Here is a 144,179-nt window from a genome sequence, read left to right on the forward strand (position 1 = left end):
AGCTTCACTCACTAGGACTTTTCATCTGCATGGCTTCACTCACCAAAACTTTCACCTAACTTCATTCGCTAGGATTTTCACCTAACTTCATTCACTAGGATTTTTCCACTCCCCGGCTTCACTCACCGGGACTTTCACATGTCTAGCTTCACTCACCAGAATTTCCCAACTGCTTAGCTTTACTCACTAGGTCTTTCACCTGACTTCACTCACCAAGATTTCCCAACTGTCTGGCTTCACACACCATGACTTTCACCTGCCTAACCTCCAGTTAGGATTTTCCCAGTCAAGTATCCGGTCAACCCTTTGACCTACTTGACTCTTCTTCACATCTAACTGGTCAATTCTTAACCAAAAGAGAATTGTATCAACAATCTCCCCAATCGGACGATTACATCTGCAATCTCCATGTATTATCAAATATCGAAACCCAAACATCATGACTCAAGCTTGAGCCAACTCAAGCTTAGTCAACCAGGTCAACCTTGACCTAGGGATATTGCACCAACAATCTCTCCCTTTTTTATGTTTGACGGTATAGTTTGTAAAATCACGATATGGATCGTAGGATCGTACGATCCTACAATCCGGAAACCCAAAATCGATCCAGGATCGTGCAGAATCGTTCTTTGCAGTAGGATCACAGCAGAATCGGTAGGATCGAAACAAAATCGGTAGGATCAGAACAGGATCGGAGCAGGATCGGTGGAAGCTTTGAGAGGTCATAACTTTTGACTTGGATTGAACCATGGAGCCTATAATATATCAAATCAAACCTCATTCAGAGATCTTTAATAAATTTCAAAGTTTATCCTTAACCACCCTATTTCAAACCTAAAAAATATCATTTAAATTCTTTTCGGATGTCTAGAAGATTTTATCTTTTTATTATCTTTTTTTTCATCTTATTAGGGTTTTAAATTATTTAAACATATGTATAATTATTTTTGAGTTAGTTTTTTATCAATAATATTCTATCATTTCTTTTCCCTACAATAATGAGTTTTTGGATGTCTATTGTCTAGTATTGTGTGGCATCAACCAGTCTTTAGAAGATTATTTCCGACGTTCATATTTGAATCAAATGATTCAATAGCTTCTGTTATATATGTTAGGTGCTTTGTTGGCTTTTAAATTCAATTATCTTATAAACCAAGGAAATATTTTTGACATTGAATGTGTTATTATTATTATGTTAATAGAAATTTTATATTCTTTCATTTTATGATATGAAAATATAAATATTATTACTATGCGAGAATAATAGTTGAATTATAAGTTAATTTAAATTTGTACATGTAGTAATGTAATTTGAGGTGTTGAGTGTAAATGATTGCATATATATATAAAATTAGTTATTTATTTATATGTAAATGAGTTTTTTAGGTATTTTTCTAATTATTAATCATATATGATAAGATTTTAAGGGTTTTTGGTAGGATCGTATGATTCTACGATCCGATCCTGACCGATCCAATCCTGACCCTAAATCGATTCTGCGTAGGATCGTGATTCTACAAACTCTGTTTGGTAGTACCTTTAAGTTAGGCTAATCCCATAGCCTCAACTTCCTCTTCATGCCAATGCTTGAATGAAGGTTTCTTTCATTCTCTCATTTTTCTAGAGGGCAACTCCCCCTTTGGATAATGAAGACCTAACTTAAACCTTACATTCTCCCCCTATTGGCACACATCAAAAACTTTCCCCTTGAAGAGTTACTTAACGTTGTTCACAACCTCCCATGTTGTTCGCAACACTACAATGAAGGTTCCATACCCTTCATTATCTTCAATGCTCACCCTTGAGCATTAACAATTTCAACAATGAAGATTTCATACCCTTCATTATATCCAATGCTCACCCTTGATCATTCTACTTTCCAATAATGAAGGTCTCATACCCTTCATTGTAGCTAATGCTCCTCCTAGAGCATTCTTCTTTCGAATAATGAAGATATCTGATCTACCATTGTTTCCCCATGCTCAACCTTGAGCATTTTACAAAATGAAGGTTTTACCACCTTCTATGGTTTCGGAAAAATATTTCCATGTTTTTAAACAGTAGCTTCCCCTAAAAACATGCTTTAAACTTTTGTCATTGCACCAACAATGACTTGGAATCCCTAAATCTTTAAAAAACCCAAAAATTTAAAGTTATGAGGTTTAAAAGATTCAATATTAAAACTAACTTCATCCTAAACTTCAACCTAGTGTTCCTTAACCATTTCTCCTTATTTTCATCATGAAAACTACCCTTAAATGTATGTAAATATATTCCAAGGGTTTAGGAGTGGTTAAAGAGGCTAAACATGGCTCAAAGTACTGAAATCAGACTTTTCCAACCAAAATTAGCATTTTCAATCAATTGGGTTGGGACTCAATCAATTGACAAACTTTCAATTGATCGCCTGATTGATTCCACGAGCTTCTGTTCGCGAAAATTACTTCTGAATCGATCCACTGATCGATCCAGGAAAGGTTGAATCAATCAGATGATCAATTTAGTGAACTTTTGCTCACGACAATACCCGTCTCAATCGATCGGGTGATCGATTGAGACACTCCAATCGATCGCCGGATCGATTGGAGGTCTGATTTCCTGAAATATAATTTCAGTGAAATTCATAAATGCCTTAAAAATTCTACAAAATTTTAAAAATCATACAAATTATTGTAAACATTATTTAGGATATATACTATCAAGGAAATTTTTTTTTTAAGAAAATACATCTTATTTTCAAAAATTAACACAAAATTAGAAACTTGTAAAATTTTCAATATTTTTTCTAAGTTTGTATCTAACTTTTTAATGATGATTACTATCAAAAGATACCCTTCATCAAGGTTTTCCAAAGTATATTTAAAATGATTTTCAAAATCAAAATCCAACCATGTTCTTTGGGCTCAATGCGCATGATTTGTACATTAACTTTCCCAATGATTGGAGTACACATTAACTATGTGTTTTGATGAAATCAAAACTCAAAAAGATGCACTAAATCAACATTTTGAGTCTTGTTCATCACCCTAACATCTTACTTATATCTAATGTCTACTAAAACACATACAAGTCACCTTATAGTCTTTGTGAGATGTAGATTTTGGTTTTACCCTAAACTAGGGATTCGTGCATATCTATCTAGCCATTTTAGGAATATGAACATCCATCTAGAATGTCACTTGTTAGTAAATGTCATTGTCCTTAATTGCAAGGAAATTAAAATAATGCATGATGAGTTATGATATAAATCAAAAAGAAATAATTTTTAAAAGAAAATATATTATAGCTACATGATGTATGTATGACATGACATGGTATTTTTGTTTATTTTTTATAATAAACATGAATGCAAAATATGATGTCATGGCATATGATGGGCAAACAAAGCATGTCAAATTAGCATAAATAAAATATACCTAGATAACCTATCTAATTATCCTTAATCCTTAGCTAAATTAAAATCTAATCCTAGATTGCCCATATTTTTTCAAGAAAATGTCAAACCCCAACTTGACATTTCTTTTTCCTTTCCTTAGATGGCCAACCCTTCTCAATTGAAGTTGACACTCTCTAAGTTCATCTAGGGTGTAGAGAATATGTTCCTCGGAACCCAAAACCTATTTGTGCTCCTTGGATGCTCTAGGTACTCACTAGGGATAACTTCCCTAAATATCTTCCTAATGACCTTTCTATGCTTCTTAGAGGCCTTGGTCACTTTCTCTAGGTTAACTCTAGGGATAGCTTCCCTTGTGATCTTCTTGGTGACTTTCTTTGAATTCTTAGAAGTCTTAGTCACATTTGTTGTTACAAAGATACTCCCAGGGATAACTTTCCTTGTATCCTTGGCTTGACTTCTAAACCTATGGTTGGTTCCATAGATATATGGAATTCGATGGTATGAAGTCACATCCTTCTTGGCCTTAATTTTGTATCCCAAACCTCTATGACCATTAAATGACTCTTGTCTAACTATCCTTAGGTTATGCACATTTTGTCCCTTAAGGATACTTTCCATTCTTTTTAGGGTCTTTTCAATTTTGTCAAGCCTTGACCTCAAGACTTGAATTCTAAGACTACTGGGATAGGAGATGATCGACTATAATTCCATAAATCGTCCTCAACCGATCCAAGGATGTATCAGTGAAACTTAAGTCGATAGATTTATACCAAGAGTAGAAGAGGATTCTCTAGCCATGGAATGTGCTACTACACACTAGTGAAAAGAAGAATCATAAAAACGTATTGAAACAACTTACTAGGTGAGAAGGAATGCTTGAAAACGAAGAACGATGAATGCAAAATCAATAGTTGTGTGTAGATATGTTCTTATCTGACCTAATATTACCCAACTTGCTCAATGAGAACTATTGGATCTCTACTATTGTGAGAGCGGGACATATTTCTCATCGTAGGATCAAGTGCATGGAACAAATAAAATTCATGCAATCATTGTCTAGTAAGAGACACTTCATTTTCTCTATCGAGGGTCACATCATATTAATGTAATATAACCTCGGAGATGCACTGGTACATTCTTGGCTTAGAAATTGAGGTAGATGATGCAAGCGACATGCTTAAAAGGAGTGACTGCATTTAAAGATATAATAACTGAGACGTACTGACATTTAATGCGTAATCTCTTCAGAAATACGCGAATGGATCTGCCACATGGCTTAAACAATTGAGATAGTTGGAATTATTCTGATCACACAATAGTCTAGTCAGTCGGACTCTCATCTCCTTCAACTATACTTGAAGGGGAGACTCGTAATCTAGGGGGTGATTAGTAGACACCACGTGGATAAGGGAAGATTGGCAAACTGTTGAAGTGGTTCCAACAAAGGGGAAGTCAAGTCGCCTCCTGCTTCTTTGGCTTCCCAACTCCATGGCCTTTCGGCTCTCGGGCTTCCTGACTCCTTAGTTTCCCGACTCCCAGGCCTAATGACTCCTTGGCCTCCTGCCTCTAGGGCCTCCTGGCTCCTTGGAGAAACATATCGAAACATAAGACCATTTCTGAAAAAGGATAAATATCGCATAAGTCTCAGATAATTTTAAGAAAAGGATAGTCGATATGTAAATGTTGGATTATTTCAGAAAAAAAATAACAACGTGAATATGTCTTACATTATTTAATGGATTAAATAATAATAACATGAAGATTATAACATAAGAAAAAAGTTCTATAAAAAAGATAGTCCTTTCCGGCATACAAGGTATATGTACACATGTATATCAAAACCCTAATATTGTTTTTTTTCTTCCTTCATATTCTAACTTGAACGTCAGAGTGGTTATGCCGGGGAACTCTCTTATCGTCATTCTAAGCTCTTTTCTTCTTGTTTTGTTGTCATCTAGGCTCGTAGAACAATGTCATCGTTGTTGTCATCCAACGATTGGCGATGAAGTTGGCAACAAAGTCAACTCATCAATAATTCACTCGTCGATGTTTGCAAATAAGATCATTTGGTACGAGACATTTTGGGTAAAGTTGAAAAATAATTCTATAAAGGTTTAGGCTTAAATTGGATAATATGGTACCATTAGAAAGATATATAAATTTTTTTTATTATATCTTTTAAAACGAATGAAATCTTAATGTGTCTGTCAACCATTCAAATATATTAGATGCGCCCTTTGAAAAATACCCGGATGTTTTCATAAAGTATATGATGTTCAAAAGCTACTATTGTACGTAATTTGAATATTGAAATTCAAATCATAAACTATTATACCAATTAAAAATATCCATTCAAATGACTATATAACTATTGTCGACAAAAATTATTGAGTGATATGGGTTATGATAAGCTGGTCTGTCGGATGACGTAGAGGTCATGGTTGAGAAAGAATGGAGAGGCCTGGGTGAATGTATAATTAATAGGATAATGACCGATCAAATAGAAGGCTTTCCATTGGCGCTCGGTCAGGCTACACCAGATCGAGCTTAAAGGCACTTAACCTTATACAACTTTTAGTATATTATCGGTTGAGTGAAGACTAAGCGAGCACCAATGTGCTTATATGCGCTCGACCGGATAAAGCTTGGCCGAGCATAAAGGCAATTAGTCTTATACATCTTTTAGTATATTACCGGTCGAGTGAAGGCCAAGCAAGCACCAATGTGCTTATATGCGCTCAGCCGGACAAAGCCCAACCGAGCGTAAAGGCAATTAGCCTTATATAGCTTTTAATATATTACCGGTCGAGTGAAAGCCATGTGAGAACCAATGTACTTATATGTACTTGGCCGGACAAAGCCCGATCAAGCGTAAAGGCAATTAGCCTTATATAGCTTTTAGTATATTACCGGTCGAGTGAAAGTCATGTGAGAACCAATGTACTTATATGTACTTGGCCGGACAAAGCCCGACCGAGCGTAAAGGCACTTAGCCTTATACAGTTTTTAGTATATTACCAGCCAAATGAAGGCCAAGTGAGCACCAATGTGCTTATATGTGTTCGGCTGGACAAAACCCGATCGAGCGTAAAGGTACTTAGCCTTATACAGCTTTTAATATATTACCGGCCGAGTGAAGGCCGAGCGAGTACAAATGTGCTTATATGTGTTTAGCCGGACAAAGCTCGACCGAGTGTAAAGGCGCTTAACCTTATAAAGCTTATAGTACATTCTCGACCGAAACATTCTTAACAGAAGATATTCTCAATATATATACAACCGGCTTGAATGACCGGTCGAAACATTTTTAACAGAAAGTATTCTCAATATATATACGACCGGCTTGAATAATCAGCCGAAACATGTTTAACAGAAGATAGCATATAAGTATAACAGCTTGGCAAATTTGGCGGAAAATATTCTCTATAAGTTTCTTCAGTTATAGGGGCATGTTCCTATGCATACTTTATCAGAAATATGAGTCATAAACGACAAAAGAAGTACATCTAGGGTAAAGAAGGGATTATTGTACGAAGCCTAAAGTGGTACTTCATCTTCTAACAAACTCTAACAAACCGGGACCACCTCATGACTATGGAAGTTATATGAAATAGTATAAAAAGGGGATCCTCTTCATTAACAAGACATGCAAACTCTGGCATCCAAAATTCTGCTTCTAAGTACTTTCATTGTTGTACTTCTTCTTCTGCTTCCACCTTCGAGAGGAGAACTAACTTGAGCGTCGGAGGGTTTAGCTAGGGATTCTCACACTAATCTTAGATCACTAATGCTTGATTGGCTCGTCTCACCGTACACAAGATCATTGAGGAGCTCTTCCAAATCTCCAAGAGTTCATTTTCCTCAAAATGCTTATTTATTGGAGCCAGCACGTCTTCTTATAGATTTAGACAGGGCCATTGAACATTTTCAAAATTTTGACAGAGTGGACAAAAAGATATCGATATTTTGTTTTATGAAACATAGTTCTCGACATACTACTAGTCTAGTGTAGTGTTTTTAGACTCCTGATATTGTTTTAGGTAACAACTCTATAGTATTTTTAGCAACAAATATAGTATTTCAAAATCACTACAATGTAAAACTTGAGTTAGACCGTTAGTACTAACCGTACCAACACTAACAAACTCTAACAAATCGGGATCACCTCATGACTACGAAGGTTATATGAGGTAGTATAAAAAGGGGATTCTCTCCGTTGACAAGATATGCAAACTCTAGCATCCAAAACTCTGCTTCTAAGTACTTTCATTGTTGTACTTCTTCTTCTGCTTCCACCTTCGAGAGGAGAACTGACTTGAGCGTCGGAGGACCTAGTCAGAAATTCAATCACGATCTTAGGTCTTTAACGCTTAGTTATCTCGTCTCACTGTGCACAACATCGTTGAGCAGCTCTTCTAAATCTTTAGGAGTTCATTTTCCTCAAAATCCTCATTCATCAGAGCCACCACGCCTTCTTATAAATTTCAGATAGGATCATTGAGCATTTTAAAGATTTTGGCAAGTGGATCAAAACATATCGATATTTTGTTTTATGAAAGATAGCTCTCGGCATACTACTAGTCTACTGTAGTGCTTTTAGACTCTGATATTGTTTTAGGTAACGACTCTATAGTATTTTTAGCAACAATTATAGTATTTCAAAATCGCTACAATGTAACCAAATTGTTTTGGTATTCTTATCCTAGGCAGCCCTTCGCTTAATTACAGCATCAGTAAGCCATCAGAAGGTCCGATACTCTACTCAAGAACACCCATAAATTATAAGGATTCATCGCACAAATCCTACGCGGTCAAACCTTTACAGAAGCAATCAAGACACGAACATCAATCGATCGCAATACAGAATTAAAAAAACCAAAGTAGAATTAAAGTTAATAAGGCACCTCTTGAATGTACAATATTTCTGCATTGTTTATTTATTTATTTTCTTTCGTCCGAGCCAATTCCTGGGTACTGAGATTAAAAAAAAAACACACATTTACAAAAAAAAAAAATCCATTAACAGCAGCTGGTCCAGCTGGACCAAGCCCGCAAGGATCGATCCAAGTGGGAGACCGGGGGTTGATATATCATTCAGTTGACGAGACGTGACATGACGTTGACAAGTACTGTAATGGGATTATTGCAACTCAAAATGGACTGGATCATTGCAGCCAGCTACCGCCCATCCCGAGCGATCAGCAACAGTTCGTTGTTAATTAGACCTCTGGCGCATACAGAACAGTGACCAACTGGATCCGTATGGCCTCCGAATCCTCGACTCGACGGAAATCTCGGGCGCCCCCTCTCGTTTCCTCCCCCACCCATGCAAATGCAAGCAAAAGATCTATTCCGGCCAGCTTTAAAACCCCCCTGCGCCCGCCTGAAAAGAAAGACCAGAAAGCAACCCCAACCCACCACAAAAGCAACAAAAAGCCAGAGATTGATATCCATTACGCGATGTCCGATTCCAGTACTCCCTCCCACTGCATACTGCATTAATTATATATATATACATATATTAATCGGCACAGCGCTCGGTTTATATGAACTCCGTGAACCAAGTCTGCAGCAGAGGACGACGTCACCATATATAACCTCCGTAACACCGGCGTCATAAACATTAGTATCGGAGCTTAATACCCACGCGACACGTAGCCGACGATGATGCTCGTTGGACGTCGTAAGAACTCCATCGTAATCTTAAGCTGCAGAGACGGCGTTACGGAGGCTGACATGGCGTCTGCCCGGCCCTGAACCGGCCCCCGCGACAGCTAAGTGGCGGATGGAACCAGTCGTCGGCCGCGGGGTCCTCTCTGCGCTTCGCGCTTCGGTGACGTCCACCCCTCACCCGCAGTCACTTGCGACGCACGCACCTGCGAGGCGAGGGGACCTGCGGGTTCGCTCGCTCGAAGAGCGTACGCGCGCGATCGGTGAAAGAGTTGTACACGAGTTCATCTTGGCGATAAGATTCGACCCGTAATTTGACGGTTTCGGATCAAATTTTTACGGGCGTGATTATAGTGTGTTGTTCTGGTTCGCTTTCGCTTTCACTTTCACTATTCACTGTTCCCTCTTTCCCCCTTCTCTAGTTCTCTGTTCTCTCTCTCTCTCTACTTTGCACTTCCGCTGCGGAAAGAGCGAGAGAGAACAAACAAAAAGCGGGGGGCTAATTCTCCACCGTTACTCTCTCCAGTTCGACAGATCGAGCGATGACTTCTTTGGGCGGGGGCGGCGGAGTAGGAGGAGGGCAGGGGGAGGAGCAACTGCAGCTACTCCGCCACCAACCGCAGATGTACAGCTTCTACCACGTGCCGCAGCACAGCCGGCGCGAGAAGCTCCGTTTCCCGCAGGATGACGAGCCGCCGCCGGTGGCCTCGATTCTCCACGAGCAGTCGCCGCTTTACCCGGCTAATTCCCTCGCGGCCTTTCTGCCCTCCGTTTCCTACCCTTACGGAGGCGATGGGCACGTGGCCGGCGGCGCGTCGGTCCCGATCTCCGGCAACCAGATCCAAAATCAAGGCTTCTCCCTCACGCTCTCCTCGCAGTCCCGGCCCACGCAGCTCGGGCCCTTCACTGGTTACGCCGCCGTGCTGAGCCGGTCGCGGTTCCTGGAACCGGCGCGGAAGCTTCTGGAGGAGGTGTGTCACGTGGAGGGTCAGGGAGTCAAAGGATTAAACCCAGAGGTGGATCCGCCGACTGAGTGGGCGCTGCCGGAGCACGGTGGGAAGGAGGGACAGCAGTGGAGAAACTCGAGGCTGCTGCTCTCCTTGCTCGATGAGGTGAGAGCATCAGAAAATAATTCATTCTTAGCGTTAATATGAATATCCATTAAAATTTTCGTTAAGATAAATAACTAATTAAAGAGTTCTTTGTGCGAGCCGAATTTTTCTTGAGATACGTAAAATTTGCGCGGCCATAGGTCTTCGGCGTTGTGTCTATCAATCTAGGGTTTCCAAGGAACTAGTGAGATCATGTGATCCTGTGCTCATGATGACAAGATTTAAATGATACGTAAATTTCTCTAATGAAATGACAGGTTGCGCTGTAGGCGACAAGATATATGAAGTCTGATGCCAATGTATCTTAAGAATCCTGTCGTGTTGCGTTATATAGAATTTCTGGAATAAATCTAAATCTGATGTTGATTACATTTAATTACTCATCAGTTAGGTTCATCAGTTAATGCATGTGCGTTAATATGTAAGAGTTGATTTAAAAAATGTTTTATATTCGCCTCTAGTAATCTAAATGCTGTTGTTCTACAGATCATCATTGACTTGTTGTTTTCTTCTTTTGCAGTTAAATATCCGCTCTTTTTAATTTATATACCGTATATGTTCCTAACCTGTGGCCAAATCCAAATTACCAATAACATTTATCAAATAAAATTTATTCTTTGAATACCCCTCCTAGACCTCGATAAAAATGGAACATGCAGCAGAATTATCCAAAGTTTAAGTGTTTTTCTCTGATAATATCTGTTATTTTTAAATTTGAACAGAATTATTTGTTCAGTTATGGTTTTTAAAATAATCGTATTATATATGATTATATTTGGTTTACATTCAAGGGATGCTTTTTATTAGGTTTACAGAAGATACAAGCACTACTACCAGCAAGTGCAAACTGTCATCACTTCATTTGAATCTGTTGCGGGATTGAGTACCGCTGCGCCATATGCACTGATGGCCCTTAGTGCCATGTCTAGGAACTTCAGATATCTTAAGAACAGCATATCCCATCAGTTTCATCAAACAAGCAAGCGCCTCAGAGATCAAGGCATCAATGGGGATAATATTTCAAACATTGGATTGCTTGAAACTAGTCATCATCATCATCATCATCATAATCAGAGATCGACATGTAGCCCAGCCGCTGCATTTTCTCAACCACATCCACATGTTTGGCGGCCACAAAGAGGACTTCCTGAGCGTGCGGTGTCTGTGCTTCGATCATGGCTTTTCGAGCATTTCTTGCATCCGTAAGTAGGCTTTAGTTTGAACAATAGATATTTGCGATCAATATTTAATGGATCAATGGCATATATTAGTTTTACAAACGTTGGTTGGAAATTAGGTCTTCAATTGGGCACTAGGAGCTGAAGACTTTTAATCTCACCTGAAAATTTACATATCGCGTGTCTGGATCATTAACAAGATGCAGCTGCAATTGATTTTTATAAACTTTCCAAAATGGAAAAAAAAACATTTCATGTGATCAGAAAACCTGATTATCCATACCTTAATGAATAGATCATGTATTGGCTATTTTTTTGCTTGTGTTATAATCATTGACTGTAGAAATGTCAGATGTTGCTCTTTATTTAGATTTAACGTGATTGTCTGTGGTTACATGCTTGCATGGGGTTATGATATAATATGCCAAAGTCAATTAATGAATGCATCCCTATGATACATCTTATACGAATTATGTAAGATGCTGGTTTAGATAAGGACATTTCTCACCTTGTCTTAGCTGGCTTCTGCCATCGCTATGTCCAATCATTCTTCTCTACTAATATATATCAAAATGAGCCACTAGGCAATGATTCAGCAGTTAAATTGTTAATTGGATGGACTAATCTATATCGGTTGATACAACTCTGGAGTGAAGCATGCTTACCCCCAATATTTTGGAGATATAAGTAATTTAAATATATGATCTTTTAATCTTGTTGTTTTCCAGGTATCCTACTGATGTGGACAAGCAGAACTTGGCCAAACAAACTGGTCTTACAAGAAACCAGGTATAAACTCAGGACATGTATTTTGTAATGGATATGTTTTATATATATAGAGAGAGAGAGAGAGAGCTCAACATAGAGTATTAATAAATCCATTCTTTCTTATTATTATTTAGTTAAAGTACATCACCATTAGTAGAATATATAGTAGTTAATATTAACAATATTGTGATTTGAGAATGCAGGTCTCAAACTGGTTTATCAACGCAAGGGTAAGACTTTGGAAGCCGATGGTTGAGGACATCTACTCGCTGGAGATGCGGCAGAAGAACAAAATGTCTGCTGTCACCGAGGAACAACCTCAGCCGCCGTCGTCTTGCATGACAAATCCAGCTGATGCTCAATCGCTCCGTGGTGGTCAAGACAATCGGTGCTCCTCGAGCAGAGGCATCCAGGGTAATAATCTTGCTCCGATGCCCAACCACATCCACGAATCAGTGCTCAATTTTGTTGGCCACGACATGTCGAACCATGATAATGTTGGAGTTGGAATTGGAGCCGGCAATGGTTTAGCCAACGGAGTGTCTCTTACCCTCGGCCTGCATCAAAACAACGGGGTTTGCTTCACCGAACCAATTCCTCTCACTGTGCCGCGCCGGTTTGGCCTGGATGAGTGTACTGAGACGTACATGGCGAGTGCATTCGGCGCAGAGCAAGAGAGGCAATTGGTGAAGGACGTGGGCGGTCGTTTACTGCATGATTTCGTCGGGTAAGTGACATAGATATATATATATTAAGCCGAATCCTTTATGAATCTTGTAAGATGAACTTTTATTTTGATGTTTTACTAATTAATGTCAATTATCATATACAAAAACGTCAGGCCTCATAGCAGAGCTCTTAAGGTTAATTTTGCATCCAACATTTAAATTAATGGGCAGAGTATAGCTTGTTAATATATTGTCTTTTGTAAATGTAGCGTTGTTTTTGGTGCTCCCATTGGCTATTCTCAACTTAATAGAAAACGGTTAGGTCAGGCAAGAAGTACTTGATGCTGCTCCATTGGCGGATGGGCCTCCATCCATGTTCGGATGTTCCATGCATGTGATCTAATCAGAGAACTGGAGCAATAAATTAATTAGTGGCAGGTAGTGTTTTGTGCCGGACGGAAACTACATTAAAATTAAGTTGAGACTGCAGAATCTGGCTGTGCCTTGGAAATGACATTGTACTGAGGCGATGCGAGGCGAGGTTAGAATAAGTACGTGTCTTGGAAATGACATGAGCATTCCAGGGTGTTCCCTGCAGTGGTGGATAGTGATAAAACCACCCTCGTCCTCGACTTTTTGTACGCGACCTAAATAAACCACGGGCCCGCGAGAGCCGATCGCTATACTTTCTGGCGGGGTTAGGAGCGCTGTTAACGAGACGTGCACGGCGCCCGGCCTCGCGCGCTCTTTCTCGTTGATGCATCTTTCTTTTTCCGCCCGTGTAATTTTCTACGTGTCGTGTCCCAAGCTGTCATATTCCCTTCCGCGATTTACCCAGCGGCCAGCGCAGGTGAGGAGCGAGTGGGTGGCAGGCGGAATCGAGTCGAGCGCCGCAGAATCGACCGTGAGCCGGTCCCTCGACCGTCGTAGCTCCTCGCGCCATCATGTTCCGTTAGGCATTGTGTTGCTCCCAGTGCCGCCACATCCTGTCGCTCTCGACTCCGTCGCGTTCGGCCGTTCCCGATGCCCACCCGTCTCGCCGCTCCTAGCGTTGTCGCGTTCCACCGCGCGTTCTTCATTTTGTTGCTCATCCCATCGCTGCCGCATTCCGTTGTTCCCAGCGCTGCCGTGTTCCACCCTGAATTCCGCCGCTTCGCCACATTCCATCCTAAGAATTGCTCCTCCATTCTTAGGATGAACAACGGACTCGTATAGGACATAGACCCGTCTTGTCGTGAGAGTGAAAAAAGATGACATCAATCAATGTAGAGTGAGTTTGAGAATAGACAAATCAAAATATGAGACTGAAATTAAGGGGGCATTTGGTTTAGGGGAATAGGAGTGATAAATAAGAATGGGAATCATTGATTATCATTGTTAATGTTTGAATTATAGAAATAGGAATAAGAATAAGGAAATGAATCCTTGAAATTGGATAATAACTCATTCTCATGTCCCTCCCCTTCAATGAGTCATTACCCTATTTTTATCAATCAAAATATTCTCTTATTTCAAAAATACCCTTGACCTAAAACTAAAATTTCTCCCTTAATATCAAATATCAAAATTTATTTATTTATTTTTTCTTCATATCACTTTTTTCTCCTTATTCTCTCTCATCATATTTTCTCTCTTATCATATTTTCTCTCTCATCATTTTAGCACACACTTTCTCTCTCCTATCACACTCTCTTTCCTCTTTTTTCTCATTACACTTTCTCTCTCATCATACTTTCTCTCTCCTCAATCTCTTCCATCACACTCTCTTCTTTTTTTCATCATACTTTCTCTCCCATCATACTTTCTCTCTCCTCACTCTCTTCCATCACACTCTCTTCCTTCTTTTTTTCATCATACTTTCTCTCCCATCATACTTTCTCTCTCCTCACTCTCTTCCATCACACTCTCTTCCTTCTTTTTTTCATCATACTTTCTCTCCCATCATACTTTCTCTCTCCTCAATCTCACTCTCTTCCTTCTTTTTTTCATCATGCTTTCTCTCCTCAATCTCTCTCATCACACTCTCTTTTCTCTTTTTTTCTCTCATCACACTTTCTCTCTCCTCAATCTCTTTTGTCACACTCCCTCCTTTTTTTTCCTCAACACACTTTCTCTCTCCTCAATCTCTTCCATCACACTCTCTTCCTTCTTTTTCTCATCATACTTTCTCTCTCATCATACTTTCTCTCTCCTCAATATCTCCCATCACACTCTCTTTTTTTTTTTCTCATCACACTTTCGCTCTCATGACACTTTCTCTCTCCTCAATCTCTCTTGTCATACTCCCTCATTTTTTTTCCTCAACACACTTTCTCTCTTATCATACTTTCTCTCTCATCATCTCTCCCATCACACTCACTGTTCTCTTTTTTCTCATCACACTTTCTCTACTTTCTCTCTCCTCAATTTCTCTCATCACACACTCTCTCTCCCCTCATTTTTTTTCATTATATTTTCTATCTCTTCATCCTCTCCCATCATAATTTCTCTCACATCATATTTTATCTCTCATCATGCTCTCTTCTATCACACTCTCTTTTCTCATTTTCTCTCATCACACTTTTTCTCTCTTCATTTTCCTCATCACATTTTCTCTCTCATCATTCTCTTTCATCATATTTTTCTCTCACATTCATCTTTCTCTCACATCTAATTTTTTTCTCTTATTTTCCTTTAAGGGTAAAAAAGAAAATATTAATTTATTCCGATAGAAAGTATGTAACTAATCAAACATTGCTTTTAAGAGTAATAACCATGATCATGCCCATTCTCATTCCACAATACAATTATTCCCATTCCGATTCTCATTCTCATGCTCATACCAAACGTCCCCTAAGAATATGATAGGTTCAATACTGAGAGGTACAAGACATCGGTCTTAAGAGTGAAAAATGTAAAATTAATGTAAAGTGATCCTGAGAATAGATAAAATCAAAATGTAAGACTGAGAAAATGATAGGTTCAATATTGAGAGAGGATTTTAGCAATTGAGATCAAGATAAAGATTATGTAAGTATTGAAGCCGAGATTGAAAGATGGTGTCGACAACTGGGATTGAGAGATAGATGATGACGATTGATCGAGAGATGATGCTGATATATGAGAATAAGTGAAAAATAATATCGGCTACTGAGAAAGAAGTCGTGTTTTATACTTATAGGAGTGTATTAGGTAAGTTCTTCTGAGATCAATTTGGCCCTCCCTATATAGCATTTACCGGCTCTTGACTGATAAAACAATATAATTTTCTATCCTACACGACACGTAGGATCGTAAAATTCCGCCGCAACACACACCATAAAGATTTTGTAAGTCGAATTTGTTCTCCCGTTTATTATTTGCTATAACCGGATCTTCAATTAGTCATACGGTGTTATATACATCCACCTTTAGTATTATTTTTATATGCCCATAATATTGATTTTCATACATCTAACTTTCCAATAGGCCTATTTTTCAATTCCATTTTATAAATGTTTTCGATTTTTACATTAAGATCTGATCATCGAACAAAACCCACCTCATCGTTCCCTTATTATCTTTCCTATTATATAAAACAATTTTTTAAAATTTAAAGTTTTACATTTAATTCAAGCCATTCTATTAAATCAATCGCATTATTACGCCAAGGACAAGAATTTCCAGCCTTAGCGTTATAAAATGAGATGCAATAGCGCTAAGAAGATTGCATATCCTGGTTACAACTTTAAAATGCCCCAGAATTCTACTGTTGACGAACAACTAGAAACTAAGTCAAACAACTTGCTCATTTGAGCAGGCCTAATTCCCAGAAACATCGTGCTGTATCAGACCTAGAATGAAAGATCCATCTGATAAAAGCTTGCTCGTAGACGATGCATCCCTGCATGTACCAAGAAACGCATTCAATACGATTCAATTAATAATATTGATGATGGTGAAACTACAAAAACTTCGTTAAGTCAACAGTTAAGCAGGGCGTGCTAAAACAATACCGTGTCATCATTGATACTACGAAAGTAAATTTAAAATATTTCACAGTTGGGGATAAAACATTAAAGTTCAATGCACTGTGATAAACAAATCAAGGAAGAAGAGAACATTTCTTGGACAAATATTAGAAAGGAGGTCACTGAGAATGAATGATATTAAACTAGAAGCAATAGGTTGGACAATTTAGCACAAACTTGAGACAATACACAATCCACATAATTATGCAATGAAGTCTTGCAATTACATACCCTCATTGGACGCCGCTCCACCTGGCCCAATCAACAAACTGCATTCCACCATATATGTTGTTGGCAAAGCGAACACCAACAGTAAAAGCCATTGCAATGGATGGGCTTTGTTTTGCTACAACCGAAGTCTCAACTAGACGTTCCAGGCCATTTATAATCTGGTAACGAGTATTAGAAGAAACAGCAAGGAAAACACCTGTGAATCCAAAGGAGGTTACTGTTAGTAATTAGCCTTATTGAGGGACATGTCTGAGATTTACCTGCATGTACTGAAGAAAACCAAATACTGCTTTTATGCTATATATTAATTGACAGCATAGAGTGACATGCAGTATTGGCTAAAAATGCATCACTGTCAAATAGTAGGCCGGTTAAATCATGCATTTACTGGTTTGTGAATGTCAGATTGTTTGCGAGTCTTTTGAGGAAGCTAGTCTTGGCTTATAACCAGTTGTTTCACATAGGGAATGACTGCTAAAGAAAATTACGAAAAGCTTGAATGCAGTTCCATGCATAGAACTATATATGCTTTTAAACGTGTTAATAATGAGAAAAATGATTACTAATGTTGGATACATATAGTAACCTTGATAACTTGTAGCATCAGAACATTGAAAATTCAGAGTTAATGGAAGTTTGTTAAAAAGCATACCCCAGAGAGCAGCACTTTTAATCAGGGGTGGAACTGGAATATCGTCTTCTTTTTTGTTTACACTCCTGCACATGGGAGATATAGCATAAATGATGCATCATAAGGCAGAAGCACTAGTGGTGTAGGAGAATTGAATGTTGCATTTGATTCTTTGATTTTAATGGGATAGTTGTATCAAGTGCAAGGACACAAAAAGATATTTACTAGGCAGTCATAATGTCAGTTACCAATTGTACCAAACAATCAGCTTCAAATCATGCATTATTAGATTATAAAATCTTAAAGAGAAGCAAACAATTATTATCTTAGAGGAAAAGCTAACAAACATTTTTTTGAACATAGTAACTCTAGTCATTCAGTGAATCTAAAGAAGATCTTGTAATGCTATGGGTTCCATTTTCACCAGTGTAGTAGGGAGTAAAGTTAAAGACATGCTATAGATATATCTTGAACACCAAGTGCTGCCAGCCATACACAAAACAAGAATCCCATGAGTAAGAGATACAGATCTAGGATCAACTATTTGTAGGTGGTGCAAAATTCAACTATTTGTAGGTGGTGCAAAATTATCATATAGAAGTTGAATTTTTAACTAACTGTGTAAGGAATTCAGGATGAAACACAGTAAAAATATCTACTTATTAGATCAGATTCTATCAATGAATTTTAAAAAAATACAAAAAGAAAAAGACTAATTTGAACAAAAACATGTTATGGAGCTCAAATGGATAAGATCATGTTTGAAAAATATAAAACAAGTTATGTCCAAATTTATGGAATCTCTGATGATAAAAATATAATACATGCACTCCTTATAAACTTAATGACCCATAAATAAGAAAAATAATAGCTCAATTACCATGACATAGTATTTTAATGGATGCAATTGAATAGTTTCTTTAGGGTGCATAGTGTAAAAATGTATTACCTCTATAATATTTTGTTGTCATTTACTCATTGGGGACAATTGCAACCACTTAGATAATCTAAGTTCACAGGAAGACATCATAGACATTTCTCATATGCATATTGTTTCAGAGGAAGGCCAAGGCCACTTCAATTTTTGTTATTCTTGCTTTCTTTGTTTTCTGAGCAAGCTATTCATCTTACCATTTTCTATGAAACAATCTTGTATATATAATTTTGTATTTGTTAAACAAATAGATACACAAGAATCTCTCCAATTCCATTTTTAACATGTTAATCGGGTATTAGAGCTTCTCTCAGTACTTCCTAATGACATCGTTCCTCTGCGTCCACAGACCTGCTACTAATCACTGTTCTGTCCTAATCTCCTATTGAGATCTCCTCATCTGCTATGCTCTCCCATTCTCACACACCTCACTTCCAGCCCACATCCAACTCTGAGTCCTTCAGGTACTTGCAGCCACTAGATCTTCTGGCAGTTATCATCTTCCTTAAAGTCACCATCCTAACCAGACTCTCCTCAACCTCAATCAGCGAGTGGTAGTCCACCACTGATCTGACTTTGCTGTTCTCCTGCCTCGCCCAGACTCAATAGCTGGGCATCTTCTCACTCACCATCCGCTGTTACAGATCAGACTCTCTCCACTGCAGCCTAGGCAACTAAGTGTTGAGAATCTCACACTGATCAATTGCGCGCTTGGAGGGACACCAGATGCATCCTCCAATTTTGTCTGATCTGGGTCTTTTTGGTGGTTCCTAGTTTCTCATTCTACTTTGGGCTCTTGACAATGGTTTCTGGATCCTCTCTACGCTGCCCAATGAAACACCCATGACTTTATGTGTCACTTGATCACGCATTCTCCATATCCACTGTGCTCTTTGGTGTCTGCAGGTCTGACGTCGGTTGCATCAGATCCTGATTTCCAAGTTCCAACAATCAACCAAATCCAGTTGCAATCTGATATTGGTTTCTCTTTGGCAGTAAAATATGGAAGATTGCAGCTATTGCAAGAAGAATGGGCATATTGTTCATGATTCTCCTAGCCAATATCATGGCACATGCATTCAAAAAGAAATCACAAAAATGACTCTCTAACACTACTTCCCTGCTTTCAATTAATGTCAAGTGTGCTTGGAGATGATTAGCCAGGTCTGCCAGTACTCAATTTCAAGATAATCTTTCAAACACTTGGCTCTTTGATTCCAGATTATCAAAATACAAGATTTTCAATTCTCTTGTTCAAAGTATCTGACACCTCTCGACTCCTCTGAAAACGAAAATAACTTGGTGGAAATCTAAATTCTGCAATATCCTATGATAATATTTTTCATTTTTTCTCTAGTTGAAAATATCACACACCTATCAGCCCCTCTAAAAAAACAAATAAGTTGATGGAAATCTTGATTCTGCAACATCCTTTGATAGCATTCCTTCTAAGCAATTGATGATTAAAAAAATGTTTTTCCATTTTCGACATCTATCAATGAACCTAGTCTCTACTGGTCAATTGGTTGACTAGGGTTTACTGTCATCTCTTGTGGTTGTGTGGTGTTGTGCAGGATTGCCTGATGAGAAAACTAGTTAGAATAGGACATAAGCTTGGTTGGTTATTCCTTTTTAAAAAATTGAATATTCTCCAAAGCTCTAGTATATTGTTTGCAACTTCTCTTTCCTCAGAAAGTTTATATAGTTTATACAATTTGAGGCAGTGCACTAATAATTAGGACTTACCAGCCATTTTCTTTGTCAATTTGTTTTCTCACCTAGTCGTTCATCTTACTATTTCTGTGGATCAATTACATATATACAATGTTGCATTTGACCACTCTAATTTGGTCACTCATGAGAGCGTTCTTTATAGTGTACCAGATACCTCAACTTACTTAAGTTGTTCGGCATAGTAGGCTATGGACATACTTCATCGCTTTTCACCCACTTCTACACATTGTGAATAAAAATGTCATTCAAATTTTTTGCATCAATGTCTTTTCATAAGTGGACCGGGCACATTTAAATTGATTGTCATTTTCCTCAGTATTACTATCACAACTGCAGGGCTAATTGTTGATTTATTTACTGACTCTCACATAACGAAATAATTTGTGTCTAAATTGCATAAGCATATGCATCAAGCATCTCCAATTTAAGAGGGTGTCAGGAGACAGTACACTTTTATCCACTCCTTCCATTATACTTGCCAAATACCAGCATTAATGGGCTTAGCAGACATTTTCTTCATTTATTTATTTTCTCAACAAGTTGTTCATCTACCTATTTCTGTGGTTCAATTACTTATATATATAACGTTGCATTCAACCACTCCTCTAAGCTAGGCTACTAATGAGTTTTCTTTATAGTGTGTCTTCTGTAACAGGTTATAGAAGAGAGACAGATAATAAAATATCTCCATTTTGCTTGGAATGAAAGGGAATTACTAACAAGGAAAATTGTACATATAATGTTGGAATTTACCAAGTACCAGTTAGGTGCACATGCAACTTAAGGTCCAATTTAATACAGAAACAAGCAAATTAGGGAAGAACACTTGAAATGAATAAGAAAACTTTCCCTAGTTTGAGATTCCTTGGAAGGAAAGAAAGAGGATAAGTTTAAATCTTCTAAAGTTGATTGTTTAAACATAAAAAAGACTATTGACATAGGTTTATAAAAATAATCATTTAGTTATTTTGGTTGGATTCCTTAACCAAAATCTTGAACAGTAGGGCAAAAGTGGCATGTCAATAAGCACAGGAAATCATTCCAGTCTTTTCCTTTCCTTTGTCCATTTCTGCTAGGAAATGGACAGAAAATATGCTTGTGCCAACTTTTCCCCTTGCACATTTCCTTCCTTTGTTTACTCCATAGTCAACATAGTCAGAGTAATGCAAAATGATAAGAGTTTCATTATTGATGCTGATATTTGATATATGCCTAAGATAAGCTGACCTTTTGGCAGTCATAATCAAATTTGCAATGCCCTGCCCTATCAGTCCACATGCAAATCCAACTGTTCCATATAAGAAACCCTGGTTGCAAAGCAGGTTAACTATAATTTTATAACACATCCCTTTATCAATTAATTTATGAGAAGAAACTGAAAATAATACTGTCGCATTGCTTGAAACTCACAATTAACACCCTAAAAGCAAAAAAGGAGTAATAAACTAATAATACTTCTTTTGATCACAATAATACCTTATAGAAATAAGTCGCCATTCTCTGTTTAACTGAAAATTTGCATCCTGGTCTTTCAGCTTCAAATACACTGTATTATAAGCATTCATGTTATTTAACATACTGGATTCTGCTAATTGATTCAGAAGCAAGAAATTAAATTACAAACTAACAAGACAGATCAAATTTAATAATCACACTAATTGCTAAGAGTGTGATTTCAACTAGAACAACAATGCAAGCCTTGATGCAAAAAAATAGACATGAAATACAAGTAGATTGAAAAAGTTACACATGACAGAATCATTAAACAGTATTTTCAGCTTCTTGTTAGATTCATTATGGTAGCAGCAAAGGCAGTTCATTTTCTTCACTGAGTCAGTGAAACAAATCACCAACATAAAATAATAGCTTTTCCACAGAAGATTAGCAAGTAGATTAATCTTGGGAATGATAAAAAATCCTTCTACCCGGGTAAAGATCACAGAACCATTCCCACAACTGAGTTTGGTTGGAGTGAAGTGTCAACAGCACTGATAATTACATGGACCAATGGTATCCTTTCTCTTTTACTTGCTCTCAATCAAACCATCGCCAGTTTCCAATTCTCCTTTTTAATTTAAATTAATTGGTTCACTTTGTAACTTTCATTCTAAAATCTAAAACTTACAACATATCACGCCACTGATCATCTTCCTTCCCTTCCCTTCAAATAAAAACCACATTCTTTAATTTTATGAAAATGAATAAAGAATCACACATGACATTTGTCATTCTGTGAGCACAAAATTCCAAAACTATAGCCAGTTTGCAATATATTGTCTCTCTTTCAATGCAAAAAATAACTGACTACATCCACCTTCCTCATGTCTTACGCATGCCACTTTAAAGTCACGTGGAATATAACTTCATTGTCTGAGAGACAATATTTACTTTAGCCTTAAATTTAATCACTTTCCACTGTACATATGGGAAAAGTTGCATATATCACATTATCTATCTGACAAGTCTCGACAAGAAAAAAAATAGTTCAAAGATCTAATAGTAGTATAAATAGCTTAATTATAGCCTTTTGTTATTCTACACTCAAACTCCAAATAACTTAATTTGCAAATTAGATGAAGATATCTCTATCCTTTTTTGCATTTTACCTATTACAATTGTATAATTAGGAATCCACATCAAACATTGTTCACCAGAGTAATTGGAGTCATATTTTTCTATTTTTGTCATAATTGAAATTCTATGTTCTCAATCATGAGCATCTTAAAAACCGATAAGTGGAAACAGATGATTTGAAGGATCATCACAAGATATTTCTTCCAATAATTACCAATTTATGACTACAAGAGTCAATTTGTGTTTCAGATAGCATCACAATCTTTGGCCGGAATGAGAAATCAGAACTGGCAAGCTCATACCTGCTAGGGAGAGCTCCATAAGCACGTGTTATGCGTCCCAATATGCTGTTTGAAGTAGACACTTGGCCAAAGCGTGCATATGGTGCTAGCATACCAACTAATGCTACATTAACAACTACACCTACCAAGAGGTCTGCAGCATACAACTCAAATTCTGCCCAGAAATCTTTGCCCCTCTTTTGGATTTCCGCAAATGTTGCACAGCATGAATCAATGATTATCTGCAGCATTCCAAAGAGCATTCCAAATAAATCATGTCATGATTATATGCGATTCACATACTAAGAGAAATAAATTTAAGTAAACCTCAGTGCCAATTTTGAAAAGGAAAGATGGGTCAGCAAGCATCCGGTTACGAAACATAGCACAATATTTCATTGCCGCACCAATTGGCCAAGCTGATGCCTTCCACACATCACAAAAGGTTAAAATAATTCTGGTATGAGATTATGTGGCTGGACATGAACTCAGAATTGAGAAATACCTGCAGATCCAAGTACCTATGCAGGAGGAGCTCTTGGATCCCACTGGTTTTAGCAGCCTCAAGCATGTCAAGAGGAAGACTCGCACTGTGAGCCTCTACTTTTTTGACCACTTCCTCGTACTTCAAGAGTGGCCCAAATTCTTCTTCTTCATAACCACCACTATTATCACCACCACTGTCTCCCCCTCCTCTCCCTCCTCCCCCTCCTCCTCCAGGTGGAATTTTCCTGTTACCCCCTGTTCCATCAAGAATGTCTCTGCTTTCGTTTCCATTATAGTTGTCTACGTGGTAGTCCTCCGTAATGCTAATAGCATTCTTTAGAGGAGCATCACTGGAGCCCTTTAAACTACTGACTGTTTCTCCCGAGCTGACCTCTGCTGAAGGCCGCAGATCGCATCTGATGGCGGTGTTAAGTTTCCTCCTATTCAAGCAAATCTCAGTGTTTTCAGCACTAAAACAGGGCAAGAAAGTATCTTTCGAGCGTAAGCTGATCCCCGTTGCAAGTCTTGCCTGTTGTGCGTAACAAATAACATCTACAGTATGATCTCTACTCCGGCACCTGATGAGACTGATTCTATGGTAGCCATCAGCCGTCACAGACGTTGAGAGTGATCCAAACTTCGAAAAAGACAGCGCCATTTCCATTTTTTTACTAGTCCACTCTCCCGTAGAAACACCCTAACCTGCACGAACAAATTATGAAAAAATAGTAATATTGTTGGTAAGAAGCATAAGAATCAGTGGGTAGGAAATCAAACAAACAAAAAAAAAAAGCACCTGATCGGGTTATAGCATACAGCGACAGATGCTAAGCTATTAGTTCTTACCATTAAAAAAAAAACGAGGAACAGGACAAGAACCTACTGAAACTATGAAAAGTAACAACGAAAAGGTTGAGAAAAATCGCGCTATTGAATACCGAAAAGAGAGTTCGCCGAAAGACGAGGTGATCGACGCGGTAGCTAGACCCTGAGGCGGCACCGCGATGAAAGAAGAGGCGGCGCGTCGCTGCGCACCCGATTTCTCTTCCGGGACGCAACCAATTGCGGGAAGTGTGTGGAAGCATGGACGGCAAAGATGTGAATTAACGAAAAGCGGACGGTTGAAGATGGAGGATCTAGTGACCACATGTTTCAGTCCCACGAGACGAACCGATGCAGTGAAAAAGTTGTCCGAAGACCCTGTTTTTAAAACCGGACCAGTTTCTGAACCGATCAAGGACCAAATAGATTCAACGAATTTAATTCAAAAACGAATAAAAAATAAACTTAATCTGTTTTGGTCGGTAGTGTCTACCACTCCTACATGGTGTTAACATAAAATTGATAATTAATATTAACTTTGATTTATTTTAACTAAAATCGAAGGAACGGGGCACACTGGTGACTGTGTTGAAATTGAAAGATTAGAAGTGGGCAAAATTATTAAATAAGTATTTTGTTCGCCAAATGCTCAATTATAATTGTTTATTTTTACAAATCATTTTCACTTCGTTATTAGCCATTTATTTTATTGAGCTATATTGACGACTTTATTGTTTACGCGGCCCAAAATGGGTAAATTTCACCCTGCCTGTACAGACAGTGTCCCAACCTCTCACAATGAGGTGGTGGGACCCACTACTTAAGTGTGGGTCCCACCATCCCAATGTGAGAGGTTGGGGCACTGCCTGTACAGGCAGGATCGAATTAACCCCTAAAGTGATTCTTTCAGGTTCTCAATGAGACTAGACTATAAAAATATCATGAAACTTAATGCGTTTTATAATTTTAAGGTTTATGACAAGTGATGCTCGGGTTTCCTTCTGCCCTTACGGTGATGTTAACCTATCAATCAAAGTCACACCGAGTCATATTTAACTTACAGAAGGATCAACTCCGTTCCGGTGGGATGCAGATATAATCAAATCTGATAAGTATCCTCATCCACTCTATTTCAATCTCAGACTTCGTCTCAACAGTAGACTTTATCTCGGTCTTGGACTCTCTCAATCTCGAACTCTATCTCAATAGTAGACTCCATCATAGTCTCGGACTCGCTCATAGTCTTGGATTCTGTCTCAGTCTCGGACTCCGTTTCAACATTAGACTTCTTCTCATTCTTAGACTCCTTCTAATGCTCTGTTTACTCTGAAGCGCAGATGAAGAAGGGAAAATAATCTATAATGGAAAATTATCCTCGGAGAAAGAGAAGAGAAAGGGTGAAGAAATTCCTTCCTTTGCATGTTTGTTTATCTTGATGGAGGAAGGTGGATTCATGCATTGTAATTTTGTAAATAAAAAGGGTACATGCGTCATTTTTTTAGGTACATGATGTAATCTTATGAGTTTAAAATGGTGCATGCGTCATATTGTTTTGGTATATGGTATAATTTTGTGAATGAAAAGGGGTACATACGTTATTTTTTTCCCATCCGCTGTTTTCCAACCGATTTTAAGATGATGGATTTTGGCTCCAAAATCATCCGTTGATGGATTGTGTTTCTCTTCCATCTAAAAATTTTAATGAAATAAATGACGAAAACTTTTCCACCGGAAACTTTTCCTTAGTTTTAGTTTCCGCTCTCCCAAGTAAACTGACCCTAAGTCTTAGACTCCGTATTAGCAATAGACTCCTTCTCAGTCTTACCCGTCATCCCTGACGATATCTGTCTCTACTTCAGTTGTCAGTGCTCTCCTTTAAAGGTGAATCCTGGCATCATCTCCTCAACGGTCGCTCTGTACTGATGTCCTTTTCCATATCCTTAAAATAGGTTTATGCCCTACACGGGCTCACTGGCGGTAACGATGAATATTTCAAAATGTATGACATCTTGAGAATGGTGGAGCGGTTATGAGATTGTCAGATCCGATCCCCTGGATATCCCTTATATTGACACGCGGTGTTAGGTGAGTGGGAAGGTAACCAATGACCATCAAATAGGTCCCCTCTTCAACCCCTATTATGAAATATTCTAACTGATATGAATATGTTTTTCAGAGGACCATATAAGTACTCAAGAAGGAAAAAACAATAAATTCCAATTTCTAGGCGAATTCTCCACTAGGTTCTATCTTTCTCTTGCACCTTCGATTTCCATACATCATCTCAAGTAAATCCTAACTTAGAGTCGGATTAGCCCCAAGATCCGTCCCATCTCAAGTAATTTCTAACTCCTAATCTTATCCTTGGAATCTCATTTTTTTTTATAAAAATAAATAAATAAATTTAAATTGGTAATTTATCGAACAATATAGTAGATTTTGCATGTTATCTAAAAAACGTACCCATTTTATAATCGACAAACATGCATCTCATCTCATTTTCTTTCCCATAATATCCCTCTTCTTTTTAAATTTATTTTTTCTTAAAAAACTTAATTTCCTAGCCCTCCTCTTTAATCTTTGTTTCCTCCTTCGTTGAAGCACCTACAGTGGTTGTACATTGTCGTTCCTGTTAGGACCGAAAAGTAGCTAGAGGGGGGGTTGAATAGCTCGTCGCGTGCTCGTTGCTCGGCGTTGCTTGTTTCTTCAAAGATGCGCAGCGGAAAATACAGAAACAAACCACACAACGCTAACAAGGTTGGTTTACTTGGTATCCACCTCACAAGAGGTGACTAGTCCAAGGATCCACACCTACACACACACCCTTCACTAATAAAACTCTCCTTTATGGTAACTACCAAGGGCGGAGAAGCCCTACAAGACTCAATACAAGAAGAAAGGGAAAGGTAATGAAATACAAGCTTACAATGAGAGCAAAAACTCTAACCCTAGTTTCTTCTTCTTGCTTTGATCCGCCTCTTAACTTGGAAGAACCTCCAAGAGCCTTCAAGAACTGACGATCTCGAGCTTGAGAAGTGCTGTGGAGAAGCTGGTGAAGATGTGAGATGAGTCGGTGAAGAGATGCCGAAGACAACGCTCGCCTGCAGCTCAAATACGACGCAACGGTCGGATCCCGATCGATTCAATTATTCCCAATCGATCGGGGAGGCTTTGGATTGATCCACGGATTGATCCAGAGCGCCCCTGTGCTCTGGAAAAACGCCTGGATCGATCCATGAATCGATCCAGCGCTTATCGTACGAAGCAGCAGCGTCCCAATCGATCCACTGATCGATTGGGACCTCTGGATCGATCCACTGATCGATCCAGAGGCTTTCTGTTCGCTGGGAAAAGCCTGGATCGATCCACTGATCGATCCAGAGGCTTTCTGTTCGCTGGGAAAGGCCTGGATCGATCCAGCTCCTGGATCGATCCACTGATCGATCCAACTCTTAGTTTTTGCCCAAAACCAAGGCCCAAGCCTCTCAAACCAACATCCGGTCAACCTTGACCTGTTGGTACATCATGCCTAGCATCTGGTCACTCCTTTGACCTGCTAGGACTTCCCACCAAGTGTCCGGTCAATCCCTTTGACCCACTTGGACTTTTCTCTTCGTGCCAAGTATCCGGTCACTCCCTTGACCTACTTGGACTTCCCAACACCAGATGTCCGATTATCCTTGATCCATCTGGATTTTCCCTTGCCTGGCTTCACTCACCAGGACTTCCATTCTGCCTAGCTTCACTCACTAGGACTTTCATTCTGCCTAGCTTCACTCACTAGGACTTTCACCTGGCTTCACTCACCAGGACTTTCATTCTGCCTAGCTTCACTCACTACGACTTTCACCTGGCTTCACTCACCAGGACTTTCATTCTGCCTAGCTTCACTCACTAGGACTTTCATTCTGTCTAGCTTCACTCACTAGGACTTTCACCTGGCTTCACTCACCAGGATTTCCTTCTGCCTAGCTTCACTCACTAGGACTTTCCTTCTGCCTGGCTTCACTCACCAGGACTTCCTTCTGCCTAACTTCACTCACTAGGACTTTCACCTGCATTGTCCATTGTGTCTACATGTATTGTCAAACATCGAAACTATGACCAAGACTCAAGCTTGGTCAACTCAATCAACCTTGACCTAAGGGATATTGCACCAACAGTTCCTTCCCCTCCCCCCCAACAACACAAAGAGACACAGCAAATCGGTGACGATAGCGAACTCCATCGCCAAGGGTGATCTTTCCTTATCATTCCATCCTAACTTTTTTCACTCTCTTTTCATAATCTCCAACCCATTGCATTGTCTTTTTTTTCCCCAGTATTTGGTCTTTTTTTAAAGTTTCTTGTTATTGTTAGAGATAAAGTCCGACGAGTCGGAGAAGTCGATCACGAGAGGAGGAAAATGAGCGCTTTCGGAGGATGAAACTGACTTCCTCGATTCTTCGTTGGAAGGCGACTTCAGTCGTAAGAGTGTTGGTGTGTTCCCAGTGGCAAAGTTAAGTTTTTTATTTTGAATTAAAGATATGAATTTTGTGTGTTTTAGGATGGTACTATATTTTGGTCGGTAGTTGTTTGATAAAATATCATTGCAGACAACAATGGAGGAAACTCATCGAGACAGAGATGAAGAAGGATGGATAAGAGATTAGAATTTTTTTAGTGGAAATAATAAGGCTATGTATATATTTGATTAAACTTTCTCGTATTGTTTAATCTTATCATTAATTTTGGTCTATGTTTAAGATCAGTAATGGATGTTTTGTGCTTGTTAATATGTTTATCAAAAGAAGATTAGTTGTATTATCTTAGCTTTCAAGTAATTTTTTTGTTTATCTTAAGGAACTCACCAAGAATGTTGAAAATTATTGAATGAAAAGTTAAATCACAAATTATATTATCTTCCGATATTATATACAATTTCAACAAGCAATATTATGTTGCTAATTTTGAAAAATCCATCATTATGTAGTTGATTTTGAAAAATCAGCAACAATATTGTGTAACTGATTTTGAAAAAATAGCAACATAATGTTGTTGTTGATATAAAAAATTCAGCAACACGGTAAAAAAATTGTTTGAAATTTTTTTTAGAAGAACAGTAACAAGGAAGAGAGAGACTATATTATTTGAATATTTTCAAAACCATATACGTGGAAAAACTCATAAATCACTTATGTTGTTTGATAAATTGTCATATATTATGCGTCTTGTGATTTAATCTCAGTTAAAAGTTATAATCTTTTAAAATTTAAGTCAGTAACACTATGTTGTTGATTTTTAAAAATTAGCAATACTTGGTGATTTTCAAAAATCAGCAACATAGTTTTATTGATTTAAAAAAAAAATTCAATAACAACATGTTGCCAACTTAAAATTTGAGAATCCATAACTTTCAATTTTCGGAAATCAGCAATACAGGGTTGATTTTCGAAGACTAGAAACACAGGTGTTGATGATTTCTGAAAATCAACAACAATGTTTTTGCTGATTTTTGAAAATCAATAACACAGTATTTTTGAAAACCAACAACACATATGACCCTGTTTATTTTTATTATTTTTGATATGTTATAATAAAATGATATATAATATTTAAAATAATCTAGTCTGTGAAAAAAAATTAAATCAATAATCTTCAGTATTCTCTATGAACTCCTTAAGATAAATAAATAAATTGCTCAAAAGATAACATAATCAATCTTCTTTCGATAAGCAAATAAAAAATACACAAAACATCCATTAGTAATCTCAAACACAGACCAACATCAATGATAAGATTGAATAATACAAAGAAGTTTGATCAAATGTATATTAATATAGTTTTTTTTTTCCTCTAAAAAAAATCTAATCTCTCATTCATCCTTCTTGATCTCCATTTCGACGGGTTTCCTCTATCGTCATCCACCTTGGCATTTTATCAAATAACTACTGGTCAAAAAAGTAGAACCACCTAAAACACACAAAATTCAGATCTTTAATCCGAAATCAAAAACTTACTTTGCCACCGGGGACACACCGACACTCTTGCGATTTGAGTCGCCTTCCGGCGAAGAATCGACGAAGCAAGTTTTAGTCTCCAAAAGCACTCATTTTACTCCTCTCGTGACCAACTTCTTAGACTCGTCAGGAATTACTTCTGACAATAACAAGAAACCCGAAAAAGAAACAAAATGCTAAAAATAAAAAAATAATGCAATGGCGTGGAAATCATGAAAAGAGAGTGAATATATAGTTGGGATGGAATGATAAGGAAAGATCACCCCTAGTGCCTCTTTTAAAATCAATATAGTTGGCCATAAGAGTGTCAATTCAAGTGGGTAGGGTCGGGTTGTGTTTTTTTTTAACCCAACCCAAACTCAAGTTTAATTCAAAACCCCTAAACTCAACCCGAACTTGACCCGAATAACCCAACAATTTGATTCAAAGCGAATTTTTTTTACTATTTTTTCTATAATTCTTCACTTTTATCTCAATACTCTATCATTATCATATAAATATGATATTAATATTCATAAAAATATCTTAATTTTTAAAATAAAATTCGATTTAACCTAGAAAAAGTCTAACGCGGACCTGATTTTTTTTTTAGATTAACTCAAATTAAGTCATCGAATCGGATTTATTTTTAACACCTCTAGTTAGCTAGTATTATTGTTAGATGCTCTAATGATGGAGAAAATATAGATGAAAGAGGAGGGTTGAGAGATTATTTTTTAAAAATTAAAATAAAAAGGAAGTAGGGTATTATAGGAAAGAAAATGAGATAAGATACATTGATTTAGTTAATTTTAAAATGGATATAGTTACTGGATAATATACAAAACCGGTTAGCTTGTTTCAGAAATTGTCGAATTAAAATCGAAGGTGGAGTCTACAAATCAAACACTTGTGAATTAGGCATCTTTCTATGTGCGTTCCGAATCCGCAGCGGCGCCAAATAATAAGTGTTCCTCAAACCCACCCGCTTAAGGATTGGACAGGACATACGGGCTACTCTGTCTCGTCTTGAGACCTAAAACACTTAAAAGGGTAGGTGAATATCTTGCGTCAGCTACTTCAAAACGCCGCCCTTGCCCAAGTCAAAGCCCTGCGCTTTTTTCTCTGACCGAATTTGGAATTTATTGATCGAGATTGATTCGATCAATCTCTCTCTCTTTCCCGTCGGATTTTACGCAACCGCGTCCACGACTCCACGTCCGCCGTGGAGATGCGGAAACGATAAGAACACCTCTTCTTCCGCCTATTCCTTATTATCCATCTATCCCCAATCAAGGAGCGAATCCTTCTCCCAATTCCACAAGCACCGCCATGGGCGTCCCTAAAGTGTTCGAGAACCTCCGCGGCCGCATCGGCAGCATCGACTTCGCTGATAGTCCCGTCGTCGGCATCCTCACCTTCGAGGCGGCCGCTGCCATGGCCCGCCTCGTCTCCCTTCATCGCTCCCTCGCCGAGGGCCAGTTCCTCCACCTCCGCCAAAGCATGCGCTCCCAGGGAGTTGCCTACTTGACGTCCAAGGACCAGTCCTTCCTCCTCCGTCTCGCCTGCGCCGAGAGCCTCGCAGAGCTCGACAAGGCTGCCACCTCCGTCGCCCGCCTCTGCCCCAAGTGTCGCGATCCTATCCTTCGCAGATTCGATCGGTTCTACGACGACGTCAAGGCTGGCGCACTGCGCCTCGGGCGCGTCGCCGAGGTGGACCGCCTCGGGCTCGGTTCCACCGAGAAGGACGTCGAGAAGCGGCTTAAGAATATGGAGAAATGGGTGGCGGCGGCATCAAAGTTGTACGAGGAGATGGAGGAGCTCGGCGGGCTCGAGGCGGCGGAGCAGCGGGTTGAGCAGCAGAAGCGTCACAGTGGGCCGATTCCGAAGCAGCAGCAGCAACCCGGCGTTTCGACGGTTCCGTCGGAGGTGGTCTCGGCACAGCGCCATAGGGTCCGCCGGCTCAAGGAGGAATCTCTATGGAGCAAGCGCGTTGACAAGATCGTTGAGCTGATGGTCCGCGCTGTCATCACAGTTTTCGCCAGGCTCTGCTTCGTCTTCGGTCCCTACGTCCTCGGCTTTCCGCCTGCGCCGCCCGAGCGACACTATAGCCGTTTCCCGTTGCTCCCAGGCGGTCTCGATCTGTTCACCAAGCGATCTTCGGGTCCGATTCATCGGCCATCGGCGGCCAAGGAAGTCCCCATCGTGAGCAACTCTGCTCCCATTGTCATGCGGAAGGACACGTCTCAAAAGTGGTTCGACGAAATGCGCAACCTGTTGGAAGCAGGCCCGAGCACCGTCGGCGGTTCGGGCTTGGCGCTGAGATACGCCAACATAATCGAGCTCGCTGAGAAATTAGGCAAGTCGATGTCAGAGGACGGAGAGGAAGCGGCGGCGGCGGAGAGGGAGGAGCTCTATGAGATGTTGCCGTCGGGGATGCGAACCGCAGTGAGGGCGAAGCTGAGGGAATGCTGGCGGCGAGAGGGCGGGACGAGGGACGCAACGATGGCTGAAGGGTGGCGGGAAGCGGTGGGGCGGATTCTGGCCTGGCTAAGTCAGGTGGCGCGCGACACCCTCCGATGGCAGGAGGAGCACTATATGGAGCAGAGGTTCTACACAAGGCCGCGGGCATTGTTGCTGCAGACGCTGCATTTCGCCGATCAGGAGAAGACTGAGGCCGCCATCGTGGAGGTCCTCGTCGGGCTGAGCTGCGCGCATTGGTACCAGGAGCAAGCGCAGGTCGAGTGACCATCAATGGCGATGAGTTTATCCAGCCAGTCGCCGAGGCAGTTCTGAAATCAACCTTATTCTTTGCTCATCATCTCCATGACTGTAGATATTAAGCGTATAGACATTTTCTTGCGGCTTTGTTGAATTAACACGCGATTGCGTGCAAACTGCCGGAAAGAGTAGAGAAAAACATAGGGAAATTTTATTTTAGCCTGTTGCTTTTGAATTCTGCGAGCGTTTGATCTGTAAATTGCAGGTATGAACGTCCGCAATCTTAAGTTGCTGTCATGCTCGTGTTCCAAGTGTTCATTATTGACTCTGTAGTAACATGTTACTGCCTAAACCCCTGGAAGTAGTCATAAAAACATTAAAATTTTCATGAGAGAGCAACTCTGCTTTGTGTTTGTGGGGCTGTAACTTGTTTGAATATTTCCCCTGGTTGGAATAGATTATTATTATTATTATTATTTTTTGGCGCATGAAGTTTCAAAATAATATAAACTAGTTTCTAAAGTTTAGATTGTTGCAATCTGATTTGAGAAGATGTCAATGCCAATTTTATTTGTCTCTTAAGTATTTAATCACCCACTTTTGACTTGGAAATCACCAAATTTGTATTGATTTGGTCCATGTTCTCAAACTTTTTTTGTACACAGAGAAATGACTTTGTTAAACTCCTCAAACCATCATCACACGAAAGGCCAAGTCACTAGACAGTAATCGAGTTATTTACGTAAACTTAAAATTAGAATATCAATTATGATTCAAAAAAACAAAAAACTATCTAAAAACTATCTTTGGAGATAATGAATTATCGTGAGATTGTGAAAAGCAGTCAAAGGGATAATGAATTAGAAAAGATGTTAAACAAAAGTTTATTGTTAATGTATAGAAGGATAATGGTCAATAGACGAACCTAAATAGCAAAGATAAAGATGGACGTGTTGGAAAAAAATTGAATGAAAACGTGACGTGTGGGTTGTAGTCCCACAAAGAAAGTGAAGTCTTCCGGCCGGCTGATTCGAAACAAAGGGGATGAAAATTCAGGGCCCGGATGACATCAACCCAAGGGGTATTTTTGTGAACCCTATTAATTGTTACATCAGTCAGACAACTTGTTGGCCAACATACAAGATAAGGAAGGTCGCCAGCTTACTTACACGCCACGTGACACGCTTGCTTGTGCCACATGGCACGCAAAGCCACATGGCAAGCAAGCTTGCAAGCCAAGTGGCTTGCATGCAAGCCACACGTGGCTTGCTGGCACATTGCAGCCACCAGCAAGCCACGTTGTGGCTTGCTGGCTTGCAAGTCTTGCAAGACTTGCACAGGCAAGGTCTATAAAGAGACCTTAAGTGGAATGAAGAGAGTAGAGCACAAGTGAAGAGAGTAGAGCAGCTTAATAGCTCAGTGAGAGAAGTTAAAATGCATTTTGTGTGCTCTTTCATTCCTTCTGAAATCCCCATGTTTCTTTCCCTTCTGTTGTGCACTTCTTTTGCTCAACAGAAATAGTGATAGTTTTCGGATCTAGTTCAGATCGTCACGACAACCAGTGCTCAGTTGTACTCGTGATCCTACCGTTTTATCCTGGGAAACAAACGTCCACTTAATCCTCTGAGCACCGCGGAGGGGCCGAATCTGTTTTAAGGAGACAGCGCTCTGCTGGACTCGGCATCCACTCTGAGTTCGTGTTGCAGCTCTCGACATCCTGTCAGCAACTCTTAGTACAACGTGGCGCTGCTCGACAACTCACGGTGTCCACGACTCATCTACTCGGCGCGTGGCTCGGCTCGCTAGAGTCGACAGTTTGAGATTATCTGCTCAAACTTACTTGATTGTAAGTTCTTGTGACTTTGATACGCACAAAGAAGAGTGGAAAAATCACACTGATTGTAATGTGTTTGCCCAACAGGACGTTGGAGGCAAATTAAATTGGTTTATCTTCTAATGTCCTGAAAGAGAAAACTCAATATAAATCATAGAAGTACCTTTAACTTCATTAATTATTAATTAATAATATATATTACAGTAATATTTGATAACATATGCATATAAAATATATAACTATTAATTAAATAAAAAAACTAAAATCTGCAACAGCAATATGCCATCTTTTTTTTTCTTTGTTTTTAAATATTTATATATATGTTCCGGGTTATGATATTATAATAGAATATTCGGATTATCAAATCATTCATGGTTCATTTATAACTATAACATATTTATAAAATATTCGTAGGGTGTGCTTTTCAATTTACGTGGTGATTTATCATTATATATATGTTCGAATCCGCCGTATTAATGTTTCACTTCAAAACTGACAGAATTGTCCGCATAATCCGAACAAGATTTTGTCCCCGCTGGGAAAGAGGAGCGAGATAGTAGATAAATAATCTACCAGCGATTAAGCGAAATTAGTTAAATTTAAATATATAAATTAAATTTAACTTATATTTTGAAGGGGCATGAGCTTATAATCTCATACCGTCAATAGAGATGGATTTTTATCAAGTATTAAATATAGACTGGTTGAGCAGGTAGAAAAGTCGAGCAGACAATATAACCGATCGAGTTGTAGAGTAGATCAAACAGAGCCGATCGAGTGGTAGATCAGCCAAATGAGCAAAGCGATTGATCCGGTAAAGTAGAGCAATCGACCAGGTGGTACAACCTAGCAGGCTGAGAAGCTGGGCAGTTCAAGAGGCCGAGCGAATGTGCGGCCGAGTTGTCAAGCGAGTGAGCAACCCAGCAAGTGAGCAGTCAAGCGAGTATTCGACTGACCGAGTAGAAAATCGGGCAGCTCATACATGAGTTAACATGATTTAGTGCAATATGAGTCCCGAATTTATATCCCTATGCACCCATGCATGAGAAAAAATCTCTTCTCATATATTTATTCACATAATCAATGTAAACTAACTAATATGATTTGAAATTCTCAATCTGAGACTAAAGTCTCATATACAATAGAGAGTTACTTTTTCAGTGTTTTCGCCAATCTATCTCAAAATCAACGCGAAAAAAATAAATCACAAACAATTACTAATCTTTAAATAATAATTAACATATAAAAAAAATATTTATCTCGATTTTATATCATTTTGAACTCTAAATTTGGTCGCGACAATCCCTCGTGTATAAAAACGATAACACGCACGCACGGCGTATTGAATAGGACGCCACGTCGCCAATGGAAATTGGGCACGGTGCACGGTGCACGGTGCACGGTGCACGGTGAACGCGAGGAATTGAAACGAGGCTATTAACCGAATTACTGCTATTTGAATTGATACTTTGATATTTTGTTTGAAACTAATCCTAAAGTAATTATCTCGTAAATAGGAATCGATTGTTTGTAAGTTTACATTTCTAATTTTGTTTTGATGAACCAAGAAATTATCAAATCCTTAAAGTTTAAATCTCTAAATGAGATTTTTTTAACCCTTAATATGTCATATCAATACCACATAAAAATAAAAAAATTATTCTCTTTATAATAAAAAATCTCTTTACAACCTTTTATCTCTTTACGATTTTTTATGAGCCTACATTACAAGTCATATATTTCCTATATTATAAATCATACATCCTAATATAACAATACTTTATCATTAATCATAAGTTCATTCTTCAAAAGAGGAAAAAATTTAAGCTATTCTTGAATTACAAACTCTAAATCTCACCTCTGTTAATGATTCAAACTTTTTATTGAAATTTTTTAATTTTATAGACCTCTACCCTTTGTTACCTGCACTGACGTTTTGTGCTCGATTTTTATCAACCACTTGAGGAGAGGGAAATTTATGAGGTCAGACCCTCTGTATCAGAAAAGGTCTTGTTTATTTATTGGTTAGATAAATTGGGTCTCATCTATTTAATAGGTGGGATCCAATCTATCCAACCAATGAATACCTTTCAGTGAGCAAAGAGTTTACTGGGTCTAGGTCCCCTACAATACCTAATTGTCGATATGACAAGAAGTTTTTTGTAAGTTGTAAGAAAGAAAAATCTTATTACATACAATACAAAGAAATTTGTAAAAATGACTTTCTTTTCCAAAATTGAATTTTTTTGCAGGGGATCGTGTAAAATTAAACAAACAAATTAAACAAAATAGTAGATGTGTTGAAAAGAAAGAGCATCTCCAATGCAAGCTTTATTAGAGGTTTGTGAAATTGGAAAACCTCACCAAAAAGATCTTTTATGGTTGTGTATATAAGGTTTGGAGTTTTTAATTTAAGAGCAGGTTTGAGTTTTCAAACCTGTTTTTTTCTCTTAAACATAAAGCTAATAATTAATGTCAATGATTGCCATAATATTTTATAATATTTCATTTTATAAATAATTAATAATAAGTCCACTTATGGAGAGAATTAATGTGCATGAGCCATGCAATTACATGTGGAGAGAATTACAAAAAAGTTCACTTAGAGCTTTAACCATTAGGAATATTTCAATGAGTTTTTATAATGTTGATGTGGCATATTGAGATCTTCAAAAAAGCTTATTCAAAGCTTTAACTATTAGAGATGCCCTAAGTAGGGGACTAGGATTGATTCAAGAATCTTGGACCAGAGGATCTTGGTCCGAAATTTATGGTCGTGTAGAAATTAAATTGCATGTTTGGGGGCAAAATAATCTACTGACATTAGGCTTTTAAATAAATATAAAATTAAGAAAGTATGATGAAAAAAAATAAATAGTTTTGAATTAATCTGGATGATTTTACAATTAGATAATATAACATCATTATTTACAATTTTGAATTAATCTGGATGATTTTACAATTAGATAATATAACATCATTAACAATATAAATACTTATTTTCAGTTGGCTAAGGACAACTGACTTACTATAAAGAGATAAGGGATATTTACTTTCCTTTACATAATCTCGAGACAGACTATGAGGGATAGACCCGACCTTAGTTCAAAATCGACAATTTGACGGTTCAAAATCGCTAGTTTGACAGTTTTTGAGAGTCGACCTTTAATCTTAACGTTTAAGAGAGTTACGGTTCACACTTCAGAATCACGAGTTCATAGTTCTTGCACTATTCAACATGATTCAAGATTATTATATTAAAAATTTTTAAATTATAAAGTTACTTATGTCTAGAATAAGATGATGTAGAAATGATAAAATGAATTTCTCATTTATAGAATTTTAAGAATAATATATATTAAATAGTAGTTATTAATTAAAAAATGATCAAATAATTTCAAGGGTAACAAAAAACCGCCTTTCCCCCAACCAAAATTACTTTTAATTATTATCTTTATTTTTTAAATCATACTAATATAGATAAATTGTTACAAAGTAAATTATTTACTCACTCAATTCTTCCCAAGAATAAGAATAACAATATAGTAAAAAAAACTATTAATTAGCTAAATTAGTCTAGTTGGTTGGGATATGTGGTTTTCATATGAAAACATGAGTTTGAAGAATTTTTAATAAATTATCATATATATAAAGAACTCCAAAAGAAGGTTAGAATCTTGGCAAGTCACTTAGGCCCTCAAGTTAGGGTGCATTCTCCTTCATTATCCTCATATAAGCTTGTGAGCCATCGGATGGATGTCGCGATCTGAGGTCGAGACAGGGAGGATGTCTGGTCTATAGGAAGAATCCAGTCCTTAGGATGAGTGCACTAAGTTGGTTTGATCATACTCAAGTTTCATCTAGGCTGAGTCTAATTTCTTTTGGGTCATGTCTGATCCACCTTGATTTTAACTGACAACTCAACATGATTTTGATATCCTGCACACCTTTATATGGGTGACTGTGGGCGACAGCTTACGTGGCCACCTAACGCAGCTTTGATCCAAATTTTTTAATCTCTCTCATCTGCATGTAATAATTTTTTTCTCTCTCCTATATGTAAAGTGATACTGGTTTCTAATTCTCTTATCTCTCTTGCATGCAAAGTGAACATTGGAGTTGATCTTTAAAATTAGTCACAATGTGTTGGTCTTTAAAGAATAGCATTAACGTGATGGTGCTAGTCTGTTCAAACCAGTACCATGTTGGTACTGGTTCGTGCAAATCAACACTAACGTATGTAAATCAGCACCATGTTTGCGTATATCATTTGCACACATCAGCACCACGTTGGTGTTTCTCTACGCAAGCCAGCACCACATTGGTGTTTCTCTACGCAAACCAACACCACGTTGGTGATGCTTTGCACAAACAACAACACATTGGTGATGCTTTGCACAAATAACACCACATTGGTGCTGCTTTGAGCAAACTAGCACCATATTGGTGCTGCTTTGAGCAAACTAGCACCATATTGGTGCTGCTTTGCGCAAACTAGCACCATATTGGTGTTGCTTTGCGCAAATTAGCACCACGTTGGTGCTGCTTTGCGCAAATTAGCACCAACAGTTGGTGCTGATTTACTCATGTTGGTGTTGCTTTGTGTAAGCCAACACCAACTGTCGGTGATGGTCTTTAAAGACCAACACATTGCAACTAATCTTAAAGATCAACTCCAATGTTGATGCTGGTTTCTACAAACCAACACTACTTTGCATGTAGGAGAGAGAAGAAAATTAGAAATTAACATCATTTAGCATGCGGGAGAGAGAAGAAAATTATTGAATGTAGATGAGATAGATTAAAATCGCGTGACCACTTAAGTTATTGCTCACAGTCATCTATATAAGAATGCAAGATATCAAAATTATATATATATATATATATATATATATATGTATATATATATATATATTTGTGCTACCAGGGCTTCTGCCTAGGGCCCAAAAAATATCAAGGGCCCAATATTTTTAATATATATATATATATATATATATATATATATATATATATATATCCAAAAATAACTAAGTCTAGTATTTTGTTTGGTGAAGACTCAAGAGAAACCCTTCGACTTCTCATTCTCATCAGGCTTCAACGAATCGGCAATGTCCCGACGGGGCTTTTGTTGCCCTCACTGCTCATTTCTACTTCTCCGCTGCTTCCTTGTTGATTCTCTTCTTTCCTAACACCATCTACAACCCAATTAGGTCAAAGCTCTTGGATTTCCTTGTCGCCTTGCCGATTCTCTCCTTCCGCTGTTGATTCTTCTTGATCAGTGCAAGCAAGGGTGAGCTTTTCGCCTTTTCCTATTACTGATGTATTTGATTGAGATCAATGGTTCTTTAAATAGTTGTAGATAGTTGTTGCAAATAATAAAGGAACTAAAAGGTTAAGTGAATAAAAGACAAAATTAACCAAATCTGGGATCATTCCTCTTATTCATGGATGACAGGTTGTCCATGATGTTCAGATTTGTCAGTACTGTAAAGATGATCAGTGGTTGATTTTTTTACTGATTAAATTGAATAAGAAATGGGTAGTCTTAATCCTCAACCTGTGTTATCACTTATCAGTCTGCAATGTGATATACTATTAGAAAGCTTATCATTTGTCATAGTTAACTAATGTATGTCAACGTAATTATTATTATTTTTATCTTGAACATATTTTATTTCTTTTCACAAGACATCTTGCATAAACTATTTGCTGATTCATATATTTGAGGCTTTCCACCTCTTTTAATTCTACTTTGAGTATTGTGTCAAGTTTTTACAGTAATTTATCTTCATCATTAATTTGTACCTAGGAAGTTTGGAGGTTCCACTAAGCCTATTGTGATAGATGACTTTAAATATTTATTTACCTTAATATTCTTCTATGTAAACAATTGAATTGTTGTGTTTTTTTTTATAAACTTGCAGGATACCTTATATAAGTGGATTTTGAATTGAAGAAAAATTCTTCATATCAGGTTTTAATGTTCTTTGCTTATTGCTTATTGTTTATAATATCTATCATCATGAAACAACTTTCTGAATACCAGAAAAGACAAAAAAAAAAGGATAGCTTGAAGCTTAAGACGTTCATTGAACAAATATTTTATTAAAGAATCACATAACATAACAGAAAACTTAATTCAGATTTTAACTAATGAATCAAATGCAAATGAAGATTTTATTGAAAACAAGAATGATGAAAATGAAAAATTAGTGTGAAATGAAAGTGATGAGAATGAAAAATTTATAGAAAATGAGAATGAAAATAATACAGATTTTAATGATTTGGATGAAACTATAATTGACAAAACTAAAAAAAAAAGGTAGATCCGCTACTTTTGGGCCCCCCTAGTGTCGGCCCCACGGATATGGAGGGAGGTTCATGCAGGTACACAGGTTATAGGCGCATGGCAGGGTAAACCCCAGGTCGTCAGTTCCTGAGAATCGACCCCTGGCCATTACGTCAGAGATACCATGAGCCCACCGTCTGCGCTACGTCTTGGGGGCTATAATTGACAAAACTAAAGATATTAATAATTGTTGTAATGATAAATATACAAACGAATATCAATGTTTGACACCTCGATATGATTTGAACATATTTGATCCAGGAGTTTGGGATAATCTTGATACAAAAATGAGAGATTTACTTGCGGAAAGAGGTCCTAAAAGCTGAGATATTCTTAAGTTTTCTTTAGATAAAGAATCTAGACACTTTTCTCATACTTACTATGTTCAAATATTACCAAATAGTGAGACTCGTGATCGAAAATCGTTAGTATATTCGAAAGAGTTAGACAAAGTATTTTGTATTTGTTGCAAGTTGTTTAAAGTAATACACACAAAAAGTAATTTAGCAAGAGGAGTTAATGACTGGAAACATTTATGTGACAAACTTAAACAACATGAAAATAATGTTAAACACCTCACTAATCTGAGAACTTTTATTTAACTACAAATGAGATTAAGAAAAACAATGACAATTGATAAGGAAATGCAAGAACAAATTAAAAATGACACAAAATATTGGAAACACGTTATGTTAAGAATAGTTGTTGTCGTCAAATGTCTTGCTATACATAATTTTGCATTTCATGGTACGTACATGACAAAATTTATGAAGATGATAATGATAATTTTGGGGTCTACTTGAAATGATTGCATATTTTGATCCAATAATGCAAGAGCATTTTAGACTCATGCATTCAAGATAAAAAGATTCATTATCATTATCTTAGTCATAAAATTAAAAACGAGTTAATATCTATTCTAGCCTCCAAAGTCAAGAATGCAATAATTAAAAAAGTAAAAGAGGTAAAATATTTTTCAGTAATTATTGATTGTACACCAGATGCAAGTCACAAAGAACAAATGACTCTTATATTAAAATGTGTAGATGTTTCAGACATTCTAATTAAAATAAAAGAGTACTTCTTAGAATTTATAAATGTAGAAGATACAACTGCTTTAGGTCTTTTCAATGAATTTCAAGTTATTTTATAATTTTTAGAACTAGATATTGATAATGTAGGAGGACGAGGTTATGATAATGGATCTAATATGAAAGATAAAAATCAAGATGTGCAAAGGAGATTGCTTGACATTAATTCTATAGTATTTTACATGCAATGTGATTCACATTCTCTTAACTTAGTTGTTTGTGATATGACAAATTCTTCTGCTAAAGAAATTTTTTTTTTTTTTTTTTGAGCATGTCAAGGTATGTACATCGTGTTCTCTAATTTAACAAAAAGATGAAATATTTTACTTCAATATATTGATGGATTTACTTTAAAATCATTGTAACTACAAGATGAGAAAATTATATTGAAATAGTCAAAGTAATACTATCTCAAACTTTCTAAATCAGAAAATGTTTGTTCAAATTAGAAGAAATAAGTGAAGGTAGCAAATTAAGTAGAGATGCTGAAACTTTAGCATTGGGTGAACTTTAAAGTTTTGAATTTATATTAAGCTTTGTATTTTGCATGATATTTTGTATAAGATTAACTTAGTTAGCAAAAAATTACCGTCTGAGGATATGCATCTTGATGTTGCTATAAAAAAATTGTTTGGTTTAGTTTCGTTTTTTGAAAAATATAGAGAAAATGATTTTACTTCTGCTATGGTTGATGCAAAAAAAAAATAGCATATGATATGAAAATTGAGACTATATTTCCTACGAAACATAAAATTTGTAAAAAGAGACATTTTCATGAGATTGCTAACATTGAAAGGGAAAATCAATCGTCGGAAGAATCTTTTCGAATAGATTATTTTATCATAGTGGTTGATATTGCTCTTGGACAATTGAAAAGTAGATTTGAATAGTTACAATATTTTGAATATATATTTGGGTTCTTAGATGATGTTACAAATTAGTTTCATTGGATGATGAATTGATGAGTTCTCGTGTGAATCTTAAAAATACTTATGATATTTATGAAAAATATATATTTTTAGAACTACAAGTTTTAAAAATAATGTTACGGAAGCTTTTGAAACAAATAAAAAATAGTCTTCTATTCAAATATTAGAGTTTTTAAAAATAATGGATATGTTTTCAAATATAATGATTGCTTATAGGATATTATTGACAATACCCATAACAACATCTTCGAAAAAAGTTTTTCAAAATTAAATTAATAAAATCTTACTTATGAACCACAATAACTCAAGATAGGTTACATAGATTAGTAATTTTATGTATTAAAAAGAATATTTTGAAAAATATTGAATATCAAGTTATTATTAATGATTTTGTCTTTAAAAGTGTATCATGAAGACATTTTAAATGAGTTACCTTCGTATTTTTTTTATAGGTGTATATATTCTATGATGGATGATGCAAAAGTTTTTTTTTTTTTTGAAAGAAGTAGTGTTCAGAAGATAAAATTAGAACATCAAGTATAATTTTACCCCGAGCCTTTAATAAACCAGGACTGACTCTAGGGGTGTAAATGAACCAAGCCACTCATAAGCTATTCGAAACTCGATTCGATAAAAGCTCATTTGAGCTCGTTTAATAAGGCATGTTAAGATAAACAAGTCAAGCTCAAACTTCACAATACTTGGCTTGTTAGTTCGTGAACATATTCATTAAACTTATAAATCAATTTTTAAATAAAATAATAATAATTTTGATATTAAATTTTTAGATTTTACACTCTATTTATGAAAAATATAGATAAACATATTAAATTTATTTATTAGAATAAAATTATAAATTTTAATAAAAATATTATAATTTTTTTAAAAATATATAATTTAATATTCAAGAATCTTGACTCCATTACACGTTAATTGGCTTTGCCTGGAAGGATCGTCCAAGTGACGATTTCATCATTTTTGCAGTCAATAATTGATATAGAATTGAAGGAGAAATTTAAATGGTACAAAGTTATTCGGGCTGCATGCTTAAATTGGGTGTCGACCTACCATCCCAAACTGAATTTTAGTCGACTGCATTCCAGACCATCTATTGCGCTTTTGAGTGGGATTAACCATCTAAATTGAACTTTTTTTATTTGACTGCTTTCTAGACCATATATTGAGTTTTGATTGGCTGCTTATAAAGATTTGTCGACCTCTAACGAGCTTTATTTAGTTTGGTTTTCTAAAGTCCAAATATTGGATTTTTTTTTTATATATAGCCTTTTTCATCTCTATTTAATTTGCCGTTTTTTTATTGTTAAATTCTGAATTTAACAAATCTGTATCTTAGGATCGCTTGTTTAATCATTGGTTTCCCTGGTTATATTTAATAATATTATATTGAAGTGTTGTTTAAAAAAGTTGAAAAAGGAAAGCGTCAAGGATAAACGAAGAATATATGAATACTTCAACCATGAGACGGCAGCTGATACACGAAGAAAATTTATTGATACTAGAGGTTGTCCCTGTTCCAAGAAATGGTGGAAAAATCAATGAATCCAAATATCCATTTTATAGGCTTAATAAAAAATATTTTTAAAAAAAACAATCAAAAGTCTAACTTCATTTTATAGATGCCACTGAGCTAAGTCTTATGTGCAGTATGCTTAACAACTGATGCCAACTAGTTATCAAGAGTTTGTCCTGTCAACAGACAGCCTGGATCCTTATGGATCCAATTATGCGAAGGGTAAATTTGCATGCACTCCCCATTGGCAAACATGACTTTGCATGCAGTCTTCATTCATGAAAATTTTTTTTTTCACTCCCCAATCAAACATATTTACCTAATTGCCCATGATATTTTTAGGTACAAAAGTCTAAAAATCAGTATAAATCCTCTTAAATTCAGTATATTAAATTAGAATCTAGTATATTTTCTATCAAATTGAGTACGATTCTTTTTTCACCTCAAAATATACTCGATTTTAGTTTAATGTGCTGAATTTAATAGAAAATATACTCGATTTTTAATATAAAGTACTGACTTTAAGAAGAATTATACTCATTTTCGGACTTTTTGTACTCAATTTTTTACTTTTTGTACCTAAAAAATATGGGTTAATTTCGATAGAAAATATACTCGATCCTAGTATAGAGTACTGGATTATAGTGTAAAGTGCTAAATTTAACAGGAATTATACTTATTTTTAGACTTTTTATACCTAAAAAATAAGAAGGACAATTTTGATAGAAAATATACTCGATTTTTAATATAAAGTACTGACTTTAAGAAGAATTATACTATTTTTCAGACTTTTTGTACTCAATTTTGGACTTTTTGTACCTAAAAAATCTTAGGGGTAATTTAGGTATCAATATTTGCATGAGGGAGTTGAAACAAGTAATACTTTGCATGCAGGGAATGGAAACAAAGTTTTTTGGGCATGGGGATTGCATGCAAAGTTATGATTACCATTGGAGATTTTTCTCTAATTTACCGTTATGCCCAATAGATATCTGTTTTGCTGTTTTGTTAAGGGTTACGATAGGATGGATTGGAGTGTAAATGAATTAAATGATCCGTGTATTATTCAAAGTTCGATTCGATAAAAATTCCTTTGAGCTAATTTAATGAGACTCGTTAAAATAAACAAATTAAGTTCAAATTTCACAATACTCGATTCGTCAGCTCGTGAATATATTCATCAGTAAGTTCATAAATAAACTTTTAAATAAAAAAATAATAGTTTTGATATTGAATTTATAGATTTTACATTCTACTTATGAAAATCATAGACAAATATATTAAATTTATTTTTTAGAATAAAATTATAAATTTTAATACGAATATTATAATTTTCTCTAAATATATAATTTAATTTTTAATAAATATTTAAATTTATAATTTATATTTATTAAGTTTGTTTAAGTTCGATAAAAATTCAAATAAGCTCGTGAGCCATGAATATATTCGTTAAATAAAACTCGAGTCCGACTTGATTATAAACGAACCAAATTCAAACATTCAAAAATTCGATTCGATTCGACTTGATTACACCCATAAGGATGCAATGCTCATCTCAACAAACTTAAAACATTTGAGTAGCGTCCAGACTTATAATACAGCGTTCTCATCTCTGTTAGATCAGTCAAACTACATGACTCAAGTATGATGTGGTGAGTCTCCTCCAGAGGCAATATTGAGACGACATATAGAGACTTCTCCACTACAACACTTATTATAAAAAATACAATGATTAGCGATCAAAATTTTCATCACGAATCAATCTCTAAATACGTTTAGCGAATATTGATTAGTGACGGAAATACTTGGTCGTCAATTGTTTTGCCGTTAATCCATTTACACTCATCACTTTTTTTCTTCAATTCGTTCTCACTATCTCATCCTGCAGCAAGCACAATACAATAAGTTTAAAATTAAGCTACATATTAGTTCGATAACATGGATGTACACAAAATAAAATTACTTATTAGAAAAATATACAAACTAATAAATGCAAGTTTAATATGTTTTTTTTAAAAAAAAAACCATAATACGAATTTGAATATTTGTTTATGGTTGAAGAATATAGTCTCAAATTCAAGTTTTCAACTGTTGACTTGTATCTACATTATTTCTGAAAAAAATATAATACAATTAAAATTACATATAATATCAAAATAAACAACATTATTTTACATGTTATTTTTAGTGGTAAATAAAAAAAAAACTAAGTTGAAAGTTGACTTATCTCATGAGAACTGTTGTTATTATTATGGGTTACTTATTAGTAGTAGTAGTGTTTAAGTTTTGAGGCTCTTGTGAATCCAAATCATTCTTGGGAACCAAGGCCATAAAGATAGACCTAATTATAGTTCGGAATCGACGATTCAATGGTGTAAAATCACTAGTTCGACGATTCCTGGGGGGTCGACCTTTAACTATCTAAGATGGTCACGGTTCATGATTTGAAACCATCGATTCGTAGTTCGTGCATAGTTTATCATGATTCACCGTGGTTCAAAATTATTATATTATTTAAAAAATATAATAAATTCATTTAAAAAAAACTTATACTTATTTAAGTTATTTGCATATCCTCTTAACGTATAAGTGAATCAAAGTCATGTAATTCTATTACCTTTTTATCATTTTACCTTACGAAATTATCTTATGAAGTGACATTATTAATGAGTCATTAGTTATATTTCGTTTGATTGTTAACAAAGATGGTGTGGAAATAATGAAATTAACCCCTCATTTATAGAATTTTGAGAATAATAGATACTAAATCCTAGTCATAACAAAAATATTAACTAATCTCAACCATTAAAAAAAAATTATTTACTCTTTTACTCTTCTCTTTATACAGTAAAAGAAAAGTATAGTTAGTTATTAAATAATTAACTAATACATAAGAATATTAATTTGTTGTAGTCAAGTTAGCTAGGATACTTGGCTTTCACATATAGAAGATAGGCTTCAATGCCCCTCGCAACATAATTCTTTTTAATTTATTAAAAAATCATCTATAAATAAATAAATAAAAATAGTTGAACTACTAGTTAACCGACGGTTCATGATTAATTCATTGAACCGTAACAAGCCCAACAATTGCAAGATAGAAATTTTGTATCAAAATGTTTTCATACATGGGAGTTAGAAGAATGATACAGTATATTTGCTTTGTGTACATGCTTATTGTCAAAAGGATGACACATTATATCGATTTTGAGTACATGCTCATTGGCAACAAAAAAGTGAAACTGTTACCTCAGTCACTCCTCCATAGTGAACCCCCACTGTCTGGAAGGGAGATAAATCACGAGAGGTTTCATCCAACAATAATAGCGCATGAAAGGAGGGTTGAGGCAAGTAGCAGGGCATTTCACATCCGCTGGAAATTGACCCTAGGCCTACTGACAATAATACCCTTGCATAAACCAACTGCGTGGGCCTTCATGTATATGCTCATGATGTCACCTCATGTTACTTGTTGTTGCGTCAGATATATACAAGCATTAAAGTCTAACAGTTAATAGGAAGTAATACATAACTTTTCATACTAATTAAATTCTTCTTCTTCTTTTCTAATATGTGAATACGCTGCATATAACAAGAACGAATACACATTCTGTATCTAATAAGTTCACTATCTTCATTTCAGAAGATCATACAGTTATTTATATAACAATCAATTCTTTCTACAGGCAAATCTAAACCCTTAGCTAATTTCTTTGTACTGTATAAGCTAACAATAACTATGTTATCAACAAGGAGCAACTCTGACATTAATTGACATATGTTATCGTAACATCATTCTAAAAAATATTCTACTTTGATGTTCAATAGCTTTGTAATAAATGATAATTGGGAATAATCAAAAGAAATGTCTTTCTAAACTTCTCTTTCACTAGCATTTAACATGCCATATAGTTTTTGGAAATCAAATGTTGGTATTTCATCTATATTCGAATGATCAAGTGCATTCATTGCATTGTAAACTATTAATTGTATTTCATTGTCATTAGATGATGATTTCTCTCAAACAATAAAGTCAAATGACGAAGTAATAAAATGTTCAATTGGCTCAATCAAATAAGGCTCTCTATCACCGTACTAGTTGTAGTAAATTGGATTAAAACTATTTTTACTTAGATGATTCACATCATGGAAAGTTGTATTAATTTCTATATTTGCAATGATTACACAAACAACGTAACTTACCACCATTCATACAATTTAAATGATTGCTTAACCAAGTTAAAAAAATATTTAACTCTATCAAAATATTCATTAATGATAAATCCATTTACTAACCTATTGCACATCTAAGATTTATTTATATACATTATAATTTTTTAAAAAATAAATTTACAACATTAATAAACGTGTCAAATTAAATAAGTATATAGTTAAAACTTAAACTTAACTTAATTAAATTATTAAAATCCAATGTTATCAAAAAATAACTATTGATCGTATACCTAAAGTCGGTGCACAACTAAAGTTGTCTCAAAAAAATTTAAGAACACTCCAAATAGAGAATTTGCACATACAAGTAAACAACATTACGAAGTTAACAATCAAATACCAGGATTGCACATTATGAAGTTAACAATCAAATACCAGGGTTGCACGGCCGCTTGGCCAGGAATGATGTCACGGTCGGACTGGCGACTTCCCTTTGAGCCCGAGGTTGAACTTGCGGTCAACCTGCTCGTGGCTGGCCAAGCTTGCCCTAACCGAGGTCGCGCCCGACCTCACGACCTTGGCAGGAGGCCGCAGCCAAGGCACGATCAAATCGTGGGCGAGAGGATGAGAAGAGAGAGGAAGGGGAGTGTATCAACGGGATGCATGTCAGAGATTGGAGAGGAGAGGATGTGTGTGCCAAATATTGGAGGAGCACATTGGAGATCAGAGAGGAGGTCAATAAGAGAGGAAGAGTGGCCGGGAAGAAAAATTATATATCAAAGCCCTAATAAGATCACTAAAATAGTGACGGAATTAAGTTTCCATCGCTAACTCAATGATTCTATCACTATGTAAATATGCTAAATATGAATAGTGGCAAAATTAATGACCGATTAAATTTCATCGCTAATTCAGTCATTATTTGAAAGTATTTTTTGTAACGACTTAAATATCATTCGACAGTTTTTTAAGGATATTTTTGAATGGAATTTGGAATAACTTGTGAGCTGGAATTCCATCTCTGGGTCATGGGCATCAGGACCACAATTTCCATGGCCCCAATGGCATCCCCAGGCATACAACTAAAGCAAGCACTCGAGGAGATTTTAAAGCGTGCCTTATCATCCATTCAAACAATCAATTTAAGCACAAAATTATGTCCATGTTTCGTTGGTTGCACTTCGACCCTGCAATTATCGAGGACAAACAAATTCTTGTTTGATAATTATTTCCAAAAGGGCATTGGACAAACGAAGAGCAAAAGTGAGAACGCAGCTTTAAAATGATACTGATCGTGTCCAAAGTTGAGGGCTTTCCGCCTCAAGAAAGCCCCGTGCAGTTTCCCGGAAAGAAGTAAAATATTCCACTGGGGTAGTCAATCAATTAGTTATCTGACCGCTTCTTTGTTTCTTTCTTCTTGCTCGTGAGTCACAACAACGAGACCGCACACCAAAATCTGTGTTTTCTAGTACCCTGATTTATGGGATTTATTTGTGTTTTCAAAATGAATTTTATCTTGACGGAAGCCCTTGCCGGCTGCGGAGAAGCACAGCCGATATCCCAGAAGATTACCTTCTTTCTCATTGGGGCAACGCAGTGGGATAGGGATAAACGTGGGGTCTACAACTACTTGGGTGTACCTGCTCCGATTGGTCGATACCTTTAATTTGACCCAGTGGCGCGGTCAATGTAACCCAACCTGCCGTGCGTCAAAAGTTGGAACGAATATGCTGTCACACGTGTATTTATGGTAATGGCGATTACAGTGGGCGGAGGCATCCATATGATCCCACGTCATCGTCTAGCCCCATCGATGCTTCGCTGAGCCCATCATATAACCACGATTCTCATCTGCGATTGCTAGGTCACAAACGTTTTCCGCCTCCTCCGTTACCCATCCGACTGCGGGCGTTGGACTCCCCCGTCGAAGTGCCGGATCGAGAATTGGTGTCTTTTGTGTTTGAATTTGGAAAGTTGAGATTTGTGAGTTGGCAGATTGTTTGATTAGCGGTATTTCGCCGAAAGATTGGGTTTTCGGGGTTCTTTTTTGGGGAAAACTCGGATCTTTTGCTTGTTTTATGCCTTCTGCCATGGCGACGCCGTCTTCCTACTGGTGCTACTGCTGTAGGCGGTTCGTTTACGTGTGGCCGCAGGATGCCATCGTCTGCCCCGACTGCGACGGCGGCTTCCTCGAGGAGGTCGACTCGCCGTCTCGACGATTTCACTCTCCTGCAGAGAGCCGCCGCCGCCGCCGCCGCCGCCTTGTCCTCTCGTCGCCTGGCTCTCCCTCGGACGGGAGTGATGGATCCGCCGCTGGCGGGTTCCCTCGCCAGTCTTCGGGCCTCAGACACCGCCGCCACCGCCGCACGTCGGTCCGCGACCGTTCTCCCTTCAACCCCGTCATCGCCCTCCGCAGCCCATCTCGCAGCGGCGCCCGCAACTCCAGCACTAGTTTCGAGCTCTACTACGAAGACGGCACCGGATCTGGCCTCCGACCGTTGCCGGAAAGCATCTCGGATTTCCTGATGGGCTCCGGCTTCGACCGCCTTCTCGACCAGCTTGCACAGATCGATATCAATGGCGTCGGTAGCGGGAGGGAGTGTGACAACCCTCCGGCGTCGAAGGTCGCCATCGAGTCGATGCCCACGGTTGAGATCGTCGACGAGCACATCGGAAAAGAGTGTCATTGCGCCATCTGCATGGATTCCTTCGAGCTCGGGGAGGAGGCCCGGGAGATGCCTTGCAAACACATCTACCATAAAGATTGCATCTTTCCATGGCTATCGCTACGGAACTCATGCCCTGTATGCCGCCATGAGATGCCGCCAGATGTGCGGGGACACGATACGGCAATGGCGGAAGAGGATGAGACGACCGCTGCAGCCGGAAGCGAAGAGGAGACTTTGGGACTCACGATATGGAGGCTCCCAGGTGGGGGCTTCGCGGTGGGAAGGTTCTCAGGGGGAAGGAGAGCAGGGGAAGTGCAGCTTCCCTCAGTTTACACTGAGATGGATGGGGGATTCGACAACAGTGGAGCCCCGAGAAGAGTATCATGGCCTGGAACGCCGACCAGGTCGAGGGAGAACGGTGGAATTCATCGAGCAGTTCGCAGTTTCTTCTCGTTCTTTGGGTTTTCACGATCATCTTCCTCTTCACGGCCGAGCTTAGAACCTCAATCTTCATTCCCTCACAGCCAAGGAAGGAGCTCAATTTTCAGGAGGCGCTCGAGAAGTAGAAACTCCAATTCGGAAGCAAATGCCAACGTGATTGCATGATGCAGAAGTCGGGAGTTTAATTTTTCAGATTCGTTTTGATTGTATAAACATGTTCTTCAATTTGTTCGAAAGAATCGTGTATAACTTCTGCAATGGAAGATCGAACACTTTGCAAGGCTCAATTCTTTTGTTCCTGGTGCCCACTTTGATTCATTTTGCAGTGGCTTGATAATTCTACACCTTAATTGTGATAATCCAAGTAACTGAATCATAAATGGGTTGAAAATTCACAATCGATTGCATTTTATGAATATACTGCAACTGAAATTAAGATTTAACTATCTTTATTGATGAAATTAAACGTATGTCTGTTCTCCAATCCGTTGAGTTTGTCTAGAAGCTTGATCGTTCTCTTACCTTAAGGTCTATATTTCAGCAGCTTGTCTTTCTTTGGTCACTGTGTTCTTAATTCGTGAAGCTGGCCTACTATTTATTCTATATGGATAATTTTTATAAGGTTCTATCTAGCTCCTTGACCTCGCTCCAAAGGACTTACTTATTCATGGCGGTTGACTATTCTAAGATCCCTTTGTTTGCGGCTTTGTTTTCTACTAAATCGATAGGATTTGTTGGTTCATTTGAAGCTGTGTTGTCTTCCTAATTCCTACTACGCGCTGATCAATTTTGTATCACTTTGCTCGACAAACCACTTCAATCTTTATAAATCAGGTTTATTATGAGATTCCTAGTTGCGCCAAATCCACAAAATGATCTCCGATTACAAAAAAAAAAGTTGAGGATGTAGAACTAATGATTCTATTTTGTAAACAATACATCATGTGCAATAAAACGAATAAAAACTAGTCCAGCAGTGTTTTGATTTAACTAAATCAGTGCAAAAGTATAGCTGCTTGAGCACACGAAGTTTGAAGCATAACAAAAAATTTCGTTGTCAAGAATGGGATTCGAACCCATGCCCTTTCGGACTAGTACCTGAAACTAGCGCCTTAGACCAACTCGGCCATCTTGACATGTTGTTTATTTCTATTATTTTTAAATTAAGTGCAATTACAACCTAACTCCTCCTCTTATTGGTTTTTTTTTTCACCTCCCGTCGATAATGAATGTTATTGATAGAAACTGGTGGATAATTTTTGATGATCTTGCCTCTCTTCTATCGAGTACTGATGCTTTAGATACTACTTAAGCCTAGTTTTATGTTTTAAGGAAGTACATAGAGGCAAATCAATTTACATAGATATGCTGATAACTATCAGATGGGCATACTGATACCACTTAGGCTCTAGCCATAGACTGGTGGTTGCTCGGTGGAAGTGAATGATTAAACCCGTGCCCCACTACTGTTCTTTAAGGGCAATGGACATGGAATTCTAACTGCTAAGAGTATGAGCTATTGAGCTCACTCTTAAAGAAACGAGATGTCTATTGCAACCACAATAAAGATCAATCGTTCAGTCAAAAACTTTCCCAATCTACTTCCAGAGGCTTGACTTGGATGCAGAAGGATTCCAAAGCAATTCATCACTTGAGACAAGTAAAGATAGATGATTATTAATAGGTCAGCTCAAGTTTACACACTTTCAACAAAGAAAGGTTTGTAATACTCTGAAACCACTTTATTTACTATCATACTCTGAAACTGCTCCGGTCTTAAGTTTGATAATCTGCTTCTGAATATGGCATGCATATATGTGCAAGCAATTATAAATCCTAAAACAAATTCACATTTCATTCTGAAACAAGTTCTGAATTTGGCATATGTAAAGATTTAAAACTCACAAGATTACCAAAGAAAGAGTAAACAAGATTCCTGTGTGAAATTGAATCCGGAGGGATGAGAGGGCCTGGATCTCACGTTGGGCAAGAACACGTGATGTGTTCTCCAGTTGCATCATGCATGGCGCCATAGACAAAAGAAGGTAAATATAATAAATCCATCTCTTTTGTCCTTTGAATTAATAATGTTCTTGAATGTTAAATATATATGCCAAAAGTGATATATCAATTTTAATGAGTTTTAGATTTTAAGCAGCTACATATTAACTGTATTTTTGTTTAAGAGAAGAAGGATTCACCTGAAAAGGGGTAATTTCTGTGGAAAGGAATTTATGTATTATAAAAGGAGTCATTTTTGTTTTAAGCAGTTTTTAGGGTTTAGATATGTTCGACTGACATGTAATTAAATCTTCAAGGGTACTAGTAATCCCAATAAAAAGAAGAAGAAAAAAAATAATAAACTAGAAACAATTGTTGCGATCCTATTGCGTCTGGATTTCATGTCTAGATCTCTTTTGGTCTCTAGCCCTACAAGTTAATGGTAGGACCAATCAAAGTTGGTGAATGACAGAGACCACTCCTCAGCTCCTTTTCCCAGACATTGCTAATGACTTCACTCTTTTCAGATAACAAAGTCAAAAAGAAAACAATTCACGCCAGGATATTTTTGCAGGGGAAAAGCAAACCAAATGTACAATGGAATCAACCAACCACATGTAGATTAAATGATTGGAGTGAATCGCCTATCACATGTTTGGCTCGAGATTGAAACACTTCGAATCGTCTCCGAACCTCGAGGATCCAACTCATCTAGTAAACATAAATTTTATTTATTTAAAAAATAAATAAATAAAATTTTAACCATCGAATTTAATATTTAAAATTTACTTAGATCCCAGATCTTTACAAGGACACGAGGCCGCTTTGCCACGCGGATGTGATCCGTCCAGGTAACGGAGCGAAAATGGCAACTCCTCAGTCTTTAAATCATCCGACATTTTACGCGGCCCGAACCCACAGACCGCGGCGCAACCCCGCCCGTTCCGTTCGTTTTCTTCCTGCCCTCGCCTCTCGGCGCTCTCGCTACACGACGATATGCACAGCATAACTTTAACTTTGTGCGCATTAAATTTCTCCTCTGCCATTGTTGTTTCTCACTCTTCACTGCTACTTACCTCGCTCGCTTGCTTGCTTTAAGTACTCCACCTTCCTCCCCACTACCTCACCATTCCTCATTCAATTCTCCCTGCTTCTCATGGCAATGGCTGCAGTGCTACTCGCTCTGGTGATCGCGTGCTCCGTTCTCCTCGCCGACGCTCGCATCCCAGGCGTATACTCCGGCGGCCCCTGGCAGACCGCCCACGCGACCTTCTACGGAGGTAGCGATGCCTCCGGGACCATGGGTATGCACATTTCATCTCCTTCCCCTGCATTCTCTAATTGCTTGATTATTTAATGAGTTCGAGGTGGCTGGTGCAGGAGGGGCGTGTGGGTACGGGAACTTGTACAGCGAGGGGTACGGGGTGGAGACGACGGCGCTGAGCACGGCGCTGTTCAACTCCGGGCAGAGCTGCGGGGCGTGCTTTGAGATCCGGTGCGCGGACGACCCGCGGTCGTGCAAGGGCGGCAGCATCGTCATCACGGCCACCAACTTCTGCCCGCCCAATTACGCCCTGCCCTCCGACAATGGTGGCTGGTGCAACCCGCCTCGCCCTCACTTCGACCTCGCCATGCCCATGTTCCTCAAGATCGCCGAGTACCGCGCCGGTATTGTTCCCGTCTCCTACCGCCGGTAATACCACATCTTATCGTTGCTCTGTTGCGCAGTTTACTTAGTTTGAAGGTTAAAATTGTTTTTAAGAAAGACACAAACAATCTGACCCCTCCAAAAAAAAAAAATGCGGTAGTTCTTAATGGTCCCTGTTGTTGACCACATGACATGTTTCTCGACCACTGCCCAGTCCCCATCAAATCTCCTATTTTCTCCCACCCGTGACCTGTTGCTCCACTCGGCCATTAATTCACGCGTTCTAACGCCACGGTGAACATTGGATGCCGAGCTCGTGACAGCCGCATGTGCTCTGCGCAGCCGACTTGGCGCATTTCCTTCCTGCACTTGCACCAGTTTGACGAATTGTCAAAGTAAGAGAAATTGACCTGATGTCTGCAATGGCAGGGTACCGTGCCGGAAGACCAGTGGGATCCGCTTCACCGTCAACGGTCATATGTACTTCAACCTGGTGCTGATCACCAACGTGGCCGGCGCCGGCGACATCGTCCGCGCCAGCGTGAAAGGGTCCCGCACCGGATGGATGCCCATGTCACGCAACTGGGGCCAGAACTGGCAGTCCAACGCCGACTTGGTCGGCCAGGCTCTCTCATTCCGCGTCACCAGCAGCGACCGACGCACCTCCACCTCCTGGAACATCGCCTCAGCCAACTGGCAGTTCGGCCAGACTTTCACCGGCAAGAACTTTAGAGTCTAGTCTAGTCTAGTCTTTCTGCGCCAATTCGCCGAACACCTTGATTACATCCGTCTTGGTGCTGCTACAACTTTGCCTCTCCACATATGGTGTCTTAATTTTACTCGCCCGGCGCCAATTCCTCTGTCTAAGAAGAAGACAAGAGCTAAGAATATGCTATATTTTAGTTGGGCCCCAAAAATAAGGTCTGTAACTACTCCCGGTGGTGGTGGTAGTTACGGCAAAGCCGCAACATGCAGCTGAAGTGGCTGCAGATCAAAATGGTTCATGTAGCCCGCAGCTGCTAGCTTAATATATATATCATTGTCTTACTGTCATTGTAAGTTCTAATTCGATACCCTTCGTCTAAGGCCTAAGCTCAAGTTTCAGCTCTTAAAATGGGTAATTAATGTGAATAAGTGCCTTTTTCTGATTCCCAGTGGAAATGACGAGTTTTATAGCATTTTTTTGTCATTTGTGTACTTGTTCGAGAGGGCCATGCCGCAATGGTTATGGTTTTTTCTGCTGTAAATTACTTTTCTAATCCACCGACTCGAGGCCAGCCAGCTTGCGTAATGAAGAGATTCTAATGCGCCAGCCGCGGCACAGATCGTTGTCTCTCGATCAAGCTACATGCTCTCGTGATCATATACATTAGTATATACATTTCAATGTTTTTTTAAATATTTTTTTAAGGTTGAGCGTGCCAAAATTTAAATTAAAAAAAAAGTATTATTAATTTTTTTAAAATTTAAATGGAGAATTTAAAGATTTATGCGACCGATAGTTGTGTGACATTGCACTGAAATTTTAAAAGAGTTTTTTATTTTACCAGAGTTTAAATTTATTATATATATAGATAAAATTTTAATTTTATTATTTTTATTTGAATAAAAAAGTATTTTATATTGAACATAATGTCAAGATAATTTATGGCCAAATGTAAACAACTTGACGCGAGTTAATTTTGATAATTAGAAGAGGATAGAGCTAAGAATTTTAATATAATGAGGCTTAAGTAGCAAAACTGACGTGAGTAGAATATAGCTGTAAACTTTACATCTCAACAAGTCGCCTAATTTACAAAAAACAAAAAACCATGTATTATGCTTTATTTTTATTTTATATATCATTGTTTTGTGCGTATAAATTTTTCATGTAATATGATTTTTTTGATCCCGGGACGTTACGGATGGATTGTATATGAAGCATATAAAGTAGTAGTTAAAATTAAAGTGATGTGATAGTCAAAGTCAAAGAGAGATGACAATCAATATGTCACTTTTAATAAGATTTTGCTCTTTGTCCAACGTTAAGACTTTCAGTACGAGGAAGACCGGCTTAGGAGCCGGGCAGACTTAATTAAGGGGCCTATTGCTCTATTCTAATATTAAGACGTCTATCATATATCCAATATTTAATAGCCGACTGAATTTAGGGGATGTCTGACCTACCACAGAGTCGGCCGGTCATATGTTCGGTCGAAATAAAGGAATCAAGCTTCCCATTCTCAGTATAAGTCTTTCAGTATATAACCGATCAACCCCACTGTCGGTCAACCCTATGAGCTTTCTCATATGTTAGTCCTCTTTCATATAGCCAGTCGGTAATAACTCCGGTAAGATTTATACAACTCAACATGCACGTCTCTTATATGTACAGAAGATAAAAGTATAAAGCAACTCTCCTTATAAACTTAGCCATACTTCCATATCTCAGGTTCTCACTTCAAAGGCAAGTTTTCTCTCATATGGAAGATCAACTTAGAGTACCAATCGAATCTCTTGGGACTCAGTTCCCCATTTTTCAGACGCAAGTATCTTGGTATATGGTCGGTCGATCACAGAACCGATCGGACCTAGGGGACTTAGCTTCATATTACTTCCAAAGTAAATTTTCAACATCATCTAGTGCATAACCGAGCAGCTTAAGAGAAGAGCGGCTATGCAATCAGTCAATTAAAAGATCCGGTCGAAATATACTCAACAGACAATATAGTCAGAGAATTATAACAACATGTCAAAGTAACAATCATTTGTCAGAGAATATTTTTCTATGATATGTTGATAAAACGACTTAAAATTAATAATTGAATTAGTGGGTTGATGATGTGACAATGAGTGGCAGTAGTGGTTAAAGGAAAACTGTCTATGTTCAATGTATCTTCATTAATTGTGTTAGTAGAGTAGAATAGTTGAATTAGAGTTGGTGGGTTGTCATGAGTTATGTAAGTAGCTTATAAATAGGCTACATGTTCTATAAATTATGTAGCGAAAAAATTATTGTGTTCCACTTGTCCTTCTTGTCCTCTTATCCTCCTCCCATTTTTATCTAACAATGGTATTAGAGCGCCGGATTTGACATGCCCTAGTTTATTAGCAAAGACAATCAAGAGAGTTTCTCAACCCCTTATCCCTATTTTCAAAGGAGAATCAAAATGAAGACTTTATTTAAATCTTTGGGATTTAGTAGAAAAAGGCTTTGACGATGAGAATGTCGATGAAGGCCGATTGAAGAACATAAAGAAAGATTCGAAAGCACTACTAATTCTTCAATAAGCAGTACATGAGACAAGTTTCTCAAGAATTGTAATTGTCTTATTTTCAAAAGAAGCATGGGAAATATTGTAGAAAGAACTCCTAGACTCCTCCAAAGTGATAGCAATAAAACTCTAGACTCTCAGAAGTGAGTTTGAGATCTTGCTTATAAAGGGTAATGAAATTTACAAGACTTTTTATCTAAAGTAATTTCAATTATCAGCCAAATGAAATCTTATAGAGAAAAGATCACTGATACAATTATTGTTTCTAAAGTTTTGTGAAGTTTGACTCTTAAATAACTGCAATCGAGGAGGCAAAAGATCTTTTGATTTTATCTTTTGATGAACTAATGTGTTCTTTATAAGCTCATGAGGCAAGGCGAAATAGATCCACCAAGAAGAATGAAGAAAATGTATTTCAAGCTTCTCAAGTGAAGGGGAGATAGAAAAAAAAAGACTTCGCTGGTAGAGGTCATGGAAGAGGAGGTTTTCATGGTAGAGAACGTGGTAGAGGAAGGAACCATTTTCATGGACAAGAGAAGCAATTCAATAGGGATCAAAAATGGAATAAAAATTCAATTTAGTGTTATGGTTGCAAAAAATTTGGGCATATAAAGGCAAATTGCAGAAATAGCTCAGAAGCAAATTATGTGAAAGAAGAAAATGAGAAAAGTAAATTATTTATGGTTCATTCTCATTCTAATGGAGTTCAAAACGATATTTGTTTTTTGGATAGTGGATGTTCGAATCACATGATTGACAATAAGTCATTATTTAAAGAGTTTGATGAATTACAGAAGATGCTAGTAAGACTTGGAGATAATAAACAGATACAAATCAAAGGCAAAGATAGTATTACAGTAGAGACTAGCAATGGTAAAGTAAAATTACTTTACAATGTCTATTTTGTTCCTAGTTTGACATATAGTTTGTTAAGTGTTGGGCAATTGATGATGAGTGACTATGCTATTGTATTTGATAACGGATTTTGTGTTATTTCTGACAAAGATTTTGGACAGTTTATTGTTTGCATGCAAATGATAGAAAGTAAGATGTTTCCACTAAAGATCTCTAATATGGGAAACTATGCTTTTATTGCCAGCGAAGATAATGAATCCAAGATGTTATGGGCATCTCAACATCAAAGGCATATAACTTTTAAATCAGAAAGATATAGTTTTTGGATTACCACAAATTAGTTTTCATGGTTTATGTCAAGGATGTATTTATAGAAAACAAACAAGGAAGTCTTTTCCAAGTAGGCAATCATGGAGAGTATCAGAATGCCTTGAGTTAATTCATGTTGATTTATGTGATCCTATAAGAACTATATCCTCTGGTGGGAGTAAATATTTTTTAATGTTTATAGATGATTTTAGTCGAATGAGTTGAGTATATTTTCTAGTAGACAAGTTAGAAACTTTTGAAAATTTTATAAAATTTAAGGCGTCTGTGGAAAATTAGAAGTGTATCTTAATAAAGACTCTTTGTATAGATCAAGGAGGTGAGTTCTTATCTGAAGAATTTAATAAATTTTGTGAAGAACATGGTATTCATAGGGAGTTGACAACACCTTATACACCAGAGCAAAATGATGTTGCCGAATGAAAATATTGAACCGTTATAGAAATGGCTAGAAGTTTGCTGAATATCAGAGGACTTCCAAATCCTTTTTGGGCTGAAGCAATGGTCACATCAATCTACTTGCTGAATATTTCTCCAACAAAGGTTGTTTTCAATCAAACACCATATGAAGTATGGCAAGGTAGAAAACCATCGGTAAATCACTTAAAAAATTTTAGATGTATTGCATATGCTTTGATTAACTCTCAATTTTGTCATAAATTTGAGAAGAAATATGAAAAATGCATATTTGTTGGATATTGCAATCAATCAAAAGCATATCGGTTGTATAATTCTCTTACTGTAAAATTAATTATAAGGAGAGATGTAAACTTTGATGAAGATTCAAGGTGGAATTGGAATACACAAGGTGAAGAGACTCAAGTTCATATCCCAATGGAGAACAGACTCCAACAACAACAGGTGTTGAAATCATCTCCTTTGAGACCACCAACTTCCTCACCATCAAATTCAAGAAGTAGCAGTTCATCCTCTTTACAAGAATCTTCTAATGAAGCATCTCCAGCAAAGGTTAGATCTTTGAGAGAAATATAAGAGTCAAGTCAATTTACTCTTTTTGTTACGGATCCTAAAACCTTTGAAGAAGCAGTAACAAAAGAGAAATGGAGGAATGCATTGAAAGAAGAGTTAATTACAATCCATAAAAATGAAACATGAGAGATGGTGGATCTACCTGAAGGCAAGAATATGATTGGTCTCAAGTGGGTATTTAAAATAAAATATCATGCCGATGGAACTATTTAGAAACACAAAGCTTAGCTTATTACAAAAGTGTATTTGCAACAACAAGGTATTGATTTCGAAGAAACTTTTTCTTCAGTTGTTAGATTAAAAACTGTGATAATTATCCTAGCATTAATTACATAATTGCATTGGCATGTTTATCAATTTGATGTTAAATTTGTATTTCCGAATGACGATTTGCAAGAAGATGTTATGTAGATCAACCAGAAGATTTATAATTGAAGACAAAGAGATGATGGTGTATAAATTGAGAAACCCACTTTATGGGTTAAAACAAGCTCCATGGGTATGGTATAACAAGATTGATAGTTATTTTCGATAACATGGTTTCACAAGAAGTGAAAATGAAGTCACTTTTTATGTGAAGAAACAAGTTAGAGATAAATATATTATTGTATGTCTTTATGTCGATGATATAATTTATATAAGTCGTTCTTTTAATTCTCGACTGGATGATTTTAAATCTAATATGATGAAGAAATTTGAGATGTCAGATATGAGAATATTGCATTATTTTCTTAGTCTTGAAGTGAAGCAAGGAGTTGATGAAATTTTTATCTCACAAAGAAAATATGCGACAAATCTTTTGAAAATATTCAGCTTATTGAATTGCAATCTAGCTACTACACCCATGAATATAAATGTGAAATTGCAATTGGAAGATAGTTCAGAAAAAGCTAATGCAAAAAATTTCAAAAACCTGGTTGGAGGTTTTATTTATTTACCTCATGCTACACTAGATATTACTTTTTCTGTTGGTGTAATTTCCAGGTTTATGTAAAATCCTACGAAGCATCATCTTGGAGCAACTAAAAGGATTTTACACTATGTTGCTATAACCATGGATTATGAAATTTATTATACTAAAATTTCAAAATTTGATCTTTGCGGGTTCACTAATAGTGATTAGGCAAGTTTAGTGGATAATCGAAAGAGCACCTCAACTAGTGTTTTTAATATTAGATCAGGAGCAATTTAATGGAGTTCAAAGAAGCAAACTACTATAATCTTATCATCTTTAGAAGTAGAATATATAGCAGCAACTTCAGCAACATGTCAAGCAGTTTGAGTTTGAAAATTACATGTAGATCTTCACCAACAATAAAAACATACAACTATTATTTGTTGTGATAACAAGGTGACAATTGCAATGACAAAAAAATTCGGTTTTCCATGTGAGAACTGAACATATTGATCATATTCGTCTACATTTCATTTCAGACTTCATTGCCAATAATGAAATTATGTTGGAACATTGCAATACACATGAACAATTAGAGGATATCTTGACGAAATCACTTCCGAGAGATAAGTTTATTTATTTTAGATCATGTCTTGGTATTTATAATTTTGAATCAAGGGGGAGTGTTGATAAAATGACTCAAAATTAATAATTGAGTTAGTGGGTTGATGAGGTGACAATGAGTGGTAGTAGTGGCAGTAGTGGTTAAAGAAAAAATGCCTATGCTCAATGTATCTTCATTAATTGTGTTAGTGGAGTAGAATAGTTGAGTTAGTGAGGTGAATTATGGAATTAGTGAGTTATCATGAGTTATGTAAGTATCTTATAAATAGGCTACGTGTTTTATAAATTATGTAGTCGAAAAATTATTATGTTCCACTTGTCCATCTTATCCTCTTATCCTCCCATTTTTATCTAACATTATAACATGAGTATTCGTTAGAACCTTCTTTGAAGATGACTTTATACTTCCCATCAGTCGACATATTTTGGTAACATATTCCTTCAATCGTCTCATTTCAATTATAAAAGAGGTATACATATGAGTAACGAAAGATTTCCCGAATGGTGACAGTACATCTTCACGGTTGTACGTCTTCCCTTACCTGACAACTTCTCACACTCGACGTTCTCTGCCATCTCATAATTATGAAGAGAGATAGTATATAAAGGAATGTCTTCTCCGTTGACCAAATACATGCCTTATGGCAGTCTTACTTATACGCACACATTTACTGTTCATCTCTCCACTTTCCCGCTCAAATACTGTACTGACTTGAGCGTCAGATAGCCTACGTCAGGGACCCCTTCTTTGATTTTAGCGTTGACATTTTTGTCTGCTCTCGTTGGTGTGCACAGAGAGGAAGAAGAAGGAGCCCTTTTTCCCACCGGTTCAATACTTTCTTAGTCAATCGCATAGTCACTTGTCCAGCGCATTATCTCTTTAGTTTTCTGACGGAATCAACCGCCATTTGTATTTGCTTACGACAAATAGATCATATTTGAATTGATAGAAAAAACTACTTTTTATTTTTTTGATATTGATTTCCTCCTTCCCTCTTTCACATCCTGTACGTGTGATATTCTGATATCACTCGGATGTAATGCTATTTTCGCAATCATCATACTTAAAATACCTAAGATTAAATCATCATTTAACTTTCTAAAATTCTTCATTAGTTTATAATTAATCTCATAATTTTAGATCGATCATACGTTTTTTTTGGAGGCGCATAACACTAAATGATAGCTACACCCATCATGCAATATAGGTTCAGACATTTTATGACGAGGAATGCTCCCTTGGATTCCAACCTCGATTATTTGATCTCACTGTATGCGTGGATTAGAGCCTGTACGTCTAATATATAGATCGGAATGAGAAACTTGGAAACTATAATCGTTTTATTAGCTAGCTAGGAAGATTTAGTTAATCAGACAACAATATCCTCGTTCAGATATGGCACCATTGGTCAATAGCCCTACGTTCCCCAGTCACCACCTACCTGTCTCATTAGTCATTGCCCACATGAATAGCCAGTCCTCTACAATGGCAGATGGACCCATCCTGAAGTAGCCCATACAGAAACAGCCATCCCATGTGCCTTTATAGATAGCAACCTCAGGCCTCACACACTGCAGTCTCCAGACTCCAGCTGTTAATCAACTCAAGCCCAGAAACACAAACAGTTCCTTCTCAGAAATAACATTATAATTTTTGGACTTGGATACAAATTAATGAACTCGGAAATGAAGCAAGTCAGCCATGAGAGAAGAAACCGCATTGGAGCTGCTTGACTGAATAGAAAAGGCATCGCGAATAGTCTAACTTTGATATACTCAAGTCAATGATTGAGCGAGCTAAGTGACGATAGATCTGACAGGGAGGGTAAATATATAAACATAAACTTTTTAGATGAATCAAATTGTTGAGAAATAGGGGCTGGTGAGTGCAAGGTAGCTGTCACAGCCATGGTGCATGCATGTTGCGGTTGATCAGTGATCGACGATTGATCAAATTGCCTCGCCATGCATCATGCATGGGGCCGGGGGTGACTAGAGTCCTGTTTGATCAAATTCTCCAGTTGGATCCGTGCCCGCTCGATCGATCGTCAAATTCGGCCAAACTTAAGAGCAGCAGCAGTAGCAGTGAGTAATGAGGGCAGTGCATGTGCAATGAATTGGTGTTTATGGCAGCGATTTGAGCAAGTGCATGTGCAACATGGAGAAGTCTTCAGATATGGGACCAGCAGGATGACTGATGTAGACTGGATGAGCTAAGGTAGGGCGAACAATTATGAGCTAAGGGAAATTTAGAAACGGATATATTTAGTGAAACTTGAACAATTAGTGTCTTGAGGCATCGGTATTCAGAGGTAGCCAGCTCATGGAGTGTACTCCACATTTAAATATTGCTAGTAGAGGTGAGCAGTCAATCCGTCAAATCGACCAACCCGCTTATACCGACCTGAACCGAACCGAAAAAAAATGATCCGCCGGATATAGGGTCGGATATAGGGTCCTAATATTGCATTATCTGATCTAATAGGGCTGGATAGTTTTTTATCCCAATAACCGAACCAACCCGATCCGATCACCCTTACTTGTAGCAACTAATATTGATAAGTTGTTACACGTTGTAGCAACTATTGCCGATAAGTTGCTACACGTTATAATAGTTATTTTCGATTAGCTGCTATAACGTGTAATGAGTAATGTCTATTATCATTTTAAAAAAAATATTTGTTTTGTTATATTTATATTTATATTTTATATTTCATTAGATATAGGGTCGGATATCCAAATAACTGACAACCCGTCGGATATTTAAAACATAAGAACTGCCGGATATAGGGACGGATGTAGGTCCCGATTTTACATTATCTGATCTAGTAAGGCCGGATAGTTTTTTACCCCAATAACCAAACCAACCTGATCCGTGATCACCCCTAATCGCTAGTGCAATGAACTTGTAGCTTAAAAAATTAAACCTATTCAACAGCTAGCAAATTGTTGATTCAAAGATAATGATTCAACGGCAATTCGAAATTATTGAGCTAGTCTAACCATAACCTAAATCATCTAGCTGCAGTAGGTGCACCTTCAAGGAATCAAGGACCACGTCGAGAAGATTGACCGTGTGAAGGATGATCGATCAATCAATTCATTCACATAACATCATTTTCTTTCTAAGCATTTGGGATCTAAGGTTCTCGGCAATTGCAATGTTTTCCTTGTCTGTCCGGATATCACTGTTTCTTTCAATATCAATGATGCATCGAGCTTGTGCTCACGTTTCAGTGGCAAATTATTGAACAGCTCAAAACCATGCCTGATTTCTGTCTTAGGTGAGGGCAAGTGCTCTGAACCTTTGGTTCGCAGTTCTCACAGTCGAGATAAACTGCTGAGACACTGTTTTTAGCCTCAACTTGTTAAACAAGTTGGCTGCATTTCTACAATGAAAATCCAGCTTTAGACTAAGGTTTCCCAGAAGAGTCTGAAAAAGATGGATTTGGTAAATATGATGTTTTAATTTTAACTCTAATAGCTGCATTCTTTGTGGACTTAACAAGACGGTAGAACCACGATCAATTTTTCGTTTCCATTTCCTACAACAGAGACAAATGATAAGCTGGCCATGTTGGATGAGGAATGAAGGGAATATCTTGATGCAGCAACAATATTTGATACAGCAACAAAAAAGGGGTGAGAGAGAGGGGGAGAGAATCCTGTACACCGCCATCTAGAGTTAGTTTGCCCAAGGACATTATAAGCTTAACACCTATAATCTTCAAGTTGGCTCTGCTTCGAAAGATAATTTGTTCCATTATTTTCACCATCGAACTAGCCTCGTTGACCACTGTCCGTTATCCGGATTCTCGTTGCTCTCTTCAAAGAATAAACTTAACTCTACCATCTTACGTTAAGGTTGCCATTCTGTATGTCCTCAACAAGTAGGAATCCCTATAATCGTTCCACAGCCGATTCCATTCCATCAAATGGGCATCAGTTGAGGCTCCGCCACTGTCTGGTCAACTATTGGAGTCTTTTGATGTTGATTTCGTAGTTGTCCACAAGCAGCACTCGCATCGAGCCCGCGAGTCTGCCGAACGCTGACAGTTATTCTGTTTGATTCAAGTGCTGCCACAAAAGCCAACACCTGCCAATAACATTGCATAGCAACGTCGATTGTGTCAACTTCCTCAGCAATCAACATAAATCAGCATATTTGGGATGAGAAATCTGGTACTCACAGTTTTCTTGTAGGGTCTTCTATATTCAGAACCTTCGATCGGATTGAAAGGGATCAGATTCACATGACAACCACGACCACATGATGTATGAAGAAGTTCAGCTAGTTCTACTGCATGCTCTGTTCCATCATTTATCCCAGCTGCATCATAAAAGAATGAAGAAATACAGTAACACAGCATTAAAGTAGCTTAATAAAACAGAAGAGATCCAATTTTGATATAAACGTATGGGTGTTTATTATTTGATTCGACCGAAATACTTTTTGAATCTAATAATGAATTTATTATTATAGTTCAGTTTGATTTTTCTTTTTTCCAAAATCAGTTTGAATTAACAATCAAAATATTAATTTATAATATTCTTTAAGCTCCAACTAAGAAGTAAAATTTTTTACTCTAATACCTTATATGATAAAACGAATTACTTAGCCCTTTGTATTCTCATTTTAATTCTATCCATTATCATATAAGATGCTTCATTGAAAAAGAAAAAACTCTTTTGGCTTAGTTTGATTATGACAATAAAACAAGAAAAAACCTAGATTTATCATAATTTGATTTTGTGAGTTTTGGTTTGAAGTGAATGAACACCCCCTATATAAATGTAAATCATATACCTAAAAGTGTATATTCGAAGGTTACTCTCCGTCTAGTTTCAGAAAAATAATGCTTGCAGTCATCCAAAAGTGCATCCAATGGGTAAGACTTTGCACTGGGGACTATTGTTTCCCGAAGCTTCTGGTTGGGCGCATGCAAGCTGAAAGCACAAAATCAATCAGCAATCCAAAGAGACTGAAACGTAAATAAGTTCAGTTTCATACAACTTAGGCTACTTAGCGATATAAAGCCAGTGTGATATAACAATAAGAACAAAGTACTATGACACCGACAGCCAAGATGTATATCTCAACTACTTAGAGTCCGCTAAGTGAATATTTTAGTTGTTCTGTTTAAGCTGAGACCACTGTTACAAGCCACCAGTTTTGAAAATCTATACTACATCTAAGGGATTCTCAAATTGCAAACTTATGCAACTTAGCAGTCACAATGTATATTATTCAGCAATTGCAACTAAAAACTACCTTTTATTATCAATTATGTGATAGGTGTTCAAAGAACTGAGTAAAATATCCATCATATGAAAACATGTGAGCACGCATTTCTGCTCGTAGTGTTTAGATAATACTGCTTATTTTAAGGTAACATATTATGTATATTTAGCAAAGATATTTTAGATTTGCTTGGAAGTATTGTTAACTTTACCTTCTATTTCATGTACTTCCCTGAGCTTACTACAGGTTATGAATTCAGCAAACTTGGCAACATAATACATAAAAATCTTAACCCTAAATTAGCAAGATTCTCTTTAATATTGATACTCTTAACTTTCTCAATCAAGTAGTTGGCCACTTTGCATCGCATGGGATTTTTTTTCTTTTCACTTGAATCTTTGACTCTTCTGTAGCTCCAATTAGCACAACTTACCTGTCATCTTTAAATACTTCTAAACCATCTTTAAATTTTTTGTTTTTGTAAATTTTTTTTATCACCAATCAAAGCTTACACAAAACCAATGTAAATAATAAACTTAAAATTATTTTATATATAAACAAATGTTTTAATGTCTTTAACCAAATAATACTAATTAATGCTACAGCATGCAATATAGGCATATACCATGAATAATGTAGTTTTTTTTTTTTTTTTGCCAGGCCTGCAACGCTGAGATGTAGTTCAACTGTAAAGACAATTAATGGTAAAGACTTCTAGGTCTTTCAAAGGTAGACAACTTCTCCCTCTGAAGGAAAATTGCATACAAATTAGGGTTGATTGTTTCGATTGTACCTCACAGCCAAGGTAGACTGGAGCTTGTGCTGAGCGAGCATCTTGATAGTGTTTGGTACACCAACTGTTGATATTGTCATCATCCTTTGCCCAATTTGTATGTCCTAGAGAGATTCCAAAATTGTATTAATATAACAGAGAAGAAGAAAAAGGAGCATAAGCAACATACAGCCGATCTAGATATGTACTGAAACTGCACATTTTGGAACTAAAAAAATATTGTGATTGAACTAATAAAATGAAGAGAACTAAAATATGTCTAAGGAATAGTTTTACTTAATGATAGATAATTTATCTAATGTATTGGTTATTTCTCATTGCTGTTAACTGTAAAGTCAATAACAAAAGGACCAAACCTTATTGAGGCATGTGTGTGCTTCCAGAACCGACCTCAGGTTTAACATAGGTTCACCCATTCCCATGAACACAACATTTGAGACCCTATGTTTGAAGAGATCTTCAATGGCTAATACCTACATCCATAACGTAGTAAGCTAAAGTTCAATAAGCGAGCTCTAGAAATGTTTCTCAAGATAAATTACGTAGAGAAAAGCCAGATCAGGGAAACCTGCTCAACAATCTCATGCCTTTGGAGATTCCTTGAGTAGCCACCCTTTCCAGTAGCACAAAATGAGCAACGCAAGGGGCAGCCGACCTATGAAGAGAAGAAAACCTTGAACACAGAACAGATTCTCTTGATCCCGATGTTGAACACAGAACCAAGGAAACAACATGAAGATGAACCTTATACCTGTGATGAGACACAAGCAGTTAAGCGGAGGGAACCATTGTCATCTTTAACAGGTATTCCTACAGTTTCAATCAACCTATTATCTTCCAACTTTATAAGAATCTGCAAGTTCCGAATGAGAAACTCAGTCAACAGAAGATACTACGCGAAGAACACTATAACCTTGAGAATTCCGTAATACTTGAGGTTTAATTGATGAGTTCGAATGACTTGAACACGAGTTGGTTTAATTCAAAATTGAAGGGGTAAGGGAATAGATGAAGGCGTTGCCACCTTAAGAGTACCATCAGCTGCAGAAACTACATGGTGAGCGGGGGATCTCCCAACTCTCCATCCAGCTTCCTTTAGACTATCTCGAAATGATTGAGGCACTGGATACAATACAACCAAAACAAAAACTTTGGGAATCAGAAAAATGTAAAGTGAGATCATTTCAACCAAGACGCTCACAGTGGCTGAAGTCCTGGATTTCCTTCGCCTTGATTTTGTACAGTTGATCATGCATCTGCTTCCCTCGATAACTTTTCTGCGAAAAACGACCCACGATAAGGAAAAGAAAATACAACGAAGTTTCACAGCGAGGAATAAAAACAAACAGAAAGCGGGCTTCGACTCAGCTACCTGACCGAAATCGAGGGCTAGCTGGCGGAGTTCCGGCTCGGACAAGCCGAGGAGGATACGGGATTCAGATTGAACCAAGCGCACCGGAGTGGGAGAGGCGACGGTGGCGGCCGCGCGGAAGCCCAGGACGCGAGCAAGCGGGGCGGAGTGGTGGAGGACGGCCGCCATGGTTGTAGCCTAGTGAACGAAAAAAAGGCATGCGGATAACTAGTCATTCTATACAGCTTATGGGCATGTAAAAGATGGATCATTTTGGGCTTCGATTGGGCCACGTATGTCTAATTTAGGCCCAGATACTTGCCCTTATGTGGAATTCAATTTGGACAACAAGTCCCCAATTTTTAGCTGGTCAGATTCTGGCCAACAAAATTTACTATTTTTATAATATTGGTGTGTGTATATTTTGTGGTGCATGTCGTGTGATATCCTGTGAGGGCCGATTCTAAGCACGAATAAAGGAGAGTTATATTAGGTTGTTAGCTGATATTAAATTATAACAAATGTTTAATAAATGAATTCATTAAATTATTATACTAATGATATGTTATCCCAGAAAGAACGTTGATACGGGTTATGATAGGTCGGCCTGGTGAGTGAAAGAGGGGTTTAGGTCAAGAAGAATATGAAAGACATATAGTCAGTCGAATGGAGGTCGAGCGATCACTCACGTGCTCATATATGTTCGCGGTCGGACAAAGTCTGCCCGAGCATAAAGACATTCAGCCTTATATAAGGCTCCCAGTATATTACCAGTCGATCGTAGGCCGAGCGGGCACCCACGTGCTCATATATGCTCGGCCGGACAAAGCCCGCCCGACCCACTCGAATTGACACCCCTATTAGTAGTGTTGAATATATGCCTCAATTATAATATCAATAGAAAAATATATATATACGACTCCCAAAATTAAATGGTGGAAATTAAAAGATGGGATGCAAAATATATTTAAGAAGAAGATAGGAGTACAAGCATTAGGTAAAATATACGATGACTCTAATACGATATTGGATTAGATGACATTAAGGCTCCGTTTGATTTGTGGGATAGGATTAATGGTGTTAGGGATTATTGCCTTATTGGTGTGATAGAGAGTGTTTGGTAGGTGGGATATGATTAATAGTATAGGGATTAATGGTGTGATAAATAATCATTGACTCTCCTAAGGGATTATTTATCACACAATTAATTCTTATCCCATCTACACCATTAATCCTATCCCACAAACCAAACGGAGCCTAAAATTATAAATAGTAACAAGAGCAAGATCAACTCAAGGCATGAGGCCAAATCTTCTGAACCAGGGAAGACCCTACAAACTCATTGGTGGGGTGAAATGTACCTCACCTGTTAAACAAGTGGGGTACAGTTCACCCCACCAATAAATGAATAGGGATCTAGGATTGATCCAAGGATTCTGGTTCAGAAGATCCCTGCCACTGAAGGCATATGTCACTAAAAGCTTATTCCTAGGGGCCCTATTATATTGGGGCACATTAAATTTTTATTATATATATATATATATATATAATTATTATTTTAGGAATATATGATTTTAGACTGTAAAATTTAAAAATTAGGACTAAAATCAAGATTTATTTTAATTTTATTTTTTTACTAGTAAATTGGATTTGATAATTTTAATTTTTTTATTATTCAAGATAGATTTAGTTGATAATTTATTTTTAATTAAAATTTGAACCATAAATTTTAATTTTTTTATTGATAGCATATTATTTTACTAACCATTTGATTAATAAATTAAAAATATTTATTGATTATATTATTAATAATTGATATTTTTTATAAAATAACTTTTGAAAGTCAAAGTATATTCAATATTACACTATTATTTCTCTCATTTTTTCTCTTACATTATTATTATTATTATTATTATTATTATTATTATTATTATCTTCTCCTCCTCTATAATATATATATATATATATATGTATGATCCTGTCCGAAAGCTGAATTAATGGACGCTGGGCACGTGATGCTCCCCAAACGGCTGACGTAGATCTCCTGACTGTCCGCACGGACCTCCGGTGAACCTGCACAGAAGTCGGGCCGGGAAGGGGTTCCCGGAGACGACCCTCCGACGCTCAAGTCAGGCAAGCGAACAATGAAGAAGTGGCTCCAATAATCGTAGAACGCGTACCTCTGGTGAAGTGCAAAACTCCTTATATAGAGCTGGGGAGGAGCTCAGGCAAACATACCTAGGCGAACACGTGTCCTCAGCACATACCCCAGTAAGGGTCTGTCAGCAAGCTTACTTGACACCATACGGCTACAGTCCAAGCATGTCTTCGATGGGACAGCAGAACCCCTTGTCGCAAGATTTGGAGTATGGCCGGATTATAGAACATACCCGCTGTCAGAAGATGTCCTTTATCCTTTTCTCCTTACTCCCTGCCATGTGTCCGGCCGGCCAGCACTTGCCTTACGTCCGGCCGGCCATATATAGTGATCTACTTGGGAGATACTCGGTAATGTGCTTTGTGGAGACTGTTAACAGTATGCCACCTTATGTCTTCGGCCGAGCGTGCCATCCGCTCGGCTCTACGATCCTGTTCAATGAGCGCCGGAACCCCGACTCCCGTCGGGGCGCTTTTTGCCATCAGTTGGACCCGGTCGGCTGGCCAGACGGTTGGCCCACCACTCTCCGATCGGCATATCGATCCAACCTTTTCTAAGACGTCCGGTCTGTCCATCCTTCGCCGATCGGTCACCGGGCCCGTTGACTTCCACGTGGCGTTGACTCCCCAGGACGGGGGTCCCCTGTTCTTATCACCGGATCAATATATATATAATGTGCGACTTCTTTACGCGGCGCCGATGCACGACAGTGGTAGATATGCGTGGATTTTTTTTCTTTTATTTTTCAAAATCTAAAATTTTCTTAGCCGCATCATTTGGTTTTTTCGTTTTATATTCTAAAACCGATCTTCCCCTCTCCGAAACTAGCATTCCTCTCTCGTCATCCTTCGAAGCAAGCTAGGTTGTGAAGCCCCTTCCTCTTTCACCACGACACCATTCTCACTCTCTCATCCTCGCTTGCCTCATCATTCCTTAACGTTCCTCGGTTGTCAATCCTCCCTCTGAACGTCATTTTTCTCACTGTTCAGAACCGTCGAGAGCAATCAAAAAATTAGTTTTTCCTCTCGACGTCGTCCGTCTACTGCCGTCGTCTTTCGTCGTGACTGCCGCTGTCCGTGATATACAAACCGACGCCGACCCGTCACTGCGACACTACTTTCTCTCTTCGTGAGACCCTCGAATTTTACTATTTGCATTTAAGTCTCTCATCCTGAATCATCCCCTAGCCATTCTGCTGAAACAATCCAAATGAAGAACAAAGTGAAGACTAGAGATTTTCATCACCTCTGCTTCTTCTGTCATCCTGTATTCGTCCATCACTTATCATCTTTCCTCCAACATGAACATTGTATTTGTCTTTTTAAGTTGTTATATGAGTTGAACTTCAAACACTAATTTTATTTGAGCGGTTGTAAGTGTTACATCAAAATTAAAATGATAATTTTATTTAAGTTATTTTATCTAAATTGTAAGTTGTGTGTTGAACTTAAAGTAAACAATCATTTTATCTAAGTTATTTTATTTGGATTGTTGCAAGTGGTGTATTGAAGTCGTTGTGGATTTTAACTGTCATTTTTCGTAGGACTTAGTTCCTTGCATTCCTATCCTATTCAAGAATGGACTGATCATACTCTGGTGGGGATGTGAGTGGGGGCTCTAATTCATCGTGATGGCTGCTTTCTAGCCTCCTCTTGAATATGCACATAGATGGCCGCTGGGAGAAGTTCCGAAGCAAACAAAAGTGCAGATGAATTCTCAACTATGAAATTTTTGTAGTTGAATTCTAAGCTTCTCAAACAGTTGTGCAGATGCCAATAGATTAGAAAAAAAACTGCTTCAAGAACAAGATCAAAGTGGAACTTAGAGATGCGATCAAGAAGTTGGTGGCTGATCCTGTCCGAGAGTCGAGGCGATGAATGCTGGGGGACGTGGCACTCCTGTTGACTGTTGGTGGACTCCGAGTCAGAGAGACCTGTAATCACAGCAGCATCAGTGCCTAGCCAGGGAAGGATTCCTCGATGATGATATCCTCCGACGTTCAAGTCAGTCACCGGCGATGTAGAAGAAGCGAGGAAACAAAGTAGTAGAGTAACAGTAGCTACAGTAAAGATTGTGCATACATCCGTCAAAACTTGGAGCCCTTTATATAGGGCTTCTGGGAAACGCGTACATGCTCCTCGAGGCGTGTACGCTTATCAAAGTTTCCTTTGAAAAGACATGTCAGGAAATCGTCTCTGGTACCATACCTCAATGATCCAAGCATATCTTTGATATGATAGTGGAAGCTTAGCTTCCGTCGTACGATCCTCTGCCTATCCATGCCGCCAACCATACCGTCTGTCGGTGGCATGAGTTCCCATGAGGATATTGGCTGATCCTCCTTTTGTCTGTTAGTGGGCTGAACGGGATGACCGCTCGGCCATCCCTTAGCCGTTCGAGTGGTCTAGCCCTTTGGTCGAGCGGAGTGGCTGCTCGGCCAACATTCCACTGTCAGAACTCCGTTGTCATGCTGGGTTACTTTTTCACCGATTCTGAGGTTCAATGTAAGTTCGAGCGAGCTAGCCGCTCGACGTATGTCTTGTTTTGAGCGTCGGAAGCTCGGTGCCCGGCCGAGCTATGGTGATATCTGATCGGTATTTTGTCCCGGTCGGGCGAGTGAGTTGTCCAATCGGCCAACGACATAAGGACGTTGACCGCCTAGACTTTGACTTCCACCATGGTCATGACCCTTTGAGGGGTGGATCTTTATCACCGGATCAGTGACAATTTACAATCAAAATTCCAAGTCATTGGAAGTGATTGAAAGCGATAGAGATAACACCAAGGGATAAAAAAATCCTTCATCATTCCAACATTTAATTAAAGCTTCCAAAAATAAAATGAAATATATAAAAAAGTTTACACAGTCAAGATTAATACATCAACAACATGCTCCAATGTGAAATCTAGAGAGCTTGTATCTCTTTGGTAGCCTATTCAAATGTCACTCCAAATACTAGATCTGTGACGTCATCATCTTCTCCACCTTTAGGTGCTGTAGCTTCAGGTGCTTGTATATCACGGACGACATCAGTCGACTACAGACGATGGCAGCAGAAAGACAACATCGAGAGGAAAACCTAATTTGTCGATTACTCTCGATGGTTCTGAACGGTGAGAAAAATGAGGTACAGAGGGAGGATCAATGATCGAGGAACGCCAAGGAAGAGGATCGGAGAGCGAAAACGACGTCGCGACAAAAGAGGAAGGGGCTTCACAATCTAATTTCCTTCGGAGGATGACGAGAGAGGAATGCGGCTTCGGAGAGGGGAAGATAAGTTTTAGAATATAAAAGGAAAAAAACCAAATGACACAGTTGAAAAAATTTTAGATTTTGAAAAATAAAAGAAAAAAATCCACGTGTATCTACCACGTAACAGAGGCACGTAAAAGAAGTCATGAATTATAACAGTACTATATATATATATATATATATATATATATATATATATATATATATATATATATATATATATATATATATATATATATATATATATTCGTCAATGTTTACGAGATAAATATTTTTAACTAAATAAATTTGATTGATAATATATTAAAATTAAAATTGATAAAAAAAATAATTTGATGCACGAAGTTTTTGTTAATAAAAAACTCGAAGAAAGATCTATTATATATAGTTGTTATATTCGCTATTTGAACATGTTATTTCTAGGTCACACAATAATAATTTTACTATTACGTCAAGACTTCCCTTCATCAAAATTAAAATTGATAAATAAAAATTAAAATGTATATTAATATATTACAATAATTTATTACTTGTTGATAAATTTGTTAGTATTTTTAATATTTTATTGTAAAATTTAACTTTATTTATTTAATTACAAATATTCATTAGATAAATATATTAATTTTTAATAAATTATGCTTGAAAGTTTAACATAAAAAAATTATTTTTAAAATTTTACTAATAAAGAAGTGAGTTTTGACACCATATAAAATTATTGCTCGTGACCTAGTTGATCATATCTTCTAATTATGAAAATAATCTTTTGTAATGTATGAAGCTATCCTTTTAAATTTTACTAATAAAAATAAAAATATCTAATAATATTTATATAAAAATAATTTTTTTAAAACTAATATTTAGTTTTTTAAAAAATGATTAAGGCCTTAAATTATTTTTTGTGCCTAGGGCCTCAGGAATTGTTGACACGGCTTTAAGTATTTAGGATCATTTTTATAAAACGATGGAGGATTGACAGAGAAATCTTATATAGAATACAAGCAAGATAATTGAAATGAAGGAGGATTGCGGGTGTTTTATGTGATCATAAAGTACCTCTAAAATTTGAAGAGAAGTTCTACAAAATGCCGATTAAACCTGCTATGTTATATAAAGTTGGATGTTAGAATATGACTCAAACACATGAGCAAGAGATGAGAGTTGTAGAGATAAGGATATTTAGGTGGATGTGTGAACTTACGAGGATGGACAGAATAAGAAATAAAAACATTAGAGAAAAAGTTGAAGTTATATCTATTAAGGAAAAAAATCTGAGAGACACATTTAATATGATACAAATATATATTTAGAGGGCTAATAAATGTTCAAGTTAGGCAATGTGAAATCATGACATATAAGCACATCAAATATGCACATAAAATGGGAAGAGAAGCAATTGAAGACAAAATCATATTCCTAAGCCATAACAATCCAAGTTGCTGGAAAATATTATCGCCCATCCTGCTCCAGAGAAAGGGAGGGCGGGGAGCCAAGGGTCATGTCTAGCCCATTCTGTCAGTTTGATACACAATGGGGACCTGAATAAACTATAGAACTGGGTGATACAACCAAAGGGCAGTAGTATCCACATACCTTTAGACAGTGTCGGCTGTCTCAGGGCACATAAAGATTGGCTTTGGAAAATTCGAGGCCTCAACAGAGGCCTCAAACAAAAGGGGTTAGATTCCCTCTTTTACAATGGGAAGTTATATGTATCGGGTATTTTAGAGACAAAACTATTGGATGAGGTTTATCAAAAGCTAAAGACACGTCGGTTCAAACAACTACAAGTGAAACAAAGGGGTTGATTTGGAGGAGATGGAGTGGCATGAACAATTTGTTCATTGTCAGATTTGTTGCAAGATGTCTCATATGCTTGTTGTAGTTAAATTTGTCTATGGCCAGATTACTATGGTGGGGAGGATGACATTGTGGGAAAGGCTTTAGCAAATTTCCACAAATATGGAGGTATCATGGTTGGTGCTTGGGGATTTTAATTCTTACTTATTGAACGAGGACAAGTGTGGAGGGCTATTGATCACTCAGAATTACATAGAAGATTTTCAAAATTTTGTGAGTCTTGTTGGATGGAGGATCTATTGTATACAGGCTACAGATATATATGGATGAATGGTAATATATGTAGCAAACTGGATCGAGCATTATCAGCACATCTCTCTCAGAGTTGATGCTGCCCAAGCACACCTAGAAGAGGCGCAAGGTGATGGATTGTTGTATGTGTTGGTGCAATTGGCGTAATGATCAAACTCAGGTTTTGATAAATGATAAATGATTTAAAGTTAGAGTATTTTGTGGTCGAATTACTTTACCAAGTGTACAGGAGTTGACAGGTTTGAAGGTCCTGACACTAGGTTGAAATTCAGTTAAGTCTGTGAGACCCGATAGTTGGTGCGAAGTCCAGATAGGTCTGCGGGATTCGATGTTTGGTGGGAAGTTTGGTTGCATCAGTGGAACCTGACAATCGACCGAAGTCTAGTTGGGTTTGTAGACCTAACAACTGACGGAGAAACATGGTGGATCAAATGTAAGTCAAACGGCTGCAGTTGATAAGTAAGAGATTAGAAATTGGATGAGAGATCCAATGAGAATGCATTCCTAGTTGAGGAAAATGTAGGTGTCGGTTCAAATTAGGTCCATTTGGGAAACCTAAGTTGAGACTTTGACTAAATCCTGGTCTCGAGAAGACATAATCTAATTACTATTACTATCACATTTTTTAATGTGTTAACTCTCTATTTCCGTGGATGCCTAGCCAGGCACCCGGGCGGTTCTGGTGCCCAGAATTGGTCTAGGCACTCAGACCACAAAAGTTATCTAGAAGCTGAGTTAGAGCGCAACGACTGGTCAAACCTACTTCAATGGTCCAGGCGCCCGGAGGGGGTTGTTGGTGTAATATCATTTTGGTCAAGGTTGACCTGGTTGACTAAGCTTGAGTTGGCTCAAGCTTGAGTCTTGATGTTTAGGTTTCGATATTTGACAATACATGGAGATTGCAGATGCAATCGTTCGTTTGGGGAGATTGTTAATACAATTCCCCTCTGGTCAAGGTTGACCAGTTAGATATAAAGAAGAGTCAAATAAGTCAAAGGGTTGATTGGATATTTGGCTGGGAAAATCCTAACTGTAGGTTAGGCAGATGGGAAATCCTGGTGAGTGAAGTCAGGTGAAAGACCTAGTGAGTGAAGCTATGCAACTGGAAAATCCTAGTGGGTGAAGTTATGTGAAAGTCCTGGTGAGTGAAGCCAGGCAGGTGAAAGTCCTGGTGAGTAAAGTCGAGTAGTGGAAAAATCCTGGTGAGTGAAGCCAAGTGAAACCCCTAGTGAGTAAAGCTAGGTGAAAGTCCTAATGAGTGAAGCCAGACAAATGGGAAGTCCTAGTGAGTGAAGCTAGGTAGATGGAAAGACCTGGTGAGTGAAGCTAGGCACGTGGAAATCCAGGTGTGTCAAGGTTGACCGGACACCTGGTATTGAGAAGTCCAAGTAGGTCAAAGGATTGATCAGATACTTGGCATATGGAAATCCAGATGGGTCAAGGGTGACTGGACATTTGGTGGAAGGAAGTCCAAGTGGATCATGGACAATCGAACACTTGGCACGAGACGGTAAATCTAAGTGGGTCAAGGAGGACTGCACTTGGTGATCAGAAGTTCAATGAGAAGTTGGCAAAGAGAAAGTCCTGATGGGTCAATAGTTGACTGAACACTTAGCGGTCGTAAGTCCAATAGGGAGTTGACATGGAACTAGGAAGTTCGGACGTAGTAAACTTCCGAAGGCCATAACTTATGACTTGAATATCGGAATGAGGTGATCTCGGATGCAAAACGAAGCTCGTTTCAAGCTCTACACAGTTTTCTGCTTGCCAATTAATTGGCCAATTGATTAGGGGGTTCAATCGATCAGCCAATTTATTAGTTGACGTGATTTTATGCAGAAACTATCTTGATCGATTGGGTAATCGATCAAAACTTCCCCAATCGATTGGTCAATTGATTGGGAGAGTTTCAGAGTGAACAGTGAGCTTCTGAATCGATCAGTTGATCGATTGAAACCTCCAATCGATCAACCGATTGATTAGAAAGCTGGAAATCGCGCGATAGAGGCTGAATCAATCGGGCAATCGATTCAGGCATTTTTCAGAAAGCACAGAGGCACTCTGAATCGATCAGTCGATCGATTCAAAGACTCCCCAATCGATTGAGAGTCATTCAATCAATTGGAATCTGACCATTGCACAGGATATAGCCGTTGGCAAGCGTCTTTTCCATAGCGATTCTTCTCCAACGATTACAGTGTGATCTCAGCAAGCTTCTCCATACTTTTACAATCAGTTCTTGAAGGCTCTTGGAGACAAGTGTAATCACACTTCCAAGGTTTAAGAGGCAACAACAAGCAACAAGTAAGCAAGAAGAAAGAGTTTTCATTTGTATCTTTTGTATTTTCTTCTTGTGGGTGTTGTATATTGTTGTATGAGTTTGTACGAGGCTTCTCCACCTCCGGCTACGACCGAGAAGGAGTGTTTTGATTAGTGGAGTGTGTGTCGCATGTGGATCCTTAGATTAGTCACCTCTTCTTGAGGTGGATACCAAGTAAATCCCTTGTGTTAGCATTGTAAGTTTGTTTCTTGTTTATTCCGCTGCACATCATCACCAAGAAGCAAGCAACGAGACGCGCGACGAGCTATTAACTCCGCCCCCCCCCTCTAGCACCAAAATGACCCTAACAAGTGGTATCTGAGCGAGATCGCTCTTTATCGGAATCATCGCCGGAAGGGGCAAAAAGGCTAGAGGGTGAAGAAGTTGGAGCAAAATTTATCAAGTCAAAGAATTCATCAAGAGCTCAACTTCAAGATGGAATTCTGAGATGGACTCGGATTCGACACAAGGATGGCTCCACCATTCACAATGACGAGCTTTGATTCTTGGAAATCAAGAATCAAAAATTTATTTATGATGGAGATAGAGCAATGATTTGCTCTAATGGAAGGCTTTGAAGTTCCAACAAATTCAAAGGGCAAAATTCTCAAGAAGAACAAATGGAGCCAAAAGCAAATTCAAAAGAGCGAGACAAATAACAAAGTGACCAAGCAATTGGTCAATTTATTGCCAAGCAATATTTTGGCTCAAATTGGAGAAGTTAAAGATGCCAAAGAGCTATGGAGTAAATTGGCCAAGCTTTATGAAGAACTCTCCACTGTACCAAATCAAGAAAAATCCAAAGAGAGAAACTCATTGGAGCAAGACCAAGAGAAAGAGGTCTCCGAGGTTGAGAGGTGCTCAACATCAGAAGAAGGAGAGGAAAGTCCATCCTCAAGAGGGCACGAAGATAAAGGAAAAGGAGTGTACTCCTTATTTCATGTGCATGCGGATTCGGAAGTTGAGAGATTCTCAACATTCGAGGATGAAGAGGAAGAAGCCTCCACCTCTAAGATGAGGGGGAGCGTGGACCATCATTGTCGGATCAAGAGCATGGACCATCATTGTCGGATTAATTAAGTGAGTTGTTAGTAACTTACTTAATTAGTGGGCATTCGTAATCTTAAACACAGGGAGACTAACACACTCATGATAAGAAGGAGCCTATAATGTAATTTGAGATTGGTGCGGTAGTGCGATAATAACTCTCTAGTGGAATGAGTTATTATCGATGAACTTGAGTTGTGTGTTCGGGGCGAACACGGGATACTCAAGCTCATCGGAAGGTCAAAACCAATTTCTCCTCTAGGTCCCTGTCGTAGCCTCATTATAGCCTCAAGTCCATCCAAATATAAGCACATCTTGGTGTCCAAGAAGGGGGTCGGTCCAATGCTTGGTGACCAAACAAGGGCCGGCCACATCCTCTTCCATGGGGGGCAGACCCTATTGTTTGGTAAACAAAATAGTAGGGGCCGGTCACATTAATCAAACAAGGAGGGTTGTTTTAAATTTTTTAAAATCTTCTCTTTGTAGAAAACTACAAGTTTTAAAAGAGAGATTTTAAATTTAAAAACTTTACTTATTTGAATTAGGCCACATGTTTTAAAAGAAAGTTTAAAAGGTTTTAAAAAACTTTCCTTTTTTAACCATCCTCATGGTTTAAGAAAAAAGGAAGATAAGTTTTTAAAATTTAAATTTTCTATCACCATGTTAAAAAAGGAAAATTATAAGAGAAGTTTTAAATTTTAAAACATGGTTTTAATTTTTAGAATTTTCCTTTTTTAACTCCTACTTTAGGCAAGAGAGCTTATAAAATTTTATAAGAGTTTTTCTTCTTGTAAAATTTTATAAAAAATATATTTCCTTCCTCTTTAAGGGGGCCGGCCACCCTTGCTTGGTGCCCAAGCAAGGTGGCCGGCCAAATTGAAATTAAAATAAAATCATCAATTAATATTTGGTGATTGATTCAATCAAGAGGAAAGAAAAGGAAAAATTAAAAGGGAAAAGGAAAACTAGAGGAAGATTTTAATTTTTGTAAAAATTCTTCCCTTATTTGCCTTAGGCAACTAATATAAAAGAAGGGGTGAGGAGGCCTCATGAGATACAATTCTTATTCTCTTGGAGGAGTCCCTCTTGGTGTGGCCGACCCTCTCTCTTCTCCCTTTCCCTTTGCTCTCTTCTCCTTGGTGGTGGTGGTGGCTGGATTTTAGAGGAAGAGAAAGAAAGCTTTTGGGTGATGTTCATCTTAGAGGATCGTCGCCCACACGACGTCCAAGGCGAGGCGAGGAATACGGCAGAAGATCTTGAGATCATTAGTTTACAAAGAGAATGTATAATTAGCAATTATTTTCCACATCATGCTAGTTATTTCTTTTTGTAAGAATTCCAAACACAAGAGACATTAGATCTAGTTTTTCGAATTAGTTTTTCGAGTTTGTGTTTTTTTTCTTTTCGAATTTGTAATTCGATTGTTCTTTTTGGTTAACCTAGAGTTATTTAAGAAATTGAATATTAGCTTTCCTTAAAAGGCTTTGTCTAGGCGGTGGTGGTTGCTCCCATATCCAAGAAGGCCATGTGCCTCGCCATGCAGTCCTGGAAGCCAATTTTAGAAATTAATATTTAATGGAATTAATAACATAGGTGAATTTGAATCAATAGTGTTAAGTTCCGCTTGCGATTCAAATCTAAACTATTAAGAACAGATAAGTTAAATTTGGAATCAATGATGTTAAGTTCCGTCTGCGATTCCTAATTTAACGTCTAAAGAACACAATAGGTTATTTAAGGAAAGGTTTGACACTTGTACAAAATTTTTGTATAATGGAACCGGTACGTTTTCCTAGGACTAACCAACAAAGGAGACCACCCTCACAACAAAGAAGAGCAAGGAATACATTGTGTATTTCTTGTACAACCAAAAAGGACATTATTGAAGTCAATGTCCTAAGGGGAAGAAGTCGGTCAAGCCTAAGGGAGGAAGCACAAGTCAAGGGGGAGCTTTCAAGGTAAAACCCAAGGTATCATTTATTGAGCCTATCCCTTTAAATCATGGGAAAAAGTATGTTAGTTCTAACTTATATCATTTTAATGTCATTTATCATAAAAATAGAAAGCATGATAGCATTAAGAAAAAACATGTAGCTCTTCATGCTAAACTACCTCACCTAAGGTTAGGAAGGTAGATAACTACTTGGGCAAGAACACTAAGGATAATAGATACAAGCCCCAAAATAGAAATGCTCAAAGATTTAATGACAAACCAAAATCTAGGGATTTATGGAGAGAAAACCAGGTCTTGAGGTCAAGGCTTGATAAAATGGAAAAGACCCTAAAGAAAATGGAAAACATTCTTAAGGGTCAAAATGAGCATAATCTAGGGTTAGGGAGAGTTAGACAAGAACCATCCAATGGTAGGAAGGGTTTGGGATACAAACCTCAAGCCAAGAAGGATGCTCCTTCTTATCATAGGGTTCCACATAGCTATGGAACCAACCCTAGGTTTAGTGGTCAAGTCAAATACACAAGGGAAGTTATCCCTAGAAGTGTTTTTGCAAAGATAAAAGTGACTAAGACTTCTAAGAAGGTTAACAAAGTCACTAAGAAAGTCACAAAGGAAGATATCCCTAGAGTTGACTTAGAGAAAGTGATCAAGGCTTCTAAGAAGCCTAACAAGGTCACTAGGAAGGTATTTAGGAAAGTCATTGCTAGTGAATACCTAGAGGATCCAAGGAACACAAATAGGTTTTGGATTCCTAGGAGCATTTTCTCTACCCCCTAGATGGGTTAGAGAATGTCAACTCTATTTGAAAGGGTGGTTAACCCAACTTTAATAAAGTTGACACATAGAGGCATTTTCAAGATTTTTGTTAACCTTTGAAAATGTAAATGATTAATTGTTTACTCTTTGGAAGAGTAAAATGTGTCAAAATTTGAGGAATTAGACTTAATTTAAATTGACACATTTGAGAAAAGGATAAGAAATGTCAAGTTGAGATTTTTGGTATTTTCTTAGGAAGTTAAGGGCAAGTTAGGCCTTAATTTAAAATGATTACTCTTTGAAAGAGTAAAGTGTACCAAATCTTGAGGAATTATGCTTAATTTAAATTGGTACAAATTAAGAAAAATAAAATAAATGTCAAAATTGAGAGTTTGACATTTTCTTGAGAAAAAGTGGGCAATCTAGGATTTAAATTTAAGTTAGCTAAGATTAAGGATACTTAGATAGGTAATCTAGGTATATTTTATTTATGCTAATTTGCCATGATTGTTTGCCCATCATATGCCATAATATTATATTTTGCATTCATGCTTATTATGAAAAATACAAAAATATCATGTTATGTCATACATACATCATGTAGTTATAGTATTTTTTTTAAATTATTCATTTTGATGTATGCTATAACTTATCATGCATTATTTTTAATTCCTTACAATTAAGGATAATGACATTTACTAACAAGTAACATCTTAGGTGGATATTCATAATCTAAAATGCCTAGTTTAGGATAAAATCAAACTTTACATCTCACAAAGAACTATAAGGTGACTTGTATGTGTTTTAGTACACATTAGATACAAGTGAGATATTAGGATGATGAACAAAACTGAAGATGTTGATTTAGTACATTCTTTTTGAGTTTTAGGTTCATCAAAACACATAGTTATGTATTTTTCAATCATTGGAAAAACTAATGTATAAGTCATGTACATTGAACCCAAAAGAACATGGTTGGGTATTGGTTTTGAAAATAATTTTAAATATACTTTGGAAAATCTTGGTCAAGACTATCTTTTAATAGTAATCATCATTGAAAAGTTAGACACAAACTAGAAGAAAATATTGAAGTTTTTACAAGTTTTCAAGTTTATGTCAATCTTTGAAAATATGAAGTATTTTCATAGAAAACTATTTTTCCATGATAGTATATACCCTAAGTAATGTCTACATAATTTTTCATGATTTTTAGAATTTTATAGAATTTTTAGGGCATTTCTGAATTTCACTGAAATTGGATTTTAGGAAATTAGAAATCCAATCATTCAGCCGATCGATTGAGAATGTATTTTTCGCCACCAAAACATCGCAGAATTGATCAACCGATCGATTGACCCAGGCTGGATCGATCATCCGATCGATTCAAGGGCAATTTCCACTAACAGAAGCTCACGAAATCAATCAATGGATCGATTGAAATGATTTCAATCGATTGAGACCCAAATTCAATCGATTGAAAATGCTGATTTTGGGTGGGAAAACCTGATTTAAGCATTTTAAACCATTTTTAATCTAGATAACCATTCCTAACCCCTTGACACACATTTGTATACATTTAGGAGGAGTTGTCATAATGAAAACACGAATGGATTGGTTAAGAGAGACTAAGTAGAAGTTTTGGTTGAGATTTGATTTCAATATTGAAGTTTTGAACCTCAAAACTTCTAAATTTGGGGTTCCTAAAGATTTAGGGATTCTAAGTCATTGTTGGTGCAATGACAGAAGTTATGAGCATGTCTTTAGAGGAGTCACTCGCTAAGAACATGGAAATTATTTTCTGAAACCATGGAAGGTGGTATATCCTTCTCTTGAAAAATGCTCAAGGATAAACATTGGATACAATGAAGGGTATGAGACCTTCATTATTTTTGTGAAGAGATTTAATGCTCAAGGGTGGGCATTGTAGATAATGAAGGGTATGAAACCTTCATTGTTAGATTGGTTAATGCTCAAGGGTGAGCATTAGAGATAATGAAGGGTATGAGTACTTTATTGTGGTGTTGTGAACAACGAGTGAAGTTGTAAACAACGGTGAGTAACTCTTCAGGGGGAGAGTTCTTTTTTATGTGTGCCAATAGGGGGAGAATGTAGAGTTTAAGTTAGACTTTTATTACCTAAAGAGGGAGTTGACCCTCTAGGAAAGGGGGAGAATGAAAGAAACTCTCATTCATACTTTGGCATGAAAGGAAGTTAAGGCTTTGGAATTAGCCTAACTTAAAGGTAGGGGTGTCAATTCGGGTGGGTCGGGTCGGGTTGAGTTTTTTTTTTTTTAACCCAACCCGAACTCGACCCGAACCCGAGTTCAACCCAAAACACCTCAACCCGAACCCGAACCCGAACCCGACCAACCCGATCAACCTGAATCCCCATATAACCCGAAAATCCGATTCAAAATGATTTTTTTGGGCTATTTTCCCTATAATTCTTCACTTTTATCTCAATACTCCATCATTATCATACAAACATGATATTAATATACATTAAAACATCTAAATTTTTAAAATAAAATTTGATTTAACCCCAAAAAAATCCATAAAACCCTATATTTAAGCCAACCGGGTCACCCCGGGTCAACCCGAACCCGACCCGATCCAACTCGAAATTTTTTTGCTCTCTAACCCTCCAACCCGAACTCGACCCGAACCCGAAAATGCCCAACCCGAACCTGATTTTTTTCGGGTCGACTCGGGTTGGGTCGTCGGGTCGGGTTCATTTTTGACACCCCTACTTAAAGGTATTGTCAAACATCAAAAAGGGGAAGATTGTTGGTGCAATATTATTTTGGTCAAGGTTGACCTGGTTGACTAAGCTTGAGTTGGCTCAAACTTGAGTCTTAATGTTTGGGTTTCGATGTTTGATAATACATGGAGATTGCAGATGCAATCGTCCGTTTGGAGAGATTGTTGATACAATTTTCCTCTGGTCAAGGTTGACCAATTAGATATGAAGAAGAGTCAAGTAGGTCAAAGGATTGACTGGATACTTGACTGGGAAATTCCTAACTGAATGTTAGGCAGATGGGAAATCCTGGTGAGTGAAGTCAGGTGAAAGACCTAGTGAGTGAAGCTAGGCAGTTAGAAAATCCTAGTGGGTGAAGTTAGGTGAAAGTTCTGGTGAGTGAAGCTACGCAGGTGAAAGTCCCGGTGAGTGGAGTTGGGCAATGGAAAGACCTGATGAGTGAAGCTAGGCAGGTGTAAGTCCTAGTGAGTGAAACCGGACAGTGGAAAAATCCTGGTGAGTAAAGTCAGGTGAAAACCCTAGTGAGTGAAGTTAGGTGAAAGTCCTGGTGAGTAAAGTCAGGCAGATGGGAAGTCCTAGTGAGTGAAGTTAGGCAGATGGAAATACCTAATGAGTAAAGCCAGACACATGAAAATCCAGGTGGGTCAAGATTGACTAGACACCTGGTATTGAGAAGTCCAAGTAGGTCAAAGGATTGCCCGGATACTTGGCACAAGGAAATTCAGATGGGTCAAGGGTGACCAGACATCTGGTGGAAGAAAGTCCAAGTGGGTCATGGAGGACTAGACACTTGGCAGGAGACGGTAAATCTAAGTGGGTCAAGGAGGATCGCACTTGGTGATCAGAAGTCCAATGAGAAGTTGGCAAAAAGAAAGTCCTTATGGGTCAAAAGTTGACCGAACACTTAGCGGTCGTAAGTCCAATAGGGAGTTGACATGGAACTAGGAAGTTCAGACGTAGTAAACTTCTGAAAGTTATAACTTTTGACTCGGATATCGGAATGAGATGATCTCAGATGCGAAACGAACCTCGTTTCAAGTTCTACACAGTTTTCTACTTGCCAATCGATTGGCCAATAGATTAGAGGGTTCAATCGATCAATCAATCGATTAGTTGACGTGATTTTATGCAAAAACTATCTTGATCGATTGAGTAATCGATTAAAACATCTCCAATCGATTGGGAGAATTTTTGAGTGAACAGTGAACTTCTGAATTCATCAGTTAATCGATTGAAACCTCCAATCGATCAGCCGATCGATTGGAAAGCTGAAAATCGCACAATAGAGGCTGAATCGATCGGGCAATCGATTCAGATGTTTTTCAGAGAGCACAGAGGCACTCTGAATCGATCAATTGATCAATTCAAAGCCTCTCCATTCGATTGAGAGTCATTCAATCGATTGGAATCCGACCGTTGCACAGGATATAGCGGTTGGTGAGCATCTTCTCCGCAGCGATTCTTCTCTAGCGATTATAGTGCGATCTCAGTGAGCTTCTCCACACTTTCACAGTCAATTATTGAAGGTTCTTGGAGACAAGTGTAGTCACACTTCCAAGGTTTAAGAGGCAACAACAAACAACAAGTAAGCAAGAAGAAAGAGTTTTCATTTGTATCTTTTGTATTTTCTTCTTGTGGGTGTTGTATATTGTTGTGTGAGTTTGTACGAGGCTTCTCCGCCTCCGGCTGCAACCGAGAAGGAGTGTTTTGATTAGTGGAGTATGTGTCGTGTGTGGATCCTTGGATTAGTCACCTCTTCTTAGGGTGGATACCAAGTAAATCCTTTGTGTTAGCGTAGTAAGTTTGTTTCTTGTTTATTCCGTTGTACATCACCACCAAGAAGCAAGCAACAAGACGCGCGATGAGCTATTCCCCCCCCCCCCCCCTCCCCTAGCACCAAAACGACCCTAACAGGGGTCTGGGCTCTTGGAAGTGAATAAACTTGACGGATCAAGTTTTGACAAGAGCTTGCCATGTCAGCACGGTTTAGGCGCCTGGGAGGGACTCTAGGCACCTAAAATGGGCCTATATAAGAGTCTTCGACTAGCAGCTTTAAAAACAACTTCTGCTACAAGTTTTATTCTTGTGTGCTGCTCTGAAAAAGCTTCAACGACACCAAAAGGTTGCTCTTAAGTTTGAAGAATGAAAGATTTCAATTTCCTTTATGTTTGTTGATAACAATTAATTTCAATTATTGTACTCAATATTTATAACTTATTATTTGAACTGATAGTAATTGCTGAACAAAAATGATTGACGATCACGGGCCTTAGAGTAAGAGTCGTCACTGCCTCCGAATCAAGTAAAACTTGGCTTTGTTAGCATTATTTTTGTCTTCTTATTCCACTGTGTAACTCATTTTAACTCTCAATTTTCGAAGAAAGCTATTCACCCCCCTCCTCCCGCCGTCGCTGACATCTTTACGATCCAACAACATGGCCATATGATAGATGATTACAAGGAGTTGTAGCAAATTGCAACTCATCTAAATGCTACAAAACATTCTTTCGCCAAGCAACATGCAAAAATTAGCTATTTCAAGCATGTGGACTAGAACACTTTCTTTTTTCATGAACTAGTAACGTGTAATAATAAGCGTAATGAGATCATTGTAGTGGAGAAGCTAGATGGTAATCTTACAAAATCATTTGAAGAGGTGGTCAAGGTTTTCATGGAACACTTCCATCGCTAACTTGAGGAGACTGTAAGTCGTACGACGGATTTTCCTTGCTCTTGCATGACATTTAGTCAGCATGTCTATATGGACTAGCATGATGCTTTGGAGTGACTCCCTATAACAGAGGAGACAAAGCAAATACGATTTGATATTAGAGATCAAAAGGCTCCAGGCTCAGATGGGTATAGCTCGAAGTTCTTTGAGTATTCTTGGGACATTGTGGGGTCGGACTTCACTAGTCCAGTTATGGAATTTTTCACTAGTGGGAGATTATTGCGGAGATGGAATCACACTTTGATTGTGCTTGTCTCGAAATCTACGCATGCTAGCAAGGTGACAGATTGGTCGATCTCCTGTTGTACGATTTTCTACAAGGTTATCTGCAAGTTATTGGCTTTGAGATTATCAGAGGTAGTAGGAGGAATACTTTATCAATCTTAAGCAGCTTTTGTACAAGGACGTCTCATTATAGATAATATCCATCTGATACAAGAGCTCTTCCAGAGGTATCACAGGAAGCTCATCTCCCCTAGATGGATTATGAAGGTTGACCTTAAGAAGGCCTTCGACTCGATTCATTGGGAGTTTCTGCATGAAGCATTTATTGGTTTTCAATTTTCTATGAAGTTTATATCCTGGATAATGAAGTATGTGACCACTCCATTATTCTCTCTGGCCATTAATGAGGGGTCTTTTGGATTATTCAGAAAGGCTAGAGGGCTATGTCAGGGAGATCCTCTCTCTTCCTACTTATTCGGCATTTGTGTGGAGATCTTTAGGAGACAAATATAGCAACACACGGACAAATCAAATATCAAATTCCATTCACGGTGTGGTTATCTTAGATTGGTACACTTGGCATATGCAGATAACTTATTATTATTTAGTCAGGGGATGAGGTATCAGTAGGACATTTATCTTCTTGTTTACATATGTTTAGGGTGACCGCAGGGCTTCAGGTTAATCACCAAAAGTTGAGCATTTATCTAGCTAGAGTAGATGACTTAACGCAGTTGCAACTTCTTTCTCTTACGGAATTCAGGAAGAGACCATGCCCTTTCGATAATTGAGAATACCGCTTGCTACTGAGAGTCTATGGATTTTGGACTACAATCCTCTCCTTGAGTCCTTAGTATGACAAATTAACTGTTAGCCGAAAAAGACAATTTCTTATGCAGGAAAAGCGCAACTCGTCACTTTAGTGTTTCAAGGAGTGGAGTGCTTGTGACTCTCTATATTACCTATCCCCCTTGGAATTATTGACTACATTTACAACATCGAGAGGTTTTTTATGTGGACACCCAAACACCCTCAATGTCTTAGGCGAATATGTACAGGCCCAAAAAAGAAAGAGGACTAGGATTTTGCGACTTGAAAGCTTGGAACCTTGCCTTATTCGCCAAGGTGCTTTGGCAGATATAAGTGAAGGAGGTGCTCTTTGGATCAAGTGGGTGCATGATACTTACTTGAGGTTGATAGATGATCCTGTCCAAAAGTCGATGAGATGGAAAACTGGGGATGTGGCGCTCCCGTTAACCGTCTGTAGACTCCGCTCTGCCCTGCAACACAAATAACGTCAGTGTCGAGCCAGATAAGGGGTCCCCGATATTAGCCTTCCGACGCTCAAGTCAGTCACCAGCGATGATGTAGAAGGCGGAGCAACAACAAGAATGAACAATGGCACGAATAGTGTCTCTTGCGTACCTCCGTCGATGCTTAGACCTCTCCTTTATATGGAGCTCCTGTAGCGCATGTGCATACTCCCCAAGGTGAGCACACTTCCCAAAGTTCCCCTGAAAAGACTTGTCCAATAAAATGTTCTTGACATAATACCTTAACAGACTGAGCATATCTCTGAAGTGACAGTGGAAGCTTCCGCCGTACGATTTTCTGGTTGATCATGCCCGGTGTCAACGGCACTAACTCCCAAAAGGATATCGAGGGATAACACAACGAGGTAGTTGCTAGGTCGAGCGGGATAGCCGCTCGGCCGGGACTTCGCTGTTCTTGTGTAACACCTACTCGGCAGGGACTTCGTTGCATGTGTCGCGTCTGCTCGACCGAAACTCCCTTGTACTTGTGTCATGTCCGCTCGGCCGAAGTTCCGCTCTACCAATGTCGTGTCCTGCTGCCTGACCGAGCGAGGTAGCTGTTAGGTCCGCCTTCTGCATATCGTCTCCTCTTCCATCCGACGTCCACTACTACATTGAGTATCGGTCATTTGACACCTCCCCGTGTCAAAGGAGGGATCGGACCGGAACCTTCTCCCCCCGGTCAGGGCATGATCGCCCGACCAGCCGATGATATCTGAGCATTGACCTAATCGTCTGACCGGTCGATGATATCTGAGTGTTGACCTGATCGCCCGATCGGTCGATGATATCTGAGCGTTGACCTGATCGTCCGACCGACCGATGATATCTGAACGTTGACCTGATCGCCCGACCGACTGATGATATCCAAGCGTTGACCTGATCACCCGATCGACTGATGATATCTGAGCGTTGACCGCCTTGACTTTGACCTCCACCGTGGTAGCTATCCCCCGCAGGATGGGCCCCTCCTTATCACCACATCAATAGACATATAGATTTGGGAGGTGGTGCACTCAGATTCTCCGTTGATTAAGCGGTTGTTGTAGATTCGTGACCTTTTCCTTAGGGTTATTGGGTTGTCGGCAAGTGCTATGTAGAGGTTGGTGGATTGGTTTGAGCAAGATGGAGGTGTGGCCAAGGTGTGTCCCCATCCTAAGAAGTCCTAGGTGCGGACAGTGTAGACACCCTACATCCAGCCTAGCCATACAATTATACTTTAGATGCTAGCTCAGAGGTGACTTCCCACCAAAGATAGACTTGATTATTTCAAGGATCGGTGTTGTGCCTTTTGTAAGTGAGAGATGGAGACAAAGGAGTACTTATTCTTTGGGTGCCCTCCTGAAGCAATCTTATGGTGGAGGATCCGAGAGTGGCTACATATGGTGCAGGAGATGTCTATCTACCGACAGATTCTATAAGTTTTTGGATATTTCTTCAAAGGAGGTCATCTTTTGTCTAAAACAAGACATCTTGCGATGTCGACTTTGATACACTTTATATGAAGAGTTAGGAACAATTATATCTTTGATGAGGGACAGTTGGAGAGTGAGAATATTTTTAGAAATACAAATTCCTATGTATCAATCATTATGAGTGTCTTCTGATCTAATATTACATCAGACATGAGACATTACTGATTATCAGGTATTATAATTTGAACTTGCTTTGGTATAAAAATTGTACTCATAAAAAAAAAATACGTATATCAAATGAGAAAAAAGAACATAAAAAAAATTTAGTTAGTAATAATAAAATAAAATAAAATTTATTTAAATATGAATGATGATATATTAAAAGATAAAATTCAATAACATAAAAAATTTATATAATTAATCGCATCTAGTAAAATAAGATTTAATTGTTATTATCACATGATATCAGTAAACGATTCTACCTTAATTTGTAGTTTAATATACATTTCTAACATTCTTATTAAATACTGCTGATTATATTTACTCCAAAGTACAATTAATTTATATATGATTTTGAATCATTTGTTTCATCAAGAAACTTGGATCAAATTTAGTTCCCCAACTCACACCGCCCGGTACTGCACACCTGTGAAATCTCTGAATTTTTAAATGAATTTGGAAGATAGGAAAAGTAGAATTGATTGTTTAACTGTTGGTTATGTGTCGAACGGCAATAAGATGTTCTAACTCCTAGCTGAGATATTTTGCCATATATTTTGTCAATATATGGAGGTTCATCACCACTTCAACATCAAAGTAGTTCAATACTCAATTATGTGAGTCTGACTTCTGTATCTCAAGCTGGCATCTTTTCCAGCAACAAATTGGATTCATAAAATGAAAAACAAATTGCAAATGCAGTCACACAGGTGTCGGGACACATGGAACAAGTTGAATAAAAAAAGAGAGTGAAAGTAAATCTGATCAGATTAATAAAGAGTTGACACTGACAAAAGAAGACACCAAGTCTCATACAGCTTGAAGACATACGTGTTCCTTAAACAAGAGATGCATACTGAATCGACAGTCAGCAAGCAGCAATAGGTGCTTGACCATATGAGGCATGTCAGAGTGACGTTACCACTGACAATAAGCTTGTATAATTGAAAGAGAGTACCACGTTCAATAGAAGACTACTGAGCCAATGGAGCCCATCTGCCATGCGCAATTGCATCGAAGCAGTCACATGATAGCCAGCATCCGAAGGACTCTGTTCTTGATCAGTGTGCCCATGTACATTGAATATGCATTCCACATTTCAGAGGGATAAGGATGCACTAACAACAGCGTTCCTTCTGAGCAGTAGACATAACATGTAGCTCAAAAAACAAAGTGCTAACCAACACAAAGCTCGCGGAGGATAAATTATATTTTACTAGTAATTCAGAACACCAGTCCCATCTCCTTTATGCCAACTCCCTTATTGTTATTTTAGTTTTCTTCCTTGTAGCTAGCTAGTCTTGTGAACGGCCATAGTCCGTAATTCTAAAGTTTGTCCACAATGTCACTCCTATCAATTATTCCTCCAAATGACGCCATAGCTGAAGGCAGAGTTTTGAAGCTGCTAGTACCCTCGCTGCAACTCTGGGTCCTCCGCTTCCTGTGATTTGAAGTCTTTGAGGTGGTGTCGTGGATTTCAACATCGTTCTCCTTGATGGTAGCGAGCTTAGATATGTTGCTACGGCAAAAGGGGCAAGTAGGTGGTGGCAAGCACAAGGTCGTGGGATTCGGCTTAGTGTAGCAGCACAAGGCGAGTGTACAGTAGGAACACATCTGATGCCTACACTCTTGGACCTCAATAGTGCAAACTCGGTCGAAGCAGATTGAACAGATGTCGATGTCGTTGTCCTGCAGTGACCAATATTTTATAAATTTGTCTATGTTCCTGGAAGAATAATAACATCCGAGAACTAAGTTTTCTACAATGTTACGTAAGGCTAAGTCTCTAAAGGTTCAAACAAAAAACGCCAAGTGCTTGATCGAGATGTGCTGGATGTCAGTTTTAGATAGGATTGAGTAGTTATTTATTGCTTTGAAACCTGAGGCTTGCAGTCCAAACCTGGAAGGACAAGAATAACGAGTAACATCATGGTGTCATGGTTTACTCATTTTTTGTACAGTTTTTCAAGTACAAGGACAAGTAGCATAATCTACCGCAAGATTGGACAAGGAACTACAAAGATAAAATGCCTCGCATGATTAAAGTAGTGTACAGATAGTTATTTTTATATCAAGATTCAAGAATGACTATGCAACTCAGTTTCATATTTACTCATCTGAGGCAGGCAATATCGATGCAAAAAATTATTCAAGCAAACCACTTGTGCCACCTTAAACTTACTACTAAAATGCAGAGGAAAATCTGGCATCCTAGTGAAATACTTTTGCTGGAAATCGACGTTGCAGTAATTATCAAGAGTTGTCGGATCATGCAACAAAGCAGTACTGAAAAGAAAAGGGGGAAAATATAGTACCTCAGAAAAATCATCATCAAACGCTTTATCTGAATGAGCAGGAGATGTCAATGATCGTGTTGTTGCTTTCAGGATCTTCATTTCCCTTTCTCTGTTGCTCTCCATCAGAGTTGCCTCCAGTAGAGATTTCGTGACTAGGTCAAGTTCACTGATAAACTTCAATGCAGAAGGCCAAACTAGAGGCTCTACTGCAGATGGGTTAAGTAGAGCTGCACATGCACCATGATTTTGCTTCAATGCAACCTCATATGGTAGTCTCCTGTAATAATGACCAGCATTGGATCTATGAATTGAAATTAACAATAATAAAAAAAAACACACACACACACAAGGTATCTTGAGAACATCAAAGAGAATGGAGAGGTAATTTGGACTAATTTAGCTTCCGAAGTTTTTCTACATGTTATCCTAAGTATTTGATATAACTCTGTAATAAAAACAAGATGCACACTACACCCACTGATTCCATTTGATAGAAACCATATGATATATGATAGAAGACACGAAGATAGGATAACTTTTTGAACTAATTTAGCTAATGGTTTACTCATGATACATTTTTCCAGCGAAGGAGAGCAATGATTAATCAAGGAAGATAAAGTCTAATCTGGAATCAGAAACGCCAGAAAGATATCATCAGTTACCCTGATGCATCCCTTTGAAGACGATCAGCACCCCGTGCAAGCAATTCACGAACACAGTCCAAATTTCCCCCGCGAGCTGCAAAGTGAAGCGGCGTGCTTCCAGGAAAACTGCACATTGGGATCTCTTGAGCTCACAGCCAAATGAAAATCTATAAACTCTGAATCAAGAAGAAGATCTTAATAGTAGTGTATGAATTACCCATATCGGCCAGTTGAAGCACAGACGAGAGCTCCACATTCTAAAAGAATATGGACACAGTCGGGCCATCTTTGACTGGAAGCGAGGTGCAAGGGCGTTGCCCCTGTGCCATCTCTCAAGTTCACAAACCGCGCGAAACCCCTGAAAATTCAAAACACCAGCAAATAACCAAGTTTAACTTTTTGATCCATTCATCCATATAGAAAACCAAGGACTGGTGGCAGGATCCTTCGTGCACTTACCAAGAACCGGTAAGTTGTGCGGATTTGGCTGCCGACAAAATTGCCTGCAAACAATCTGAGTGGCCATAATAAGTAGCATAGTGCAGGCATGTTCTTCCATTCACTGAATCAAACATCAAGATCTAACCCCGTAGGAGTAATTAGAAATAACAATCCAAAAAATAGAAAACTTTGACAGAAAAAAAAAGGCAAGTTACTCACATTTGCCCCTGAACCGAGTAGCTTATGTACACATTCTATCTTTCCATGCATCGCAGCCAGCATCAGTGGTGTCTAATTTTACAAGAAGATCCACAACGATTGAGATCTTCCGAGTCCACTTTGCGTTAAAAAAAAAAAAAAGTAAAGGAAATCCCATTAATTATGCATTTCTTCACCTGTTTATCTCGATTCACGACATCGGGGGTCACAGATCGACCCAGAAGCACTGATAAAACCTGCAAAATACAACGCGAATTAAATACAAAACCCCCTTACACTGGCACAGAGAAAGGCGGAGGAGGGGACGGCCTCACGTCGAAGCGGCCATTGGCAGCGGCGATGTGGAGCGCGGACAGACGGTCGTAGATGGTGGTTCGGTGCAGAAGAGATGGGTCATCCCTAAGGAAGCAGTTTACCACTTCCAATTTACCGGCTTGGACTGCCGAAAAAAAGTCATGCTCGTAGCTCGAGCTGGCGCAGCTCACACCCTGGCCCATCTCCGCCCTACCTCCCCGAACTCCGACTGCCCACCGGAGCGCGGCAGATTTGCGCCGCAGGCGGTCGGAGGTGAGGCCGTGAGGGGTAGGTGGAGGCAGTGGAGGAAGGGAAGAGGGCCTCAAGGAAGTACCATTCTTGGGCCTGCTTTAATAAGTAAATCACGGATAACTGACAGTAAACACTGCACGTGGCTTGCGGGAGGATACTTTAACTGTGTGATCGGTTTGATCCGTAATTTTTTTTCACATATTATCAGTAAACAATTAAGAAGTACAATATTTTTTTTAAAAAAAAATTCTATAAATTTATTATAATTTAAAATTGTGACAAAAAGATGAATACGCTCGTCTCCAGCGTCCCACTAATCCGTATCAAGATCAATACGGAGGAGATAAATCACGGATGCCAACCAGTCTTTAGAATAGTGACTAGTACATAAGGGAGATATTTATCTCGATTTTGTTAAAATTCGAACTCCAAACCTCATTATGATAATACCTCATGCGCTAATCACTAGACTCATCCAAAGAGACTATCATAATTTTAAATTGAATTATAAATACCTAGATAATACTCTAAATGGTTTCAAAGTGCATCATAACCTTGGGTCCTTTATATTTTATGGTTGATAAACAAGGAACACGGTAATAATGAAGGGCTTAATTAATAAATAATATATTTTTTTCATCAAATTTTTTAATTATTCCAATTTTCTTTCATTTTTAATAAAATATTTCAAATTTCAATTGTTCATAGAAATGTTTCATAAACTTTTTTAAATGATACTTATTTCTAGCTGAAATGTTTTCTGCTTTAAACAATTTTATAAACTCTTTAAAAACTATTTTTTCGAAAAAAAAATGTTAAACTCTTCCGAGATCATATATTAATCAAATCAAAGATGTGACTAGGCTAAATTGAAATAGTTTTAAAAAATTCACCTAGGGATATTTTTAAAAATATGTAAAATTAAAATATTTTTATTAACTAACCATGATTAAATTATTAAAAATCAAGGGTGTACGTGGAAGACTGAAATAAAGATGGAATGTTTTTTTAAAAAAAAAACTTCCATGTCGAAGTAATTAAAATAGTAGTTTTCGTTATTATAGTAAAATATCTCATTTTTTATAATAACATAAACACAATGTCTAAGATCTTGACTTCTGTTATAATTTACATAAACTATTGCATGCACAAGTCGATATACATTTTTAATATTTCCAAGTCATGAATTTAAATTTTAATCGCAACTTGATTTAATTTACAAAATAATTTGCCACCAATCTATGTTAGCACAATATCAAATTCAAGGCGTAAGCTAATTTAAAAATCAGTTTATATATCATAAGTTTAAAATTAATTTTAATATTTTTAGCGCTGACTTATACATAAATACAGAAGCCAAGAACCCAAAAGCTAATTTTAGTATTTCTCAAATTATAGTTGCAAGTTGATTTGCAAATCAGTTTTTTGACATATTTTAACAACGCAATACCAAATTTTGACACAGATTACTTGTGTCTCATAACTGAGATTTCTTTTCATTCTCTAATGGCAAAAGATAAATTTCTCATCTTAAAAGCTTTTTTAGGGTGGCCTCATGTCTTCTGGAAGAAGATAAATTATTAGAGTTTATTCAGTTTTAAGAGCATCATTTAATTTGGAGCTCTCGTTGTGACATGGATGCAACGGCCGAGTCTTTTCAGGGTGGTACGATGATTAAAATATGAGGTATTGTCACATGAAATTTTGGGGTCGAAATTTGACATGATCGAGCAAAACCTTTTCCATGTTTTGACCATTTGCACTAATGATTAGTAGTCATCCGTGATTTACCTTCTCCGTGTTGACCTAGGGACGGATTAGCGGAGCGCTAAGGGCGAGCGAATTACCTTTTGTCACGTGAATGCAACGGTTGGACTCCTTCATGACCGGTTCAGCTCCTCCCAGACCGAGCCGGATGGTTCGTCAAAATTTTTCCCTTTGCATCTCCATTTATAATTTATTCCGTTTATTATAATTTCAACTGAAGAGCCTCCCGGTCTTTTACATTGTGGACGTGCATCACAGTTCATACAAATGATCATCTTTGATTATTTATTAATCCTTTGTTAATTAGATTTTTGTTTAGACTAATGTGTCTTTCTATTTTTTTTTCTATAGAGGATATCTAAGAAATTGATATACTGTCTGATTCTCGTGTGTCGGAGTTTCGTATCCGATTTAATATGCGGGGGTGTTCAAAAATAATTGAACGTTCGAAAATGTGAATCAATCATCGACGGAATCATGCATGAAAAGTCGCAAAGCATATCTTATCTTCATATAAGGAATAGAGGTATAATTTAGTTCAACCGAGTCGAATTTTAAATGTTTGAATTTAATTTATTTATAATTGAGTCAAGCTCGAGTTTTATTTAACGAATATATTCATGGTTCATCAACTTATTCAAATTTTTTTCGAACATAAACGAATTTAATAAATATAATTATAAATTTAAATATTTATTAAAAATTAAATTATATATTTAGAAAAAATTATAATATTTTTATTAAAATTTATAATTTTATTCTAATAAAGAAAATTTAATGTATTTGTTTATATGTTTCATAAGTATAATGTAAAATCTATAAATTCAATATCAAAACTATTATTTTTTTATTTAAAAGTTGATTCATGAACTTAACGAACATGTTCATAAAATAACGAACCGAATATTATAAAGCTTGAATTTAGTTTGTTTATCATAACGAGCTTCATTAAATGAGCTCAAACGAACTTTTATTGGATCGAGTTTTAAATAGTTCATGAACAGTTTGACTCATTTACACCCTTAATAAGAAATTCATGAGGAAGTATAAGTAAGTCGAGTTGTCTATGGTCACTTTTTTTCTCAATTTTTGTTTTAATGTTTTTGGAAAACAGTTTGAACGTACTTAAGATCGGAAGCCTATTTCAGCTTCATGATTGCAAATACTTTGAAAATCGAACAAAAGTATAAATTCGTATAATGTAGTACTTTTAATAATAATTTTTGGTTAAACTATCTTGCTTATCATGTAATAATTTAAATTGTTGACAATAATCTCTTAATTTACGTTCCTTTGTATAATAATTTAGAAACTAACTATAAAAGATAAATATAATCAGCCTTTACTATAATAATTTAAATTATTAGAATATTAAGAGAGATAGTAAAAAATTTGTCAATAGAACCAGTTACGAAATGAGTTGATTCAGATGAGTCAAATGCTTTTAGAACAATTATACATTTTTTTTGTTACACCTTTGTTGTGTGCAGCATGATATATATAGTCATTTATGTGTAAGTAATTTTATATAGTTTTTGATGTGATCAACCGAATTAAGTTAGGTCTAGTGTATTTGATATTTTGTATTTGACTGTGCAAGGACTTAGGAACATAAGAAGTCGAGTGGAAAATTCATTGAGCGAGAAGGATGACACAGAAAATGAGTCGACGGATTCAGTGCATCCGAGTGATGAGGAGCTGCGAAAAAGTAGAAGGGTGTGCACGGTGTATTCTAGGGACAAGAATCTAGGAAGGAAGACTCTCGAGTGAAATGCTAGAATTGAATTCAGGTGAGCTCTACTTTGAACGGACGAAGCATCACTCAATCGACCGGACTGGATAATGGTCAGCTTCTGAGTTGACCCTTCTAGATGTCTGGATCCATTCCAGACACCTAGAAAGGGAGACCACATCAACAAGCCGTTGCCAAAGAGGATCATCATGGAGTCCACGTCAACAGAATCCAGGCACCCGGATGTCTTCTAGACGCCCAAAGTGCCGAGAACCGTTGAGCGGACTGTTGCTAAGTGGATTGACTCGACCAAAGTCCAAGTTCCCTGATTACTTCAAGACATCCGGAAAGTGTCATGTCAGCAAACAACTATCTTGACCAGAAAACTATAAATAGAGACCGTCTAAGTTTGTACAACACACTTGAATTCACTTTCGTTCCGTCTTATTGCTTTCGTGGTTAATCACTATAAGGTGCTTCTTTGTCCTGACTTGTGGTCGAAGAAAGACATCTACATAGTGCACTTCATAGTCTTATAAACCAAGTAAAAATTTATGTCCTCTTTTATTTTACATGTTATTTTATATATTAATTAGTGTGTCCCCTTAGCTTGTTAATTTGATAATAAGAGAAAATTGTAATCTAACTTTTGTAGGTCATTATTCACTCGTCCCCTTTAGCCCTACAAACCACGTATGTTGCACCAATGTTATGATGTAGGCTATGTGTGATTGTGTGTAATGTAATCGAACTTGTAATGTAATCAAATTTGTAATGTAATATAATGTAATCTTGATTACATTACTACGTTTGATAATATAATGTATGTAATCTTTGATTACAATAGTGATTACATTCTTTTGTTTGGTATCTGTTATTTTTTATAAGGAATATAATTCATATTATTATAAACTGACAAAAATATCCTGCGACTTCTACCGACGGCCGTTGCACCTCTGTTGGAGCTTGCGGCCGTCGGCGATCGGCGACGGCCGACGACGGCGATGGTTGATGACCGGCGGCCGATGACCGGCGGCGGTCGGCGGCGGCCACGATCGGCGACTGGCGGCGGCCGACGATCGGCGACCGGCGACCGGTGACCGACGGAGGGCGGCGGCCAACGACTGACTAGGGGTATATTCGACATTCAAATTTTGATTAAACAATGACCTCGTAATGTAATCGGATTATATAGTATTTGCTTTGTAATCCAGATTACAAAATTTCACTACCTTTTGTAATCGAGATTATATTACATTACAGGTTTAAAGTTAAAACAAACAAAATAATTAGCCTTGTAATGTAATCCTGATTACATTATAAGGCAGATTACACTCTACTAAACGTAGCCGTAATGTTTAAGATTTATTTATACAGTATATAATTAATTAAGATTTAATTAAAACTTGATTAAGTGTTAGAACTATGATATAAATACATTTTTAGAATGTTATGGTTGACCAAATATGAAATTTCTAATTGTAAATATTCAACCATATTTTATTATACACTGCAAAAAAAAATAACTATCACATATAGATGGAATTAGAGACGGAATTATAGTTTAGAGACTGAACTATAATTTTGCCTCTAATTAGAGATATAATTATGATTCCGTCTCAAATTAGAGACGGAACTATATTTTCGTCTCTATTTTGATCGTATGATTTAGTTAGTAAAAGTTGCAACAGAAATAAATTATCCGTCTTTAAATAGAGACGAACATTTTAATTCCGTCTCTAACTAGAGACGGAATATTTGTTTCATCTCTAATTAGAGACGGAAAAAATATTCAGCCGCTAACATCATGGTAATGTATTTTATGGCACAGGAGCACATTTTCTCGGCCTCTCCACCGTGTCCGTGAAACTGATCCTCCAGCGACTATCTCCTCCGGTTGTCCTCTCTTCTAGTGACCTTTCCATCTCCGACATCTGTCTCCTCTAGCGTCCTCTCCTCAGGTGACCTTCCCACCTATCGATATGATATCCCTCTCCTCCATTTTACCAGTTAAACTCTAATGGCGGCGATATTAATTGGTCAGTTGTGATCTCATGGTGATGACTTCACTACAAAAAAAAACATCCATACAGGGGCAGTTTTTTATCCTATCGAAGTGGTTTTCGTAACCGTTGGTAAAAATTAAACCGATCTTACATGTTATACATATAATAACGATTTCAAACCACTTCTATAGCTATATATTCAATGTTAGAATGAGATCTTAATCGGGTTAATGGGCAAGACCCTATTTTTATTTTTATTTTCTTTTAAAATTGGAAAAGAAATTAATTGTTATTGGGATTCGAACATAGGTCTCCTAAATTAGAACCTAATCTCCTAACCAACTAGACTACAGCTATTAATAATTTTATGTATTAGTTAATTATTTAATAACTAGTCAATAGTTTCTTTTGTTATATTGTTATTCTTAGTAATTAGGAGAAGATTAGAATCCGGATCCTTTGGACCGCTTTTTGCGGCTGAGGGGATGGTCCCTAAATATGTATTGGTGGGGATGAATGGTCCCCACCTATTTTATAAGCAGGGACCATGTATTCCACCAATGCATGTTTAGGGATCATCCCTTGGACCGTAAAAAGTGGTCGGATCTGCCTAGATTAAGAGACATATATATATATATATATATATATATATATATATATATTTATAATCATTTACTGATAGATAATTTTATATGATAGTTAATTATTAAATAATTAATTAATAATTTTATTTTACTATATATTTATTCTTAATAAGTCCAACAATGTCAGGTTTAGTAAACGATTTTGATTACCTATGGGAATATGAGACTAAGATGATCTATGGAAAGGACTTTGGTGATGCGGAAAAGTGGAAAGGAAAAATCTAGATTAGCTTCACTTGCAATTAGAGGCTAATAAAAGTAAAAAATTTAAGAGAACAAAATAATAAAGTTAATATATTTAAAAAAATAATGGTTCTATATAAATAATAATAATATTTAATAATATTCTGATCATAAATAATCTATTATTATTTTTTAATTTTAAAATAAATAATTTTTAATAAATATCATTATAAAATATTTATAAAAAATATCAAAGTTATATTCTGGTAGTGCGAATTGGATGATGGATAAAATCGAATAAAGAAAGAGAAAGGTTTTTCAGAGTGATATTTAGGATTTTGGAGTTGAATAGAGGAAGAAGAAAAGTTTTTGGCGTGAGATTTAGGTTCAGAGTTGAATAGAAAAAGAGGAAAGATTTTTGACATGAGATTTAGAATATTAAGGAAAGTTATGTGTTTAGGGAAAAAATATTAAGGAAATTTTTTTAAGGAAAATACATATAAGAAAAAAAAAATTGGTATATATAAAATTAAGAATTTTCTTTTAACAAAAATAAAAATAAGAAAAGAATGAAAACTGATATAAATAAAATGAAGATTTTATAAGTTATTTAAAGAATAATTTGTTTGACTAATAAATATTTATATTAAATAAATAAATTTAAATTTGAGATGTACAAAATAAAATTACATTAAGTAAATTATACACTTTAATTATTATTATTATTTTTAAATATTGATCAATTTTAACTTCGATAAGAGTGGTTTACAGAATGGTTGCTAAAAGTGTACTGTTTGATAACTGTCATTAGAGATTAGAGCAATAGAAACAGTTAGTAGTAGCATTTAACATAGAACCACTACTAAATGTACCCAATATCAGTAGTTTCAAGATTATTTTTAATAGTTGAATCATTAAGAGTGGTTTCAGCAGCGGTTTAGTCAAATCAGTGTTAGAACTATTCAACAAGAGCGGTTGCAAAACCATTCTAAAAAGGTAAGGTATTAGAAATGATTTAGTTCAAACTATTTCTATTGTTTGATTTTCAAGAGCGGTGTTAAAATCGCTCCTAATAAACCGCTCTTATACAGATATTTTTTTGTAGTGCTTGGCTGGACCCAAGCTCGTGGCTGTAACCTCCGCCGGCCTCGACCTCGCAGCGAAGAGCTTGACCAACCCCAAGGTTGCAGTAGGGAGCTTCACCCAGCCATGAGCTCGTGCCAGCAACTCTAGCCCTGAGCACGTGCCAATGACCCGGTCGGCTTTGAAATCGTGGCAACGAGCATGACCCAACTCAAGACTCGTTGCCACGAGCTGGCCAGTGCTACCGCTAGATTGGTTGACCCTCTTGGTTGCCCTTGAGCTCGCGGCTAAGAATTTATCGCTTCTAGGTTGTAGAATTCTATTCTGGTTAATTTTAACTTAGTTTAGCAAGTTGTAGAATTTTAACCTAATATCATAGCTTTGAAAAGACAACTTCTTAATTGTATACTTAATTTTTTTATTCACGGTATGGTTTGTGAATACATTGAATCATGTGTGTAGTACCTCTATTGTATTCATGGTATGGTTTGTATTCATGATATTTATTATGATGTGGTCAGTTGACAGAAAAATACCTCCACCCTCTATAGTCTTGGGCCCCAAGCGAGAGTCGTATGTGATCAGGCGATGACTCTTAGGGATAAGGGTCGTCCCAGCACATCATCTAGCGCATCTTGATCATCTGCTAGAGTAGATGTCTTAGAACAAGAAAATGCAGATTTAAAGACCCGACTCTCGAGTTTGGAGAGAGAATTTCAAGTGAAGTGGCAATCCCGAATGAATCTTGAGCGAATTAGGCAGGATATGTGGGACTTCTTGGCTTAGATGAGTGCAACGCCACATTGTTTTGCCTCTTAGAAGATTTAGGACTCTAATAACCCCTCATTAGTAGATTGTCATAGATGTCTTGACCTTTTACTTTCTTTTTTTTTATTCACTAATGAAACTATCTCTAACGTTTTATTATATCTTTTCAGGAACATTGATATCTATTTTATACGGCCGATATCCAAACTATCATTTAGGTATGTAAAATAATTTTATATTATTAAATTTAATATGTTATTTATAATTGTGTATTAGTTTGTTCTTTGTTTATTAATAATCTATCGTATTAAAATTTCTACAGGATTGATTACTACTTGCTAGTTTTGGATTAGCTTTTCTTTACTAAGAGGCGTTGTATTTTGTTTTTAAAATTCAAATGCTGTAGTACTATACACTCAGATGTTGTTGGAGATGTTTAGATATTTATCTTTATTTTTTGCTTGGATATTTACTTTTAGTTTTGCGCTTGGATTATTGTTGTTGGAGATGTTGTAGTATTATACTCATGTTTAGATATTTATATTCAGATGTTATTTTGTATTATGTGTGTTTAACTATGAATATATTGTGTTGTTTGAAAATCATCATATGTGATGATTTAGATTGATATAAAATGTAAACATGGATAAATATTTAAACATATTTTGAATGTCAAAATTTTCAGTATTTAGTGACGGATATTTAATTTTCCGTCACTAATTAGTGACGGAAAATTAAATTTCAATCCTAATCTTGGCAACGAGAATACTTGGAATTACAATATATTGCGACTAACTATTAAATTTTCATCACTAATTAGAAATGAAATTTTAATATTTCGTCGCTACTAAGAGACAAAAAAATAAATTCTATCTCTAAGTATCAACAGAAGTTAAATATTCTGTTGCTAATATTGGCACCAGAATACCTGGGATTGTCATATATTATGACCAAATATTAAAAAGTCGTCTCTAGTTAGTGATAGATCATTAAAAAATCGTCGCTGGTTAGAGACGGAATATTAAAATTCCGTCTCTAATTAGCGACTGAATCTTAAAATTCTGTCTCTAACCAGGAACAACATTTTAATAGTCCGTCACTAATCTTGGCACGTGCATAACTAGAATCGTCATATTTTACGACCAACTATTAAAAATTTGTCTATAGTTAGCGACAGAATTTTAATATTTCATCACTAATGTCAACTAAAGTCGTTTACATATATAGCGACGATTTTAATATTCTGTCTCTAATTTTAAAAATGAAATTTATAGTCTGTAGCTAATTAAAAGTTAAAATTTTGTCTCTAAATACTGGTAGCGACAAAATCCATATCGATATGATTTTTTTATTTCTATTCAATCGCTAAGCTCGTCAAGCGACAAAATAATGATGGAAAAGTCCATCTGTATTTTTTTAGTGATAAAATACTAGTTTTATATTGCTTTAATGTGGTGTTAAATATTTTAAGTATTTGATTATTTTTATTTTGTCACTTTTGATTAAATTAAATATATATCAACTAATATTAGCTAGATAATTAGAAATATAATATTTTAAACAATTAATTAAATTTTAGTTAAAATTTAATATATAAACGCAGGGAAGAACTATTTTAATTAGGAATAAGGAAACTTAAGCAGGTAATAAAAAATTATTTTTTTGTGAAAAAAGGATCTATAAGGACAATTGTCCATGGTTTTTTTAAAGACAAAATAGTTTAGAAAAAATATATTATATGATATAATTTCTTGTTCGTGCTTATCTTTTTCATGACTTCTTTTTTTCCAATCTGCACTTGTGCTTGATGATCAGTAATATGTTTCATTAATTTGTCTAACAAATATTAAAAATTTCTAAAACGTTGTTAAAATTTCGATCACACTTAACTGATTGACCTTGACGAAGTCTCTGAATTAAGTTCAATGTTTCCACAAATGAAAAAGTAAATAAATTAGAACAATGCCCATCTTTTTAGCTTTTAATATGGTCTATTTCAAAAAGTAATCCGTTAAAGTAATATGTACTATTTGTTTTTAGAAAGAAGATCCATTACTTTTGATATCGTACTCCATATCATTTATAATTTTACATGGCATAAATTCATAAGATAATGCCTATAATACTTTTTGATTCAGTTTGCAATATACATATTATATGCGAAAATAATCTCTCAGCATGTTATTGCATCCGTTAACCTAACAACTTAATTAAACACTGAAATGATACTTATTGTTTAAAGCGAGCGATAATCTTTTGTTTCAATTAATTAAATACCGAGTGAAACTAAGTAGACATCCAAAAGTAGAGAAATTGTACTGTATCAAAAATTTTATATCATATCGTATTAAAAATTTTATACCGTATATACTGTATTAAAATTTTTAATATTTTAAAAAATATATATTGATATAATATTGAAATGTGTGATATTAGTTTTTAAAAATCAACATAATCATAATAAATTATATTAATTTTTAAAATCAACACTACTGTTGTGATCCTAATTTTTAAAATCTAATACCACTATATAATTTATAAAAAAATTCTGCATATCAATATTGATATAAATTTTTTTAATATAATATAATGCCGTATTAAAAATTTTAATATATAAATTTTTTTGATATGAATAATATATATTATGTATAAAATTTTTTGATATTTTTACACCCTTATAAATACAAACTTCTCATTTCCTACCGCGTGAAAATAGTGAAAAGGTACTGACAGGAATAAGTATCGTCTCAAAATTGTATGATATTTTAATATTTTTGATATACCAAAATTCTAAAACAAAAAATATATAAATTTATCCAGCACCAAAATGACGCTGATTTTCAAAATCCATCATGAAATCTAATACCACAGTGCTGCTAGATTTCGAAAACCAACGCTAGTGCTAGCTAGATTTCGAAAACTAGTACCACAATAAATCAATAATCTAGCACTATTAAATAATTTATAAATAATTATTTGATATTTTAGTATATCAAAAAATAATAAATCCTATATCAACATAGGTATTAAAATTTTTAATATAGTATAACACATCGTACTGAAAATTTTAATATACCAAAGTTTTTAAATATAAATTGTAAGTATCCTATAATAATTTTGATATGATCAACCAAGTTAGACTAGACTTTACGTATTTGATATCTTGTGTCTAAGTGTGTAGAGACTTAAGAACGCAAGAAGTCGAGCGGAAGATGTTGTAGACGAGAAGGATGGCATGAGAATCGAGTCGACAGCTCGGTGCATCCGAGAGATGAGAAGCTGCAGAAGAGTATGTCGGTGGAGCGAGAAGGACGCGCACGGTGCTTCTGAGGGACGAGAAGCCAAAGTGAAAGACTACTCAAGGAGAGAAAGTCAGAGTTGGGTTTAAGTGAGCTCAACTCTAAATGACCGAAAATCACTTAAGCGATTGTAGCGGAAGACCATACAAAGTCAACCTGAGCTGACCTTGTCCAAGTGCTTGGATCAAGTCCAGGCGTCCGCAGTTCAGGCGCTCGGAGTTCGGGCGCCTAGACCAGTTAGATGCCCAACAGCTGTCTCGTCACAGTGGATCACCTCCGGGGCCACATCAGCAGCGATCTAAGCGCCTAGAGTGGGTCCGAGCGCCCGGGAGTGGATAAAACCTTATTATCTTGTCATTGCGAAGTCGTTGCGTGGAGATAGAGTTCGCTCAGCTAGGGACGCCCAGAGAGGGTCCGTGCGCTTGGAGTGCACCACATCATCAAATGGTCATTTCGACCAGTAAACCTATAAAAGGAGGCCTAGTGCTCGAGATTCAATACAACATTTACTATAATCGAGTTTACCATTCTGTTCTTCATTTGTCTGAGCTATGAACGTCCTGTACGAAGTTTCTCTGCCTACGACTTGTGTCGAAGAAAGAGTCAACATATAGAGTTTAATTTACTTTTGGATTAATAATCTTCCCGGTTACAAATCAAGTAAGCTCGGTAGTCTCATACTTTATTTTAAGTATTTCTTTTCTTTATTTAAAGTGTTTATTTAATTTAAAAGTCGAAAATTTTGAAAAGAATACATTTTTTTCAGATAATTTGCTCTCCTCTCACCGATCACACCGGGACCGATATAAACCATATGTATCAATATGGTATATTTGATACACTAAAATTTTTAATATTTTCTCCGTCCTTTCTTGAGAAAAAGTGAAAACACACATCATCTTTTGTTAAGAAAAAGACCAAAACCATCTTTAGCCATGTGGTGGATGATGACAACTGCAAATTGATGCCTTTCCACTTCACGATCCACCATGCGCACACTGATTCCTTGCTTGTAAAGCTGATTTGATTGATCATGTAAAACTCGTGTTAACTTTATTTGACAACTTATTGTGATTAAAATCACACGTATTAGACATGAAACCACTGACATGCACTTCAGTGTAAATAAATAAAAATAAAATAAAATAATCAATACGTATCTATATCATCAGTAATTGCACATTATCTTTAAAGTAATAGCTAAGATAGTTTTACTAACTTCAGTCTTCGATTCTTAATTGTATTGACTATTAATTAACTGATTGACCTATCAATTATCAGTACACGAGCACTAGATCCATGACAAAAGACCTTACCGATAGGAGGAAGAGAAGTTATAAACAAACAACGTTTTCTTTTTTCCATCATAGATTGTCAAGAGGTTTGAGCAGTTCGAAACAAGTTTCTTTTGCACCGGCATCATAAGACTCTGTTCCCAAGCAAACAATCAGGAGAGTCGTAATTTTTATGAGGCCAAAGAGATAATCGTCTCAGGACCCAATCCAATGAAAGATTTATTTTTCTTAATTATACTTAAAAAAATAAAAAAATATGGATCTTAAATGATCGTTAATTTTTTTTTAATTATACTAATAATAGAGGCAGAGTGATTTATTTCCTTTTACATATTATAAAAGGTATATCTGTTTATTATATAGGGAGAATGATAGGGTAGTCGAGTTGTTCATCGGGTCACGTTCGGACTTTAGGGAGGGTGGAATTGTTAATTTTATTACTTTAATGACAGAAGGATAAATTATTAATAACAATAATAGTAAAACTATAATGAGTATCAAAGAAGAAATTTTTCATAATCTACAGCTGTGAGCCGCGTCGGCAAAAAAAACTAGCTGCAGGATCTTCTTCACTTAATTTAAACGATAAAATAAATAATGTTTAATCAAGCGGACACTGAATTCATACTGACGTGATGAACGGCTTGATAGGCGATTGTATGATTATATTTGAAGTTGTACTTTGAGAGTAGCAGACGATCCAGAGATGCTGACACTAGTCATCGTTGTTGGCTGCAGCTTCCTCTATTCGCCTTGAAAGGGCAAAAAGCAGCAACTTTTTTGCCTTCTCTTCCCGTCAACTATTCAAACCAGTCTTAATCGCGGAGCAATTCATAAGTGATCGCTGCAACAAGCTTTGCGTTGCTCGATTGGAAGTAGCAGGCGATTCGGCGACCGATTGCTGAGCTCTCCGCGAAGAAGAGCTATGGAGGAAGGAGAAAACGAAGCCGCCGTACCGCCGCCGCCAGTCGGATCGGTGGTTGAGAAGCTGGTGAACTTGGTGGAGGAGATCGCCGCCACCTCTGACTACAGGAACTCTTACAAGAAGCAATTTTCCAATCTCTCGCGGCGGATCAAACTGCTGGCGCCCATGTTCGAGGAACTCAAGGAAAGCAAGGTCGCTATCCCCGTGTCGGCGTTAATAGCCACGGAAAAGCTTAATCGGGCCCTCGATTTGGCGAAGGATCTACTCCTACTGGGGAGCAAAGGGAGCAAGATCTTCCTGGTATGTTACAGAGGTTTGATGGTTACTGCCTCGTTTCTTGGTCTCTCTTTTATTTTTGTCGTGAGAAATGTGGTATCCTTTCTTCCAATTTTCTTCAATGAAATTAGCTATTTCTTCGAAACATACAGTCGTCGCTTCTATTGTTCGTCCCTTAATTCAGTATCCTAGCGGGATAGGTTGGTTCATCGGCTGTGTTATTGGTCATTCAGTAAGTTGTTTTTCGTTTCTTTATGGAGCAGCTTCGACTAGGAAATGTTTGGTTTTGGTAGCCTAGCAAATCCTCTTTTCTTTTATCAATACAAGAAATGACTAATCAGTTTTTGATGTGATTGCTATACGAAATCAAATGTACAAGTTTGGGCATTTCTGTTTTCAACTTTGATGTCGTTCTTTTTCTGTCAAGATTATTCGGAAAAGAAACAGATTCGTTATTTAGTCTTTTTATGCTTAGCCTACAACATCTGGCTTGACTCCAGATTCAAAACATGAGATTGGTATAATCGAGACATAGATGATTGGCGCTAGCTTTAAAGGATGAACCCTACTCTTTATCTTGATCAAGAAAGAGAGTTTGCAATCTTGGAAACTTCTATATCTCTGAAATGCTGTTTAGCACCAAAAAAAAACATACAGCCATCATAATTCATCAGGAATGCTCGATGAGGTTTGGATCTCTTGGCCATCTCTTCTAGGATGAATAAGATATTTTAAATAGTTGATTTTATGCGGTTGTTTATGACTTAAGAGTTGCACTGCAAGTTTATATCTTGATCAAGTTCAATCATAGTGGTGATGTGTGATAGGAATTACATCACAACTGTTCGTAGCACTAAAGTTCAATTTACCTTTAACAGTAACTTTAAGAATTGACTTTCACTAATCATATGAGTGCAGCCTTGTGCATGAGACAATTTCTGCTAGTAGTGATGGAAAGGTAAGATGAACCGTTCTACCGACGTGAAGTTACCAACCATCCAATGAGAAGAAAAAAGGAAACAAAATAATTGTTCAAGCTGTTTTCAGTCATATATGATTTTCAAGTTTTAAAATTTGAGATTATCCCTACTTTGGTATTCTAGTTAAAAAAAACATTTCACAGGATCATTTGTAGTTCAGTTTTCTAGGATATTCTCCATGAGTCCCTTCTCCTTACTCCATCCATATCCATGTCATATTGAACAGAATTTGTATATGTACTTCAGTTTTGTAGGGTAGTCTAACTAAACACATATGTCAGAAAGATTAATTTATTCTAGTTTGTTATTGCAACTCACTGCATTTAGGTTGGCTTGGAAATATATTGTTCAATAGTTAGGATATGCATCAAATGACATAGTACTCTTACTAATGATACATTATTTTATTATCTCCCTTTAATATATACAGTGTCAACTCCAATGTGCATAATGGATCAAATATTTTGTTTGTGACTGTCAGTTTTCCATGGAAAATGTCATCATAATTATCTTTGATAGATGCTTTCTAAATCTCTTAATTATTTTCTTTGAACTGCTATGGAAATGTCTGAAACTAATAGCTGGGATAGAGCATGCCTTTTTATGATGTAAAACCAAATGCTAAAGAGACCAACATAGATGTATCACACTACAACAACTATGGGTTTCATCATTGAGTTATAGAGGAGGATCAAAGAGCAAAAATGCATAATCCATTAGGTCTTAGTAAATTGTATGAAGATTGGTTGAAAACATTTAAGTGGATCACTTATTAGCAAATAAGTAGAGGTTTACTGGCTAAGCTAAAGACCCTAATATAAACCCATAAATGTAACAAATTACTTATGAAAAGATTTTGTGATATCTATCTATTTCAAAACTAATTTCTTATTCATGTTGGCTATATTCTGATTATGATAGTATCTGGACTTTCAATTCCTTTGAAATCATAATCCAAAGGAATTTGGCCCCTAGGTCTGGGATACCTTCTTTCTACTTGGAGTGTTTTGCACAACTTATGTTGAATTGTTTGTTACTATCTTCCATTGATTTTCTATTCACCAACATATGTCTATTTGGTTTTAGGTCCTAGAGCAAGATCAAATTATGGAAAGATTCCGAGAAGTTACTTCTCAACTGGAGCAAGCTTTGGATGAAATTTCCCTTGATGAGTTTGACATATCAGAAGAAGTGAAAGAACAGGTGAACATTCAAATACTCCGGTTTTAAGACATTGATTGCCCTTAACTCAGTCTTATTTAAAGAACACTTATTTTACAAAATCTATTTGTCTGGGTTAAAACGTGCTGTTTTACCTGTTTTCTCCCTCTAATTAGCATTATCTACAGGTTGAACTAGTGTGTTCTCAGTTCAAAAGAGCCAAAGAAAGGATTGATACTACTGATGTTGAGCTTTATGCTGATCTGCTAGTGGTTTACAATATGACCACTGATGCCAAAGTGGATCCTGTCATTCTACAGAAATTGGCAGAAAAATTACAGCTGATAACTATAGCAGATCTCAAACAAGAATCTCTTACCTTACATGAGATGGTTTCAGATGATGGAGATCCTGGACGGGTCATTGAAAAGATGTCCATGCTGCTTAAAAGGATTAAGGATTTTGTACTGACACATGAACCAGAATCAGGTTCCCTGACAACCACAAACCTGGGCAAGATTCCTATTATGCCTGATGATTTTCGCTGCCCTATATCCCTGGAGTTAATGGGGGATCCAGTTATTGTGTCGACTGGACAGGTCCATCCTTAAATATCCTAGATTTTGACTTCGTTATGAGATTCGTCATATGGGTCTTAAAGATAACTGTATTTTTTTTTCTCCCCGTTTCTATTTTACAGACTTATGAACGAGAGTGCATTGAAAAATGGCTGGAAGCGGGGCATAACACTTGTCCAAAAACACAACAAAAATTATCCAGCACGTCGTTAACTCCAAATTATGTCCTTCGCAGCCTCATAGACCAATGGTGTGAGGCAAATGGAATGGTTCCACCCAAGCGTCCTGCACAAACTGGCAAACCCCGATCAGTCTGTTCTGCCGGTGAACATGTAAAAGTTATTGATCTTGTTCGAAAGTTATCTTCACAGAACCTTGAGGACCAACGGTCAGCTGCTGGGGAACTTCGCCTATTTGCCAAGAGAAATGCAGATAACAGGATCTGCATTGCTGAAGCTGGTGCTATACCTCGGCTTGTGGGTTTGCTAAGTACAAACGATGTTTGCACACAGGAGCATGCTGTTACTGCACTTCTGAACCTCTCTATATATGAGGAAAACAAGGGTAAGATAATTATATCTGGTGCTGTCCCTGGGATAGTGCATGTTCTAAAGAAGGGCAGTATGGAAGCACGAGAGAATGCTGCTGCAACACTTTTCAGCCTCTCGGTGGTGGACAGAAACAAAGTGATAATTGGTGAGTCAGGAGCAATCCCCCTTCTCGTTTCACTTTTAAATGAAGGAAGCCAAAGAGGCAAGAAGGATGCTGCAACAGCACTTTTCAACCTATGCATTTACCACAGTAACAAGGGAAGGGCAGTTCGGTCTGGGGTGATTAAAATACTGATGACACTCTTGTTAGATCCTGAAGGATCTATGCTGGATGAGGCACTTGCTATTATGGCAATCATTTCAAGCCATCCTGAAGGAAAGGCAGCAATTACGGCAGCTGAAGCATTGCCAGTGCTACTACATATGATAAGATGCGGGTCACCAAGGAACAAAGAAAATGCAGCAGCTGTCTTGGTACAGCTCTGCAATGGGGACCAGCAGCAACAACATTTGGCCGAGTTGCAGGAGCAAGGGATGATGATGCCACTGCAGGAAATGATAGAGAGTGGCACTGACCGAGGCAAGAGGAAGGCTGCAGTGTTGCTTGAGCGCATGAAAAGATTCTTGGAGCAACAAAAGGAGGCTCAAGCTCAAATGCAGGAAGTGGCAGACAATTTAATGGATACAACTTCATCAGTTCTGATTGATACTTAACTACTTTGTTCTTTTGCTATAATGATTGACGTGATGAAATCATTATTGTCGTCTAATTATAAGATTGGCGGTGGAAGATCACCTGCCTGGAAGAGTTGTAAATTAATTGGGTTGTGATTCTGTGCGCATTGAGGATCAGTCAGTCGCAATAGTTGAGTTGTGATTGTGCGAGTTGGGTTGATCAGTCAGGTGTGATAATTAGACTCCTACTGCCATAACTAGAAATATAGGTCACAAGTGTTGAAAGTGTGGCATTGTGAAGATGTAAGTTATCACCCTCAATTTTTATGAAGGGTTGCCATCAATCTGTTCTGTCTCCCCAATTTGACAATGATCTTCAAAATTATCCAGTGACTAAGATTCGTTATTATTTATTTTACCCATTGATTGATGGTTAGCTTCGGTGACCAAGTAAAATGCTTGAATCATATTATTGTTCTCCACAAGGAAAATAAGAATGAAGAGAAGCTCTGCTATTCATATCCTTTATTTCCTAGCCAGGCTAAAGTTGGAAAATTTTTGTTAGTTTTCAGGTTTTTTAGATGTTCAATATTATGATTTTGTATTTCGTCTTTGACAAGGTATAGAAAATATGGCCTAGTTTCTGAGTGTAGCATACGTGACTATGCCACAAGTATATGTTCACCGTTGTCCAATTGGGTTCATTGTCTCATGTTCATTTTTCAGCACCATTGGAAAGGTGGGTTGGTCAAAAGCTTTTTCGGTTCTCCTTTAACCCTAAGTTTGTTGTTTCATTTCTCAATTTATCAAATGCAAACTCCTTTCATATGGGCTTTATGGTTAGGTGGCAAAGAATCAAGTATCAAATTGGGTGGTCCTTTCAAAAACCTTTCATGAACATAGCCCAACTTGGAGAATAGCAACTGTTCCATAAAGCGCTTGCTATGTAGAACCGGAGAAAGGATGCTCTGGTCCACTTTTTAAAAGTAGACTAAGGGATGGTCGACAACTCAATTGTAGTCGGATCGTGACCGTAATCCGATCAAGCCGTAATTAATTGTGATCCCCCTAGATTCATCTTCCCATCCATATTGTAATTTGGGTCGAGATAGGCTTAATTTGACCCCGATCTAAATTGTAACTTAAACAAAAAAGTGAACTCATGAGGGATCATAACCAATTATGGTCGATTACGGTCACAATCCGATTGTAATTGAGTTGTGGATCATTCCCTGCTCCATAAAAAATGGACCAGAGGATGTAGTGCTTACGCTCTTCATCCTCCAGCTATTCCACGCATTATTTTCTGACTGCGTCAAAGCTGATCCTGCACTATGTCCCCAAATGTAAGGATGTATTCATTGGCAGCAGAAGAAAGCGTTCTACAAATTAAACAAATGAAAAACTTTTTCGGGCATTTAATTTTTAAAGGTGATCCTTTACTGCTAATGAAGATGAAGATGCATTTAGCCTATTTACAGTTATAATTGACTGGAAAACCTCTCCAATCCTTAAACATTTTGCAAAGTGTTCTATGTATTTTATCATCTTCTACTGTTTAGTTGCACAAGGTAGTTTCTTTCATGTTGCAAAATTAATCTTCTTACACTTAGAACAAACCAATGCGTGATAAAGCAGGTTTAATGAGTAAGAACTATCAAACAGAAAAAGACATCAGCAACTTGTGGCCCTAAAATATGTGCAAAACAAAGCATCGACAGAATTGGTTACGATCGCAGTGGGATTCGAACCCACGACCTTTAGATTCGGAGTCTAACGCGATATCCACTCCGCTATGCGATCATTTACCATAGTTTCTACAAATATTTCTTATCAGAGATTTTGACAAAGCTACGGCATTGTTCAAAGGTAGATAGATGATCCCAGACAACGCGAAGGAAAACTAAAACTTGGAAATCAGCTGTGAATAAGAATCAAGTAAACAAAACCAATTATGTAATTTGAAGGCTGATCTTGTTTTTTCTATCTACGGACCAAAACGAAGCTCTCCGAATCCTTGATGAGGTACAAGATCAGTTCTTTTTGAGAAGCACAGACATGGAACTTCTTGTATTAGTGATCAATGATTTTGGAACGAAGAAAACAAGGAGGATAAAATAACAGACTATTCAGATCTAGCCTTAAAGCGATAGATTTCAGAAAAAAGTAATGTTTTGCCACCTTCAGATCGTTCTCGTTGTTAAAACATCACCTTGATCACCCACCTTGATCGGCTGATTCCATTAAGGGAAAAATCGGAAATTGTCGCCTTTGCATCTCGGATTGCGAACACCGAGTCCCTTTCCGCCTTCGGCTATCGATCGCGGTACCTCACCATTGACAACGACCGGCGAGCAAGATCCCTTTTCCGCGCAATAGGCAAGTAGCGACGAAACAAACAGTGGGACTACAGCGATTAGGGTTTGCAGGAAAACATAAGGCAAATCGGCATGTATTTTTTTTTAATTTTTTTATGCGCTTTACACGTGTGTTCGCACATGAGATACAAAGGGTCCACCATTCCCCGCGGTCCTTCTCGGGTAAGGACTAATTTATTTTTAAAAGAAATGTGAACTTGTTTTCTATAAAATAACAGTAAATTATCCTAAAATATCTGCATACAAATTTAACTTAGAGCATCACTAATATAATTTTTTTAATAGGTTTGTAAAGTTGAAAAAGCTCAACAAAAAAACTCTAATGAGTGAAAACATAAGTTTTGAGATTTTTATTTTAAGAGCAGATTTGATATTTTAAACATGTTTTTTTCTCTTGAAGATGGAGCCATTAATCATTGAAAAATTAATATTACATGTTTGATTTTTTTTAAAATCATTAAATATTTTATTTAATAGTTAAATTATACACTTTTCTTTTGAAAATAAATATATTTGGTAAGTTAAAAAAATATACAAATGACTATAATTAAATTAAAATTCATAAGTTAATTAAATATTAAATAAAAATTACAAATTAAATTAAATTAAAAATCATAAGTTTATTAATTTATTAATTAAAAATTACAAATAAATTAATTTAAAGATGAGAATTAAATAAAATATTAAGTAAAAATTATATAGAGATATTAAATGAAAAAATAAAAATAATGATGTATGATTTGTAATGTAGGACCCATAAATTAAGTAACTTACGCTGATGACGAAAATATCCGATGCAAATTTTGTGAAAGATTTGTAAAATTGAAAAATCTAATTAAAAAGAGATTTTATGATTGTGTAAGTGAAGTTTGGGATTTTTAATTTAAAAATATATTTGAGTTTTTAAATCTATTTTTTTCACTTGAAAGTGATTATATCTAAATAATTAAAAATAAATGATTTGGTGTAATATTTAATTATAATATTTTATTTCATAAATAGTTAATAATAATTAAAATAATTTTTTTTCTTTTAAAAATAACTATATTTGAGATAAGTTAAAAATATAGAAATGATTATAATTAAACTAAAATCATAAATTTATTAATTAAAAATTATAAATAAATAAAATCATAAATTAATTAAAATATTAAATGAAAAATATATAGATATATTAAATAAAAAATTAATAAATAACAATATATGATTTATAATATAGGACACACACAAAAAAATTGTATGGAAGATTTTTCATTGTGGAAATATAATAGATGTTTATGCTTGTGATGTGACATGATGTGCCATATTGAAAATTATAAAAAAGCTCATTGAAAAGTTTAACCATTGGAGATATTTTAAAAGCTTTTTATACTTGTGATGTGGTATTGATGTGACATATTAGAAATTACAAAAAAAATTTATTGAAAAGTTTAACCATTGAAGATGACTTTAGTATTCAGTTTCAATGTAAGAAAAAAAAATAATTCTCACTGTTTGTGTACAATTTTTTTTCAATCCCTTTATAACTCTCTAATACAAATTTACCTAATTATTTTTATTTTTTAAAAATAAAAAATTTAAAATAAAATCCTAAATTCAGCATATTAAAATTAAAATTTCATATATTTTCTGTCAATTAGACATTTCCGATCAATTGGAAATTATTAACAATCGATGTCTCATTATTTTTTATAAGTAAAATAGTCTAAAATAACATATTATTGCTCCTAAATTTAACATCATCTAACTAGAATTGAATATATTTTCTATCGCACAACTCTTTTTCTCTTTACCAATCGATTGAGATTTATATCAACCGATTGAATTAGGCTTACTCAATTGGATCAATTAATTCAACCTAAGTCAATCAATTAGTATGAGCTCCTAATTGGTTGAGTCAATCAATTCAGCTAAGTCAATTGATTGATATGATTTTTCAATCGATTGATCAAATAGAAAAAGATCCGTGCTTAATTTAATAAAAAATATATTAAATTTTAATTTAAATATACTGAATTTAAAAATAATTATATCTTATTTTAATTTTTTAATATCTTAAAAAAATTAAGGATAATCGGTATGCATAGTTTGTAGGGAGTGGTTATTGAGTTTGGGTGTACAGAGTTTAGGATAATTTATCCATGAAAAAAAGAGTTAAACTTTTATAATATATAAATTTAAATTTCTATATTTATTTACATCCGTACAGGTGAGCAGTGGCCTCAGCCAGTTGAATATCTTCGATTCGATGTCGAAGGTAATATTCGTTCAGAAAAAAGAAAATAATAATCTGGTTCTCGTAATTGTAGATCTAGATCCAAAATTCCCGATTGGGTGGGTTTTGCATTCTCATTTTTGCCTGCATCTTATCCTTTTGCTATATTTAGGTTTCTTCGATCATAGATTGATCTGAAGTCCAGACGTCGCTGCAGATCAGAGATCCAAACAATGGCATCGGAGACTGTCAATGGCGGCGATCAGCAAACTATCACGAAACCACCTCCACTCCCTTCGCCACTCCGATTTTCCAAATTTTTCCAGGTAAACTTACCCACTTTTCCACCACGGAATTGGACAGATTACTCGGTTTGATTACAAAATTTGTTCTTGATGTTGCAATGACTATCGAGATTTGGTAGAAGGCACAGTGTTTGTACTAGTGGGTTAACTGGGGTAGTTGTGTTTGCACATTGCTTAAATCTAGAAGGAATCTTTGAAGATGGCATTTCATTGTGTTCATTTTTTTCCATTTAAGGATATTTTCTTGATTTTGGGGATCCATTCTCATTTGATTTGGTCTTCTAAACTCCTTGTCAGATATGCTCTTCCTCATAGTTTGTTTCATGACAGTCAAATCTGCGAATTTTGGTTACTGGAGGGGCTGGATTCATTGGCTCTCATCTCGTAGACAAGTTGATGGAAAACGAAAAGAATGAGGTATGTTCCATGTTAATTGGCATGAATCCTTTTACATTGAACACTGTTTCAACATTTGGGGGTGGAACTATCCATTTGCATATGTTTTAGAGCAAAATTACCCATTTACATATTGATAAAACTTCATATCTACGATTTGGGGTAAAATATATGGATAAATAAGATTTCAACATCAACACATGACAATATGATACTGTCCGATTGCTTTTTTCTAAAATATATTTTTGTTGTATGGTTTTCATGTTAACTTTGTTCTTCAGTTTTATTTGAATCTGTCATTAGTTCTGCTAAGAAACTATCTGATTAATAGAATTAATACATATATGAAATTTGCTTTAATTTGTTGTTTATTGACCAAATGAATATGAACTGCAGGAACTTAGTATCTCTAAGATAATTTGCATTTATATAAATATGTATTCACTCAGGTTATTGTCATCGATAACTATTTCACTGGATCCAAAGATAACCTAAAGAAGTGGATTGGTCATCCAAGATTTGAGCTAATTCGACATGGTATCTTGTTTCTTCTTACTTAAACATCAATATTTATTCAGTCAATCATAAAGCAAATGTATTTTTCTGTGTTCTATTTCATGGCTTTGTTGCATTAAGATATTAAATTGATCATATCAATATATGAGATATGATTTACTTCAAAAGAGACCTTAGAATGTGGTATGTATGTGTGCAGATTGCAAAATGTAGAATGTACTAGCCGACTAAAAATTGGTGTTAGGTTATAAGTATGATTTTATGTCAATTATTTTACATGGTCTTCATGAATGGCTCTATTCTTACTTTGGATCACAAACTAGAGATGATAGAAATTCACAAACATGAAGTATCTACTAATAATTACAAGGCTTCAGTAAGTTCTCACTTTTATTCCATAGCTTTGATATGTAAAAATAATAAAAGTGGAAATTACAATTCTAATGTACTTATGTAAACATCAAGTAATGGCAATACGATATACCTACAAAGTCTGGAAGAAAATTATGAATAATTTAGCCTGTTTCATAAATTTGATTGACCTATGAATGAAGGCATGTCATTGTAGAATGTGTATCTCCAAACTAGAGATGATAGAAGTGTGTTAGCATGAAGTGAACATATAATCTACTAATAATCTACATTGGCATACCCATTAAGTCTGGAAGAAAATTATCAATAATTTACCATGTTTCACAAACTTGATCAACCTACTAATGAAGAAGGCATGTACTTGTAGAATTCATATCTTTGAACAACCTTAATATCTTAATTGTTGAAAGTGTTCTTAGATTTTTCTGAGATTTTCCAGATATATAGGTTTTAATGATGATGAGAAAGATAAAAATATGGTTTACAAAGTCTCCCACTATGCTGTGGTTTGTTCATCGTATTCCTCTCTGTATTTTTCCTGGTTTGTGCAGTTGTGCTCAGGAATATTGTTCTTGGTGTATGTTTTAGTCTTAATTTTCTGCATTTATGTTGATTTTGTTGACAGCTTATAATTGATTTATCCTTATCTGTAGATGTTACTGAGACACTGTTGCTGGAAGTTGATCAGATCTATCATCTTGCTTGTCCTGCTTCTCCAATTTTTTATAAGTACAATCCTGTTAAGGTATGTCGTCAAATGTTGAAGTTTGGCACAATTTGTTTCCTTTTTCAAAAGAGTTAATCCTCCCGCTTGATTTTTCTAGTATTTTGCACTTGTCATATCTAATCTCAAGAGTAATAGCATATATTGTCAGTTCATTTTCTGGTTAAAAGGTTATATTTTATCAAGGATAGTTAAAGTGTAAAATCATCATAATTTAATATTTTACCAGACAATAAAGACAAATGTTATTGGCACCTTAAACATGTTAGGGCTTGCTAAGAGGGTTGGAGCAAGGTAAGTTGTTCTTTTATTATTTTTTCTATTCTATCTGGCACATTTATCTGTGACCACATTCTTATTGCTATAGAAGTAATTATTTTCAGAATCTTACTGACATCAACCTCGGAGGTTTACGGAGATCCAATTGAGCATCCTCAAAAGGAAGAATATTGGGGCAATGTTAATCCCATAGGTTTGTCTAAGCATCTAAAGATATTTGCATCTGATTTTCTTTCTTGGTATAGAAACCATCTTCTACTGTTACCTTTCCCATTCTAGTCACCACTTGCTGATTCTCATTACAAACTGATAATTCATCAGTTCCTTGGATTTTACAGGCAAAACATAAATTTGCAATTGGTAGGGAATAACTTCCTGAATGAAACAGCTGTATTTTTGTTTTCCTAATGTAGAAAACAAATTGAAAATTGGAAGAAAAAAAATAAAAATAAAAATAAATATTTATCAGCAACTTTTTGATGTTATCAGATAACATTTTTCTTTTCTTTTTACCGAAAAGATGTTTGATCTTCTTCAAAAATAAGAAAAAGTTAATACAAAAAATTTGAAAAATGGGAATTCAGAAAAATGAAGACAAAACTGTGGCTCCCTGTTTTTCTCCTCTAATTGAAATCCTTTATAGTTTGGTGTAGGAAATAGTATGTGTCTGTGTTCCATTCCTTTTCCCCATTTCTCGATGTATATATTACCCAAAGCATGTGTAGCACACGCACAATGATGCATCTGGGAACTATGAATAATGTACTATCAAACAAGAAATTGGTTCTTATAACATTGAAATGATTATTTGAATAGATGGTTCAGTGCTTTTGTTTCCACTTCCACAAACATTATCTAACTGTAAGACAATAGAATTCAATTGTATATTTCGGTGTCATTAAAGAATCTGTTAATTTTTGCAATTATTTTTTTTTTAGTCTATATGATTGTTAGAACTGATTTCTGTCTCATAGGTGTAAGGAGTTGCTACGATGAAGGAAAGCGTGTTGCAGAGACCTTGATGTTCGACTATCACAGGCAGCATGGCTTAGGTGCACTGAAACTTGTTACCAATTTCTAGCTTATTCAATTGCACTACTAGAAGATATTAGCATGATATTGTCCTAGTAAGCCCTTCAGATAATTATGATTATCCTTTTGTTCTCCAGAAATTCGAATTGCTAGAATTTTCAATACATATGGACCACGCATGAACATTGATGATGGTCGAGTCGTTAGCAACTTCATTGCTCAGGCAATTCGGTATTGCTCTTGGAATCACAGCTCCTCCTGCTTGTATTCCCTTCCTAATGTCTCCCAGAAAAGTTGTCAGCACACTTCTCTTAGTTGTCATTGATTGACTACTGAATTCTAAGTCTACTCAATTTTGTTATATCCTATACAGGGGTGAGCCACTAACTGTGCAAGCACCGGGAACACAAACCCGTAGCTTCTGCTATGTTTCTGACATGGTGCATATCCTCCAGTTGCAATGTCGTTGTATTTACTGATATTGACTAATTGTTTGACTTGTCACCTTTTCAAACGCAAGGTTGATGGTCTTATTCGGCTGATGGATGGTGACCACACTGGTCCTATTAACATAGGCAACCCAGGTAACCTATTGACCATGCGAATGCACAAACACTTTCCAAACTGAAATATCCTGACTTCATCATGGCCGGGTAACCTATTGTTTGATATTTTGCTTGGTGCAGGCGAGTTCACGATGATGGAACTTGCAGAAGCAGTGAAAGAGGTACGCCTTGTCATGGTCTCCAGTTTTAGTGCTGCTTCCGCTGTTCATCAAGGTTATGGGTTTTAAAGTGATTTCATTTGATGTTTCAGTTAATCGATCCCAAAGTGCCTTTGAAGATCGTAGAGAACACGCCTGATGATCCACGGCAGAGGAAGCCAGACATCACAAAGGCGAATGAACTACTGGGATGGGAGCCCAAGATCACGTTGCGTGAGGGGCTACCTCTTATGGAGGAAGATTTCCGGCAGCGTCTGGGTGTTCCCAAGAAGCAAGCAAACTGAGACCCGTCTCTTTTGAAGAGAAATTCGACCTGAATTAATAAGTAGTGTTTGCAATGCGTCGGTGAGAAGTAATTTTAGTATCGCTGAAGTCAGTTTTTCATTTCATGGATATTCATTCTAGTGTGATCATTTTGGTTTATAATGGGAAGCTCTTTTATCGAATTGTGGCTGAAGCCAATCATAGAAACTTTAAAATAGGATCATAAAATCATCATTGGAATTACAAACGAACAAATTCAAGATGCTAAAATCTGAAAAGGTTACCAACTCGCTCTGAAAAGGTCACATTCACAGTTTCATTCACATGTTGATCATAAGCTCCTTCAGATACCTGTATCAAAAATGTGGAAATTTTCACTAGAATGATACTCAAGTTAATTAAGTGAAGAAAGAGGTTCAGTAAAAACTTTACAAGAATGCTGATATGGCAAAAATACAAATCTACTATTCTGTACATTTGCCACTTTAATTTTAAAATTATTATCATTCTAAAATTAAAAAACTGGTATACGTGTCACTAATGAATTTATCTCTCTTAGAATAGAAACATGATCATTATAATCGGCAATGTTGTCGGTTAACTTTAAATATCATATGAAGTGAATTCAGTTGGCTATTGATATTATTAATTAATTCTTTCATGTATTTTTATAACTATTTTGAATGGCATTTGAATACTAAGAAAAACTAATGGTATTTATGAGAGACTTATAGGCTTACAAGGATATATATGCAATTTTAAATTTGTGCATTATTAGATTTTTCCTGTAATGGCAAATATGATAAATATTTACCCAAGATATTAATTTTGTAAGGAAACCTGAGATAGGGTCATTGCAATTTGCAACAATTCAATTGTTAAGTAAATCAAGTATTGAGAACTTATTTATCTTCAACATTAGGTATGGATTTGAGTAGTAAACAACCATAAAAACCGGTTTATTGAACCAAGTTGAAGCAAAACAAAGTCTTCAATTTGTGTATCTTTCCTGTCAATGCTAAGCCCTTGTTAGCTTGAAAATAAGGTGCTCTATGCTTTTAAAACAAAAGAAATGTCTTTAACCAAAGGAGCAAGTAATATTTGAGGGGTTCACATATGAGTGCCAATTACTTAGTAGAAAAGCTCCAACATTTTATGCATGAAAAAACTTAAGCAATTAGAACATGCAAAAAAAAAAAAACAATGAAGGGTACCTTGGATGCTAGATCCTTTGTGTCTGCTTGCACAACATTAGCAGCTGACTGTACAGCAGAGGTAGCCATAAAAGAGAGTCGACCAAGACCTTATTAAATAAACAAGATTAAGCCATATCTTCTTATCAAATACAGCGAAGCCAAAAATAAAATCCAAGAGTTATCGAAAAACTCATCCTTGAATTTATGTAATGGTACAAAATTCTTATTGATGACAGCATATCATTTCTTGATGATACAAGGGTAATACATCCATAAGTTCTTCATTCATGGATCTTAGATACCTTAGTTGTCCAACCTCTTAGCTAAATAAGTATGCAGACTTGTCTACTAATCCTATCATCCATAGGCATTTTGTTTGTGTTGATGCTCAATCTATATTATAGATACTATTAATATGCTATTACTTTGCAAGTGAAATAAAAAGATACAGATACCATTAGCGATAACTATGCATAAGTTAATGGAGGGCTAAGATCCCTTTGCCTGATCCAAAATAGTTGGGCTTTACCAGCTTAACCATGGTAAACATGCTATTATTAAACCAAATAATAGGTTGAAATTCAATATACCATCAAAAGGCAAAGAATATGTCAACAAATGTAATGCCACACAAAATCTAATGTTGGTTAGTAAGATACCATGATAATAATATCCCAAGATACCTACAAGATGACTTTTTCAATTACCAAGATCTTTTTCTGCACAATTGAACATTTAGCCTGAAAAACTCAACTAAACAACCGTACAAGTATATACCAAGCAAAGGAATGCCAATGCCATCATGAGAGACTAACAACTGATTGAACATATTTTATTTACTGATACAAATCTTTCTAGTTAAATACATGAATCTTAGAACTCTATTTCTATAACCGCATCTACTTGACTGCCCATTCAAATATAAAACAAAAAACATATGCATGGTGAATTATTAAATATATATAACAGGATTAAGTTTCCTTCACCTGAGAAACCATGGAAACAGACCATGGAAACAGTATCCTGGAGAAGATTGTTGAATTTCGTGGTAGTTTTAATGTGATCAATCAAATTAGATTGGGTCCTGTTTGGTTTTGATCCATGTGTCTAAGTGTTCAGGAGCTTAAGAGCGCAGGAAGTCTAGCGGAAGACGCAGCTGGCGAGAAGGATGGCACGGGAAGGGAGTCGATGGACTCGATGCGTTTGAAGGACGAAAGAGCTGCGGAAGAATACACCGGTGGACGAGAAGAACGTGCGCGACGTTCAAGGGACGAGAAGCCGGGGCGGAAGCCTGCTCAAGGAGATGGCCAGAAATTGTATTCGGGTGAGCCCTATTTCGGTTGGTCGCAATCACCCAATCAAACGGAACTTCGGAAGCTGAAAAGGAGAGGAAGAAGTGCTGGAAAGACAGTTGGAGGCGCCCTCAACAGTCGTTGGAGGCGCCTCCGACTTTAGTACACTGAAGGCGCCCTCAATAGCTTTGGAAGCGCCCTCAATGCCCTTGAGGGTGCCCTCGACCTGGCCAACTTGGCCGTTGACAAATGGATAAAGTTTTATCAGTTCATCCCCTTGGAAGTGCCCTCAACCCCTTAGGAGGCGCCCTCAAGACTCGAGATAGGATTTCTAGGAGCTATATAAAGGCCCCTGGAGTTAGGAATTATTCATTCAACTCAGTATTAAATTCCTAACAACTCTTGGAGCTTTCTTAATGTGTAAAAGACTTCTCCGCCTACCATGAAAGAGACATTTCTAGTGAAATTTTTCAACTGCCTTGGATTAACATATATCTAAGTTGTAATCAAGTTAAATTTTTTTGTCTCTTATCTTTGTTATTTTATTTTTTTATTATTATTATTTTAAAGTTGAAAGAACAAGGACATTTTACAATTAATTCATCACTCCTCCCTTTCCGGGCCCGCTGCACCAACAAAGATCACCCGAAGGATCGTTCCTCTGAGCAGAAGATGGCATGCAGTGCCGATCCAAAACCAACATATTTTCCACTCTGAGATGGAGGAATTCCTGCAGGACGAGAAGCATTTTAGGATACTTTCCTCGAGAAAAAGCTCTCATTGTTGGCGGCTGATGCCTCCAGTTGCCCCATGGAGTAGATGTTCTCCGTTGATCTGGATCTGGAGGGCGGTTGCGCCCCTCTTTCACCTCCCCTTCCGGCCCTAAAACCGCCCACCGATTGGTTCCTTCGACTATCGGACGACGATGTCAAATTTCCGCTGTCCCAACTATCCCAACCACCGTCACCCGTCAAGTTGCAACCTTTGCTGGCGCTTGATGCCAGAGGAGGTTTTCTCGCCCCCGAACCGAGCGTTTCCTTGACAACGGGAGGATCACGCCACGAGCGGCCGTCTGCGAGGGCCTGGATCCGCTCGCAATACACGGCGGCATGCCGCGTGTTATATTTAACGGCGATGTCCGTTTCCTTGGAGACGCCGTACTCGGCGACGAAAGCGTTGAGGCGATCGTTTCCTCCGACCTCCATCTTCTTTAGCTGAACCTCCAAGCTAAGCTAATGTGAACACCGAGGCCCCGGTGCTTCCCGGAGCATTCGAGACACATGAAGACGCCATATGAGACGGAGGCCCACTGCGGGTTCTTCTGGGAGCAGAATGCACAGCGATTAAGGTAGTCGGAATGGAATTCAGGTAACGGAGGGCGATGCGTCAACAAACGCCACAGTACAATAATTTAAGGGAAAATTTGAATGGAGTCTCCATTGATAAATATAACATTGGTAAATATAACTTTGTACGTAGTTTCATTTAAAAAAATCTTTATTTGTACGTAGTCTTTATTTAAAAAAATCTTTATTTTCACTTCTTAGTAAATATACTTAACTAATTACCTCAAATATATTAAATATAAAAAATTTAAAAATGAGTATAATTTACACCTCAATTATATAGAAAATATATTAAATAAAGAAAAATACGTGCTCAATTTAATAGAAAATATACTCGATTCTAATTTAATGCACTAAATTTAATAAGAATTATATTCATTTTTAGACTATTTGTATTTAAAAAATATAAGAGACAATTTTAATAGAAAATATACTCAATTATAGTATAAAGTGCCAACTTTAAGAGAAATTATACTCATTTTAATATATTTTCTATCAAATTGAATACGATTATTTTTCCACCTCAATTGAATAAAAAATATATTAAATTTTCTTTAAATAGTACTTAATTAGATAGAAATATATTAAATTATGTTAAATTTAAAAAGAATTATATTAAAAGGAATTGAAATAAAAAAAAAACTATATGCAGAGAATGAACATTAAACACAAAGTTAGTTTTTTATATTAGGAATTAAATGTAAAATTAAAATTGCGTTTAGAAATTTTTCTCTATTTTACTTATATTTTAATGATATAAAATTAAAATTTTTTATATTAGGAATTACATGTAAAATTAAAATTGCGTTTAGAAAATTTTCTCTATTTTACTTATATTTTAATGATATAAAATTTAACCATATTGCTACCTATAATAAAAAATTTAGGGATAGATAGATCAGATGGAACAAAAAAATAAAAATAAAAATAAAAATAATAGATCATTAATTTATGTATAGATTTTTTATAAAATTTATTCTCTCCGTAACATTACTCTAAATCTTATTTGCCCAATAATTTGATCTCTAATTTTATTTTTATAACATTAATAATTTCAATAATTCAGGTTTAAATTCTTCACATAAAATTGACTATTTGAATTCTACTACAGATATTACATAAACATCATATTTCTCAGTAGGGATCCTCTCTGATCCATAATTTATAGGGATTCTCTATCCATAATTTATGAATCGGATGATCTATTGCATAAGGACTAGAATCCATCCATATAAATATAGACCAAGGATCCGCCCTCCATATTTCCACGGATCGCCTCTTCCTCCTCTTCGTCTTCCCACAGCCAACGGCGCGCATGACACTAACGGAGGCCGAGAGCACCGCCACATTGAACAGCCGTGGGATGACGGCGGACCGGTCGAAGAGGTAGGCAGGCACGCACACCGCCTCACTTGGAGGGTCATCCATCGGGAGCCGCACTGCTGTCGCACCGCATGAACGGAAGGAGGCAGCCGGCGAGAGGCCCCACACGAAGGCTACCTCCGGCGAGAAGATCGCCACAGCGACGGTGCAGCCAGATTGCACCGAGCAATATATAAAATTTATTAAAAAGAAAATTCCAATTTCATCAACATTGGCCACACTAAGGATTTTTATTATTGGTGCAGTCTTCTGAAGTATGAAGATTACCTCAGAAAATATGTAAAAATCATAGAAGATAACAGAGATTTATTGAGAAAAGGCTTAGTGCCCAAGGGAGGATGAAAATTAGAGCTGTTTAATCACGGGAAACAAATTATCATTGCATAGCATTATTTCACCACCACAAATTAAACAATCAGAGGGCAAAATCAAAAATCTATAAGAAATATTGTAGCACGCTGAGAGATCAAAATCACAAACGATGAACAAACAACAAAGCGCAACAAACAGATAATATCAATGAAATTGCAAGATAATAATAATCAATAAATAAATTAGAGATCTAAAGACTCAAGATAACAAGACGGCAAACTTTGCACTTAGGAAAGTAGCATATTACATGATAACAATTTTTTTTCCTCCCCGTCGTAAAATAAACCACGGAGTACGCTAAATTTCTAAGGCAATTTCCGGATACCTAGCCACAAACATTGAAAAAATTCTTAAGAACTCGTAAATTTGGTCACCGCTTTTGTCCCTTCAGAAACAGCGTGCTTGGCGAGCTCACCGGGAAGCACCAAGCGGACAGACGTCTGGATCTCTCGAGATGTGACGGTGGGCTTCTTGTTGTAGCGAGCGAGCCTGGAGGACTCCTGGGCGAGCTTCTCGAAGATGTCGTTGATGAAGGAGTTCATGATGGACATAGCCTTACTCGAAATACCGATATCAGGGTGAACCTGCTTGAGCACCTTGAAGATGTAGATCTTGTAGGTCTCCGTCCCCTTCTTGGCTTTCTTTTTCTTCTTGTCGACGGCGGAAGCGTCTTTGGAGGGGAGGCGTTTTTCCGCCTTGGGCTTCTTTTCAGCAGGGGCTTTCTCCGCCTTCTTCTCCTTGTCCTCCACCGGCTTCTCGGCTGCAGGCTTCTTCTCCGCCGGCTTCTTTTCGGCCTTCGGCGCCATCGAGATTACAACAACGCAAACCTAGAAAAGCTTTGTTTCGGTTGAGGCGGTAATTGAGAACTGAATCGATGAGGGCACTCGGCAACATTGCTTTGCTATATATAGGGAAAGGCGCTGTGATTTGATTGGATGTAATGGCGGAGTCCAGGATTGATGCGCTGGGTGTCGTCAGAACGTTGATTTTTGTTTCATTTCGACGGTTAAGATCAATGGAAGCAACTTATCCACGTGACTCGAACTAGCGCCGTATCTAGTTTCTAAAAGTATAATTTAATCGATAAATTAATAATAGTTAAGTGAAAAATATTACGATAAATCCATCGTCCGCCTATTAAAAAATCGTATGATAGATTTCGATAGATCAAGACCATCCATAATAAGATTTAAAAGCATCCATTAAAGTGTTTGAAGAGATTTTTTATTGTCATATTTTTATCATATTAAAAGTTAAAAATTTTATACATCACTTTATTATTAAAAAAATTCAATAACTTTTTTTATAGGTCTCACATATCAAAAGTATTTTATTAGCCGTTGTCATTTTTTTCAACGAATATTAAAAAACATTTTAATATAAAAAAAATTAAAGAAACGGCTTCATAACCACGACTCCTTCAATTAAACCGAAAAAGCTCCTTCCCATCATTGCTAGCTCACAATGCGTGCTTTGGATGCCCTAAAAACATGTATGAGAAAATACTTTGCATAAGAGAGCTTTTAAGATCTTTTACTAATATAAAATTATTACATTTCATAAATTTTAAAATTATATTGGATCATGTTTGAAAGCTGAATAGACGGAGAGACTGGTGAGGTAGTTGAAATGTTAACGGAGGAGAGACTTCGAGCTAGGAGTTGTGGGTCGGGAGTTGGGAGTTGTGGACCTGTGCATACCATGGACAGAGTCAATGGTAATATTAGAGCGAGAACCAGGGAAGAGTTTCTTAGCACATACACTCCGATGCTCAAGTCAAAATAATAGACGAGCGAAAAATGGGATAAAAATGAACAATATGGAATAGTAAAATAATGGTATTTGAGTGTCTTTGAATGCATTTGCGTACGCAAGCGTATTTGAGCCTCCCTAGCTAATGGAGAAGACCTTTTTTATGTCATCTCTTATAACTTCCATAATAATAAGATAGCAGAAAATGTCTAGTGTTATAATATGTTAGATAGTGGTAGTGGCATAGCCATGATTTTAACCCTAGAGGGGTGATTTTCAAAAATGAATGTAGATCAATTTTCGTCATTCAAAATCTAAATTTCAAATTTAAGTAGTTGAAAAACAAACTTAAATTTAAAAATTTTGATTTTAACCCTTGATTCTATTTAAAATTATGATCCATCATTCATATTGTATTCGAGGATGTTCTTTCTTAGTCTAAAATCACTAGGATATTCATTCAAGTTAGACATCAAGAATTGGTGGAGAAGATTGGTGGAGAAGACAGAAGCGAAGGAGGTGGTAGAGGGGGAGATGCTCTTTTGAAGTAGATTAATCTCGTATTTTTTAAAAATACTTCAATATTATTATTTCACTTAATTTATCATTAATGAAATATTTTAAAAATATAATTACATAATTTAATAACTATCTTTTACTAACAATTCAAAAACAAATGCAACAACAACAAAGTAAAGTTTTTTTTTATCTTCCTCATTTGATATGCATATTTGTCATAGTTTCACATCGTTTAGCTGAAACATTTATTGATATTCTAAGTACATATCCATATTATCTTAAACGTGTCTATCAAAGTTTTCCCTCAATAGATGCAACTCTGATTTTCTCTCTAATGCTCTTATTTTTTATTTTGTCTATTCTTGTATGTCTACACATCCACCTTAACATCCTCATCTCGGCAACTCTCATCTTTTGCTCATATGTTCGAGTCATAGCTCAACATTCAGCTCTATATAACATAGCAGGTCTAACTGCGATTTTATAGAATTTTTCTTTAAGTTTTAGAGGTACTTTACACTACAAAAAAAACTACTTTTTAGGGACGAATTTGTTAAAAAACTTCGTTGCAAAAAATTTTACGACAAATTTTGGGACGAAAATATATTCATCCCAAAAATGGCGTTGCTAAATTTTATGACAAATAAATAATTTTTGTTGAAATTTTTTGCGATAAATTTTAATTTTTGTAGCAGAATTCGTTGTAAATATGCAACGAACATTAATTCATCATAAATTTCATAATCTTAAATCTGTGACAAACATATATTTCGTCCCAAATTTGCAACGAAAGTTTTTTGTCGCAAAAAACGTTGCATAATTGCAAATAACCATGGCCAAAAAAACCCTATTATCATCGCAAATTTGTGACAAAAATATATTTTCGTCGCAAATCTGCAACGAATCAAGATTCGCCGCAAATCTACAACGAATTTAGATTCATCCCAGAAAATATCACTTTTTTTCCCTACGAAGCTCGGCCATCCCTTTACAAATTTTGGGAAGAATCTGGATTCGTCGTAAAAGTTATTCCTTCTCTATATGAATCTCGGCCAGAATTTGCGACAAAAAACTAATTTTTGTCTCAAATTCACGACGAATTTTGGGACAAATCCTGATTACTCGCTGATTTGGGACGAATTCATATTTGTCTTAAATTTACAATCAATCCTGATTTGTCCAAATTTACGATAATTTTGTGACAAAAATAAATTTATTACAAAATTTGTCCCAAGAATAAAAAAAAATCCATAATCTTTCCGATTTTTTCCTTTTATCCTATTTACATATTACACATACAATATCTTCAACAAAAAATATCCAACACATCCATATCCAAAATCCAAACAAATCATCCCAAAACTAAACACATCATATCCAACACATCCATATCCAACATCCAAACAAATCATCCCAAAATTAAAAACATCATATTCATATATACAAATAACTAAAATCCAAACAACAAGAAGTTCAACAAATCATAATATCCAAACATAAAAGTTCTATCATAATATAAACAATAAATGTAACAAGGTATCAAAAAAAAAAAATACAAATCGTCATGTTTCAGGAGCTTCGGTCACCTTTCGTGTTTTTTTCTTGCGTCAAATTACAAACAAACAATAAGTAACATTTATATCTATATCTAACATTTACATACATGAATGAAATTTGTAACTAAGATTGTTTGTCATAACATGCAAAGTATCACTATGACATAAAATGCAAAGTATCAAGGTGAAATTAAAGTTGTTTACAATTCATATCCTTTGTTCAAGACTCATGTTTCTAGTCAATGTTTTGTTTCATATTTCTTGTAGAGAATTGTAATACCTACTAATGTCAAACTCATAATATTGATTTGAATATATTTTTTGTATAGTTATGGCATATGATGTGCTTATAAAAATATATCAAACATAACATAACATGTAAATTATCAAGGTAAAATAAAAATATAGAATCAACTATAACATGACATGAAAAAAAATCCAAACATAAAATTTACCATAAATTTACGAAGGATCACCACCACCGCTATTATCATCATTACTATATCACCATCACCGGGAGGAATTTAACTTGTAACATAACTTAACTGAAGATGCTGCATAATAAAGTCTTATTGTCAGCGCATTTCTCTCATTTCTTGACCCCTTTCCTTTATAATGCCCTTCAACTGGGAAATCTCTTCAGTCAAGTTATGTATCTGCTGGGTATGTGAGGAGGAGGAAGAAGATATACGACCAACTCTATGAGTTTTGCTCAAAGAACTCATTCCTAATATCTTTCCTCCCCTTTTTGCCCCCCACTCACCTGTATCCATAAACTGAAATCAGTACCAACAGGCAGCTCATACCCCTTAATATCAGCACTAGCAGAAGCTGAACTTCTCTGTGCTGCCTCTAGCTCAACATATTTTTCCTGTATTGTAATTAAAAAAAATAAATAAATTTACAAGAATAAAATTTTAAGAACGCAAGAGTATAAAGTTAGAGCAGGTACATTAATGATAAAATCTAAGTTATAAATTAAGATCCAAAATTTATTCAAACTTTAATTGCTCCAAGTCTTATCTTTTTTTTTTTTTTCTGAAATATGCGGGTGAAAGTATCTATAAAATCAGGCTCCTTTCCCATTTCTTTGGTCTAAAAAAATAATTAGAAATTATTAAATAATGTAAAATAGATTAATAAAATATTGGGAGAGTTAAAAAATTACCAATATACATCTATGCTTATATTTATTAATAGAACCTCCCGCATATGTCACAAACATCTCTCCAGAATTAAAAGATTGATTTATTTTATTTTTGTGACTTCTTTTTTTAAACTCCTCACTTTCCCAAAAATTTAAAATCCTTATCCAATTTTTCTCGGTGATAAATGGTGGTTTTCCCCCTCGACTTTGCATGATTGAGTACATAGCGAATGTGATCACCACATTTTTTCATGAAAATCCTCCTTATTTTCATCTCATCAATCATGCCCCAAGTGAGTGATCGCTGTAATGGAAGAAAAATAATTATTTATATATCCACTTTTATTTAATATATGAAATGAGTAAGATATACCCTAAATTCACTCCACCATAGCTCTCTTGTCGGTGCTGGAGTGCTTGTATAACTCATCGAGTCTCCTCTCCTCTCCAATGGTTATTCACGATTCTATTAATCTTGTGAATAACACGAACAGAATTATCAAATCTATTATAAATTACAAAAAAAGTTAAATAATTAAAATAGTTAAAAAAAATGAAATAGTTTGATTATACTTACGAATCTCCATAAGGGGATATAGACTCTCGAGTGTCTGGTCTCTCAGCAACCGAGTGTTGGGAAGGAACGAAAGAGGGTACTGGCGACTCGATCAGTGAAGGTACTATCGAAGGAGAAGGCAATCTTGTAGAGGGAAGGTACTGGCATAGCTGTATGCAACGGTACTGGCATACGTGTATGCGATGGTACTAGCATAGGTGTATGTGACGGTGCTGCCTGATCAGATGGGGGCATAGGAATAGTTCTACAGGTGCTGTAACTTGAGATCTCCGTCTGTGACCACCCTATCGAAACATATTCTGAAAATTTAAAAATATGATAAAGTAAATACAAATATGATGCATAGTGAATAATATGAAAAAAAAAACTTACCATATTTCCTAAATAAGAGAGTGCACAAACCCCTGAGATGACGATAGGATATAACTTCTAATCACCTAAGAAAAATATACAGAGTATTAATAGATAAAATATATAAATTTAAAAATAAAATAGTTTTGTAACTAATTGAGACAAATAAACTAATTGAGCTATGAGTTTTGTAATTTGCAGATTAAAACTAAATTTACTCCTAAAAAATCAATATCATATATGAAAATAAAATATCATAAAGTTTATTTTATTAAGATAACAAAACTTACCCATTATAAAAAATCAAAGTCCTCATTATCATCCTCATCGTCGTTGTCCTCCTCCTCCTCCTCATCATCAATTTTAGTTGCATCCACATTTATCACTATTTCGCTAGGATCTAGTAACGTTGGAATAATATATTCCTTAGTATGAAATGTATTTATAATTTTCTCTTGTTGATAAGCAATGTCCTCCCAGCATTCCTCAATTTTTTTCTGTGCTGTCATTTTACAAACAACCCACCAATCAATTTTATCACATTTCAAACTAGGATATGAAGGAAAGAAAACTTGAATTGCTTGCTGTGCCAACACAAATGGTTCATATTTATTATACAATCTCTTATGATTTATTTCAACCAAATTATATCATGGATACATCTTCATCCATTTGATAGGGTCAAACCAGCAACACATGGATAGAATTACTCATTTATGGGCTAGGATATTCTACCGCTATAATTTCATCTAGCAAACTATAAAAATTATTGTTTGCATCTCCATCATTGGATGACTTAACACAAACTCCACTATTCATTATAGTCTTTTCTCCATTCCATAATTTTGAGTATGAAAATTATATCCGTTAATGAAATATGCTAGTCAAGTGCATACCATTGCTTTTGGACCCCATGTCAGATGGATTAGCAATTCTTGCTCAACGTGAGTTTGATTATCATGAACCTAAAATCAAATACGACAATTATTACAAACATTATTATATGAAAACCAAATTTAAATTGACTACTTACATATGATTTGAACCATGGTGTAAATTCTGCTTCACATTAGCGATTAAACTCTTATATCGACAATTCAGAATATAAGTTTTCAAAAAGAAATTGTAACTCTAAATGTTATGACATAAGAAATATTATATATATATATATACACACACACACACACACACATATATATACTAACTTGTAATATGATGATACTTCTGGATAATTTAGTAAAATATGTGTATGGGCTGCTCGTCATTCTTGACCAGTTAAGTATCTCTGCTTATATGGTCCACTTGGTCGACCAAGGTAGTTAAAAATTAAAAATGAGTTTAAATTAGGATTAATAAGGCCCTCATCATTTCTTCCTGGCCTTCACCTTTTGCACTGAATATGATGCTCAAAATAATATGATGCAAAAGTTATTACTTCCTCGACAATGTATGCATTAACAATAGATGCTTCAACATGTGTCTTATTTTTGATTTTTTTTTCTTCAAATGATATAAGAATCTGATTATGATAAAATAAATTGTATTAGATATTAATATATAATAAAATTAGTATATTTTATGCATTCAGATTATTAAAGTATAGAGAAATAAAAATTTACCTTTCAAAAGAATACATCCATCGAAAATGGGCAGATCCTCCAACTTTGGCCTAGTATGGTAAGTGAATCAAAAGATGTTCCATGAAATCAAAAAATGAGGGTGAAAATATCCTTTCCAAATTACAAAAATGATTGGAATGTCTCTTTCTAATTTCTCCACATGTGAATGTCTCAAAACTATAGAGCAAATATCATGTAGAAAAATGCCTAACTCTGTAATAGCACGTACCCCATACAAAATTTGGTAAGAGTTCCATAAAGGTAATAGGAATGAGTCTTTGCATAATTATATGACAGTCATGACTTTTCAAACCAATCAATTTGCATTCTTTCATATCGACACATCTTCCAAGATTAGAGACATACCCATCTAGAAATTTTATTGATTTTAACTATTCACATACAACCCGTCTCTGATCCTTATTCAATGTATAAACTGCCTTTAGCTTTGATCCCCTACTATTTTCATTGACATAAGAGTGGGCCTTTTACAAATGAGTCACATATCTTTTCTTGCATTCATGTTATCTTTGGTTTTTTCGTTAATATCTATCACTGTATTTATGAGATTATCAAAAACATTCTTCTCAATATATATTATATCGAGATTATGATCAATCAAATGACTAAACTAATATGGTAAATCCCAAAATATACTGCGTTTAGTCTACTTATGTGTACTTTCATATTCATATATTGTACCATGTGGCTCTTCAATAACAGATAGAAAGTTAACCACTCACCACTAAATCTATTCACCAGTTAATCTCAATGCTGAAGGGGTTCTTTCAATTCTATTATTAGTGAATCCATCTTTATTTCTTCTGAAAATATGATTTGATGGTCAAAATTATCTATGACAATCAAAGTAAATTGACTTTTTTCCATGTTTCAATCGGATTGACTTTAATCTCTCCATATATATTGGGCATCCTAATCTCCCAGCGGTACTCCAACCCGATAGCATACCATAAGCTGAAAAGTCATTTATGGTCCAAAGAAGAGCAACCTTCATTACAAACATCTAATTAGTTTAAGCTAGTTTCTCAGCTTTGACAATAATTCTCAAATTTCGAAATCAATCCAAGAAGTCCAGCCTAGTCAGTTTATTCAAGTTTAAAATCGAACGCAGATTAATAGAAGTCATAATTAAATGATTAACCTAGAAATATAAAAACGAGAATGTATGAGAGATATGATATTATTTATGTAAACAATTTACATAAAAATATGCTTATTTATCAAATTTAAATACCCTTATTTTTGAATTCAGGAGATGGTAGGTTTTCTTCAAGTGGGTTGATATCCACTATAGATAAGAATAATCTTGACTTTGGCCAACAAGTCATTCTTAGCTATAGCGGTAGGTAACAAGTTTACCAATTGTATATCACTTATATGAAACTATCACATTATACTAGCAACTGATTGATCTTCCCATAAACATCTGGTTGTTAACACATTAACAAGTATATATCAAATGCATATCACCCAACTTCACCTCTATCCACATTGATCATGGCTTTGACACAACAAATCAACGCTTTAAGTTTAAAACTGACTCATTAATCATGAGATTGCATCTCTATGGTTTGAACATATTTAATTTCAAGTTGAGCTTGGCTTGGGCTAACAACTCAAACAAGAACTTAAACTTTAGTTCTTACTATATTAATAGAAGGTGTAGGTTTTAATATTGTGTAAGAGATTTGGTCTCATCTACATCATGCCAATATTCTATCTACATTACAATACACGCATAGCATAAATGATGACATGGCATGTCGCATGCATGACATATGTTACACCTAGACTGACTATGTTACACCTAGTCCAAGTAATACTTCCTCATTCTATAGATTAAAATTACTTGCATTGTCTAAAGAGTCTCACACTCTTAACATGTGATACTTTGGCCAAAGACTTTGAGTAATAATCCTAACGAGTGTCTATAGGGTATACGTCTTCTCTCAAGGAGCGGTGAATCCTTTGTGGGTAGCCAAATATCTTTGGGTATTTCAACTTATACATAATCATCCCGAGTGCACACCTCAATGAGGTGCTTGTTTAAGATGTCAAGGTATAAGTCTCTATGACCAAGATGACTTGTATACCTTAAGTCGAAGGAAACTTACACTCGAGCTGCAGTAAGAGCTTCACAGATATGTCTATATATATAGATAAACATATGAAGTCTTACAGCGGGTCACTCCAATGAACTAGTTACTATAACTAGCATCCGCGTTTAACTCTCGACATTCCAATGTCTCCAACTAGTGAGAAAATAGTTACCTGGCAAACTAAGGAGTATAACTCATGTTAGTCTTACAGAATTGATCATGTCTGAATGCATCAATTTGACGACTAGGAAAATTCTAATACATTCATAATTATACATGTAGAGATAATCACTAGTTGTAATCCAATCACAACTTCTCTCATGCTATGAATTATATTACGGATATTCAGTAAATGAGTTTGAGACAATCAAACATATAATATGCACTTAAATAGTGAATCTATATTTAGTAAAAATTGTAAGGCGATTGATTGCCTTAGGACATCCCACAAAAGCTAACACTGAATGTCTTAGAGAGAGAATTCACGATGTATGACCCGGATGCCTTAGAAAATGAAGGCACGGTGTATGACCCGAATAACTTGGATATTGGAGGCACAATATATGACCTGAATGCCTTAGAGATTGGAGACACAATGTATGACCCGAATGTCTTGAAGAGTAAGAGGCACGATGTATGACCTGAATACCTTGGAGATTAGAGGCATGGTGTATGCCATGAATGTCTTGGAGATTAGAGGCATGGTATATGACCCATATACTTTGGAGAGATGGAGACACGGTGTATGACTCGAATGCCTTAGGGAGTTATGCCCAAGTGAATATGGAACAACCAATTGAATGGTCGTTGGGTGCGAGAGTCATGCTCGCTTATAATTCGTAGCTGAGATGAGAGTTTGGGATAACCTATCTGATGCTCGTTGGGTGCGAGAGCTTTGCTCGCGTATCAATCACAGTTGAGGTGAGAGTATGTGATAGTTGATTAGATGGTTATTGGGTGTGAGAGTCACGCTCACTTATAACTCATAGCTGAGGCAAGAGTCTGGGATAGCCGACCAGATGGACGTTGGGCTCAAGAGTCTTACTCACTTATAATTCACAGCTAGGGCAAGTGTCTAGGATAGCTGATCGAATAGTTGTTATACATGAGAGACATGCTCGCTTATAATTCACAGCTGAGGCGAGAGTCTAGGATAGCCAACTGGATGATCTTTGGGTACGAAAGCCTTGCTCACTTATAACTCGCAGTTAGGGCAAGAGTTTGGGATAGCCGATCGAATGGTCGTTGGGCGCGAAAGTCTTGTTTGCTTATAACTCACAACTGAGATGAGAGACTGGAATAGCCAACCAAATGGTCATTGGGCATTAGAGCCTTGCTTGCTTATAACTCGCAACTGAGGAGAGAGTTTGGGATAGCCGACCAGATGGTCGTTGGACGCGTGAACCTTGCTCGCTTATAACTCGCAGCTGGGGTAAGAGTCTGTATTTTCATAAGTCAAAATTCATCGATTAAGAATTGCTAATTGATGCTAATAAAGCTTCTAAACACTACTAATTGAACTATTGAGCAATTGATTGAATCTGAGCTAATTTTGATAGGAATTTCTTAGGGTCGGTCGGCCACTGCCCCTTTCATTTCCATGGATAATTTGACCTTACTTATTTTGACTATAATGAGATTCCAGTTGATCGTTGATTTGAAAATTTCCTTTTTAAGGGCCAAACGACCATTTAGTGTTGGTTGGTCCTAGGAAGATTGTACCGGTTCCACTGTACAAAAATTTTGTGCAAGTGTCGAACCTTTCCTAACAACCCATTGTGTTCTTTAGAAATTAAATTCGGAATCGCAAACGGAACTTAACATTGTTGATTCCAAATTTAACTTATCTGTTCTTAATGGTTTAGACTTGGATCGCAAGCGGAACTTAACACTATTGATCCAAATCTACCTATGTTACAAATTTAATTAAATATTTATTTCAGAAATTGACTCCTAGGTCAAACATGGCGAGGCACATGACCTTCTTGGGTATAAGAGCATCCACCACTGCCTCGACAAAGCCTCTTAACGAAATTCAATATTTAATTTCCTAAAATAACATTAGGTTTAATCAAAAGGAACAATCGAATCACAAGATCGAAAAATAAAAAAAAACACAACTTCGAATATCTAATCCGAAAATCTAGAATCATATGCCTCTTGTGTTTGAAATTCATACAAAGAAAAACTAGTATGATCCGGAAAATAATTACTAGTTATACATTTCTTTGTATGCAACGACCTCTTGATCTTCTACCGTACTCCTCTTCTTATCTCGGACGTTGTGTGGGCAATGATCTACCGAGATAAGAACCACCCAAGCCCTTCTTCTCCCTCACCAAGTTTCGGCCACCAAAACTCCTCCAAGGATGTAGAGGTTCGACCACCATCATGAAGCTCCAAGGGATGCAAGAAACAAAGTCTCCTTTCTCTCATTCTTCTCCAAGCAATATCCGGTCATCTTCCAAGCTCCAAAGGATGAAGAGTTTCGGCCAAGGAGAAGAAAGAAAAAAGGAGAAGGGAGAACTAGAAGGGCCGACCACACCACCAAGGAAAAGAGGAGGAGAATATAATAGAGTTATTAACCATGAAGTCACCCCTACCCTCTCTTTTATAATCCTTGGTCTAGACAAATAAGGAAAATTTAAATAAAACCTTCCTTAATTTATTTGCCATGAAAAGGAAAATTTAATTAATTAAAATCAAATTCCTTTTCTTAAATCATATGGCCGACCACCACATAATCCCAAATAAGGAAAGTTTTATCAAGAATTAAAACTTCCTAATTTGTTTCTAAAAATTTTAAAATAAAAATTTCTCTAATAATTTATTCCTTCATGGTTGGTTATAAAAGGAAATTTTATAAATTAAAATCTTTCATTTAAACATGTGGATGATTTCCAAAAAGGAAAGTTATCTTTAAAATTAAAATCTCCTTTCAATCTACAAATAAGAAAAAATATCAAATCTTTTATTAATCCTTTGTAGAAACTTATAAAAGGAAAATTTTATAATTTTAAAACTCTCTTTTAAATCATGAATATGGTTACAAAAAGGAAAGTTTTCTCAAAATTAAAATCTTCCTTTCAATCTACAAATAAGGAAAGATATCATATCTTTTCTTAATCTTTTGTAGAAAGGAAAGATTTAAATTTTAAACTCTCTTTTAAAACCATGGAATTCACATAAGAAAAAAAAATAAAATCCTTTTAATTTTATTGTGGCCGACCACCTAAGGTTGGACTCAAGCTAGGGTCGACCACCACTTGTTTCATCCAAGGATTAATTTGGCCGACCCCTTGCTTGGGCTCCAAGCAAGGCTTGGCTGGCCACCTTAGGATGGGTATAAAGGTGAGTATAGGTAGGTATAATACTTTATAAATAAGAGGCTACGATAGAGACCGAGAGGAGGAATTGGTTTTAGTCTCCCGATGAAATTAAGCTTCTCGTGTTCGCCCCGAACACCCAACTTAATTTCATCAATAATAATTCATACAACTAAAGAATTATTATTGAACTACCGCACCAATCCCAAATTACATTTTGGGCTCCTTATTATGAGTGTGTTATTCTCCCTGTGTTTAAGATGTCGAATACCTACTAATTAAATGAGTTACTGACAACTCTCTTTAATTAATATCTTAGTCCAAGAGTAGTACCACTCAACCTTATCGTCATGTCGGACTAAGTCCACCTGCAGGGTTTAACATGACAATCTTTATGAGCTCCTCTTGGGGACATTATCAACTTAGATTACTAAGACACAGTTTCCTTCTATAATCAACAACACACACTATAAGTAATATCATTTCTCAACTTATCGGGCCTATTGATTTATCGAGCTAAATCTCACCCTTTGATAAGTCAAAGAAATAAATACTAAATATATGTGCTTGTTATTATATTAGGATTAAGAGCACACACTTCCATAATAACTAAGGTCTTGTTCTTTTATTAAGTCAGTATAAAAAGAACTTACCTTAAATGGTCCTACTCAATACACTTAGAGTGTACTAGTGTAATTTATTAGTCAAGATAATCTAACACCTAATTACACTACGACTATTCGAATGGTTTGCTCCTTTCCATCTTAGTCGTGAGAAACTATTTTTAATTTATAAAGAACTGATAACACGATCTTCTGTGTGTGACACCACACACCATGTTATCTACAATATAAATTAATTGAACAACTACACTTAACAAATAAATGTAGATATTGACCAATGTGATTCTTTTATTTCTAAATAAATGTTTATACAAAAGCTAGACTTTTAGTATATATTCCAATATTTAGAAATGCCAACCTTGTGACCATTTAGAAATACCAACTGTGTGGCCATTTAGAGATACTGGCCGAGTGGCCATTTAGAAATAATAGTCAAGGAGTGGCCATTGAGAGAAGAGTCTTCTACCTGATAAGTATAGGGATATAGTCTAAATTTAAACTCTCAAATTCAAGTTTTAGACTTATCCATCGAGATTACTTGAGCTGATAATCTTAACCTACCAAGTAGGATAAATAAGCAGCTCAAGACGATTGAACTGGCATTTTGAGCTAGGATGAATCTACCCGAGTTTAAATTTAATTCCGTCTTTGATGAGGACTATTGATCAACTCAAATTGTATTGTGTTTTGAAATATTCGTCTCGATTTCTTGATTCCTAAATATTCACGAAATCAGGGAGAGACCAGGAAATTCTAGTTCACCATTCTTGCATTGTAGCGGAGATGCATTTGTCAAAGTCCTCCAGAGTCATGGCGATGTTGATTGTATCGGTTATGCCCATCTTTACATTCCAAAACAGATAATGATTCCCACAAATGACGTCAAATTTGATCTTGTCCGAAAGCTGGGTAGACGGAGGGGGCTAGTGAGGTGGCTGGAATGTTGGCAGAGGGGAGACTTTGAGCTGGGAGCTGCGGACCAAGAGTTGGGAGCTGTACCATAGACAGATCTAATGGGAATGTTAGAGTGAGAACCAGGGAGGGGGTCCTTGGCATAGACACTCCAACACTCCAGAATAGTAGTCGAGCAAAATGGAGAAGAGGATGAACAGTAGAATAGTAAAATAATGGTATTTGAGTGTCTTTGGATGCATTCGCGTAAGCGAGCGTATTTTAGTCTCTTTGGCCAATAGAGAGGAGCCCCTTTTTATACCACCTCTTATAACCTCTGCAATAATGAGTCGGCGGAGAATATCTAGTGTCAGAATTGTTAGGATGTATACTAAAAGCCTAG

General features: G+C 36.5%; 10 protein-coding genes, 2 non-coding genes and 1 pseudogene across 14 annotated transcripts; 6 read left to right on the top strand and 7 right to left on the bottom strand.

Annotated features, from left to right (window-relative positions):
- Positions 1–9,481: 9,481 nt before the first annotated feature.
- Positions 9,482–13,041, top strand: LOC122000798 (BEL1-like homeodomain protein 9). The gene is made up of 4 exons (XM_042555258.1): positions 9,482–10,179; positions 10,987–11,381; positions 12,086–12,146; positions 12,329–13,041. The coding sequence occupies exons 1-4, from the start codon at positions 9,610–9,612 to the stop codon at positions 12,854–12,856; spliced, it is 1,554 nt and encodes a 517-aa protein (XP_042411192.1). The 5' UTR covers positions 9,482–9,609; the 3' UTR covers positions 12,857–13,041.
- Positions 13,042–16,370: 3,329 nt separating this feature from the next.
- On the bottom strand, positions 16,371–24,748 carry LOC122000799 (protein RETICULATA, chloroplastic-like). The gene is made up of 9 exons (XM_042555259.1): positions 24,592–24,748; positions 23,673–24,355; positions 23,495–23,593; positions 23,189–23,409; positions 21,789–21,858; positions 21,540–21,619; positions 17,666–17,730; positions 17,014–17,209; positions 16,371–16,655 (listed from the first exon to the last, which is right to left on the bottom strand). Exons 2-8 carry the CDS (start codon positions 24,315–24,317, stop codon positions 17,016–17,018), a joined length of 1,374 nt encoding a protein of 457 aa, XP_042411193.1. The 5' UTR covers positions 24,318–24,355; positions 24,592–24,748; the 3' UTR covers positions 16,371–16,655; positions 17,014–17,015.
- Positions 24,749–31,785: 7,037 nt separating this feature from the next.
- LOC122002128 (protein PSK SIMULATOR 1-like) lies at positions 31,786–33,201 on the top strand. The gene has a single exon (XM_042557196.1). The coding sequence runs from the start codon at positions 31,786–31,788 to the stop codon at positions 33,199–33,201; it is 1,416 nt and encodes a 471-aa protein (XP_042413130.1).
- A 17,712-nt stretch (positions 33,202–50,913) lies between these two features.
- Positions 50,914–52,475, top strand: LOC122000800 (probable E3 ubiquitin-protein ligase RHC2A). Its single transcript, XM_042555260.1, has one exon. The coding sequence runs from the start codon at positions 51,157–51,159 to the stop codon at positions 52,351–52,353; it is 1,197 nt and encodes a 398-aa protein (XP_042411194.1). The 5' UTR covers positions 50,914–51,156; the 3' UTR covers positions 52,354–52,475.
- Positions 52,476–53,243: 768 nt separating this feature from the next.
- On the bottom strand, positions 53,244–53,324 carry TRNAL-CAG. The gene has a single exon. It is a non-coding gene; the product is annotated as a tRNA-Leu (tRNA).
- A 1,805-nt stretch (positions 53,325–55,129) lies between these two features.
- LOC122000801 (expansin-A4-like) lies at positions 55,130–56,890 on the top strand. The gene is made up of 3 exons (XM_042555261.1): positions 55,130–55,493; positions 55,570–55,882; positions 56,267–56,890. The coding sequence occupies exons 1-3, from the start codon at positions 55,346–55,348 to the stop codon at positions 56,574–56,576; spliced, it is 771 nt and encodes a 256-aa protein (XP_042411195.1). The 5' UTR covers positions 55,130–55,345; the 3' UTR covers positions 56,577–56,890.
- A 9,402-nt stretch (positions 56,891–66,292) lies between these two features.
- LOC122000802 (probable dual-specificity RNA methyltransferase RlmN) lies at positions 66,293–70,398 on the bottom strand. The gene is made up of 10 exons (XM_042555262.1): positions 70,193–70,398; positions 70,022–70,097; positions 69,845–69,942; positions 69,572–69,673; positions 69,389–69,475; positions 69,177–69,293; positions 68,821–68,924; positions 67,593–67,732; positions 66,976–67,115; positions 66,293–66,881 (listed from the first exon to the last, which is right to left on the bottom strand). The coding sequence occupies exons 1-10, from the start codon at positions 70,358–70,360 to the stop codon at positions 66,717–66,719; spliced, it is 1,197 nt and encodes a 398-aa protein (XP_042411196.1). The 5' UTR covers positions 70,361–70,398; the 3' UTR covers positions 66,293–66,716.
- A 22,783-nt stretch (positions 70,399–93,181) lies between these two features.
- LOC122000803 (E3 ubiquitin-protein ligase XB3-like) lies at positions 93,182–96,667 on the bottom strand. Its single transcript, XM_042555263.1, has 8 exons — positions 96,347–96,667; positions 96,209–96,268; positions 96,033–96,104; positions 95,832–95,953; positions 95,590–95,730; positions 95,391–95,498; positions 94,747–95,005; positions 93,182–94,120 (listed from the first exon to the last, which is right to left on the bottom strand). Exons 1-8 carry the CDS (start codon positions 96,527–96,529, stop codon positions 93,758–93,760), a joined length of 1,308 nt encoding a protein of 435 aa, XP_042411197.1. The 5' UTR covers positions 96,530–96,667; the 3' UTR covers positions 93,182–93,757.
- Positions 96,668–110,089: 13,422 nt separating this feature from the next.
- LOC122000804 (protein spotted leaf 11-like) lies at positions 110,090–114,919 on the top strand. The gene is made up of 4 exons (XM_042555264.1): positions 110,090–110,580; positions 112,623–112,739; positions 112,886–113,296; positions 113,398–114,919. Exons 1-4 carry the CDS (start codon positions 110,281–110,283, stop codon positions 114,538–114,540), a joined length of 1,971 nt encoding a protein of 656 aa, XP_042411198.1. The 5' UTR covers positions 110,090–110,280; the 3' UTR covers positions 114,541–114,919.
- A 1,312-nt stretch (positions 114,920–116,231) lies between these two features.
- TRNAR-CCG lies at positions 116,232–116,304 on the bottom strand. Its single transcript has one exon. It is a non-coding gene; the product is annotated as a tRNA-Arg (tRNA).
- A 2,795-nt stretch (positions 116,305–119,099) lies between these two features.
- LOC122000805 (UDP-glucuronic acid decarboxylase 6-like) lies at positions 119,100–123,888 on the top strand. Of its 3 annotated transcripts, none has more exons than XM_042555266.1 (13): positions 119,100–119,136; positions 119,267–119,420; positions 119,730–119,816; positions 120,245–120,332; positions 121,337–121,428; positions 121,637–121,701; positions 121,791–121,879; positions 122,661–122,738; positions 122,856–122,949; positions 123,092–123,158; positions 123,239–123,302; positions 123,405–123,445; positions 123,535–123,888. In XM_042555266.1, exons 2-13 carry the CDS (start codon positions 119,328–119,330, stop codon positions 123,724–123,726), a joined length of 1,050 nt encoding a protein of 349 aa, XP_042411200.1. In that variant the 5' UTR covers positions 119,100–119,136; positions 119,267–119,327; the 3' UTR covers positions 123,727–123,888. The 3 variants fall into 3 exon arrangements, with proteins under 3 accessions (XP_042411200.1, XP_042411199.1, XP_042411201.1); XM_042555265.1 differs by having other exon boundaries at positions 119,136–119,213; positions 119,312–119,420; XM_042555267.1 differs by lacking the exon at positions 119,100–119,136 and adding an exon at positions 119,146–119,213 and having other exon boundaries at positions 119,283–119,420.
- Positions 123,889–123,970: 82 nt separating this feature from the next.
- Positions 123,971–127,566, bottom strand: LOC122002154 (annotated as a pseudogene).
- Positions 127,567–129,493: 1,927 nt separating this feature from the next.
- Positions 129,494–130,168, bottom strand: LOC122000807 (histone H2B.3-like). Its single transcript, XM_042555268.1, has one exon. It carries the CDS (start codon positions 130,099–130,101, stop codon positions 129,646–129,648), a length of 456 nt encoding a protein of 151 aa, XP_042411202.1. The 5' UTR covers positions 130,102–130,168; the 3' UTR covers positions 129,494–129,645.
- Between the last annotated feature and the right edge of the window lie 14,011 nt (positions 130,169–144,179).

Source organism: Zingiber officinale, chromosome 7A (assembly GCF_018446385.1).
Source record: "Zingiber officinale cultivar Zhangliang chromosome 7A, Zo_v1.1, whole genome shotgun sequence".
NCBI lineage: Eukaryota > Viridiplantae > Streptophyta > Magnoliopsida > Zingiberales > Zingiberaceae > Zingiber > Zingiber officinale.

Coding starts and splice junctions, on each gene's coding strand:
- LOC122000798 (XM_042555258.1), top strand. CDS start 9,610: ATGACTTCTTTGGGCGGGGGCGGCGGAGTAGGAGGAGGGCAGGGGGAG. Junction 11,382..12,085: donor TTCGAGCATTTCTTGCATCC/GTAAGTAGGCTT, acceptor GTTGTTTTCCAG/GTATCCTACTGATGTGGACA. Junction 12,147..12,328: donor CTGGTCTTACAAGAAACCAG/GTATAAACTCAG, acceptor TTGAGAATGCAG/GTCTCAAACTGGTTTATCAA.
- LOC122000799 (XM_042555259.1), bottom strand. CDS start 24,317: ATGGAAATGGCGCTGTCTTTTTCGAAGTTTGGATCACTCTCAACGTCT. Junction 23,410..23,494: donor TTTTCAAAATTGGCACTGAG/GTTTACTTAAAT, acceptor GGAATGCTGCAG/ATAATCATTGATTCATGCTG. Junction 17,731..21,539: donor TTGATTATGACTGCCAAAAG/GTCAGCTTATCT, acceptor TCCCATGTGCAG/GAGTGTAAACAAAAAAGAAG.
- LOC122002128 (XM_042557196.1), top strand. CDS start 31,786: ATGGGCGTCCCTAAAGTGTTCGAGAACCTCCGCGGCCGCATCGGCAGC.
- LOC122000800 (XM_042555260.1), top strand. CDS start 51,157: ATGCCTTCTGCCATGGCGACGCCGTCTTCCTACTGGTGCTACTGCTGT.
- LOC122000801 (XM_042555261.1), top strand. CDS start 55,346: ATGGCAATGGCTGCAGTGCTACTCGCTCTGGTGATCGCGTGCTCCGTT. Junction 55,494..55,569: donor CGATGCCTCCGGGACCATGG/GTATGCACATTT, acceptor TGGCTGGTGCAG/GAGGGGCGTGTGGGTACGGG. Junction 55,883..56,266: donor GTTCCCGTCTCCTACCGCCG/GTAATACCACAT, acceptor CTGCAATGGCAG/GGTACCGTGCCGGAAGACCA.
- LOC122000802 (XM_042555262.1), bottom strand. CDS start 70,360: ATGGCGGCCGTCCTCCACCACTCCGCCCCGCTTGCTCGCGTCCTGGGC. Junction 69,943..70,021: donor AATCCAGGACTTCAGCCACT/GTGAGCGTCTTG, acceptor TATTGTATCCAG/TGCCTCAATCATTTCGAGAT. Junction 69,674..69,844: donor CAGCTGATGGTACTCTTAAG/GTGGCAACGCCT, acceptor CGGAACTTGCAG/ATTCTTATAAAGTTGGAAGA.
- LOC122000803 (XM_042555263.1), bottom strand. CDS start 96,529: ATGGGCCAGGGTGTGAGCTGCGCCAGCTCGAGCTACGAGCATGACTTT. Junction 96,269..96,346: donor CTGCCAATGGCCGCTTCGAC/GTGAGGCCGTCC, acceptor TGTATTTTGCAG/GTTTTATCAGTGCTTCTGGG. Junction 95,731..95,831: donor GCACAACTTACCGGTTCTTG/GTAAGTGCACGA, acceptor TTGAATTTTCAG/GGGTTTCGCGCGGTTTGTGA.
- LOC122000804 (XM_042555264.1), top strand. CDS start 110,281: ATGGAGGAAGGAGAAAACGAAGCCGCCGTACCGCCGCCGCCAGTCGGA. Junction 110,581..112,622: donor AAGGGAGCAAGATCTTCCTG/GTATGTTACAGA, acceptor ATTTGGTTTTAG/GTCCTAGAGCAAGATCAAAT. Junction 113,297..113,397: donor TTATTGTGTCGACTGGACAG/GTCCATCCTTAA, acceptor TCTATTTTACAG/ACTTATGAACGAGAGTGCAT.
- LOC122000805 (XM_042555266.1), top strand. CDS start 119,328: ATGGCATCGGAGACTGTCAATGGCGGCGATCAGCAAACTATCACGAAA. Junction 120,333..121,336: donor ATTTGAGCTAATTCGACATG/GTATCTTGTTTC, acceptor CCTTATCTGTAG/ATGTTACTGAGACACTGTTG. Junction 123,303..123,404: donor TATTAACATAGGCAACCCAG/GTAACCTATTGA, acceptor TGCTTGGTGCAG/GCGAGTTCACGATGATGGAA.
- LOC122000807 (XM_042555268.1), bottom strand. CDS start 130,101: ATGGCGCCGAAGGCCGAAAAGAAGCCGGCGGAGAAGAAGCCTGCAGCC.